This window comes from Rana temporaria, chromosome 3 (assembly GCF_905171775.1).
Source record: "Rana temporaria chromosome 3, aRanTem1.1, whole genome shotgun sequence".
In the NCBI taxonomy this organism is placed as follows: domain Eukaryota; kingdom Metazoa; phylum Chordata; class Amphibia; order Anura; family Ranidae; genus Rana; species Rana temporaria.
Window position 1 is genome coordinate 456498919 of NC_053491.1, and position 144179 is coordinate 456643097.

Here is a 144179-nt window from a genome sequence, read left to right on the forward strand (position 1 = left end):
CAAGTTTCAATATCACCTCAGCTTATAACTTAACGTTACTCCATAAACCGGGAGCCACGTGTTGATCTCTGACTGAATCAGAGAGGCCTAACAAGTTAAGAGTTATACCAGCAGAGTTGGCTGACGCTGACTGGAGATCGGTTCATCAGCATTGGTGTTCATCATACCCTTTTTTACTGTGTTTATTCCCTTCTTTACCTTTTGGATTACAATTTAAAAGTGCACCAACGGTTGCAACATAGACCTCGTCCTTAGGAGACATTCGGGAGCTGTTTGAGTCAGGCTTGGCAAAGGTTTTTTCCTGTATTAGCTGTTCTGCAGAACTGCCCGCTAGGGGGAGCTCGTGAGCATAGACTGCCTATAATAACTTATACTTAACAATATTCCCCTTTTAGTTTGGGGTTTCTTTTCTTTATTTGTTGACTCTTGCAAAGGGCCCTTGCAGAGTAATTTTTATGTTAATACCTGTGTATGTTTAACCTGTTATTGAAACCCCTTTTATCCTCTTTACCATACGCAAAGTAAAGCTACCCTTTTGGTTTGACTATATTAATTGTGTGAGGTGTGTTTACTCTTGGGAGCCGCCAACTGGAGAAGGTAACAGTGTTATTGTTTTACCATTGCATGTTTCATGTATGCTATTGTGGCCCCACCCAAGTAGGGGGTCACAATACTATTGCATTTATCTGGTGTGCCAAGGGAGGGTTCGAGCCAATTAAAGGGGGTAAATTAATTAATGAAAGTAGATCCCAAATCTAACCAGCGGCTCCTGCCGGGGTAGCGCTACATGTACATCTCTTGAGCTCCATCATCACTGTACAGACAGTTAAAAGGGTTGTAAAGGTTTGTTATTTATTTTCTAAATAGGTTCCTTTAAGCTCGTGCATTGTTGGTTCACTTACCTTTTCCTTCGATTTCCCTTCTAAATGTTTTTTTTTTCCTTTGTTTTCTTTGTCTAAATTTCTCACTCCCTGTTCCTCCTCATAAAGGTGTTCAGACAGCTGTTCTAAATGACTTTCCACCGCTCGGATGATGGTGGAAAGCTTACTGGGGAGAAACAGGAAGTGAGAAATTGAAACAAATAAAAAAAAAACATTTAGAAGGGAAATCGAAGGAAAGGGTAAATGAACCAACAATGCACTAGCTTAAAGGAACCTATTTAGAAAATAAAAGATGAACCTTTACAACCCCTTTAATAGTTACTCATGAAACAGTTTAAATCTAACTCAATATTTAACCCATTAGGGCTAAGTGTATTAGTCAAAAATATCCATTTGGTTTCATTCTTGGAGATTTCTCACACCATATTGGCCCCCCTCCATCTAGGATGCACCTTATCTATTCCCCAGAATTTCAAACCAATAGGATTCCGGTTGTGTTTTTCTCAGAAGTGTAATGAGACACTATGCTCCCTATATCCTATGGTGATATTATAGATGTGCTCAGACACTCTCTTGCCTAAAGTTCTCTTTGTACGACCAATATACATCAGCCCACATGGGCATTCTAAAGCGTAAATTACATGTGTGGATGCACACATGATGCACTCTTTAATCTGAAACTGTTAACCATTTGCAGTTGATACAAAGCCGGTAAGACCACGTAAATGTGTGGACACCTGCTGACATGCCTTGCATCACCCGCAGGCATGAAAGCCTGTCTGTTCCCAGAACATTTGTAGTTTCTTAGGTTGGTCCAAAACCTTTCTGACAACCTGATCTCCAAATGATGAAGTTTTTCTGTATATAAATGGTGGAGTTATAGGTAGGACTGGCTTGAGTGTTTTATCCATTGTAAGAATACTCCAATGTTTTTTAAAGATTTCCTCAATCTCTCGAAATTGTTCATATCTGGATATGAATCCCCATTCTTATTTCTGGTCGTGTGTCTTCACTTTTGGTGTTAGAATTGATTCTTGTGAGTTCAAACCCACTTCTTCTAAAACTTCATCAAGCCGTGGCTCACTATATCCCTTTTCCACAAAACATTGTTTGATCAGAAGTGCTTGGGTTTCATAATCCGAGGCTTGGGTACAGTTGCGCCGTATGCGCATGAACTGTCCCTTGAGGGTGTTCCGGAGACACTGTGAATGATGACCACTTTGTATGGGGATATAGCTGTTCCTATCTGTGGCCTTAAAGTAGGCCTTAGTATACAGCCGATCTTCTTACTTTATAACCAGCACATCTAAATAGTGTATTTGTTGTCTATCCCAGTTAAACTCTAACCTAATGTTATTGGTATTCAACCACTTATGCCCTGTACACACGATCGGTTTGACCGATGAAAACGGTCCGATGGACCGTTTTCATCGGACGAACCGATCATGTGTGGGCCCCATCATTTTTTTTCCCATCGGTGAAATAAAATAGAACCTGTTTTAAAATTATCTGATGGTTAAAAAAACGATCGTCTGTGGGCAAGTCCATCGGTTAAAAATCCACGCATGCTCAGACTGAATTAGGAGACAGGAATGCTCGTTCTGGTAAAACTAGCGTTCGTTATGGAGATGGCACATTCTACATTTTGCAAATTATTACATCGTTTAATGCAGCACATTGTTTTCTTTGTTCTAATGCTAGAATAAAGAAGTTGTTTTGCTCATGGTATTTATACAGAGTTCTCACATACTGACTTCTTTTAATTTTTGCTTGTGATCTCATGAATAATGTTTTTATTTTTTAAAAGCCAGATCTCCATAATATTTTTTTTTACTCCACATCTCCTTTTTTTTGGTTTTGCCTTTTTTCATATTTTCAGGTGATATTAATTTATTTTTATCAAGTTATCACAACATTCTCTTTTTTTTCCCTCAAGGAGGTTGGTGTCCTTTGTTAATTACACATTGTATTTCTGAAATGTTTTATGGCTATTCACCAGAAAAACACATAGGCCCGGATTCACAAAGCACTTACGCCGGCGTATCTCGAGATACGCCGCGTAAGTGTGACTATGCGCCATTGTATCTGTGCGCAGTGCCCACAATCTGAGATACGCCTGAAAATAGGCTTCCTACGACCGACGTAACTTGCCTACGCTGTCGTATTGTAGGCGCATATTTATGCCGGGCGCATTTGCCGCTCCCATAGATTTTCTATGCACATATGCAAATGAGGGAGATACTCAGATTCACAAACGTAGTTGCGCCCAGCGCATCATATACGCGGTTTGTGTAAGTCATATGTCCGGCGTAAAGTTATTCCCCATATAGGTGGCGCAACTCATGCAAAGGTATGGACCAGGGAACACAAGCTGTTGTATCTTTTGTCATTTACGTTGTACGTGAATATGACTAGGCATAGGTTATGTTCACGTCGTAGGCAGTGATTCGACGTATCTTAGGCAGTTGTTTTGACGTGATTCTGAGCATGCGTACTGGGATGCAGCCACGGGACATGCGCCGTTCATTTTAAGTACTTATATGGCGCTTGGCTCATTATTTGCATGGGGTCACGCCTCATTAGCATGGCTCACGCCCACTTCCACCTACGCCGGCTTACACCAAGGAAACCCAGCATATCTTTAACAGCGAGTGGGAGCAAGTGCTTTGTGAATCCTGTGCGCTGCGCCGGCGTAGCGTAAAAGAGATATGCTACGGTGGCATAACTATGCACCAATGTCTGTGAATCCAGGCCATAGACAAGTATTTAACTTAAATAAAATCTCCATTTATTCTGGCAAAAAAAATTAAAGAGGAAGGGCATCAATTGAACAATCTGCCAAATATATGCAGACTTTGGACCCCAAAGGCAGACAACATGAATTGGATAAACAGCAAAATAAATAATCTGAGGAGTCCCTCTAATTGGGATCACAATCTGGTCCCCAAATCACAGAAATCAGGAGCAGCAGCAGATGTCATACATGTCCCCAAGCTGTGGTACTTCAACAACAACCTGCGTTTTCTGGCAGATCAGCTTGAAGCCAGGGAATCACTTTCTGGTCTTCCTTGAAGCCTTCCTTCCATGGCTTCCTGCAGCGTTCCTTCCATGGCTCCCTCCATGCCCCCTTGCAGGCTGTGGCGCTGGTGGTGAGAATGTGGCAGGAGGAGGAGAAGGATGGGCCAGGTCACAGAGGTGTGTGGCCTCAGTCAGCTGGCCCCTTCATCCCCTGTGAATCACACTTGCGAACAGATCTTCAGACAGGGCACATTGACCCTCCTCCATTCTCTGAAGTTGATCTGCCAGGTAACAGCTGTAGCCCTCTACAGGGTTAAGGGGGGCCTTCATGATGGGAGCTGCATCCCTGATAACTTGCAGAGACTCCTCCTCCAACTGGGTCATCCGCTTGGGTCTCTTGGCTCTCATGTGGAGGGGAGGCACCTGGGACTGTGTGCTCCCACTTGGCGTGGGCACCTGCTGACTGCCACTTGGCCCAGCCTCCTCCTGTCTGCCACTCACCCCTTCCTCCTCCTGGCTTCCACATTCTGGAGCCTCCTCCTAATGGCTGAGCTCTTCCTGTGTATAAAAAAGGGACATGGTTTTAGTTTTTGCTTCATCATTCACACACATTTTTAAGCTCATGACTGTTGCAATTAGAATGTTTTTAATGAAATAGAACAGACTCTCATTCTGACCCCACGACTGTTTTTTTTTTTTTTCATTTTGGTTAAAAAAACATCTCGTTCCCAACAACAATTCGAGGCCAAGAAATATGTTGTAAACTACTATACCTGGCTGAAGATGTTGAGATCTGGCTCTTCGAGTTCAGCTTGCTCCTTGTCACCCTCTGCATGGGTGGGGGGTACGGTGGAAGGAACGGTGGAGGGAAGGGTGGAGGGAAGCTTGAAAAATGATTCCCTGGCTTCAATTTAATCATTCAGAAAATGGAGGTGTTTGAAGTACCACAGCTTGAGCACATGAACTTTGTCTGCTGCTGCTCCTGATCTCAGCGAAGCGCGGACCTCTTTATACTGCTTCTTATAAGCATTCCTCAGATTATTTATTTTGCTGTTTATCATGTTGTAATCAGCCTCTGGGATCCAGGTCTTCATATAATTGGCAAATTGTTCAATTGTTGCCCTTCTTGCAACACTGTTGTGGTAGAGGTTGTTCTTGATCTCCCAAAGGTTGTGTAATTCCCTATATTTATCCATGAACTTCATCAATATCTCCCACTGTCTCAGTTTATCCATATTTTCTACAAGGTCAAACAAAAGACATATAAACACTAGGTCAGCTTAAATTGTCCTAATCTTATCACAATCTAGGCCTTTAAACACAGTGGCCCAGATTCAGAAAGAAGATACGACGGCGTATCTCCTGATACACCGTCGTATCTCTGAGTCCGGCCGTCGTATCTATGCGCCTGATTCATAGAATCAGGTTACGCATAGATCTCCCTAAGATCCGACAGGTGCAAGTGACTTACACCGTCAGATCTTAGGCTGCAATCTCACGCTGGCCGCTAGGTGGCGCTTCCGTTTGTATACGCCTCCTAGCCGTGGAATTTGAATTCCGCCGGGGGATTTACGATATGCCGCCGCAAGTTTACAGGCAAGTGCTTTCTGAATAAAGCACTTGCCTCAAAAACTTGCGGCGGCGTAACGTAAATCAGATCTAAAGATCCGCTCACCTATCTGAATCTAGCCCAGTGTGTACTGCTGCCACTAATGCTGCCCAGCTCTGCACCATTGTTGTGTAATGATGATTTACCTGCAGACCCTGTGTTTACATCTAATAAATAAGCGGCATTCATATGCAAAAGTAATGAGAGCATTCATAAAGGCACCATTCATATGTCTATCATGCCCCTCTGCAGTGATGAGATGATACACGGTTTAATAACCTCTGTTCAACAATCACAATCATTGCCTGATCTGATACACAGTAAAATAATCAGTTTTTGAGTCTCGCAGATATATATTATATATGTCTCAGTGCAGATGGAGAGCAAAATTGCATGGGGGGGCCCCAATATTTATTTGGTCAAAGGTCCAATCAACATAAAACCAACAGCCCTGCCTTGATATCATGACTCAAGTATATATAGGCCACTTATGGCCCCAGTTTCATTTTTACCTTTGTTTCAGTCATTCGGCACTTCCGTTCGTCCTTACTCCGCGCATCCAACGTAGTCACGTCGTTCTCATTATATATCCAGCGCATGCGTGAAACGCCACCCTCTTCGCCCACCCATTACAGACTTTTTCCTCTATTCCACGCCCCTTCTCAGTGGGAAACGACAATATGGCGGTGTCACATGTGCGTGGTATACCCCGTACCGACGAGGAAAGCCCGGAGGCGGGAAAGTCCCGATCCAGGCCCAGACGATACAAGGCCACGAATATGTCACTTGATGAGATGGTGGAGATGGTGGACATACTGCGGAGGAAAGATTACGATGGCGATCCTAGGCCATACCACACCCTAATCTGAGGAAGGCCCAAATAATGGACAAAGTGGCAAAGAGTCTTTACTACAAATTTCGGGTCAGGAGATCCAAGGATCAGCTCCGTAAAAGGTGGTCTGACCTTAAATTGCGGGAGCCAGAGCAGTATAGGAAGATCAAGAAAATTATTGACAAAAGTACGTATTTTTCATGTGTTTATTGCAAATTTGTTTATTAGATTCTTGCATGTTTTCCCCCATGTGCTTGGTTGGCCTGGTTGTACTTTTGAACATGGCAAATTTCAGGTTAGTGGCCAAAGTTTAGTATTTTTACATTCGTAGTAAACATCGTTCCTCAAAAATCCGATGTTTTCCACAAGCCAGGTAAACCACACGTGATCATGCCTATTTGGCGTAAAACAACGTTTATAAACATTGTTGTCAAGATGATGTGTATGTTTGAACTCACTAGAATGTGAAATGCAAACCTGATTCATTCAGTGTAAAGGAGAGGATACTAAGCAGCTGGTTACACATCTGTACTCAGGAGCACCTGTGTGGCCCAACAAAAAAACCTTTTTAGGGTCTCACACAAAGGATATCTTGGGGTGCCTCCATGTGTGTCACTTTGACAAAAAGTGTCAGTATTCCAGCTTTGGGAAAATCCAAAAAAAAAATGTGATTTTTTTTTTAGGGGATGAACATGGTGGTGTCACAGCAACTACTACTACTCCTTTCTCAAGTGCTAGTGCACAAATCGTGATACAAGAAATAATGGAATGTAGTAGTGAAATGGACATTATGAGGAATAGGATGAATATCATTGAACAAAAATATAAAAACATCATTGACATGTTGGAGCAAATAGTAGACTGAACCCCCCCCCCCCCCCGCCACCACCCCACCCCACCGCACCGTTTTTAAATCTTTTGTTATGCGCCCACATTTGCATTGGATAATCCACAAGCCAAAATTTGAAGATGCAAATTGAAGATTGCACAGTGTGTCAACATGTGCTATCTGCCATCACAGGATAACTATGTCTGTGCTTTGTGGGTGCAACCCCTTCCTCGCTACTCAAGTAAGTGAGAGGAAGGGTTTGCACCCCCAAAACACATCCATTGATCCCCCATAATAGCAGATAGCACATGTTGACATTTGGCAAGGGATCAGGATCGAAATCCCAATTTTGCCACACAAACTGTGTGCATCTTCAAATGTTGGCTTGTTCAGGGGTGACATCACCCCATCTCATGTGTTTCTAAGGTTGAACTTTGTAAGTTCCACTGTTTGTAGATATCTGCTCGTTTAAACCATGCCTGGTTAGGCAAACAAAATAAAAAACAAAAATAAGGTTTTATTTTTCTACCTCAAAATTTTAAAAATGCACAAGTTGTGCACAGAATAAAAACAAAAAATATAAACAACAATGTGTGGCTTCTTCTTTCGATGCTCAATACCAGTTTTCACATTTAAAAGTGAGTGATTACTGTGACAATTGTGGTTATTTACTAAAACAGAGAAATTCATTTGGCACTACAAGTGCACTAGGAGAACAAGGGAGACAGATAAAAGGAACACAAGCAATAATGACAAAACAGGTTTTTAGTTTATTTTTTTGTGGTAAAAAATTAAAGATGGTCTGGCATAGCGATGGCCCCCCCTACCCGTGAAGTACTCCATGTATTTCCCACATACATCACAGGCACTTTGGGGGGCCAAGCCAGTATGGCCAGTGTCCAGGCCAGTCAAGGTTTCTGATAGTCCGGCCTCAGGCCCAAGTTTGGTTAGATAAGAAACAGAATGTCTGCGCCGAAAATTGTGCAGTATGGCAGCAGCAAAAAACAATGTTGTTAAGTTTATATTCCGCCATGTGGATGGCTGTCAGGAACAGGCGGAACCGGCTGGCCATTATTCCGAAGGCATTCTCTACAACCCTCTAGGCTCTGGCCAGCCCTCCTCTCTGGGGTGAGGGTCCTCTGGGGGAACGGCCGCATCAGGTGTGGTCCCAGCCCGAAAGCTTCATCCGCAACAAAGACAAACGGAAGTTCCTCTATGTTTTCTTCATCCGGTGGCAGTGCCAGGCCACCAGTCTGGAGACGTTGGGCAAACTCTGTTTGTGCGAAAACTCCGCCATCGGACATCCGGCCATTATTCCCCACGTCCAAATACATGAACTCGTACTCTGCCGACACCACCGTCATCAACACAATACTATTAAAACCTTTATAATTATAATAGTATGACCCCGAACGGGGTGGCGGCACTATGCGGACGTGTTTCCCATCAATTGCCCCTCCGCAGTTAGGAAAGTCCCACCGCTGGGAAACATGGCATTCCTGTGGCGTTGAAGGAAACTGTGGAGTCAAACAAAAAATTGTACTTTTGCACAGAAACATGGCAATCAGATAGAAGACATCCTTCTCCAACATCAGTATAACTTTTTTTGTAATGAGTATTTAAAGCCAAAACTAAAAAAGGCCCACTTATCAGATTCCTCACCCCTCTGATGGCCCATTAAACAATTTAAAGGGGGGGGGGGACTCTAGCACTCTGCCTAAATTGAATCAGAATCAATACATTGGGACACATTTTAGGGGGGGGGGGGCAGAACTACAATGGAGCAGACAAAATACATTTTTCAAACAGACTAGGCTAGGTGTGTTTAGGCCAAGGATAGCATGCTGGAGAGGTTAGTGAAGGGAAATATGCATGTAGGCCAAAAAAGGAGCATTAAAAGCTTACAGCATGCATGGGGACAATGGGGACATTCACAGCATATTACAATCATGGTAATTAGGGAAGGATGAAAGAAATACAATACATTAGCATACATTAAAGACATAGAATGTGATGTTAAAGGAGAAAACTTACCTTAATATAGTCCTTCTGCATTACTTGGATGATGGCAGAACACGTCACGGGGGTGATGATCCCAAGCGCCTGGGGGGAGATGCCTGTCGAGAACTTGAGGTCCTGCAAGCTTCTCCCAGTCACCAGGTACCTCAACATGGCAATGAGCCTCTGCTCGGCAAAGATGGCTTGGCGCATCACAGTGTCCTGCCTCGTGATATAGGGGGACAACAAATCCAACAGACGGTGAAAAATGGGGTCCGTCATACGGAGAAAATTCCTGAAGTCATCAGAGTTATTCTCCTGGATTTCCCACAGCAGAGGCATATGAGAGAATTGGTCACGCCGGAGCAACCAATTCTTGGCCCATGAACTCCTCCTCGCCCTGTTCATGGCCTCAGATCGGGTAACAGTACGCAGCACGAACTTTAGAATGAGAACGTACTTCCAACATGGCTTCAAACCGGTCGGCTGGTCAGAACGAACTTTAAACACAATGCACCGAGGAACAGCAAGGCCTATAAAGAACGACCTGAAAAACAGAAAACAAGCGGACAGGAATGCACGGAAACTCTGTGACGCGCCTACGCAATACAGGGGGGTGGGGCCTTATCCGCTGGGGGGAACATTTTCTGATAGACATCAATCATCTGGGCGAACGCCAAGATTACATTGCGGCTCAGCTTGGAAACGCCTACTCCCGCGGGAGAAGTACCCGGAAGCCGGATTGCAAATATAGATTATGAGGTATGTACAGCCTAAAAAAAAAAAGTGTCGACTGTACATGCTGGTAGTATAAAAAAGTTGGTCTTTTATAAATGTTATTTGGGTGAACCTCCGCTTTAAGTCGTGCAGGGAGGCCCGAATGGAAAAGACAGAAAGAAAGAGTAATGTAGGGCCGGGCATGACAAGGTGGAGAGTAAAGGCAACAGAGGGTTAAAAAAGCCGGGAAGATTAGAGGGGGAGGAGACAGGAGTAATAGGTGCTGGAGGGGAGGAGTGCTTTAAATAGGAAGGGGCGGGAACGCCTGGGAACATTTTGTGAGGGAACAGTTAGGAAGAGGAAGTTTTTCCCACCCACCCTCCCTATTGTTTGGTGTTTGTCTGTTTTCTTGTGTTTCAGGTGGATGGATTCGGGTCGTCGTAACAGCTGTGTACTGGCGGTGTCTTTGGTCTTGATGGTGGCATAAAACAGATGTGATGGAAATGGTGGGGGGCTCATCGGTGGTATGTGCCCCTCTGGTGTATTCCAGTGGAACGGTGTCTGCTGGAATACGGGTATGGTTGCACTGCGGGAAGGGGTTGTCTCCGAGCTGGGATATGGCTGGAGGCCTGGTATGGTAAAATGTGGTCCCGCAGTGTATTGGTGGAAAAAGTGTTAAAAGTTTGGGGTGCCATCAGAGACCAACAGACTGGGAGTTAAACTGTTATTTGGTAGATGTGTTAATAAAGTTATTGAAGTGAAAGTATTATTTTATATTGGAGTTTTATCTAATTATGTTTTAATAAAAAAGGCTGTTATGGCCAGTTATACTCCAACTCTGGTGTGGTCTAATTATTATAAGATTGGTAGGATAAGGGGTATGTAATATAAGGGGGGTAGAAGGGTATGGGTAAAGTGTTGGGAATATCTCGACTACACTGGTCATGACTTCAAAGTAGTCCCTGCACTACTTTGGTCCAACTTCCATGCGAGTTGATGATGTCCATAGACCTCAATGTTAACCACTTCCCGCCCGGCCTATAGCCGATTTACGTCCGGGAAGTGGTTCTGAAATCCTGACAGGACGTTCCAGAACGTCCTGCAGGATTTCATGCCGCATGCGCCCAGTCTGACACCCTGCATCTCCGATCTCGGTAAAGAGCCTCCGGCGGAGACTCTTTACCACGTGATCAGCCGTGTCCAATGACGGCTGATCACGATGTAAACAGGAAGAGCCGTTGATGGCTCTTCCTCACTCGCGTCTGACAGACGCGAGTAGAGGAGAGCCGATCGGCGGCTCTCCTGACAGGGGGGGGTTTGCGCTGATTGTTTACCAGCGCAGCCCCCCCTCGGATCGCCACACTGGACCACCAGGGATGCCCACCCTGGACCACCAGGGTGGGCAAAAAAAAAGCATGCAAAAAAAAAAAAGTCTGAAAAAAATAAATAAAAAAAAGCATTCAAAAAAAATAAAAAAGATGCCAATCAGTGCCCACAAATGGGCACTGACTGGCAACCTGGGAAAATCAGTGCTGCCCCCCAGTGTCCATCAGTGCCACCCCAGTGTCCATCAGTGCTTCCCCACAGTGTCCATCAGTGCCACCCCACAGTGCCCATCCATGCCCAGTGCCCACCTATCAGTGCCCATCTGTGCCACCCATAAGTATCCATCAGTGCCACCCATAAGTGCCGCCCATGAGTGCCCATCTGTGCCACCTATGAGTGCCCAGTGCCGCCCATGAGTGCCCATCAGTGCCACCTATGTGTGCCCATCAGTGCTGCCTATGTGTGCCCATCAGTGCCGCCTATGTGTGCCCATCAGTGCCGCATACCAGCGCCGCCAATCAGTGCCACCTCATCTGTGCCCGTTAGTACTACCTCATCGATGTCCATCAGTGCCATCACATCGGTGCCCATCAGTGCCGCCATATCAGTGCCCGTAATTGAAAGAAAAAAAATTATTTACAAAAAATTAACAGAAAAAAACAAAAACGTAATTTTTTTTTCAAAATTTTCAGTATTTTTTTAGTTGTTGCGCAAAAAAAAAAAATCGCAGAGGTGATCAAATACCACCAAAAGAAAGCTCTATTTGTGGGGAAAAAAGGACGCCAATTTTGTTTGGGTACAGTGTAGCACGACCGCGCAATTGCCATTCAAAGTGCGACAGTGCTGAAAGCTGAAAATTGGCTTGGGCGGGAAGGGGCGTAAGGGCCTGGTATGGACGTGGTTAAACCCTCAAGTAGCATGCAAATCGTACCTGAATAATATAGACACGATTTCAGTACGACTTTGTAAGTACAAGCTTTAAGCACAAGCAGCTTTTTGACCCTTGTGCCACCCAATCCTTTCAACATAGTAGCCCCTCCCAAGCACATTTTTCTAGCACACATTCACTTCCTGGTTATTCCCTCAGGAACAATGTGCTCCAAACAGCCCAAAAAAGAGATGTCCTTGTCCTTGTCCTCCTCTTCTGCCTCATGCACTGCTACTGCTGCAGTAGCAATGACAACTGCTGTGGCAATATATTGAGTAGCAAACATTTTCTGTCACAACACACCACACCACAACAACCAGGAAGCAAACAGGAACTGAAAACAACTATGGCAGGAAAAGGAATTACCTCACACCATGTATGTTTTCATTGGTTAACGCCAAAGTTGTGGCAAAGTAGTACTGATCCAAAATCGCTCGAAATCACGGCAAAATCGTGGCCGCAAAATCCCGGCAGAATCGCACGACTTTGAAGTCGTACAAGTGTGAAAGGGGCCTAAGTGATTGGCGCTAACATCTGTCTGACATTTTCCTAACATAGACTCCTAGTGCTGGGACGGTGAAAGGTGGGGTAACGGCAGGACCCGAAAATGTATTCAGCGCCTCAAGGGGGTAACACTATATATATATATATATATATATATATATATATATATATATATATATTAGGGCTGTGCAAATTAACTTTTAATTAACCGATTAATCTTTAATTTTTTTGATCGATCAAAATCTTTTTGATCGATTAATTTTTTTTTGATTGGTACTCACCTCTCCGCCGGCTTCTGGGCCTTCAGGGAGTTCCGTCGGAGATCCAGTAACGTCACGGACACCAGCAGGGCTTGCCGTGTCCATCAGAAGGGCTCCTTTGCTGTGCCTTCATATCTGCATGCCGGCGGGACCTTACTATCTGCCACACGCAAGGGCTCTTACACTTCCCTCTATCACTACCCTCTATCAACCTGGGATTCTACAACCATCCACTGGGAGTTGTGATAGTTCCCTTCACGGGACATCTACATGCCGACGGACTGATGTTAACCCCTCCTCATCTGGATTCAGCAGTGGTATCGATGTACACATTTTCATACCAGTATCATACTTAGCTAAATGTTTTTTATGACTGCTTTTGGTACCGTTTGGTATTACTCGCACCATTTTTACAGTTTATGTAGCTACATCGATTTTATCTCCAGTGCAATATTTATTTGGTTACCTACTTGAAGACTATAAAAGTTTTAATGCTATTCCCATCAAGCGCTGCCTTTGTGTGTTTTTTGTATCCTGCTATCCATTTTTCCAGTGGTTGGTAGCTGCACTGGGAATCGGCCTGCAAGCAGATCAGCTAAAAGTAGTTGGATCTGTATGTGCGTTATAATTAATCGAAATTAGTCGACTAATCGATTAAAAAACAAAACGATTAATCGAACAGAAAAATTTTGATCAGTAACAGCCCTAATATATATGTAATTTTCTTTCTTTTTCTTCAATCTGTAGTTTGCATTAAAATAATACATGCTGATTGTACCATGGAGGTGCTTTCTGTTGAGGGGTGACAATGTTCTGTTCCTTGCTTTAACCACTTTCCCACCGGAACATTTGTCAGCCTTAAGACCAGAGGTGTTTTTACAATTTTCCACTGCGCTGCTTTAACTGGTAATTGCGCGGCCATACAATGTTGTACCCAAACAAAATTTGCGTCCTTTTTTTCCCACAAATAGAGCTTTCTTTTGATGGTATTTGATTGCCTCTGCGATTTTTAATGTTTGCGATATAAACGGAAAAAGAGCGAAAATTTTGAGAAAAAATGATATTTTCTACTTTTTGTTATAAGAAAAATCGAACAAACTCAATTTTAGTCATACATTTTGGCCAAAATGTATTCAGCCACATGTCTTTAGTAAAAAAAATGCCAATAAGCGTATATTTATTGGTTTGCGCAAAAGTTATAGCATCTACAAACTAGGGTACATTTTCTGGAATTTACACAGCTTTTATTTTATGACTGCCTATCTCAATTCTTGAGGTGCTAAAATAGCAGGGAAGTACAAAACCCCCCCAAATGACCCCATTTTGGAAAGTAGACACCCGAAGGAACCTGCTGAAAGGCATGTTGAGTCCATTGAATATTTTTTTTTTTTGTAACAAGTGATTGAATAATGACAAAAAAAAAAAAAAAAAAAAGAAATTACAAAAAGTTGTCACTAAATGATATATTGCTCACACATGCCATAGTTATATGTGGAATTGCACCCCAAAATACATTCTCCTGCTTCTCCTGAGTACGGGGATACCACATGTGTGAGACTTTTTGGGAGCCCAACCACGTACGGGGCCCCGAAAATCAAGCACCGCCTTCAGGATTTCTAAGGGCGCAAATTTTTGATTTCACTTCTCACTACCTAAGACAGTTTTGAAGGCCATAAAATGCCCAAATAGCACAAAATCCCCCCAAATGACCCCATTTTGGAAAGTAGACACCCCAAGGAATCTGCTGAGGGGCATATTGAGCCCACTGAATATTTTTTTTTTTTGTACCAAGTGATTGAATAATGACAAAAAAAAAAAAAGAAAAAAGAAATTACAAAAAGTTGTAACTAAATGATATATTGCTCATACATGCCATGGTTATATGTGGAATTGCACCCCAAAATACATTCTGCTGCTTCTCCTGAGTACGGGGATACCACATGTGTGGGACTTTTTGCGAGTCTAGCCGCGTACGGGACCCCGAAAACCAAGCATCGCCTTCAGGATTTCTAATGGCGCAATTTTTTTATTTCACTCCTCACTACCTATCACAGTTTTGAAGGCCATAAAATGCCCAAATAGCACAAACCCCCCCCCAAATGACCCCATTTTGGAAAGTAGACACCCCAGGCTATTTGCTGAGAGGCATGTTGAGTCCATGGAATATTTAATATTTTGCCACAAGTTGCGGGAATATGACAATTTTTTTTTTTTTTTGCACAAAGTTGTCACTAAATGATATATTGCTCACACATGCCATGGGCATATGTGGAATTACACCCCAAAATACATTCTGCAGCTTCTCCTGAGTACGGGGATACCACATGTGTGGGACTTTTTGGGAGCCTAGCCGCGTACGGGACCCCGAAAACCAAGCACGGCCTTCAGGATTTCTAAGGGCATACATTTTTGATTTCACTCCTCACTACCGATCACTACCTATCACAGTATTGAAGGCCATAAAATGCCATGATGGCACACAACTCCCCCAAATGACCCCATTTTGGAAAGTAGACACCCCAAGCTATTTTCTGAGAGGCATTTTGAGTTCATGGAATATTTTATATCTTGCCACCAGTTGCTGGAATATGACAAACTTTTTTTTTTTTTTTTTTTTTTTTGCACAAAGTTGTCACTAAATGATATATTGCTCACACATTCCATGGTTATATGTGGAATTGCACCCCAAAATACATTCTGCTGCTTCTCCTGAGTACGGGGATACCACATGTGTGGGACTTTTCGGGAGCCTAGCCGCGTACGGGGCCCCGAAAACCAAGCACCGCCTTCAGGATTTCTAAGGGCGCAAATTTTTGATTTCACTCCTCGCTGCCTATCACAGTTTCGGAGGCCATGGAATTCCCAGATGGCACACAACCCCCCCAAATGACCCCATTTTGGAAAGTAGACACCCCAAGCTATTTGCTGAGAGGCATGGTGAGTATTTTACAGCGCTCATTTATTTTTGAAAATGAAGAAAGATATATATATATTTTTTTTTTTTCTTTTTTCAATTTTCAAATCTTTGTGACAAAAAGCAAGATCTGCAAAATACTCAACATACCTCTCAGCAAATAGCTTGGGGTGTCTACTTTCCAAAATGGGGTCATTTGGGGGGGTTTTGTGCCATCTGGGCATTCCATGGCCTCCGAAACTGTGATAGGTAGTGAGGAGTGAAATCAAAAATTTACACCCTTAGAAAGCCTGAAGGTGGTGATTGGTTTTTGGGGTCCCGTACGCGGCTAGGCTCCCAAAAAGTCTCACACATGTGGTATCCCCGTACTCAGGAGAAGCAGCAGAATGTATTTTGGCGTGTAATTCCACATATGCCCATGGCATGTTTGAGCAATATATCATTTAGTGACAACTTTGTGCAAAAAAAATAAAATAAAATAATAATAATTCTCTTTCCTACAACTTGTGTCAAAATATAAAATATTCCATGGACTCGAGATGCCTCTCAGCAAATAGCTTGGGGTGTCTACTTTCCAAAATGGGGTCATTTGGGGGGGTTTTGAACTGTCCTGGCATTTTATGAACAACATTTAGAAGCTTATGTCACACATTACCCACTCTTCTAACCACTTGAAGAAAAAGCCCTTTCTGACACTGTTTGTTTACATAAAAACATATTATTTTTTTGCAAGAAAGTTAAGTTGAACCCCCAAACATTATATATTATTTTAAAGCAAAGGCCCTACAGATTAAAATGGTGGGTGTTGCATTTTTTTTTACCACGCAGTATTTGCGCAGCGATTTTTCAAATGCATTTTTTTGGGCAAAAATACATATTTTTTTATTTTAATGCACTAAAACACACTATATTGCCCAAATGTTTGATGAAATAAAAAAGATGATCTTAGGCCGAGTACATAGATACCAAACACGACATGCTTTAAAATTGCGCACAAATGCGCAGTGGCGACAGACTACATACATTTTTAAAAGCCTTTAAAAGCCTCTACGGGTTACCACATTAGATTTACAGAGGAGGTCTACTGCTAAAATTACTGCCCTCGATCTGACCTTCGCGGTGATACCTCACATGCATGGTACAATTGCTGTTTACATATGACGCCAAACCGACGCTTGCGTTCGCCTTTGCGCAAGAGCAGGGGGGGACAGGGGTGCTTTTTTTTTATTTTTATTTTTTTTATTATTATTTAATTTGCTTTTTTAATTTTATTTTAAACTGTTCCTTACTTTTTTTTATTATTTTTATAATTTTTATTGCCATCTTAGGGCATGTAAATATCCCCTATGATAGCAATAGTTAGTGACAGGTACTCTTTTTTGAAAAAATTGGGGTCTATTAGACCCTAGATCTCTCCTCTGCCCTTAAAGCATCTGACCACACCAAGATCGGTGTGATAAAATGTTTTCCCACTTTCCCAATGGCGCAGTTTATATCCGGGGAGGGGACATACCCTCCCACTGCTTGTAAAAGCAGTTTAGAGGCTAATTAGCCGCTAGGACTGCTTTTACATGAAAGCCGACCGCTGGCTGAAAAGAATGATACCAAGATGATGCCTAAACCCGCAGGCATCATTCTGGTATAACCATTCAAAGTCCAGCAACATACCAGTACGTTGATGGTTCTTGTTGGACATGTATTGTAATCTTTTTTTTTTTTCATGCAGCCTGTTGGCTGAACGAAAAAAAGATTAATCGGTGGGTATGCCCACCATTAGAATACCTCCCTTCATCCACCCACTTCTAATGATGGGCATACATGCACCATTTATATATGCCAAAGCATGGGGGCATCCTCCCGCAAAAAAGTTATGCCGCTCACACACGTATGTACGCCGCATAAAAAGTTATGGCGCATACACACGGTCGGACTTTTCCACGGGCAAGCTTCCGACGGAATTTCGACCGTATGTACGCGGCATTAGGAGCAAAATCGCTCCTCCGCCCCTAATGCCCCCATGCTTTGGCATATATGCTCTTTTTTTAACTGTGGTGGTGAAATCACCTCCCACAGTGTTGGAGTCGCGGCTTTATGTATCGTGGGAGCAAACGCTGTTGCTGTCACGCTAAATAAATCCGCGCTGCAACTGAATGGCGTACCTGCTAAGCAAATGATGGTTAACATTATAACAAAGTAACATTACATTTTAACAGTAAGATCTTACCATACCATACCTGCAAAGCAAATATCAAAAACAAAACAAAACATTTTTTAACGCAACCTGTGCCTAAAAAATATATATGCCGAAGCATGGGGGCATCCTCCCGCAAAAAAGTTATGCCGCGTACACACGGTCGAACTTTTCCACGGGCAAGCCTCCGTCGGAATTTCGACCGTATGTACGCGGCATTAGGAGCAAAATCGCTCCTCCGCCCCTAATGCCCCCATGCTTCGGCATATATGCTCTTTTTTTAACTGTGGTGGTGAAATCACCTCCTACAGCGTTGGAGTCGCGGCTTTATATATCGTGGGAGCAAACGCTGTTGCTGTCACGCTAAATAAATCCGCGATGCAACTGAATAGCGTACCTGCTAAGCAAATGATGGTTAACAATAAAACAAACATTACAGTATAACATACCATACCTGCAAAGCAAATACAATAAAACATTGTAAAAATAGAGAGAATTGATATAGAACAATAGTGAGTGGACAGTAGAGAGTGAACATAAGAGAACAATAAAGAGAGGAGAAAAATACAACCATAACTATTTTTGGATTTTTTATTTTATATTTTTTTTGTGTTTTTGTGTGTTTTTTTATTTTTTTTCTACTTTTTTTCACTTTTATGAAAACTATAAACTGAACGTTGCAGATTATGGTCTCTCAAAATGTGATGGCCATCACATATTCCGAGACCCTGTGTTGGTGTGCCTAGGACTGTGTGGTGCTGTACCCTACGCTAAAACTGAACTAGTGTGTGGTAGCATTTGAAACATACACCAATGCAGAGACCAGGTTGGTCAGGACAGTCGGGACAATAAAAGCGGGTGTCACGCCTAAATCCGAGTTTGCTGCAGACACGACATCTTTTTTGGCGGGTTCTTTGGGTAGGGGTACCAGCGAGGACAAAAGGAAAATGCCTCTCATACAGCCGGCTCACTGCATTTGCGTTGGGAAGGTGGGGCACAGCACCATCTGGAAACAGAAGGGCTTCGACGATCTCTTCCTGGAATTTTAGGAAGGATCCAGTCCGTCCTGAAGCTCTGTATAGCACATGAGCGTTCAGCAAAGCCAATTGAAACAAATACACTGATACTTTTTTGTACCAGCGTTTGGACCTCCGGGCAATTAGGTACGGCGCCAACAACTGGTCATTGAGGTCCACCCCTCCCATGTTAAGGTTGTACTCGTGGATACAGAGGGGTTTCTCCACAACACCAGTCGCCGTAGGAATTTGGACTGCCGTGTCTGCGTGAAGCGAGGACAGAACAAAAACATTCCGTGAATCCCTCCACTTCACTGCTAACAAATTATTACACCGTAAGCAGGCTCTCTCCCCCCGACTAAGACGGGATTCTACAAGCCGTTGGGGGATGCCCCGGCGATTAGGTCGCACGGTGCCACATGCGCCAATTCCATAATCAAAAAGGTGACTAAAAAGTGGCACGCTTGTGTAATAATTGTCCACGTACAAGTGGTACCCCTTTCCGAATAAGGGTGACACCAATTCCCACACTATCCTACCAGCGCTCCCTACGTAATCAGGGCAATTCTCCGGCTCTACGTGACTGTCTTTTCCCTCGTAAACCATAAAGCTAGATGTATAGCCTGTTGCCCTGTCACAGAGCTTATACAACTTGACCCCGTATCTGGCACGCTTGCTGGGAAGGTATTGTTTGAATGACAAGCGGCCAGAAAACTTAATCAGGGACTCATCAACGCAGACAACTTGTTGGGGATTATACAAGGCTGCAAACCGTTCGTTGAAGTGGTTTACGAGGGGCCGAATTTTGTAGAGCCGATCGAATTCAGGGTCTCCCCGAGGACGACAGAGTTCATTGTCACTAAAATGCATGAACCGCAAGATCTGCTCGTATCGTGTCCTGGCCATGGAGGCAGAGAAAATGGGCATATGGTGAACTGGGTGCGTGGACCAATATAACCGCAGCTCACTCTTTTTAGTAATGCCCATATTGAGGGAAAGGCCCAGAAAGATCTTAAATTCGGAAACCGTAATTGGCTTCCAATCTCTGGCAAGGGACAGCTGGGGATTAGCGGCGAAGAATTGACCAGCGTACAAATTGCTTTGGTCCACAATAGATCTATAGAGATCTTCGGTGAAATACAGCGAATAAAAATCCAGTGACGTAAAATCAACTGTATTCACCTGAATTCCGGGTTGGCCAGTGAATGGGGGAAGTACGGGTGCTGCAGAAGTGGTGGGTACCCAATCAGGATTGGCGAATGCAGCAGGAAGGACACTATGGGGACGGGCCTGTCTTTGTCGTCTTCTTCTTCTTGGTGGCAGCGGGACACTACTAGTGCTTGCCACCTCTCCAGCTTGAACTGCACTTATGGGACTCGCCACGTCACCAAGTGTTACTGCAGTGCTGGATATATGACCAGGATGTACTAGGCCGCTGGTGCTTGCCAGTTCACCAGAAGGAATAGCGGCGCTAGTACTTCTCTCCTCCATACGAGAGCCCTGCGGTTCTTGCACCTCAGCGACAGCAGAAGATCGGGGTCTGGTACGCCTGACCCTAGCAGGGACCACTCCGTCGTCAGAGCTATCTGTCAGGGAGCCACTGTCGTCTACAGGATCGTATTCTGAGCAAGAATTTGACAGATGCGTGACCTCCTCATCACTATCTGACAGGCTCATAAACAAGTAGGCCTCTTCATCACTGTACCATCGATTTGCCATTTTGGGCTCTAAATTTAGGGGTACAGTGGTGAGATTCACAGGCAAAAAAGCACCTGACCTGTTAGCGACTGAGTCAAGCGCTACCAAAAAAACTGTTAGCGATCGCAGAGATCAGGCCTGACTCTGCGAACGCTGCAGTTATGTGTTTTTGTGTTTTGTGTCAGTGATCGATCGATCGATACTGCACTTCGGTGGGTTGGGCTGGGCGAAGGGGCTAAACGCAGGTGCTAGCAGGTATCTGGGCTGATCCCGCTAACAATGCGTTTTTGGGAACCCTAAACTGCAGGGGACGCTAGTATAGATCTGATCAGATCAGGTATCGATCCGATCAGATACTATACCACTAAAGGGAGGCGTATGGTGCGTGCGTGGGTGTTAGCGCTACTGGCACTAATCTGACGCTGCCTGGGGCGACGCAGACCCTATCTGGCGCTAAAACCAAACTTTTATCACACGCCGGGCGATCAGGGGGTTAAAACTTTATTTCAAAAAATATGGCGGGTGCCCTGATGCTATAGAAAATAAACAAACTAAACTGCGTCACCTGTGACACTTATACTGTGATCACTGGTGACAGGGGGTAATGAAGGGGTTAAACCTTTATTGGGGGGGGTTAGGGGGGTCCCTAGACTTTTTATGGCCTAAGACTGATTACCTAAACACTTATTTTTGTCACTAATGACACTAGTACAGCGATCAAAAAAAAATCTGATTGCTGTACTGGGTGACGCAGTGACAGGCAGTGAATGGGTTAATTTGGGGGGTGATCAGGGGGTGATCGGGGGGTTAAATGTGTGCCTATGTGACCTGGTGTTAGAGTAGTGTTGTGCAACTCACGTTTCAGATGCTCTCTCCCTCTCGGTCTGGAACGGAAAGACCGACACGAGGGAGAGAGCAGTACTTCCCCTGCCAATGTTTACAAAACATTGCCAGGGGAAGACAACCATTGGTTAGTGTGATCACCAGGTCCAGGCCAGATTTTATTGGCCTGGACCTGGTGATTGATCAGTTCTGAAACAAATCTGATCATCGGGAACGGCGGGGGGGCGCGCGCGCGCGCCCCATCGCCGTTCACGCGCAGGACGTATAGCTACGGGCTCTCGCCTGGGAGAGCCGACCTGCCGCCGTATTATGACGGTGCGCGGTCGGCAAGTAGTTAACATTGTCACCTTATTACACGTCCTTCAAGGGATCATGCCGTTGCTCCTTGTGCAAGCAAGTTCTAAAGGAAAGCCTCTTTCCAAGTGATGATGTGTAGCTGACACTGGAGAAAGTGCATATAGCAAGGAAGTGTCTGAAAAGTGGCTGCAGGAGATTCACAGCTCTGATACGTAAAAAAAAAAAGATGAAAAGATGAAAGTTGTGAAAAAATGCATAGCATATTTTATAATACACAGTGCTTTAACAAACTAAATGTCCTCCCGTTAGGGGTTGTGTTTTTAATGTTTTGTCATTTTGCCCCTTTTATGTCTATGAAGCACATGACAGGGACTTTTCATTCTTCTGAACACCTTTGTACCTTTAGGTTTAATGTACCAACCTTTCCTTTATTGCCCCCAATCAGGAAGTTATTTTCTCTGCCTTATCATAGAATATATTTTTTTTTGCTATTATCTTATATTCCTTTGCAGATCATACAATAACCATATGTGTCTATGCAAAGTATGCAATGGTGACGTACGAGAAAGGTATATAAGGAGAGATCTATAGCCTCAGTCTCCTTATTTCTGTTAATGAAGAACCTTCTACAATCTCATTTCCAAGACGTAAACTTATCATTGGATTTTTGATTATTGAGCGGACACAACCATGAAGCTTTCAGTGATGACTGTGATGATACTTGTTGAATTGATAGGTAAGTAAAGCTCTTCTAATTACTGTAAAGCATTTTACACTCCTTTGTAGCTGGGGGTATGTACTGACTTCCTGTTTGATGACAACTTATTTTTTTTCTTCTTAATTCAAGAAAGATACAGAATGGCATGACAGTGTATAATATATACACTATATTGTCAAAAGTATTGGGACGCCTGCCTTTACATGCACATGAACTTTAATGGCATCCCAGTCTTAGTCTGTAGAACCCAACACAACCAATGGCCAGGGTTGTCAGGAAGAGGCTCTTGTCCCCATCAACATGGGGACAAGGTGCTTTGGGGGGGGGACCCCAAAGCACCCTCCCTATGTTGAGGGCATGTGGCCTGGTATGGTTCAGGATGGGGGGGGGGGGGTGTGATCACAGACACTCTCCATCCAATCTGACAGAGCTTTAGCTATTTTGCAAAAAAGAATGGGCAACAATGTCCCTCTCTAGATGTGCAAAGCTGGTAGAGACATCCCCAAAAAGACGTGCAGCTGTAATTGCAGTGAAAGGAGGTTCTACAAAGTATTGACTCAGGGGGGCTGAATACAAATGTACCCCCCACACATTTCACATATTTAGTTGTAAAAAATTGAAAACCATTTATAATTCGAGATTTTCCTAGCTTGTGACGGAAAATATTGATTATATGAAGACAGGAGGCGAGTATCTTATGCATTAATCCTGTGTAAAAACATCTAACGTATGTAATAAAAGAAAAAACTGGTAGAACCACACCTCCCAGCAGTCCCATGGCCTAAACCACTCCCATACTAGTCTCTATAAATGGACTGCTCTCATCTAGGATCTTCCTCTTTCTTGTGTGAATGCGAGGTGTCGTTTCTAGCTTCTGATTATCGGCTCTTCGACCAGTCGGCCCCTTATCCGTAACCGAAGACTTCCAAAGAAGAGTAGGCTGTAAGGCCCGACTGCGTTGGGCCATGGTGTCGCGTAGACTTGCTGATTAAACCGAACAGGGGAACATCACCCTAACCATAGTTTTAAACGAAAATTCCAGGTAATAGATATGTCAATAACCTGAAACAAAACACAAAACGTGAAAGGGTTGGGAAGGGAGGGAAGATACTCGCCTCCTGTCTTCATATAATCAATATTTTCCGTCACAAGCTAGGAAAATCTCGAATTATACATCAGACAGGAGGCTCATATCTTATGCAAGTTCAAAGCTAACACAGCATAAATATATGTATGTTCCAAAATAAAAAACAAAACAGTACATAACAATCAGCATCATAAAACAGACATGGCAACATGATCTTCTGGTCTGAAATAAAAAAGGCGGAAGACTGATTCAGAGGACCAATCGGCCGCCATTAGCAGATCAGAGAGAGAGCCTCCGGTCGCCATCACCTTGGTAGCCATGGCACCTCTGGAGGAGTGTGCTCCAAACAGGGTGATGTCTATACCAGCCAGAGCCATGGTGGATCTAACCCAACGTGCCAAGGTGGCAGTTGTGACTGGATGATGGGGTCTGACGTAAGAAACTAATAATTGAGAGGAGTTTGGACTACGGAGGTCCGCAGTGTGCGCTTCGTATGCCTGTAGACATTTGACCACACAGAGTCGTGGGTGTGAAGGGAAGAAGGGATAGAAGACCGAGTGTAGACCGGTCTTTGTCCTGCGGACTATCGTGAACTTGACACCCTGGGGTGAAAATTGGCGTCTTGAAATGTCCAAGGCTCTAACGTCGGAAACGCGTTTTATAGAAACTAGGCAAAGCAGGATAGTGAGCTTGAAGGACAGCATTTTGAGAGACAGCGAATCGTTGTCTCCCCAGCCCGAGAGCATGGTAAGGACCCTAGAAACGTCCCAGGTGGACTGATACCTAGGTCGCGGGGGGCGTTTGAACCTAATACCCCGCAGAAGTTTGCAAATCAGGGGGTGTTTGCCTACAGGCATGGAATCCACTGGGTAGTGGTAGGCCGATATGGCTGACCTGTAGACATTGATGGAACTATAAGCCTTGCCAGAGGAGAAAGAGTCTGCCAAGTAGTTTGCAATGACGTTTACAGGGGCACGCAAGGGATCAACTTGCCGTTGGTCGCACCAACGTACCCAGAATTGCCAGGCTGATCGGTATGCCGACCGAGTCCCGGGGGCCCAGGCCATGGTGAGGAGGTCCCTAACTGAGCTTGAAAGGTCGTCACCCGGGTCCGGCACCCGGATACCAGCCACGCCAGGAGCGTCAGAGTGCCTTCCTCCACCAGGGGATGAATGCCCTTGGTTGGGTGAGACAGGATACGAGGGAATCGGGGAAGGAGTCTGGGATGGTCGATGATCGAGTCCAATAGCAGGGGAAACCAAGGTTGAGCTGGCCACCACGGTGTGATCAGAACCACCGTAGCTCCCTGATTGGTAATTTGTAGAAGGACCCTGGGGATCATGGAGAATGGGGGAAACGCATAGTGCGTACCTCCTGTCCAAGAGTGGCGGAAAGCGTCCACAGCTGAGGACCCTGGGTCCGGTCTCCAGCTGAAGAAGTGGGGCAGTTGGTGGTTGAGGCGAGAGGCGAAGAGGTCTATGCCCAAGGGGCCCCAGAGCAATTCTATTTGGGTGAAAACCGAACGGTCTAAACCCCAGTCGCTGGAATCTACCAGATATCGAGAGTTCCAGTCTGCTACTGTATTGGAGACCCCCGGGATGTACTCCGCTACAAGAGAGATGTCTCGAGACAGACAGAAGTGCCAAATCTCTGCAGAGATGTCCGCTAGAATCTTGGATCTGGTACCTCCCAGGCGGTTGATGTATTGAACCGCCGCGATATTGTCCATGCGCAATAATACGCAACAATTGGTCCGTGTTGCTAAGAAACTCTGAATGGCGAAGAGAGCCGCTGAGAGTTCCAAAGCGTTGATATGCAGCAGGGATTCCTCCCTGGACCAGATCCCCCCCGTGGACCTCATCCCCAAGCGGGCGCCCCAGCCCCGTCGGCTCGCGTCCGATTCTATGACTACGTCTGGTCGTGCGTTGAAAATCGTCCGGCCGTTCCAGTCGGTGGCGTGACGGAGCCACCAGCGCAGTTCGGCCCGAGCTTCTGGGGATAGGGACACTTCGTCTGCGTAGCGAAGGCCCTGGCGCAGGTGTAGGATTTTTAACCTCTGAAGGGCTCGGTAATGTAAGGGAGCCGGAAAGATGGCTTGAATGGACGCAGCCAATAGGCCCACTATGCGTGCCAGGATGCGTAGGGATAGGAAGCCTTTGCGTAAAACCGCCCTGATCTCTTTTCGGATTAGGGCCAGCTTTGCGCTGGGCAGTCGAAGGATAGCGAGGTGGGTGTCTATCGAGAAACCCAGAAATTCCATCTCCTGAGCCGGGACGAGAACCGATTTCTCTCGGTTGATAATAAAGCCCAGGGTTTGTAACAGGTCGATGGTCCAATTCATATGGCGATAGGCCATATTCTTGGAGTGAGTTAGTATGAGGAGGTCGTCTAGATAAATGATCAGACGCACTCCCCTGCTCCTCAACGCTGCCACGACCGGTTTCATCAGCTTGGTGAAACACCATGGGGCTGAGGACAGGCCGAACGGTAGGCACGTAAATTGCCAGATGCGACCCCACCATCTGAAACGGAGGAGATGTTGGGAGTCCGGGTGCATGGGGACTGTGAGGTAGGCGTCCTTTAGGTCCACCTTCACTAACCAGTCTCCGGGGGTGAGTAGGTCTCGGAGGCAGTGAATGCCTTCCATTTTGAAATGTCGATAGGCGACATGTTGGTTCAAGTCCCGGAGGTTTATGACCGGGCGGTAACCCCCCCCCTTCTTCTTGACTAGGAAGAGGTTGCTGAAGAAACCCGGAGATGGGGTGGTGACTTCGGTGATCGCATGTTTGGCTATCAATTCCCGAAGTTCGGTGTCTATGAGGGTCACATTTTCTTCTGAAAAATGGATAGGGGGTGGCAATATCCCCAGAGTCGGTGGGGACACAAGGTCTATTTGGAAACCTGTTACTGTATTCAGAACCCAGGAGTCTGCCGTAATCGCAGACCAGGCGAGCGTAAAAAACATTAGGCGACCTCCCACCGGTATGAGGGGAAAGGGAATGGGTGTGGTACTCACCAGAATACGGGCGTGAACGAGGATATCCTCTCTGGCCGCGTCCCCTCCAGGGTCTCCCACGGGGAGGGAAGAATGGTGCCGGTTGCGCGGTGGTGGTATAGTGGGTGGGAGCCTGGGTATAGTGCGGTTGAGCGGAAGACCTCTGGAAGGGTCTGCCCGAATTGTATCGGCCGGCAGAGCGGCCCCTGTATCTGCCGGCCCGAGGAAAAACTCTGGCATTGTTGGGTTTTTTCAGGGATGTTTGTGCCTTATCCAGGCTGTTGAACATACCGACAAATTTATTAATGTCCTTTATTCAGGACTCGCCAAAAAGCATGCCCCCTGCTGAGGGGCCTGGCTCGGACTCCGCTAGATGGGCTAGCTGTGGGTCGAGGCGCATGAGTATAGAGCGCCTGCGTTCAACTGAACAGGCGGTGTTGGCATTGCCCGTAAGGCAAATGGCTCTTTGGGCCCAACCGCGCAGTTGTGTTAGGTCAACCCCTTGGCCTGTTGTCGCGGATTGTTCCGCTAAGTTCAGGATTTTGGTCAAAGGCCCGAACAGGTCCAGGATGCGGTCTTGGATACTTGTAAAGGACCGGTCTATCCCTTTCTTAGGCATTTTACCTGTTTTCAGCAGGTATTTCATTAAAATGGGGTCCACTGTAGGTGTGACAACCGCCTTCATGGGGATATGCGGGCGGGGGCACTCCGCTCTAAGCTTATTGCGATTAGATTTATCTAAAGTTTTGCGTGCCCAGAGTTCTACATATTGGGACACGTGGGGCAGTGGGGACCAGTCCCCAGAGCGAGGATGGGAAATAGTGTCCGGGTTAAATAGGGGTTCCCCCATGGCGTCTAGTACGTCTTTGCCCTGTTCGTCAGGGTTGGCCTTCGGGAGGATTGCCGAAGCCCCCGCATCCTCTTCCTCATAGTAATCAGATCCTGAGACATCTGATTTATCCGACTCGGCGGATGAATCATCGTCCGACTCTAAAACGTATGAGTCTGGTTTGGCTCTTTTAGCTAAACCGTGCCTTTTTGTTGACTCTCTGAGGCTCAGAGGTTGAAAGGGATCTGTAGGATGCGTGGGGTGGCAGTCCGTGGAAGGATCTGCTCGCCGCATATTATTAGCTTCCCCTGCCGGGGAGTCATAAACCGTCACCACATTCTTCCTTTTGTAGGAAGATTTTCCTTTCTTTGTGGTCGGTTCTGTGCCGAGGGGTACGGGCACAGGGGGATGGGTGGATTGGGATGGTCCGGAAGCGGCAGCTATTGTCAGTGCTGCTTGGACAGATTGGTTAATGATGTCCTGTAATTGGGTTGTACTGAGGAGATGAGTTGGTTCTAGAACCAAGTCCTGCTCTAATGGGGAGGGGGAACCTTCCTCAGTCATGTTATAGGGAGACAGCGGCGGTTGTGGAAAAACTATATATGTAAATAGAGAGCGATGGCTCTGTAAGGGATTCTAATAGGAAGTTAGAGGACTGTGGCACAGGGATGGGAATAAAATTCCCAGGACAAAATAGTGGCAGAAAATTTGCGGCCGAGAACTATACCAGGCTCTCCCTCCGGTCACCAGCGCTGACTGGCATGCGACGGGAGGAGAGCCTGGGATCGATTGCGCTCTGGGGGCGAAGTCTCGCGAGACTACGGCTCCCAGGCGCCCATTGGTTGAAAAGAACGAGGGGATCCGCCTCCCGAGTCCAGCACGTGGAGTGATAGGACGGCGGGGGCGGCTCTGTGGGGATAGAGCGAGGCGGTGGATCCGCCTCCTTCGCGACGCGCGCTCGTTCTATAGGGAGGAGAGAAGAGGGAAATTGCCCAAGATGGCGCGCCGCATGGGAGAAAGAAAAAACAGGTAAAGAGAGAGGGTGCGTAAGACCGCTGGTGACCGTTGGCGATCGCGGTCCCAGCGGAACAGGGGTAATATAGTACAGCACAGAAGGAGTTAGACAAGTGGGAGGAAAATGGTAAAAGAGGATGCAAAGGAAGTTATTTGGTGAATGAAGCCTTGTGTGGCGAGACAAGGTTATCTGTAAACCGTACTATGAAAGATATATATCTAATGACAAAATATATATTATCAATATCAAAATCAATATCAATATATATCCAAACATTTGATGATACTTAACTTGCTCCGCCGTGAGCAGAAAGAAAGAGGAAGATCCTAGATGAGAGCAGTCCATTTATAGAGACTAGTATGGGAGTGGTTTAGGCCATGGGACTGCTGGGAGGTGTGGTTCTACCAGTTTTTTCTTTTATTACATACGTTAGATGTTTTTACACTTCTGCTGTGAGCATTAATAAAGAAGGATTAATGCATAAGATATGAGCCTCCTGTCTGATGTATAATTTTCTTTCCACTTCACAAATATGAGCCACCTTGTGTTGGTCTATCACATAAAATCCATAAAATACATTTACATTTTTGGTTGTAACATGACAATATGTGGAAAATGTCAAGGGATATGAATACTTTTTCAAGGCACTATATACTCTGAACTGCCTTATATATACTATACAAACTGCACTATATACTCTGAACTGCAGTATATATATTATACGAACTGCACTATATACTCTGAACTGCATTATTTATATTATACAGACTGCACTATATACTCTGATCTGCCTTATATATACTATACGGACTGCACTATATACTCTGAACTGCAGTATATATACTATACGAACTGCACTATATAATCTGAACTGCAGTATATATACTATATGAACTGCACTATATACTCTAAACTGCATTATATATATTATACAGACTGCACTATATACTCTGATCTGCAGTATATATATACTATATGAACTGCACTGAACTGTATCATATATACCCTGTGTTATATACTCTGTACTACAGTATATACTCCGCAGTGCACTGTTATATACTCTACACTACACTGTCAAATATACTCTGCCTTGTACTGCTATATACACTTAGGCCGGGTACACACGAACAAACATGTACGGTGAAACCGGTCCGTCGGACCGTTTTCACCGTACATGCCTGCCAGAGGGCTTCTGTACGATGGTTGTACACACCATCGTACAGAAGTCCGCGCGTAAACAATACGCAGGGCGTGTCCGCGTCGTCGCCGCGAGATGACGCGGAGACGTGGGCGGGCCTGCCATTTAAAGGCTTCCACGCATGCGTCGAAGTCATTCGACGCATGCGAGGGACGGCGGGCGCCTGGACATGTACGGTAGGTCTGTACTGACGACCGTACATGTCCGAGCGGGCAGGATTCCAGCGGACGGTTTTAAAACACGTCCACGAATATTTGCCCGCTGGGAAAAGGCCCGGCGGGCAAATGTTTGCTGGAATTCGGCCCGCTCGCGCCTACACACGACCGAACATGTATGCTGAAACTGGCCCGCGGACCAGTTTCAGCATACATGTTTGATCGTGTGTACGGGGCCTCAGGCCTCGTACACACGATAGGATAGCCAGAGGACAACGGTCTGAAGGACCGTTTTCATCAGTCCAAACCGATCGTGTGTAGGCCCCATAGGTTATTTAACCTTTGGTTAAAAAAATGAGTACTTGCTTTAAAATTTAACCTATGGACTGGTAACCGATAGGTCAAAACCGATCGTTAGTATGCAAAAGCATCGGTTAAAAACCTGCGCATGCTCAGAATCAAGTCGACGCATGCTTGGAAGCATTGAACTTTTTTTTGCAGCAGCACGTCGTTGTGTTTTACGTCACCGCGTTCTGACATGATCGTTTTTTTAACCGATGGTGTGTACGCACGACGGACCATCAGTCAGCCTCATAGGTTAACCTAAGACAACGGTCCTTCAGACCGTTGTCCTCTGGCTATCCTATCGTGTGTACGAGGCTTAAGCTGACTGACCGCACACTACACTGAGTGAAATACCCTGCCTAACCTCCATTCATAAATACTATACACTTTTAGCCAGATTCACGTAGACTTATGACGGCGTATCAGTAGATACGCCGTCGTAAGTCCGAATGTGTGCCGTCGTATCTTTGCGCGCATTCTTAAACAGAGATACGCCTCTCTGTTGCCAAGATACGACCGACGTAAGTCTCCTACGCCGTCGTATCTTGGCTGCATATTTACGCTGGCCACTAGGGGCGGGTACGTGGATTAACGCGTCAAATATTTAAATGAGCAAGATACGCCGATTCATGAACGTACGTACGCCCGTCGCAGTAAGCTACGCCGTTTACGTAAGACATACGCCGGCGTAAAGATAAAACACCTCTCTAGGTGGCGCAGCCCTTGCAAAGTATGTTGTTTGCATAAGCGTACGTGAATGGGGTTGGGCATAGGTTACGTTCACGTCGAAAGCATTGAGTATTTGCGACGTGATTCTGAGCATGCGCTCGCATGCGCCGTACGAACGGCCTTCATTTACATGGGGTCACGGTTAATTTAAATGTAGCCCGCCCACTACATGCCTACTTTGAATTAGGTGGGGTTACGCCGACCCATTTGCGCTACGCCGACATAACTTTGGGAGCAAGTGCTTTGTAAATACAGCTCTTCCTCTCAGAGTTACGTCGGCGTAGCGCAAATGAGCTGCGCTACGCCGGAAACAAAGAAGCGCCGCTCTACCTGAATCCGGCTATTTAAGTTTAGGGGTTAAAGCAAACAGGGCTGGTGCAAGGATTTTTGACACCCTAGGCGAAACCTCATTGTGCCGCCCCCCTTGGCTCCACCCTGTTTGCCCTCCCCATGTATAACCTAGATTTTTAATGAAACGCACATCAATTGCAGAATTACCAGCACTTATCAATGCAGCCTCACCAGCGCCCATCAATGAATGTTTGCTTCCATCCATTTGGGAGTCGGGACACAGACACAGTCCTCCACTGCCGCTGCGCCTCTGACACTATGAGCGAACAGAGTGGCGGCTGCCTGCTGATGCTGAGGCTTAGGACGGGTACACACAAGAGGATTTATCCGCGGAAACGGTCCGGGGGACCGTTTCCGCGGATAAATCCTCTGGCGGATTTTGATCTCATGGTTGTACTAATGTACTAATTCCGTCCGCGGTGACGTGTCGCGCCGTCGCCGCGATGATGACGCGGCGACGTGCGCGACGCTGTCATATAAGGAATTCCACGCATGCGTCGAATCATTACGACGCATGCGGGGGATGGATTCGGACGGATTGATCCGGTGAGTCTGTACAGACCAGCGGATCAATCCGTTGGAATGGGGACAAAAATCCGCGGAAACAGATCCGCTGGATTGTACACACCAGGGGATCTATCCGCTGGAGCCGGTTCGCGGATCAATTCCAGCGGATCGATCCTCTCGTGTGTATGGGGCCTTAGTTGCTTGCTGCAGAGAGAAGAGAGTAGGAACACCAGTGGCTGGGCACCTCTAGGCAGCATGGCGCCCTAGGCGGCTTCCTAGTTTGCCTAGTGGTAGCACCGGCCCTGATAGCAAAATTAAACTGCACACAAAGTTTTGGGCCTACAGAAGCTCTTTCCATAATGTGAAAGCAACAACTGCAAACTCTCTTTGTTTACCTTTATGCCCCGTACACACCATCACTTTATGTGATGAAAAAAAATGAAGTTTTTAAAAACGTCACTTTAATTGACCGTGTGTGGGGGAAAACGTCGTTTTATGTCTTCTAAAAAACTACCAAAAAAAAATTGAAGCATGCTTCAATTTTATGTGTCGTTTTTCAAAACGTCAACTTTTACTTCACAGAAATTGACCGTGTGTAGCAAAAACGTCGTTTAAAACGACGTTTTTTCACCCGCGCATGCCCAGAAGCTACTTATGAAGCAAGCTTTAATGGAAAAACGTGGTGAACGTAACCTCGCTTTGCTAGAAGCTAGATCATTGTGAGAAAACAATGGTGTGGAGGCAACTTCGTCTTTGAAAATTGAAGTTTCAAAAACGTCATTTTTTACTTCACAGAAAATGTCATTTTTTTTCATCACATAAAGTGATGGTGTGTACGCGGCATTAGAATCTTCAGAAATCTTTATTGGCTGAGCAAGAAAGTACTTTGTCTTTGTCCCTGAACACATCAAGATAAACAAACATGCACAGCTCATTGTACAATCTGACAGGCAAGAAGAAACATTTATGGCAGAAGAGACATACAGAGTCTGCTCAGTCATAAAAAAAGATAACTCTCAGAATTGTTCTTCTTAGGCCTTGTACAGATGACCGAACATGTCCGATCAAAACGGTCAGCGGACCGTTTTCATCGGACATGTCTGCTGGGAGGTTTTGGTCTGATGTGTGCACACACCATCAGACCAAAATCCCCGCGGACAGAGAACGCGGTGACGTAGAAGACACCAACGTTCTCTGACACGGAAGTGCAATGCTTCCACGCATGCGTCGAATCAATTCAACGCATGCGCGGGATTTCGGGCCGCTGGTTATACTGGTCGTACTAACCATCGGACATGTCCGACGGACATGTTTCCAGCGGACAAGTTTCTTAGCATGCTAAGAAACTTTTGTCCGCTAGAAACCTGTCCGCTTGGCCGGAAAACTGTCCGCTAGGCCCTACACACGGTCGGACATGTCCGCGGACCAGTTTCAGCGGACATGTTCGGTCGTGTGTACAAGGCCTTAGGATAAGGTGACCAGATTTTTAAAATTAAATTTGGGGACATATTTTTTCTTTACTAGTAATGGCAACAATCAGCGACTCTCTGCCCGTCGCCGCCCGCCTCACAGCCTCTCAAGTCTTACTCTTCGGGCCCTGGCTACTACTGTATAGGGAGCAGAGGAAGATCACTCCGCCAGGGAAGGCAAGGAGATCGGAGGGTGGCTGGTCAGGATTTGAGCCAAGGCAGAAGAACATGCGAGCGAAGCTGAATGGGCATGCGCCCGAAACTGAAGAAATATTCCCTCCGCTCCGACCAGCACATGATCATCAGAAAGGGGCACAGATAATGGTAAAAATACAACCCCCCTATGCTAGTAGGCACGGCGGAGCGGGGGTGTGTCATTTTTTTTTTTTTTTAATTCTGCACTGATTGTCTTTGAAATTGCCCCTGCCCCCCATTAAATCCAATCTGGGGACAAAATCAGGGACAGACTTGGTCCGGGGACAGTGTCCTCAATCAGGGGACTGTCCCCTGAAACGGGGGATGTCTGGTCACCCTATCTTAGGCCTGGTATTAAAGCGGAGCTCCACCCTAAAGTGGAACTCCCGCTGATCGGATCCCTCCCCCCCCTCTGGTGTCACATTTGACACCTTTCAGGGGGGAGGGGGGTGCAGATACCTTTCTAAAGACATAGACAAAGGTATTTGCACCCACTTCCGGTCACAGTCTGCGGGCAGACTGTGGGCAGGACGTCACCTCCCGTCCCCCCTGTTGTGTTCTGGGAACACTCCGTGTGTCCGTAAAAGCTCAGCGGGGATCCTCCGTAAAATCCCAGCTGAGCTGTCAGCTGACAGGGCGGTCCCCGCACACTGTGCAACGGATGGATGAAAATGCGGACATACGGTCCGTACGTGTGAAAGGGCCCTAAGGGTGCCGATAATAAAAGTCAGCAGCTGCAGTATTTGTAGCTGCTGACTTTTAATATTTTTTTTTCAGCAGACATCCGCTTTAAGTGAAGATTTATAGGCTGAGGTTAAAGAGGAACTGCAGTCCGCTCACATAATTTTTAATAAAAACATCTTTGCCATTCTGATAGCTCCCAACTGTCCCTGATTTGGAGCAATGTCCCTCTGTCCCTCTTTCCCCCTTATCTGTCCCTCATTTTGGTCTTATCTATAAAGTTGTATATAAAATGCACTTTTTATCTTTCAAAAAGTTTTTCCCAGTGCTAAACCTTTCATCCAAAATCTAAATTGCTGCGTTTGTACATTTTAAAAGCCAATATAAAGGAAAAATAGTGGTAAAAAAAAGCACTTGTGGATTTAATTAACCTTTTATTTTGGTTAATTCTCCTTTAAGGGGGTGTGGCAGGGGGCGTGTCCTATGTATATATATGTTTGCCAGTAGGTGTCCCTCATTCCCATCTCAAAATGTTAGGAGGTATGCTCTCCAACCACTTTGTATATTATTTTATATATACTGTGATTCTGTACTGTGATACTGTAATATGCTGCAGAAATCTCCCTCCACTGAGTCTGTCTGCATCCATTTTAACTGTTGAGCTGCCGCCTGTTCACTTCCTGGTTTTACATAGAGTCACAGAGGCACACCTCCAGCTCTCCAGCCCTCATTGGCCCTCTTATGACTCAACCCCCCCCTCCCTTCCTGGAAAACGTATTGCATTTTTTTTTACCAAAAATATGCAGAAGAATACGTACCAGCCAGAACTGAGGATTTTTTTGTATTTTTTTATATATTTTTGGGGATATTTATTATAGCAAAAAGTACAAAATATTGCTTTTTTTTTTCAAAATGTATGCTCTTTTTTTGTTTATAGAGAATACAAATAAAAATCGCAAAGGTGATCAAATACCACCAAAAGAAAGCTCTATTTGTGGGGAAAAAATTATTACAATTTCATTTGGGTAAAGTGTTGCATGACCGCGCAATTGTCATTCAAAGTGTGACAGTGCTGAAAGCTGAATAATGGCTTGGGCAGGAAGGGGGTGAAAGTGCCCTGTATAGAGGTGGTTAAATTAGCTGCCTGATCATAATAATTAGCAAGACAATTACAACTTTTTCTTAAGACCCCTTTCACACTGAAGCATTTTTACAATGTTTTAGCGTTAAAAATAGCGCTATTAAAACGCTCATAAAACGCTCTCCATGCATTTCAATGGACCCGTTCACACTGAGTCCTACAAGCAGCATATTTGGAGCAGCTTTTGGGCACTAAAAAAAACGCTCCAAAAACGCCCCTCTCCATTGAAATTAATTGAAAGCGCTGTAAAAACGCCTTACCCTTTCACACTGAGGCCCTGCAAAAACTCCCTAAAATGTTAGGGCCTTAGCGGTGCTTTACCAGCACATTGGGATTGTAGAGGCTTTACGCGAATAACGCTTGAAAAACACCCCAGTGTAAAAGGAGCCTTATGCCGCATACACACGACCGTTTTTCAGCATGAAAAAAAACGACGTTTTTAAAAACGTCATTTAAAATGATCCTGTGTGGGCTTCACATCGTTTTCCATGTTCTGAAAAACGACAAAAAAAAAAAGTTCGAACATGCTGCATTTTTTAACGTCGTTTTAAAACATTTTGTTTTTCGGGTTGTAAAAAATGATCGGGTGTGGGCTAAAACGACGTTTTAAACCCGCGCATGCTCAGAAGCAAGTTATGAGACTGGAGCGCTCGTTCTGGTAAAACTACCGTTCATAATGGAGTAAGCACATTCATCACGCTGTAACAGACAAAAAAGCGCGAATCGTCTTTTACTAACAAGGAATCAGCTAAAAGCAGCCCAAAGGCGAATAGAACTTCCCCTTTAGAGTGCCGTTGTACGTGTTGTGTGTCACCGCGCTTTGTTCATTATTTTCAAAAACGATGGTGTGTGGGCAACGTAGTTTTTAATGATGAAGTTGGAAAAACTTAGGGCCAGATTCAGAGAGAACTTACGCTGACGTATCTGTTGATACGCCGCGTAAGTTCTAGGATGCACCGTCGTATCTATGCGCCGTATTCTTGAAACCAGATATGCCAGAAATCTGGCTCCATCCGACCGACGTAAATCTCCTACGCCGTCGTATCTTGGGTGCATATTTACGCTGGCCGCTGGGGGCGCTTCCGTTGATCTACGCGTTGAATATGTAAATGACCTAGATACGCCGATTCACGAACGTGCTTGCGCCCGTCGCAGTAAGCTACGTCGTTTACGTAAGGCGTACGTCCGGCGTAAGTTTACCCCTCATAAAGCAGGGGTAAGTCATGTTATGGTATGGACGTCGGAACAGCCGTCGGATTTTACGTCGTTTACGTAAGTCGTACGTGAATGGGGCTGGGCGTAAGTTACGTTCACGTCGTACGCATTGAGCCGTCGTATCTTAGGGAGTATATGCAACGTGATTCTGAGCATGCGCGCGCATGCGCCGTTCGATCGGCCATTCATTTACATGGGGTCACGGTTAATTTCACTACATCACGCCCACTACCTGCCTACTTTGAATTAGGCGGGCTTACGCCGGCCCATTTACGTTACGCGGGCGTAAAAATGGGAGCAAGTGCTTTGTGAATACTCAGCTTGCCTCTCAATGTTACGTCGGCGTAGCGCATATGAGATGCGCTACGCCGGCACAAAAATACGCCGCTGTCTCTGAATCCGGGCCTTAGTTTTTTTTGGACATGCTGAAAAACAAAGTTATCGGCATTCCCTCCTCTTCAGTGAAGTCAGCCATTGGAGAGATCATGTAACTGGCCTGGAGTGCCCTCAGTATAGGTAAGTATATCTTTCCTTTACAGTATAGTTAAAATAGGTATGTCTCGTCTGCAATAATATACACTTAGGTAACTGCTTCTGGTCTTCTACTGAATGAATGCTGAGCTGCTCATGCACAGCTCACCATACTTTCATGGCACACTACAGCTGTTCACAAGAGGCATGAAGGAGAACTCTATTTAAAAGAGAAGTATGACCAAAGCTTTTTTGGCCATAATTCTGTGGATCACAGGAGTACAGTTAGTTCTGTGACCCATTTTCAGCCGATCCAGGCTCGGAAAAGGTCCGGACCATATGGTCGGGATTCACCCAGATGCCTGGACCAGCACCTGCCTCAGCCTCTTAGCGATCCACTGAGAGGCTGAGCCATCCTCTCCCGCCATTCCTGCCACTCCTTATCTGCCTAAAAGTTTTATGTATTCCTTTCCTTTCTTAGCCATGTTCATCCCCTTTATTAATTGTGCTTTTATTTCTCCAGGAAACAACACAGCTATCCTAGCCACTACTGCTGAATCCTCACTTTTAACTACAGAAGCAACAATTATAGCTCAAACTACAACAGAAGCAATCCATACAACAACTACCTCTTATACAGCATCTACAATTACAACCAAGACAACACCTCTTCCGGCAACCACCATAAGTAACATTGGACCAACACCATGTGAGTTATGCCTAAGTATTGATGTATTCATTAAAAATAATCTAAGTGAGGCCCAATGTGTTATCAGTAAGACTATCTTCATTTACAGTATGTAGTATAGAGTTAATAGACTGCTGGCTGTACTACAGAAGCTTTATGTATTTCTGTAGCCAACATTTTTCGTTTTTAGTTTTGGAAAAAGTAAAGGGACTGTATGCAGAATGTTTTACCTGAAATAACGACTTCAGAGGCAGGAGGTGGAGTAAACTTGGCCGCAGGCCTTTATTACTGGTATTATTTGTTTAAATTGACCATATTTATTGAGCAATTAACCAACTCAATATATACACCATATAACACATCACTTATTTACTTAACCACCACCATTCATCAACCCAGTCACTACGACTCAGGTTGGATCCACTTTATTATTAACTAACCCCTCTTGTTCATTACAAACCAAAAGAGAAAACCAGTAATAATTAGGCCGCGACAAGGGAGGGGGGAGGGAGTTCACAGGTAGGGATTACCTTGCGTTCTGGCTGCTGCAGCCTGTTGCCCTGGCTTAAAAAACCTTCTACCCTTCCAGAAGGTTCCCCTGGGACATGTGACCCGCTCCTAACTATCCATTGGGCCCTGGCTAATCCACCTGGGATTTTACCTTTCAGGTGTGCAGGGGAGGGGCCACCCTCCCCGCCCACCAAGGCCAAATTACCTATTAACCCCAGGTGTGGGGGAAGAGGGAGACATAATCTTTCCCTCTGCAACATCCCCATGTGCTCAGGGAGCTTAAAGCAGCTCCCTTCACATTCAGGAAGGGCTTACATTATTACAAAGTTGGTAAGGTTGATAGAAGACATCTTTCCATCCAGTTCAAAGTGTGTGTCTACCTATTTCCATATCTTATATTATATACTGTACACTGTAAATATACAAGTTTGAATTTATCTACATTTCCTGCTGACAGCACTAAATCTGGAAGTGAGTTCCACATCTTTACCACCCTATCAGTAAAAAACCTTTTATGCAGTTTAAGATTGAACCACTTCTTATCTAAGTTCATTGTGTGGCTACGGGTCTGCTTTAGAGACCTTGGATTAAATGATACAGCTAAGTCACTGATACAGTCACTATATAAATATTTGTATAGTGCGATCATATTTACTTTTAAGTGTCTTTTCTCCAGGAAGAATAAGTTCAATGTTTGTAGTCATTCGTTATAACTGTGGTCTTCCAGTCCCCTTATTATTCTTGTTGCCCTCCTCTGGAATCTAGTTCAAGGACATCCTAAGTTCCGGAAGATTGGTGACCAAAACTGGACTGCTTAAGGCTAGGTTCACACCACGATTTTACCATCCGATAAACGGACCGTTAAATCGGATGGAATCGTATGTGACAAAATCGTGTGTCAAAATTTTCACTAAAAAATCGGATCCTGATTTTAAATAATGTCTGGGAAAAAGAAGATTTTTGAAGTTATGGATATTCAGGGGAACCCCGCCGTCAATTTAAAAAAAAATGACGTGCGGTTCCCCCTAAATATCCATAACCAGACCTGTTGTCCGGGCACGTTGACCTGTCCGGCTGCAGAAAAGAGGGGGGGACAGAGTGCGGCCCCCCCTCTCTCCTGAACCGCACCAGGCCACATGCCCTCAACATGGGGAGGATGTCCCCATGTTGATGGGGACAAGGGTCTCATCCCCACAACCCTTGCCCGGTGGTTGTGGGGGTTATGCAGGCGGGAGGTTTATCAGAATCTGGAAGACCCCTTTAACAAAGGGGACCCCCAGATCCTGACCCCCCCCCTGTGTGAAATGGTAATGGGGTACACTGTACCTCTACCATTTCACGAAGGAAGTGTAAAGTATTGTAAAAAAACACACTGACACCAAAGAATAAAGTCCTTTATTAAAAAAAAAAAAAAATCCAGCGGTGACAAATCCACTCGTTCCCGGCTTCCTGCGTTGTCCTGATCCTGCGACGGCTGCGGGTGATCTCCAAGAAGAGGAAAGACCTTTCCTCTTCTCGGGCTTCCCCAGTGACGTAGCAGAGGGTACGTCAGAGGGGGCGGGGTCACGTGACGGGTGGCTCTGCCTCCTCTATATAAGAAATGTCACAGCTTCAGCCGCTCATTCGCTGGGCTGTGCCCAGCGGTGAGAGGAGGTCCGGGATGCTGCTGCGCCGGATGGATGGATCTTCACATCGCCGGAGCGGAGATCACCCGATGCTGGATCTTCTCATCGCGGGAGATCACCCGCAGCCGTCGCAGGATCAGGACAACGCAGGAAGCCGGGAACGAGTGGATTTGTCACCGCTGGATGTTTTTTTTTTTTAATAAAGGACTTTATTCTTTGGTGTCAGTGTGTTTTTTTACAAGACTTTACACTTCCTTCGTGAAATGGTAGAGGTACAGTGTACCCCATTACCATTTCACACAGGGGGGGGGCCGGATCTGGGGGTCCCCTTTGTTAAAGGGGTCTTCCAGATTCTGATAAACCTCCCTCCCGCATACCCCCACAACCACCGGGCAAGGGTTGTGGGGATGAGACCCTTGTCCCCATCAACATGGGGACATCCTCCCCATGTTGAGGGCATGTGGCCTGGTGCGGTTCAGGAGAGAGGGGGGGCCGCACTCTGCCCCCCCCCTTTTCTGCGGCCGGCCAGGTCAACGTGCTCGGATAACGGGTCTGGTTATGGATATTTAGGGGGAACCGCACGTCATTTTTGTTTTAAATTGACGGCGGGGTTCCCCTGAATATCCATACCAGACCTAAAGGGTCTGGTTATTGAATTTGCGGGGACCTCCGTTCGGGTTCGCTCAACCCTAGTAATAAAAAAATCGGGTACGATTTATCGCACAGTCATCCGATTTAGTACGATTTACATTGACCACAATTTTAAATCGTATCAAATCGTATGCGGATCAAATCGGATGCACTTGGGGACCTAAATTAATGAATGGCAGTGAATGGATCCGTTTTGCCATACAGATTTGTACGATTTTAAAACTAAAATCGTGAGTAAAAAAAGGATGACAAAATCGTGGTGTGAATGCACCCTTACTCTTATCAGGTTATTTTTTGCTGTCTGTATCCATTGGGAAGATTTCTCTCGACTTTTTTTTTTTTTTACAGAATGGGGGGAAATTTTTTACTTAGACATTAGCTGCCACGGGAGCTGGTTTCCCAATTGAAAGATAAGATTTCTCTTTACCTCTGGTGGCATCTGTAAAATTTTAGATTTCCCATCACTTTCTGTCTTAGTGACAATGTCTACAAGAAACAGATAGGTCTAAACCTGGGACACCGACAGCACTACAAACTTGACAAAGGATCTAATTCTTCAACACCAAAACTATTAATTTCAAAATGAAAAATACGCATACCCTTTAACCTGTTGCTCTTCATATACCGTATTTATCGGCGTATACCGCGCACTTTTTTCCCCTGAAAATCAGGGCAAAATCGTACAGGACGTGAGCGCGAGAGTAGCCGAGCCTGCCCGACTATACACGAGTGTACTGCGCCGGCATATACCGAGCGCAGTACACTCGTGTATAGTCGGGCAGGCTTGGCTCCTCTCGCGCTCACTTCCTGGACGTACAGGATGTCAGCGCGAGAGTAGCCGAGCCTGCCCGAATATACACGAGTGTACTGCGCTCGGTATGTGCCGGTGCGGTATTCAAACTCGGCACGGGAAAGCGGGGATTGAGCGGGGAGGACGCCGCAGAAGGACGCCGGACCCGACGAAGAGGACACCCGAAGCCGCAGACAGATGCCGGACCCAAAGAGGCCGCCGATGGACGCCGCGCAAGACACCAAAACTGTAAGTACAAAAATCTTTTTTCCACAGGAATGCGGGTCCACTTTAGGGGTGCGCGCTATACGCCGGAGCGCGCAATACCCCGATAAATACGGTAATTATTATGTTTGGCATAGGGATGTTGGGCCTTAACACCCAAATGTCCCACAATTGGGTTCATGGTGGTTGGGGTTTCTGTGATAAGCGCATGCTCACAGAGCACTTCAGCACAATGAGCCAAGCTCCCTCTTGATTGAGAGCCAGCGAGTCTAATTCCAATTCATGTAACCAAAGTGACAGCCAATTTCAATGTTTAGGAAAATTTCCCCCGTCTGCTGGGATTTAATACCCAGTTAAAGGTCTACAAGGAGCAGAAAGGGATAAAAAATGTATATGCTGCTGTTAGTGAGTCAAGACATGTATATCTGGTAGATATATGGGAACAAATTCAAAGCAATGTATTTATTTAGTATATTTAATAGATCTTTAGAGTGGAAAGTCACTTAAAATTGAACGTTCCACTTGTCTTCCTCTTCCCCTACTGTAATTATATTGTTTTTATTTTCTTTTTCTGGGAGCAGGTACCTTTTTCTGATACGGACAATTTTTAGGTGAGAAATATGGAAGCTTCAACCACCCCTTGCTCACCCTAAACATTGGGGGCATGTCGCATGTCCCAGAAGGCTGTGTGATCAATATGAACACACATCATGATCTTGCACATGCACAGTGGGGAGCCAGCTGTGAAACAGCAGGAAGTCCCAGCTGGCTGCCACAACCAAGATGGTGGGCCTGATCAGTGGCGTCACTAGGGTTGGTGTCACCCGGTGCAAAAAAGAAAATGGTGTCACCCCCCTCCACTAACTACAGACCCTCTCCCGCAGTATAGATCCCCCTCCCTCAGTACAGACCCCCCACTAAGTACAGACTCCCCCCTCCAGCAATATAGACTCCCCTCCCTCAGTATAAACCTCCCCCCTCAGTACAGACACCCCCTCAGTGCAGACCCCTCCATTAGTAGACATTCCCCTCAGTGAAAATCCCCCCAGCAGTACAGACACCCCCATTCCAGCGCAGCCCCCCCCCCTCAGTACAGACACCCTCCTCAGTGCAGAACACCCCAGCAGTGATTTCTGGGTTTTAGTTTTGGAAAGAGTGGTGAGGGTTTAGGGCCTCTGTTGGGTTTTTACTGCTGTCTGTTTCACACCGAGGACATTCACACTCTCTATTTATCCTGGTGACCACTGTCACTGGTACAGAAAGTTGTGGGAAATCCAAAATGACATACTGTACTTGACCCTAAAACAGAAGAGGAGTGTATAGTGCACCCCCTAGGGAGCAGCTGGTAAAATGGGATCCCCCAACCTGCACAGCCAGGCACACCACATCTTCACAGGCACTCAGATCAAAAACAGTGTTTTATTGAGGGATAGAACTTGGATAGGTATTGGGAATATTATGGGATGCCCACTTGACCGTAACATACTTCTTCAGGCACACTTTAACTATATACAATCTCTATATACACTCCTTTTCTTCCTCCTGTACAAAACTTGCTTGCAGAAAACAGCACAGACCCAGCTGGAACACTTTTTGGTGAATCTGGCAAGGCAATTAGTCAGATTAAGCAAAAAGCCCTTTGCAGGCAGGGACCGCAGGCCCTTTTGGTCGTGTAGATAAAAGTCCAGTATCCAGCTACATTCCAGTGGCTACTGATCCCAGCACCACCTCTTCAGGCACTGCCAGCCCACCTGGCTGCAGCTGCCCCTCTTACTACCCCTCCTGGCTGCTTCCCACAATCCTCCCAGACTGACAAATTTACCAGCCACCTGGCTGTCTTCTCCCTGGAGATCTCCTGGATGTGCTAGCTGGCTCCTGTTGTCCTCACACTTCCGTGCCTCTGGACAGGACTCCCCCACCTGTTATAAGAGGATTCCTCCAGCACCTTAGCCCCAAGTTTGAGGTCACCCCCCCAGACTAGGGGGCTACCCTCCATTGCCACTGACAGCCTCCTCAGCACTTTATCTACAGCTCTCACCTGAACTGCCCTTTGCTGGCATGACCCTGAGTATTTTAGAGGTAACCCTGCCCCAGCCAGCCCACTTGCTAGAGATTGGCTGGGGCCCTCATCAATACTCCAGGCATATCATCCTTACCTCCTTCCCATTCTTCTGGAAGTTTCTCCAAAGTTCCAGCAAGTAGGAGGAGGTACCAGAGGTGCTGCTTGATGAGTCACCCAGCCTCTCTGAGTCACTCCCCCCTGACCCAGATTCAACACAGGCTTGGCTGCCAGCCAAGCCTAACAATTTACCTACACTACAAACTATATGCAACCTAGCACTCTACACTAAAGAGCACTACAAGTGGAAATCTGATTCAATGACAATTCTCCCCAAAGCGGGTTTTCCTAAATTCAGAAAGACTTACATTTACATTGTTATATTTTCCCAGGGTCACAGACAGCAAAAAAATACTGGACAGTGTTCCCTAGTACTGTTTATTCCAAACTTAATATAGTTCGTTTTTTTTTGAGGCACTGACCTGGAAAAAGTATGAACATAGGTCACTTTGCCTTTTTTTATCTGAAAATCTATATAAGATCAGAGGCAACCCATGGACGTGCTTCTTTTTGGAGGTGAACAAATCTGGTTGAATATTTTTTTTCCTTTATAACTAAAAATGGCCAACTGCCTTAGAGAACATAAAAGAGTGAACTATGTTAACCAATGGTAATAGCCAGTTTAAGGCCTGCAGTGTTCAAACAGCACTCTCCATATCTGACACTTTTTTCTGCTGCATTAAAAAGAATAAAGCTTGGTCAAAGACCACCCCAGCCAGTGATTGGATAGAGAGCTTTCCTCTCCTATCAGGAAGAACCATGTGTACTGTGCAATGTAAGAAGGCCTGATTGGCTTACAGTGCTGCTTTTTCTCATGATAGGCAACATGTATACCCCAATAAAGGCAAATACATCTGTTTGCTTAGTATAAGGGTCAATAAAATAAAATAAAAAACCTGGGTGTGAGCAAGCCAGGGTACAGTAGCGGATAAGCAGATAAGGGGTAAACAGCAGCGTGGTCAGTAAGCAAGCCAAAAGGTCGGTAACGAGTAGTTGCAAAAAAACAGGCATTAATCTGCCCTATCTGAGTGAAAAGCTGCCACAAACAATCTAGTGAAACAAGAAAGTGCTAAAACATACAAAAACAATTTAGTGGCGCTAGAAAATGATGATGTTGGAAATGTTATAACAAAGTGAATCGTATAACAATGTGAACAAAATAAAAAGTCCATGTATAATTTATCAAAAAAAGCAGTGAGTCGCTGAAAAGATACACCGCCAGTGAATGATCTCCTATGATGGACGATTAGGAACACCACGGTGAAAATAAATGCATAAATATGTGAGGAAGTAACCACCACCGGGAGGAGAGGCTTACCGGAAATATTGAACCCTAATAAGCATACGCCTAGAGTTGGTGGAACCACATCAATCGGATCTGGATACACAGAGGAAACGATGGCTTGAAAGCATCACTTTAAACCAGAGCAGGGGGAGTGACAACGTCTTGATGGTAACTCCCAAGAAATCAGACCGTATCCAAGGCACATAAAAGAAAACGAGGTTGCATAGTGTAATACCGTAATATGAATGAAATTTATTAACGGTTAAAAACACTTACAGTTCTGATGAATTACACATGGACTTTTTATTTTGTTCACATTGTTATATGATTCACTTTGTTATAACATTTCCAACATCATCATTTTCTAGCGCCACTTAATTATTTTTGAACGAGTAGTTGCAGATTGGAATCAGGCAGTAGAGTAGTCAAGGAACAAGCCAAGGGTCAATCACGAGTGGTAGTAAATACAGATGGCAGCAGGGAAGACACATAGCAAGGCACTGGCTGAGAAGGCACAATAACCTGGCAAAGGGGAAGTGCTGAGACAAGGCTTTTATTGGAAGTTCATGGGAGGAGCAAGGGGTTCAAGGTTCAACAACAATCAAGACACAAGGAAGAGTATTCCAATGGATCAGGTAGGTTTGTCCAGCAGATTAGACAGGGAGCTGTCCAGCATCCCACATATCTCAGTGGGAAGAGTCAATGCCAGACACAGAAGAGGTCCCAGGTTCAAGCCCAGGTCCTGACACCACATTTGCCTCACCCTTGGTTTGGTCCCTCAATAGGGGCCAGCTCTCATTGCAATACTCATCCTATCTCCAGTGCTGTCCTTATAGAAAGCACTCTCCACCACTATATGATGCTGTCTTCTGCAGATTTCTCCTGTTAGCCCAGGGTGTCAAAGGCCCTCCCCTGGAAGGTCATCATTAGGTTGACCTGAACCGCAGGAGAGTACTGCCTCTGTCCCTCCTCCTTTGCCTTACCATTAGCCTTTTAGTGTGATGAGCAGATTCACTGGCCAATGCAGAGGCACAGGGGCCAGCTTTCACTGCAATGTTCATCCTATTTGCAATGCTGTGCCCTGCAGAAAGTTCTCTTGGCCACTAGATGGTGCTGATGTCTTCAGCTTTCTCCTGTTAGCCCAGGGTGTTAAAGACCCTCCCCCTGGGGGCTCATTCTCAGGCCACTGTGGACATACAGGAGAGTGCTGCAAAGATTAGCAGGCAATTACATGGCACTACTCCTTGCAGAATTCAGGACCTGCCCACTGCCTGCTGTCCTGCCTGCTAAGGACATAGGGACATAGGAGGTGGACCCATGACCTTGTGAAACCAAAAAGAATGCCCCTGGAGGGAGCAGGAAAGTATCAAATTAAAGTAAAAAAAAAGTTGCAGTGGTCCTCCAAGAAAGCTGAAACACACTGATGATGTGGGGACGTGCCTGGAGGGTTCCCTATCTGACACTCCAGAAAATTTAAATTTTGTATCAGGGCTGCTTCTCTAAACATCTAGCTGACTGTATACCTATTTCTGTGACTTCAGCTGAGCTTTTAAAAAATTGAAGACTCTTCAATTAGGATCAGTTTATTGGTGGGCATATACATAATGATCTGATTAAACAATTCTTCACGTAATCAGACACAAATATGAATCATGGAAACGATACTTAGGGGGCTATTTATTTTAATATATATATATATATATATATATATATATATATATATATATATATATATATATATTATATATATATATATATATAAATCTTTACATTTTATTTAAATTCAATAATAAAAGAATATTATACAAATTGCGTAAGAATTTTTCACATAACACATTTGAAAAAAAATCTATATTTTTTACTTTTTGCTATAATAAATATCCCCCAAAAAAATATATATATATAAAAAAAAATTTTTTCCTCAGTTTAGGCCGATACGTATTCTTCTACCTATTTTTGGTAAAAAAAAAATCACAATAAGCGTTTATCGGTTGGTTTGCGCAAGATTTATAGCGTTTACAAAATAGGAGATAGTTTTATTGCATTTTTATTCATTTTTTTCTTTTTATTACTAATGGCGGCGATCAGCGTTTTTTTTTTAGTGACTGCGACATTATGGCAGACACATCGGACAATTTTGACATTGTTTACTGTGAAAATGACAATTGCAGTTTGGGAGTTAACCATAAGGGGGCGCTGAAGGGGTTAAGCGTGACCTCATCTCTGTTTCTAACTGTAGGGGGGTGTGGCTGTAGGTGTGACGTCATTGATTGTGGTTCCCTATATTATGGAACACACGATCAATGACACACAGTAAAGAACGGGGAAGCTGTGTTTACGCACAGCTCTCCCCGTTCTTCAGCTCCGGGGACCGATCGCGGGACTCCAGCGGCGATCGGGTCCGCGGATCCCGCGGCCGCGGTCACGGAGCTTCGGACCCATGGCTGGGCACTTAAAGAGGACATACCTGTACGTGCTTGTGCCCAGCCATGCCATTCTGCCGACGTATATGTGCAGGAGGCGGTCCTTAAGTGGTTAAATTGTAATGCATTATTTTTTAAGCATTTCTCTAGAATTTCCAAACGTATTATATACTTCTGGAGTAAAAAATTCTAATATGTTATTATTTAATGTATTAAGGTTTGAACAAACTCACAGATACAGATTTATGGGTGGTCTGAGGATAGGGTGACCACATTTCTAAACTGCCATTCAGGAACAACCCCCCCTTCCCAAAAATCAGCTTGTGCTGTAACGAATCACAGCACAACCGGCGGGAGCTTGCTCTACCCAGAAGCACTGATCACGCCCCTCAAAAAAGGCAGACACATCGGCACTTTACTCACTGACGGTACTTGTCTTGGCCAGCCGAGACCCGTTTTACCTTGTTCCAACGCTGGCTCTACACTGCCCTGCAGTGATTAGACACGAGGGGGTAGATCCACAGAGCAAGTACGCCGGCGTATCTACTGATACGCCGGCGTACTTTCAAATTTCACGCGTTGTATCTTTAGTTTGAATCCTCAAACCAAGATACGACGGCATCTGGGTTCGATCCGACAGGCGTACGCTGGGTGGCGTTCTCGTCGTTTTCCGCGTTGGGTATGCAAATTAGCTATTTCCGACGATCCACGAACGTACGCGCGGCCGACGCATTCTCTTACGTCGTCTCTAGTCGGCTTTTTCCGGCGTATAGTTAAAGCTGGTATTTTGCGGCGTATAGATAGACTTGCCATGTTAAGTATGGCCGTCGTTCCTGCGTCAAAATTTTTGGCGTAAGTCGTCCGTGAATCAGGATGGATGTAACTCACGTCTAAGTAAAAAAAATGACGTCCTAGCGACGTCGTTTAGCGCAATGCACAGCGGCAAATTTCTGGATGACGCATGTGCAGTTCATTCGGCACGGGGACGCATTTCATTTATATGAAACCTGCCCCCTGATCGCCGATTTGAATTCCGCCGCCAGAAATACACTACGCCGCCGTAACTTATGGCGCGAAATCGTTGAGGATTCGAAATTCCGCCAGGTAAGGTACGGCGGCGTAGCTTATCTCTGATATGCTGCGCAGATCCTATTCTCTGTGGATCTACCCCAAGGGATTTATTATTTATTTCAATCAAAAGCAGGGGGTGGGGATTGTGAATCTCAAGACATTCCCAGCCAGGGCAAGTACTGTGTATTGTACTGTAAGTACTGTAAAGCGGCAATGGAGCGGCCTTTTTTGGGGGCATCAGATCGGCCGGGGGGAGGTGGCTGTGTCAGTTTCATTCCAGGACACTGTATTGTCCTGGAATGGAGGTGCCCGGGACCAGGGACAGACCTGCAAAATGCGAGACTGTCCCGGGCAATTCAGAACATGTGGTCACCCTAGCTTCAACACCCTAATGTCACACAATTGTGTTCATGGTGGTTCAGGTTTCTGTGATAAAAGCATGCTCACTGCGAGCTCCAGCACAATGAGCCAAACTGTCAGTGGCAGTTCCTAGTCTCTCTTTTGATTGAAAGACAGCAGGACTGATTCCAAATCATGTGATCAATCGGGAAAATGAGCCCAACCTCCTGAGATTTAATAACCAGTTCAAGGGTAGAGGGGGATGAAAGGGATAAATGTGTGTGTGTATATATATAATATTTAGCCCCTTTCCTGGAGTTCAATAATGGTATAATTGTTCATTTATTTACCTTTTCTGACTTTTAAATTCTCTTCCACAGACTGCAAAAATGGAGGTATCTATGATGGAATTAAGTGTATTTGTCCAGACATGTTCTACGGGACTTACTGTGAGAACAATAGATTTCCGCCTGGTGAGTGTCTGAATGTTACTTATCTCTGGACAAAATTTAAAATCATTTATTTATTTCTACATTAAATCCCAATTATGTCCAGCCTACTCTTAATAATCTGAATGGTCTTGAAGCTTTTAAACATACTTTATAAAGATCCCCATGCATTTCCTTCCTTGAATTCTGTAAAAAGTAGTTGCTAGAGTTGGGGCGAACGGTTCAGGCTGAGCAAAAGTTCGGCCCGAACATCACCTATTTCATGCCTCCCAACTTTTTAAGATAGGAAAGGAGGACACCTATCAGAAAAAGTATGCAGGCATAGGACACACCCCCTTACCACGCCCCCTTAACCACTTCCCGACCGCCGCATGTACATATACATCGGCAGAATGGCACGTACAGGCACATTGGCGTACCTGTACGTCCCTGCCTAGACGTGGGTCGGGGGTCGGGTTCCCTCGGGGAGCGATCCGGGACGACGGAGCTGAAGAACGGGGAGAGCCGTATGTAAACACGGCTTCCCCGTGCTTCACTATGGCGCTGCATCGATCGAGTGATCCCCTTTATAGGGGAGACTCGATCGATGACGTCATTCCTACAGCCACACCCCCCACAAGTTGTAAACACACACTAAGTGTACACTAAATCCTACAGCGCCACCTGTGGTTAACTCTCAAACTGCAACTGTCATTTTCACAATAAAGAATGCAATTTAAATGCATTTTTTGCTGTGAAAATGACAATGGTCCCAAAAATGTGTAAAAATTGTCCGAAGTGTCCGCCATAATGTCGCAGTCATGAAAAAAATCCTGATCGCCGCCATTAGTAGTAAAAAAAAAAAAATTAATAAAAATGCAATAAAACTATCCCCTATTTTGTAAACGCTATAAATTTTGCGCAAACCAATCGATAAACGCTTATTGCGATTTTTTTTACCAAAAATAGGTACAATACGTATCGGCCTAAACTGAGGAAAAAAAAAATGTTTATATATGTTTTTGGGGGATATTTATTATAGCAAAAAGTAAAAAATATTGCATTTTTTTCAAAATTGTCGCTCTATTTTTGTTTATAGCTCAAAAAATAAAAACCGCCGAGGTGATCAAATACCACCAAAAGAAAGCTATATTTGTGGGGAAAAAAGGACGCCAATTTTGTTTGGGAGCCACGTCGCACGACCGCGCAATTGTCAGTTAAAGCGACGCAGTCCCGAACTGTAAAAACACCTTGGGTCTTTAGGCAGCATATTGGTCCGGTCCTTAAGTGGTTAAAGGAGAATTGTACAAAAAAAACAAGATTGGTTAAACCCACAAGTGCTTTTTTTTTACCACTACTATTCCTTTATATTGGCTTTTGGAATTTACAAATGCACCAATTTAGAAATCAGATGAAAGATTTAGCACTTTGAAAGACTTTTTGACAGATAAAAAGTGCATTTTATATACAACTATATAGATCAGACCAAAATGAGGGACAAATGAGGAGGAATGAGGGACAGAGGGACATTGCTTCAAATCAGGGACAGTCCCTCGAAATCAGGGACAGTTGGGAGGTATGCTATTTGCTCATTCGGCCAACACCCAAATTTGCAGGGCATTCGGCGGGTGTTTGCCCTGCATGCCCAAAGGGTCTGATATTGACCGGGGGAGGGGGGCCCATGTTGTTTTTTTCTTAATTCTGTCATAGGATTCAACTTAACCACTTCAATACACTATATTATATATTGTACACTGCACTATATATCCTGCACTGTATTATATATACTACACTAACTGCACTATACACTTTTTCTCATGATAGGCAACATTTAAAAATAAAGGCAAATACATCTGTTTGGTTGCTCCTTAATAAGCCTGTATTGTTTCTCCTATTCCTCTAGCATGCCAGAATGGAGGTATCTATGAAAATGGCATCTGTAAATGTTCAAGCAATTTTGAAGGAAAACTGTGTGAAGCTATAAAAGAAATTATAACTGTTGGTAAGTGTGGAAATAAATATTTTATTATTTAACATACAGTATACCTAAATTTTAAGGGCCCTTTCACACTAGCGGACCGTATGTCCATTTTTTCATCCATCCGTTTACGGATAAAATACGGACATATTCCTATGGGATAGCGGTTGTCAGCGGATAAACGTCCTCTGACACCCGATCTCATCCGGGTCCGCTATGCTCCGATTCTGCAGACGGAGGAAAATACTATTTTTCCATCCGTCTGCGGATCGGATCAGATGAACACGGACAGACGGTCCGTGTTCATCTGATCCCCCCATAGGGGAGAGCGGAGGAACTGACAGGGCGGTCCCTGCACAGTGTGTCTTTGCTGTCTCGCTGTCTCTTGCAGAAAGTTCTCTTAACCACTAGATGGAGCTGCTCTCTTCAGCTGACTCTTGTGAGCCCAGGATATCAAAGACTAGACACGTGCACACTGAAATATTTTGTTTTGGAATTTCGTTTTCGTCCGAAAAATACATTTATTTAGTTACTCCAGAAATTAGTTTTTACTTACCGTATTAATCGGGGTATTGCACACTCCGGCGTATAGCGCGCACCCCTAAAGTGGACCCGCATTCCTGTAAAAAAAAACATTTTAGTACTTACAGTTTTGGTGTCTTGCGCGGCGTCCATCGGCGGCCTCGTCGGGTCCGGCGTCCGTCTGCGGTTTTGGGTGTCCTCTTCGTCAGGGCCGGCGTCCTTCTGCGGTGTCCTCCCCGCTCGATCCCCGCGCCGAGTTTGAACACTGCACCGGCATATACAGAGCGCAGTACACTCATGTATAGTCGGGCAGGCTCTGCTCCTCTCGCGCTCACGTCCTGGACGTCCAGGACGTGAGCGCGAGAGGAGCCGAGCCTGCCCGACTATACACGAGTGTACTGCGCTCGGTATATGCCGGCGCAGTGTTCAAACTCGGCGCGGGAAAGCGGGTATCGGCGTATAACGCGCACCCACGATTTTGCCCTGATTTCCAGGGCAAAAATGTGTGCGGTATACGCCGATAAATACGGTATTTTGTTTTTTGTTAGAAATTGCATTCGTCTGAAAATCCGGTTGAATCTGTCATTGAAGGCTTATGATGTCTGTCAATTGTTCAATGAAGATTCGATGGAGCAGGGAAACTGTACGACGCCGCAATCGTACATTTCCCATTGAATGTTCTGCCTACAAGCTAGCTATAGTAGAATTTTAATGTTGTATGACTAGTAATAATTATATTTATTAATTATTATTACTAGTCAACCAACATTAGAATTTTTCTATAGCCTATGGGCCGAGCATTTGACCATAAATGTATGATTGCGGCGTTGTACAGTTTAGCTGCTCTGTCGAATCTTCTTTGAACATTCAACAGACACCATAAGCCTTCAATGACAGATTCAACGTTTGTATGTTTTTCGATGCTTTGTCGAATCTTCGTCGTTCATGTTGAATTGTCAAGTTAGTTCTAGCTATTTTACTGCTCCTCCTCTTTGGTTACAATCAACCAATAACATCATCATCATTATTTTTATTTGACTTCCCCCACCCAATTCCAGCAGCGATCTTTTCTCTCTATAATTTTGAATCTTTCCGCTCTATAATGTCGAATATTTCCTCTCTATAATGTTGAATCTTTTCTCTCTATAATGTTGAATCTTTTCTCTCTATAATGTCGAATCTTTCCTCTCTATAATGTTGAATCTTTTCTCTCTATGTCGAATATTTCCTCTCTATGTAGAATAATCTCAGACTAATAGAGTTAAGGTTAGGCACAGTCAACCGCAGGTTCTATAGATACAGATTGTTATTGTCAGCGTCATGTCGAATCTCCTGTTGTTGCAACGAAAACGGAAATAAAGCATTTGTTTATGTCGGATCTTTCGTTTTTCATATTCTGTGCTTTCGTTTTCGTTTGTTAAAATAATAACGAAAAAAACTAAAAAATTCGGATGAAAATGCATTCGGACGAAAATGAATGCACATGTTTATCCCTCTGGTGGCTCATTATCAGGGCACCCTGGAGCCTGCTGCCTCATTCCACCCAATCTTTGCCCCACCCTTGGCTCCTTTATTTAATGAGTGGCTTTACTGCCAATAGTGAGACAAAGGGGCCAGCTCTTACTGCAATACTTATACTATGCCCAGCGCTGTCCCTTACAGAAATCTCCCTCTGCCACTAGATGGTACTGCTGTCTGCAGCTTTCTCCTGTTAGTCCAGGATGTCAAAGGTCCTCCACCTAGGATAAGGTGACCAGATTTTTAAAATGAAATCCGGGGACATATTTTTTCTTTACTAGTAATGGCAACAATCAGCGACTCTCTGCCCGTCGCCGCCCGCCTCACAGCCTCACAAGTCTTACTCTTTGGGCCCCCGCCTACTACTGGATGGGGAGCGGAGGAAGATCACTCCGCCAGGGAAGGCAAGGAGATAGGCAGGTGAATAACCAGGATTTGAGCCAAGGCAGAAGAACATGCGAGCGAAGCTGAATGGGCATGCTCCCGAAACTGAAGAAATATTCCCTCGGCTCCGACCAGCACATGATCATCAGAAGAGGGGGCACAGATAATGGGAAAAATACAATAATTCTAATTTTTTTTATTTTAATTCTGCACTGATTTTCTTTGAAATTGCCCCTGCCCCCTATTAAATCCAATCTGGGGACAAAACTAGGGACAGACTTGGTCCGTGGACCATGTCCTCAATCAGGGGACTGTCCCCCGAAACTGGGGATGTCTGGTCACCCTATCTGAGGAGGCCTGTAATGCACAGTGCTTGGACGGTGGTCTGAGGAGGCCTGTAATGATGCATAATGCTCTGGACAGTGGTCTGTAGAGGCCTGTAATACTGCAGAATGCTCTGGACGGTGGTGTGAGGAGGAGGCCTGTAATGCTGTACAGAGCTCTGAACGGTGGTCAGAGGAGGCCTGTAATGCTGCACAGAGCTGGATGGTGGTCTCAAATCTGAGGGATGCCCTGTAATGCACAGTGCTTTGAATGCCGCAATGCTGGTGGTCACTGGTCAGAAGAGGCCGTAATGTAAGGTGACCAGATTTGTTAAATGAAATCCGGGGACATGTTTTTTCTTTACTAGTAATGGCAGCAATCAGCGACTCTCTGCCTGTCGCCGCCCGCCTCACAGCCTATCAAGTCTTACTCTTCGAAACCCCGGCTACTACTAGATGGGGAGCGGAGGAAGATCACTCCGCCAGGGAAGGCAAGGAGATAGGCAGGTGGCTGGCCAGGATTTGAGCCAAGGATATGATCATCAAAAAGGGGCACAGATAATGATAAAAATACAACCCCCCTATGCTAGTAGGCACGGCCGAGCGGGGGGGGGGGGGGTAATTCAATTTTTTTAATTTTAATTCTGCACGGACTGTCTTTAAAATTGCCCCTGCCCCCTATTAAATCCAATCTGGGGACAAAACCAGGGACAGACTTGGTCCGGGGACAGTGTCCTCCATCAGGGGACTGTCCCCTGAAACTGGGGATGTCTGGTCACCCTACCGTAATGCTGTACCCCATACCCATACACATAGGGGGGGCTGGGATCTGGGGGCTTCCAGATTCTGATAAGCCCCCCGCCCGCAGAACCCCCCAACCAAGGGTTGTGAGGATGAGGACCTTGTCCCCATAAACATGGGGACAAGGTGCTTTGATGTTGAGGGAAAGTGGACTGGTATGGTTCAGGAGGGGGGCGCTCGCATGCCCCCCCTTTCCTGGCCTGCCATGGCTGCTTGCTCAGGTAAGGGTCTGATATGGCTTTTGGGGGAGGGGACACCATTCTTTTTTTTTTTTACATTTTTGCATGTTCCCCTTAAAATCCATACAAGACCTGAAGGGCCTAGTATGAATTTTGGGGGGACCCTTAACCACTACAATAAACTGTGTTTTATATATATATATACTACACTGCCTGCACTGACTAAATTTATAGTCTATAAGGAATATCTAGTCTACACTAAATATAGAGTATATATATATTAAATAGAATGCCACTAACTAACCTGCCTGCCTAATCCAATCTATCTCCGTCCACAGTCACACACTGCCTTGGCCAATTATGGCTCTCGCAGCAGAGTGTGCTGTGATTGGCCAAAGCATGCAAGTCAGGCGCATGTTTTGGCCAATCATCAGACATCAATGCACTGCGATCTCGCAGTGCATTATGGGGCGTTCCACGGTGCTCAAATTTGCCACAAACGCCCCATAATATTCGCTGTTTGGCGAACAGGCAAACACTCAATGTTCGAGTCGAACATCAAGCTCATCCCTAATATGCTGCAAAATATGCTCCATCTTACAAAATTTGCTGCATATGTGATTTTTTAGCAATTATCTCAATTTCAGCATACTGCCCATATGTTTATTATTTTTTACCATAGATACTTTTTCGCCTATCAAAAAATGTTGGTGGTCTCAGTGTGTTACCTGGCCAGCCCTGCTAGGCAAAGAGTCCCCACCCACCCCACCTGTGTCCAACTTGAGTTGGGGGGGTATCAGTTCTCTCATGGGAATGATGGCAACTAATTGCTTTTTTTTTTTTTTTGCTTTCCTAATGTGTGGCACCATTTTGAATGTCCTAATATGTTGTGATTTTTAAAATAGATCACATCATACTGCTTACAGAGTTATCTTTGAGAAACAAGCTAATTGACCCCAAAACACATTGAATATGTATATTTTATCTGCATGTATAATTTGCAAACAATATATACATTGTATTTTGTGATTTGGTATCTTGTTATATGAAAATTTCTTACGCGATTTGTATACTATTCTTTTGTGGAATAAAAAAAATGTAAGATTTTTAAATATTATTATTATTTGAGCCTTAAAAAAGTGGATGTAAACCTAAAAAATTGATTTATTTATTTTGCTGTCATAATGTACAGTATAAGATTTCCTATCATCTGTGCCCAGTCTTGCAACACAGAGTTAATCCAGATCTGAGCAATCCTCTTATTGTTCAGTGAAATAAAACGGACTTGAGCAGGAGTGGGGGGGAGTGGCTCTGCTCTGGTATGGTGGAGTGAGGAGTAACACACTTGCATCCCTCTGACCCGCCGCCGCCTGATTATCCAGCTAGAGATGCAGTCCGCATAGCTCCCTGAGTGTAGCCCTGTGGGAGCTGCCTACCTGGGATGAAGAAACAGGAGAGGGCGCTGAAAAAATCAGGAGCGCAGCCGGAGATTGATGTATTTTTTCCCCGTACACGAGCCCGCGCTATCCAGGCTGCAAACAGAGGAGTCACATGATCAAGCAGCTGATGGGGAGGAACAGCAGAGACACCCAGTGGCTCAGCACGGAGAGGAAGCCCGTAGACCCTGTGTAGTGGAGGAGACTGTACCGTTATCATCACCGTTTCACTCATGGTTTGGCCGCTGCTATGCTATTAAAATTAATATATTGACAACATTTCTGTATTTGTTTCAAGCCATACCAATAAGAATCCTGGGGGCCTACTTCAGGCAAGTAAATACGCTTTTCACTAAATTTATTTGGGCCAATAAATGACTCTACCCAAGTGTTATGGGGGCTTAGCAGACCCAGATGTGGCTAAATACCATCAAGCGGTCCACTTGGGAAGAGTCATAGATTGGCATAGACATAAAGGGCCAGATCCTCAAAAGGGATAAGCCGGCGTATCTACTGATACGCCGTTGTATCCCTGTTTCTATCTTTGGAACTGATCCACAGAATCAGTTTCCAAGAGATAGACAGAAGATCCGACATGTGTAAGGGACTTACACTGCCGGATCTTAGGATGCAGTACCGCATCCGCCGCTGGGGGCATTTCGCGTCGAAATGCCGCCTCGGGTATGCAAATTAGCACTTAAGGAGATCCACAAAGCTTTTCAGCTTCGTTTTTTTTCCGTAAGTTTTAGTTTGCAATCGTAAAATTAGGGCTGCTTTTAGAAAGTGTAAACTGTTTACACCTTGTAAAAGCAGACCCTTCTGTCCAGCGACGCGTTTTTTTTTTTTTTGTTTTAAATTTTTTTTTTTTCACCGTATCTTTTTTTTTTCCCGACGCAACTTTATTGACCCGGCGCGATCCACAAAGCTCGGCGTAACGTAATTTCGGGCTATGCACGTCGGGAAAATGACGTCACGAGCATGCGCAGTACGGCCGGCGCGGGAGCGCGCCTAATTTAAATGGGAATCGCCCCCATTTGAAGAGGAACGCCTTGCGCCGGCGGAATTTAAGTTACACAGCCGAAAATTTCTAGGTAAGTGCTTTGTGGATCGGGCACTTAGGTAGAAATTTTAAGGCAGTGTAACTTAAATGGGAATTTTTAGGTTACGCCGGCTCTTTGTGGATCTGGCCCAAAGATCTCAAACTATGGATAGAACTGGAGCAGGGGATGAGCCAGGTACCTCTGAGTGGGGCACCTTGGTGCTACGCAAATCTACCGGAACATCTTAAAAAACATCCCTTTATAGGACCAACATTGTCAATAAGTGCAAAGCTCTGCCAAAACCCTAAAATCTCGTCAAATTACTCCCCACTATACCCAGTACTGGGAAATCCAAGTTTTGGACCGGGGGTGGAAGTAGGAGCATTCCGGAAACTCCGAGAGAGGGTATATAGTCAGGTATCACATTTTCTGATATCAGAAACATGGCCCACAATATCGGCCTTGATGCAACCAGGGGGCCCATTTGAAACAAAATATTGGCAGGCAGTTCAATTGCGACACTTCCTGGAGTCACTGGGACCAATAAATAGGTTTAAACGGGAACTGACTAAATTTGAAACTTACTGTAACGAGAAGGAACCCCTCGATCGAATAATATCAAAGATATGTATGCTGCTGATAGCTCCAATAGAGAATTATGAGATGCGAGCAATTATTAAGTGGGGGAGGGACCTTAATAAGATCTTCACACCAGCCCAGTCTCAAAAGATGATATATTTAGCCTTAAACACATCAATATGCACCAAAGCGCAGGATTCAAACTATAAACTACTGACTAGGTGGTACTATATGCCAGTAAAAATATGAAGGTTTTTTCCTGAAGCTTCGGACCGGTGCTGGAGATGCAACAATGATCGAGGAACTTTATTTCATATATATTGGACATGCCCTAAAATTAGGCAATATTGGCAAGAGGTACAAAAAATAACTCAAAAAATGGTGGCATGGCTGGTACCGGATGATCCAGAGTTTTTTTTTTTTTTTTGCATCTCTCGCAACTACCTATACAGGCATATAAAAACTCGATAATATGCCATATGGTTAACGAGGCTAAAGCGTGTATAGCGAAAATATGGAAAAGCTCTTGCCCTCCAACAATCGCTGAATGGCTCAACAGGGTGAGAAACATGGGGATCTTAGAGGACCTGGTACTAACGGCACAAAACAGAAAAGAGCAATATAATAAAACTTGGGCAATAGGGAACATATTTGTTCAATCAGAAGAAGGGAAGAGATTATTGGGAAACACAGTTGGGGAATAGGTCCCCCTGAGAAATGAGAAAAATAGAGGAGAGCAACAATCATGGACCCCTATGGGGGCAGGGGAATGGGAGGGAGGAGAGTATGAGGTAGGGTGGAGACTATAACGTAGTGTTTTTTTTTTTTGTTTTGTTTTTTGCTGGGAGGGGATAAGGGTGGGATTATAAAAATGTTAAAAGAGGTAGATAGAAATAAAAGACAATGATAACTAGAAGAAAGAGAGGTATAATATGATGTTCTCTTTTCTGTAGTAGGATATATAGAAGAATATATGGACAGTTAAAAATAGATTTAAAGAATGCAATGGGATGAGAAATGTACCATGTTTTGAAATACAATGGAACCTATAATTGTATTGATAGATGTACTTTTTCCTTGAAATATACATAAATAAAGAATATTTAAAAAAATAAAATAAAACGGACTTGCAGAGAAAAAACGGAAAATTGTATACTCACCTTTCCGTAATTTTCCTTTCCTGACGCATCTTCATGGCAGCACACACTGGGTTGTGACTCCGCCCCCACAACCTGACAGGATTGGTTAGCTATAAATTTGAAGGGGAGACGCCCTGCACCATTCTCTGTATATATCATCATAAAACAATAGGGCGGGCATCTGTGTGCTGCCATGAAGATGCGTCAGGAAAGGAAAATTACGGAAAGGTGAGTATACAATTTTCCGTTTTCCTGACGCATTCATGGCAGCACACACTGGGAAATAACTCGCCAGTCGGGAGGGTGCAAGAAAACAGTAATATTTATTCTTATAGCGCTGAGGAATTGGCTCTAAGAACAGATCTGCCAAAGTCGACGGTAGCCAGGAGAGCAGAATCCACTCTAGTGAGAAATGAAGATGTGTTGGGAAGACCAAGTTGCTGCTCTGCCTATGGTTTCCGGTGAAATCCTGCAATATGCTGCCCAAGAAGTGGCCACTGCCCCTGTCGAATGAGCCCTAATGCTCTTTAGGAGTCGTAAGTTGCTGGATGGAATAGGTCTCCACGATAGCACTAACAACCAAGAGGTAATGGTACGGGAGGTAGCTGGCTGACCTCGTCTGCTCCCGTGTGGGATAATTAAGACAGAATCCGTCTTCCTGAGATGTAGCTGTGAAGTAACTGGAGATGGTAGGTTTGACATCCTAGGCATGGGACTCGCCCCTCTCATTAGTAAAAGATGGAAGGACGATGTCCTGGTTATAATGAAAGGAGGAAGTTACCCTTGGATAAAAATGGTCTGAGGGCTTCAGAACCACTCTGTCAGGGGAGAACACTAAATAGGGGTTCCGTAGCCATAAGTGCTTGTATCTCCGACATCCTCTTAGCTGAGGTGATCGCAATACGGGAAGCCATCTTCAGAGCTAGGTTCCACGGTGAGACTAAGTTGAATGGAGAAAAGGGTGGATTGGACAGGGCCTAGAGTACTACACAGAGATCCCCTGTTAGAAAGGCTGGCCTCCTAGGTGGTCTGATCTTACGCAGGCCCTGAGGAACAGAGTGACCGGATGATGAAGAGCCCATCTAGTACCCGTCATGGCTGAAAGGGCGGATACTTGCACCTTCAGGGTACCCGGGCCCGGGCCCTTGTTAAGCCCTGACTGAAGAAATTCAAGAATTTGAGATGGGATTCCAATCTCTTTGCTGCGACGACACGAACCTCTCCCAGATCCTAGTATAGGTGACATCAGTGGAGCTCCTTAGAGCTTGTAATAAGGTTGATGTTACCTCCTGAGAGTATCCTAGTTCCCTTAACCTAGCCCTCTCAACTTCCAAGCTGGCAAATGCAGCTTCTCTGGGCTGGATGGAAGAATTGCCTCTGATGTATGAGATCCCAGGTTACTGGAAGATGTATTGGAGGCCGCGTACCTAGTTGTAGCAGGGTCGTAAACCATGGCCTCCTCGGTCGGAACGGTATTAACCGTGGCTGAGGACCTCCGAAGTCGGGACAGGAATCTTGTAATCCGAGAAGTTGGAAGAAAAATGTACCCCAGCTCGAAGCTCCATGGAAGAGCTAGGCAGTTTGTCCCTGCGGCTGATGGAAAGTGGGCTCTGGACAGGAACCTCTGACACTTGGAGTTCTTTGGCGTGGCCGCTAGGTCGACTTCTGGTATTCCACAAGTTTTCGTAAGAATGGAGAATACCTGTTGGTTCAGGGACCATTCGTTGTTTGAAAGTGTCTCTCGGCTTAGGTAGTTGGCCAACGAATTCTGTGTTGCCGGGACGTACACTGCCCATAGATCTAACAGGTGCACTTGTGCCCTTTCCAATATGGGCAAACTTCCTCTTGAAGCGTGCGACTCCTGATGCCCCCCTGTATCTGGATACATGACACCGCTACTTGTTGTCCATCCTGATCAGGACACTCTTCCCCTCTAGAAGAGGCGCAACGGCCAGGAGAGCCTGAAAGGCTGCTTTGAGCTCTAAAATATTTGACACTATGCCCTGAGCCCGAAAGTGCCACTGTCCTTGGGCTACTTGGTCTAGATAGTGTGGACCCCATCCCCCCTGGCTGGCGTCCGATGTTACTACTTCTGGACTTGGGGGAACTATTGGAATGGACTCCCTGAGGTTGGACGGGTGTGTCCACCACCATACTAATTGCTTTACCCAGTTCGGGATGTGAATGGTTTGGAGTATTGACGTTCCATTCTACTGCCTGAGAAAGGAGTTCTGTAAGACTTGCATGTGTCACAGGGGCCACTGTATCAAAGGTATGGATGCTGACATGGACCCCCGGGTACTGAGGCAGGCTCTGACAGTAGACGTCTGGATGATAGCAGATTCTGTACCTTCTGGAGTAAGGGCTTCAGCCTCTCTTGAGGGAGTTGCACCCGGTACAACCTGGTATATTATTCTGCCCCTAGGAACACCCTGACTTGCTGAATGCTCTGGGTGCTGAGGCGATGCCGAATGGGGGGCACCAAAATTGGAAATGAGATTGATAGATTGAGAACCGAAGGGACCTCTGGAAGGCGGGATGATCGGGACGTGAAGGTAAACGTCCGAAAAATCTAGGAGATAGCATCCAGTCTCCCACGTCCACTGTCAACAAAATGGACTGAAGGCTTTTCCAATCTGAGGGCCTCTATTTTGATCGTCTGTTGAACCTCTTTAGGTCCAGGACTGGACGTAGATCCCCTGTTTTTTTTTGTACCAGAAATAAAGGGGAATAAAACCTCCTCCCTTTCTGGTGCGGAGGTACTTGGTAGGTTGGAATGTGTTCCCTGGCAATGTGCCCATGAATTTCCAATTGTGACCGGTCTTGATAGAGGATAGTGTCCATGAATCTGTTATACGAGTTGCCCATATCCGAGCGAATCTCTTGAGTCTGGTGCCCACCTGAGCTGGGTGGGCAGACGGACCCTCAAAAAGGACTTCTGCTGTTCCCCGGCTGTGATAGCCTTGGCTTACTGTAAATACATGAAGGAGGGTCGAGTCTTCCAGTCCCTCCTAAATTTCTTGCCGGGACGGTAGGATCTAGCATCCCTGTACTTGACAGGAAGATCGCGTCTGTAAGCGGGGCCCTTCTGGGGCTCTGGTCTCCTATCGGAGGGAATCAGCCCGGATTTTCCCCCGGTAACCTTGGAGATGGCCAAGTCCATCTTTGTGCCAAATACACTTGAGCCGCCATATGGGGTTTTGCACCAGTAGATTTTGATGCTGTCTCCGCTATCCAGGGTCTCAGCCATAAGGCTCTTCCCAGTCATGAAGTCGCCCCCTCAGGAGCCGTAAGCCAACTTAATTTCCCTGCAGGGAGGAGAATATCTTCCCCTGGTCGGCTCCTTCTAGAATGGAATTCTCAACGTTAGCCGCCCATGCAGCGATAGTTTTAGCTACTGCCGCCGTGGTGATAGCCGGCCTACTAGCGTCTCCTGTCGTGGAGCAGGCTTCCTTCAGGTCTATATTGATTTCACGATCAAGAACGTCCCGGATGGTAACTGCATCTTCAATCGGTAGAGAAACGTCTCTAGCGAGTCGCATTAAAGATGAATCGACCGTAGTTGCATTGATCAAAGAATTGATCCTAAACTCCCACAAGGGGTACAATCTGCAAACTTGTTGCTCATACTGGGCCGCTTATGCGATCTCCCCCACTCATCCTTTATGAGGTTTTCCAGCTCTTTGATGAAGGGAAATGATTCAGGACCCCCTTTTCAGCACCAGGAAATATTTCTGAACCTTCAGAGGTTCTGCCATAACCCCTTCCCAGCCGATCGCTTCCTCGACTGAATGGGCAAATGGTTCAACTAAAGAAGAGACAGTCCGACGCCTGCTCACACTCCTCATTCTTAGAGAGGGTTTTTGCAGCCTGGCGTAACGGCCGGGTGCTGGGCGATGTGCTTGGGGAAGGATCGCCCACAATTGATCCCTGTGCGATTCTCCTAGGAGCTCAGTATATACTCTGGCCTCCGAATCCTTGGTTACTTCAATGAAGCATGAGCGGCAGGCCAATTCCCCTGGCAAGGCTGGCGCCCCGCATATTTGGCAAACATTTGCTGTGGTGCGGGTAAGATAGCTCCATCTGGGATGAAGGTAATCGTCTGCGGTGGAACCGACTATGACGGGAGTGGCTGTGACGCGAGCGGCTATGCCTTGATTGAAGAAAGCAAGAGGGTAACCTTGAGTGACTTCTTGCGCCTTCTGCCGGAAGCATGGCTAGAATCTCCCTCTGTGCCGTAAACTTGCGTCTTTTGACCAGATAGGGCTACCAAAACTGTAGCGTCAGTGGCCAAGCTCTCTTTTTTGTCTCTTCTCTACTTACCACCTTCTGGACGGCCTCTATACCTGGTCAGCTGATGGTGGTCTGCGAGGGCAGTGGCCCCCATGAGGATAGCAGGGAGACAGCCCGGAAAGGTGGGAAAAAAGAGAGAAGGGAAAACATTACAATATGTCCCCCCCCCCCAACATTTCTATTTATTAAATATAATGATTTATATACATATATCTATCCTTATTTTATTTTTTGGATTATATTAATTGTTTAATTATGGATATACTTTCTCCTATAATATGTTATAAATTAATATATAAATGTATTATATCTTCTATCCTATTTGTTCCTATTTTTTTTTATTTTTTTTGTGTAATCAATTGGCCCAGGCTGAACTGGGACGAGCCTGCACACACCTGGTGCAATCTTCACTCTGAGTAGAGCAGAGCAGCAGGACTGCAGCAAGAACTACAGAGCGATAGGACTGTTTCCTTTTTTTTTTTTTTTTAAACGGCGCCGCCATTTGGAAGAGGGCAGAGGAGACCGGCGGCATCATCACTGAGCTGCATGCATGCGCAGAGCGCTGAGGGGTACGCGGCGGTGACCCCGAGAGTATGGGGTGTCAGAGGAACCACAGGGCTCAGCAGAGCTGAGAAAAAAACAACAGGCAGGCAAAGGTACAAAACGGACTAACCTTAGGTGGCAAATGTAATGATACAAATACCTTTGTGGAAGCACACACTGCACTGGAAGGAAAGACAGAGCGAAAGTGGGGACCACTGCGAGATTTGAAGCTTCTTTAAAGCTTGCTACAGATACCAGTATAATTCCAGAGCCCATGAGACCACCAGAACGGGGGTTCCCACCATAAAGCTCATTTATAGACTGTACAGGAGGGACTTCCAAACAGGAGAGGCTGAACCTGCTGGGGCGATCTGCGGTAGGAGGCATGCTTCTTGCTTGTTCGTCCAATCTGTCAGGTGAGGATAAAAAAAGAGAATGGTGCAGGGCGTCTCCCCTTCAAATTTATAGCTAACCAATCCTGTCAGGTTGTGGGGGCGGAGTCACAACCCAGTGTGTGCTGCCATGAATGCGTCAGGAAAACTTAGTCCTGTGAGTGACAGGTTATTTACATATCTCATGCACTAGACTGGAGACAGGCATTATTTTTTTAATTACCACCCCCCACTCCTTTTCTGAAGTTATGTGGTTACTTTTCTGGATTTGGACTGGTTGTTAGTGATCATAGCAGAATTTAGTGTAAGGAATACATAGGAAAAAATGCATGTTGACAAGGGGAGTGTAGAGGAGGGCGGGGAGTCTACTGACATCACGACTCCACCCACCTAGCTCCAGACAACAGATCCACCCACAGAATCTGCAGTTTTTCAGTTCTTATACCAGACAGAGGGGAGACATTTGACAGGTAAGGATACATGCAGGAGGCATTTATATCCTTATAGATCAGCACTATGGCAGTAGTTTAGAACGAATGAGAGGGGGTTAACATCCAAAAGTCCCACCCAAATTCCACCCAAAAAACACCCATTATATCCTGGATATAGAAGCATTGTAAATATGTTTATTACCTATTACCTATGATCATCAGCTCTAACAAGTGCCCATAAAATGGTATTTTTCTGAAGTTCCTCAGTCAGGAAAATACCACATTATTGCCACTAGATGGAGCTGATGATCATAGGAAATAAACCTACTCGGCAAAATATAAGGATTAATTGGGATGGCTGTGTGAATGCTTGAGACATTTTTTCTAAATAGAGTTTGTACTTTGCCATCGATTAATTTTGAGCAAAATCAATTGATTTCAGGGAAATTATTCTGCTTGGTCTTGGCGGGAAACTCTGATCATTGGAAAGTAGCCAGATTATTATGATCATTAAAGGGGTTGTAAAGACAAAAATATTTTCCTCTTAAATTAAAGTCTGACAGTAGCTGATAAAGTAAAAAGTAATGTTTTGCATTATAACTAGTTTGATACCTGTTGAAATGGAGCTGTTTTATTCCCCTCCAGCACTCCTGAATCATTATTCTCACTGACTTCCTGGTTTGCGGTGCGCATTCATTCTTGCTACATCACGGTCTAATAGGAACTACAGTTCCCATTAGGCTTAGCCTCCATGCCTGTGAGGGATACGAGAGCATCTTCACGCAGGGCTGTAGTCATAGGGAGGGGGTGAGCACATTCTGCTTTTCACCATGCAAAACAGCTCAGATGCTGGTGGAAAGCAAGAAGAGGAGAGACAGGAAATGGCATTTTCAAACCTGGATTACTGTATTTTGGAGGTCAAAAGGAAAAACAAGGTAAGTGATATTTAAGTGCTCTAGCTTACAGCAATCAATTGATCTAATAAAAAACGAACCTTTAGTGTTCCTTTAAGTGTGTGGCCCCTTGAACAATCTTTTTTGATTTTCTGATCATATTTTTCTCCTGGACAGTAAATTGATCAGCAGTTCAATTGGTTATTAAATTGTTCCACGTATGGCCCCTATAAGACAGCTGTATAGCCTAAAGATTAACTCCACTTTTGTTGAGGAAAAAAAAAACATTCAATGTACATTGCAAGGATTTTTACAAACTTTGGCCCAGATTCAGGTAGCAATTGCGTCTGCGTAACCATAGTTACGCAGTGCAATTGCTTACTTGCGCCGGCGTTACGAATGCTCCTGATTCAGGAACCTCATTACGCCGACTGCAGCCTAATGCCCCGTACACACCATCACTTTATGTGATGAAAAAAAATGAAGTTTTTAAAAACGTCACTTTAATTGACCGTGTTTGGGGGAAAACTTCGTTTTATGTCTTCTAAAAAACGACCAAAAAAAATTGAAGCATGCTTCAATTTTATGTGTCGTTTTTCAAAACGTCAACTTTTACTTCACAGAAATTGACCGTGTGTAGCAAAAAACGTTGTTTAAAACGACGTTTTTTCACCCGCGCATGCCCAGAAGCTAGTTATGAAGCGAGCGTCAATGGAAAAAGTGGTGAGAACGTAACCTCGCTTTGCTAGAACATTGTGAGAAAAACGATGGTGTGTAGGCAACTTCGTCTTTGAAAATTGAAGTTTCAAAAACTTCATTTTTTACTTCACAGAAAATGTCGTTTTTTTTTCATCACATAAAGTGATGGTGTGTATGCGGCATAAGAAATGACTGGCATAAGGCTCCTTATGCCGTCTTATCTTAGGCTGCATTCTTACGCAGGCCGCTAGGTGGCGTTCCCGTTCTGGTCAGCGTATAGTATGCAAATTGCATACTAACGCCGATTCACAACCCTACGCGAGCCCTGCGTGCGCAGTTTACGTTGTTTGCGTACGTCGGTTTTTGCGTAAGGCTGCCCCTGCTATTAGCAGGGGCAGCCAATACTACGTATACCCGTCGTTCCCGCGTCGCGAATTTGAAATTTAACGTCGTTTGCGTTAAGCTCATTCGACGTGCAGCGCCATTCACGTTCACTTTGAAGCAAATGACGTCCTTGCGACGTCATTTGCCGCAATGCACGTCGGGAAAGTTTCCCAACGGAGCATGCGCACTACGTTCGGCGCGGGAACGCGCCTAATTTAAATGATCCACGCCCCCTACGGGATCATTTAAATTACGCGCCCTTACGCCGGGCATTTTTGAGGAGCGCCCACGCAATTTACGTGGCTACTGCTTCGTGAATAAAGCGTAGCGCAAATAATTTGCGGGGGCGCAGGGCAAAAACGGGACGCTGCGCCTCCGTAAGAAGTGCGCAGCGGTACCTGAATCTGCCCCTTTGTTGCAGATTCCTACCTTTAGTTATGTAGAAGAAATAGTTGTTTGTCTGTGTCCATGTGCAAAGCAATGTGAATGGGATTGACTTTTTAGGGAATGCCCAAAATGTGACTTGTATCTTTGTGCAGACTTCTTGGAAAATAAGTGAGCCAATCACACAAGCAGCAAAAAAGCATTTCTGGGGGCGCTCTATACACCATGTGTCAATTATGTCACAATTGTATATGTACTTTCAATTTTTTTTTCATCCAATATTTATTCCCCATGAAAATATAATTACTCTTTAACCAATTAAGCCCCGGACCATTTGGCTGGCCAAAGACCAGAGGACTTTTTTTGCGATTCGGCACTGCGTCGCTTTAACTGGCAATTGTTCGGTTGTGTGACGTTGTACCCAAACAAAATTGATGTCCTTTTTTCCCCACAAATAGAGCTTTATTTTGGTGGTATTTGATCCCCTCTGCGGTTTTTAGTTTTTGCACTGTAAACAAAAATAGAGCGACAATTGTTAAAATAATTTAATTTTGTTTACTTTTTGCTATAATAAATATCCCCAAAAATATCTATAAAAAAACAAAATTTTTCCTCAGTTTAGGCCGATACGTATTCTTCTACATATTGTTGGTAAAAAATCAAAATAAGTGTATATTGATTGGTTTGCGCAAAAGTTATAGGGCCAGATTCAGGTACCTGCGCCGCGGCGTAACGTATCCCGTTTACGTTACACCGCCGCAAGTTTTCAGCGTAAGTGCTTGATTCACAAAGCACTTGCCTGTAAACTTACGGCGGTGTAACGTAAAGGCGTCCGGCGCAAGCCCGCCTAATTCAAATGGGGCGTGTACCATTTAAATTAGGCACGCTCCCGCGCCGGACGTACTGCGCATGCTCCGTTTTGAAATTCCCGCAGTGCTTTGCGCGAAGTGACATCATTTTTTTGAACGGCGAGGTGTGTAACGTACTTTCGTATTCCCGGACGTCTTACGCAAGAAAAAAAAATTTGAAATTCGACGCGGGAACGACGGCCATACTTTAACATGGCTCGTCTAAAGTTAAAGCGGAGTTCCGGCCACAATTTCACTTTTTAAATATAAATACCCCTGTAATACACAAGCTTAATGTATTCTAGTAAAGTTAGTCTGTAAACTAAGGTCCGTTTTGTTAGGTTGTTACAGCATTTAGACACTTTATAAAATAGAAATTGACTGGGGCCATCTTAAGTGTGGGCATCATGAAGCCAGACTGTATGACTTCCTGGATTTCAGCCTTGCAGACCTCACACATGCTCAGTGCTGCACAAGCAGTGTCAGATCAGGTTTCAGCACCTGTGCTGTCCAAGTCACATGATTCTTTGAGACTGGGGAGTGCACAGACTCCTGGAAAGTTACACCCACTACATTCCCAGGAGTCTGTGCGGTGTAGGTTAGAAAGCATTAAGCACCTAGGTGCAGGAAGTGGGAAGATTAACTATTCTGCCTAGCAACAACACTTTGAAGGCATCTAAAAAAAAAAAAAAAAATTCGTAAAGGACTAATGACATTTTTTTAAAACTACTGATGCAATGTTATATTTATGGGTGGAACTCCACTTTAAGCCATGTAAAAGCATGCTTAACTTTGCGACGGGAAAAAATTAATAGCGACGACGTAACGAACGGCAAAACCTTCATGGATCGCCGTAAAAGCTCATTTGCATACCCGACGCTGGAAAACGACGCGAACTCCACCCAGCGGCGGCCGAAGTATTGCAGCCTAAGATCCGAAGGCGTACGAAGCCGTAAGCCTGTCGGATCTTAGCCAAAAGCCGTCGTATCTTGTTTGTGAATCACAAATTAAGATACGACGCAGCAAATTTGAAAATACGCCGGAGTATCGGCAGATACTCCGGCGTATCTCTTCTGTGAATCTGGCCCATAGCGTCTACAAAATAGGGGATAGTTTTATGGCATTTTTATTATTATTATTTTTTTTTTTACTAGTAATGGCAGCAATCTGCTATTTTTATCGTGACTGCTACTTTATGGAGGACACATCGGACACTTTTGACACATTTTTGGGACCATTGTCATTTTTACAGCTATAAAAATGCACTGATTATTGTGAAAATTACACTGGCAGTGAAGGGTTAAGCGTGTCCTAGAGAGTGATTCTAACTATTAGGGGGCGTGGCTGCGAGTGACACATCACTGATCGCTGCTCCCGATGATAGGGAACAGACGATCAGTGACAGTGGGCCATATTCTGAGAGAAGTTACGATGGAGTATCTCAGGATACTCCATCGTATCTCTCTTTTTTGGCCCGTGTATCTATGCGACTGATTCTTACAACCATTTTCGCATAGATACACTTAAGATCCGCCATCTGTAAGTCACTTACACTGTCGGATCTTAAATGTAATTACGCCGCCCGCCGCTAGATGGCGTTTACGTGAAGGTCTCATTTGTTTATGCAAATGAGCCTGCTACGCCGATTCCCGAATGATTTCGCGTCGCGTACCCGTCGCTAACGTCGTTTGCGTAAGCGGAAACTTACTCCTGCTATATGAGGAGTAAGTTTCCGCATGTCCCACGTAGGCCATGTTACGGATAGCGTCGGGTCCGCGTCGTGTTTTTCCGTCGGCTACGTCGTTTCCCTAAGTCGTTCTTGAATACGACTTTACGTCAATGACGCACACGTCGGCGTCATTGACGTTTTCCGCCGAGAACTGGAGCATGCGCACTGGGCTTTTTTAAGCCCGGCGCATGTGCAGTTACTTAGAATCGGGGGCGCGCTTAATTTGAATAGAAGCCGCCCCCTTGAAGATACGCGTGGCTACGCCGGGCCATTTACACTCCGCCGCCCCAAACTACGGAGCAAGTGTTTGGGGAATACAGCACTTGCTCCTGTAGTTTGGGGCGGCGGAGTGTAAATGCCTTACGCGCCGCCTGCGGACATTTACAGAGAATATGGGCCAGTGTCATTAGGCAGAACGTGGAGATGCTTGTTTACACTTGCCTCTCCCCGTTCTGCAGCTCTGTGAGCCGATCGTGGGACACCAGTGAACATCCTGCGGGCACAGTCATGGAGCTCACCGCCGGCGGCACGCGCTCGCATGGCGGGAATTTTAAAGCAACGGAAATATATGTTACTCTGCCCAGCCATGCCATTCTGCTGAAGTATATGTGCAGGAGCCGGCCGTTAACCGGTTTAGGAAGACTGACAGAAACAAGAGCTAGGAAAGACGCTTATTGCTGATTGATAAAAGTCATTGTATTTGTGCTTGAAAAGTGGTTGTTCTTTTTGGCCTGGAGTTCTTCTTTAACAAAACCAACATTTATATCATTGTAGATAATGGCACCACTGCGTCTTTAAATGTAGACCTGAGATTCACCAACATGGAATTTGATGAAAATCTGAAAGATTACACATCTGAGGAATATAAGGAGTTTGAAAAGGACTTCAAGCGTAATGTAAGTGGATTACAGCCTGCACTTAAAGAGAACTTATCTTTAGAAACCACATTGAATAGATAGTGAGCACATAAGCATGACCAAATATAATTGGATTTTTAAAGTGTATCTAAGCCAAAAAGAAAAAAAAATATTATACATTACTTGTCAAAAGTATTGGGGAGCCTGCCTTTGCACGCACATGAATTTTAATGTTAGCTCAATCTTAGTCCGTAGGGTTCAATATTGAGTTGTCCCACCCTTTGCAGCTATAACAGCTTCAACCATTCTGGGAAGGATGTCCACAAGGTTTAGGAGTGTGTCTATGGGAATGTTGGATCATTCTTCCAGAAGTGCATTTGTGAGGTCAGCCACAGATGTTGGACGAGAAGGTTTGCTTGCATTCTCTGCTCTATTCTATCCGGTTGAGGTCAGGACTTTGTGCAGGCCAGTCAAGTTCCTTCACCCCAAACTCGCTCATCCATCTCTTTATGGACCTTGCTTTGTACACTGGTGTGCAGTCATGTTGAAACAGGAAGGGGCCATCCCCAAACTGTTCCCACAAAGTTGGGAGCATGAAATTGTCCAAAATGTCTTGGTATTCTGAGGTCTTAAGAGTTCCCTTCACTGGAACTAATGGACCAAACCAAACCCCTGAAAAACAACCCTACACCATAATCCCCCCTCCAACAAATGATTTGGACCAGTGCACAAAGCAAGGTCCATAAAGACATGGATGAGCGAGTGGGGTGGAGGAACTTGACTGGACTGCACAGTCCTAATCTCAACCCATTAGAACACCTTTGGGATAAATTAGAGCAGAGACTGCAAGCCAGGCCTTCTCGTCCAACATCAGTGCCTGACCTCACAAATGCTCTTTTGGAAGAATGGTCAAACATTCCCATAGACACTCCTAACCCTTGTGGACATCCTTCCCTGAAGATTTGAAGCGGTTATAGCTACAAAGGGAGGGCCAACTCAATATTGAACGCTACAGACTAAGACTGGGATGTCATTAAAGTTCATATGCAGGTAAAGGCAGGCGTCCCAAGTTCATATGCAGGTAAAGGCGCACGTCGACGATGATGACGCGGCGACGTGCGCGACGCTGTAATATAAGGACTTCTACGCATGCGTCGAATCATTACGACGCATGCGAGGGATGGAATCGGACGGATTGATCCGGTGAGTCTGTACAGACCATCGGATCAATCCGCTGGACTGGATTCCAGCGGATAGATTTCTTAGCATGCTAAGAAATTTTGATCCGCTGGAAATCCATCGGCCCGAAGAAAATCCGTGGATAAATATCCGCTGGGTTGTACACACCAGGGGATCTATCCGCTGAAACCGGTATATAGTATTCAGTACGGGCACTACACTAAAGTTAGTGGGGAATGGGAGAGTTAATTTTTGCTCCCATTCACGATTTGTTAAATTTGGGCTGCTGTCATTCCAGAACTGTCCTATGGGTCAGTCTGCGTTCCAGGGGTGCGATCCCACCCCTGGGCGACAGTTGGCGCTAAAGAGGTTCTGGCAGAGCCACTTTTCCCCAGCAGCCAATTAGAGGAGTTCTTCCCTCGCTGGGCATGCTGGGGAGGGGTATATCTGTGGCAGACGCCGTTGATTTTCTCGCGGGGTTTGAGTTCCAGGTGCAGCATCCACCTTTAGGGTGTGCGCATCCATGGACCCCGCCACCATGGCCTACCTGGCCGGAGTTGCGCACCATGCGGAGCTCCATCCTCATGTTGAAAGGGGCCCCAGCGGCTTGCTGGGTTCTGAACTTTACTAGGAAACTCCTAGGCTGAAGGCTGCACGGTGGGGGATCGGCTCAGGGGGAACCCAGAGAGAGGTTATCCAGGAGTTCTGAACAAACCACCGGGAGTCTGGTTACCGTGATACTGACAGGTACAGTGCAGCTGTCTACCGGTGACTCTTAGGCCTCGTACAGACGAGCGGATATCCGATGAAAACGGTCCGCCGGACCGTTTCCATCGGATATGTCCGCTGGCGGATTTTGATCTGATGGCTGTACACACCATCAGATCAAAATCCCCACGGAAAACATCCGCGGTGACATGGCCGCGCCATCGCCGCGACGATGACGCGGCGACGTGCGTGACCCTGGAAGGTAAATACTTCCACACATGCGTCGAATCATTACGACGCATGCGAGGGATGGGGATCGGGCGGACTTATCCGGTGAGTCTGTACAGACGACCGGATAAGTCCGAGGGACAGGATTCCAGCGGATAGATTTCTTAGCATGCAAAGAAATTTTTATCCGCTGGAAATCCGTCGGCTGGATTTTTATCCGCTGGGAAATGTCCGCTCGGGCCTACACGCGACCGGATCTGTCCGCTGGAACTGATCCGCGGATAAATCCCAGCAGATAGATCCGGTCGTGTTTACGGGGCCTAACTGAATTTACTGGGAGGATTCGCTCAATCCAACCATCGCTCATTAAGTTTCTAAGCCTGTGGCAGAGGCCTGTTTCCTCCCAGCGATCTACAAGTGACACCTCGGCTGCCAGGCTTGTGGCGGAGGTCTGTCCGGGGGCACTTTTACCACTCTGGCTGGAGTGGCGACGAACTGATTTCACTGTTACTGACAGCAGGATTGCTCTCTTCATATCTAAGGCCTGATACTTCCGTTCTTCTTATGCTTCATCAACCTTTCCTATCCTGCCTCATGTTGATGTTGGCCGTGTTGGGCCTTGGAATAAAGCATTCAAGAAAATCCATTTGATGACTGGACATTCGCTCACAGTTTTGGCTCACTACTATCACCCCTAGACACACTGCAGGGTAACTTAATACACCAATCCCAAAACAATCAGCGGCTCCTTCGGGGGTAGCGCTACAAGTATATTATGGCTTGCCAGTCCTTAGATGTGGAGGCCACATTACTTTTCTTTTTTGAGCTATTTCCCTTTGTTTTACCTGATTCTGCCAGTAACAGACTTCCTTTGCTAGAGTAACAATGCTCACTCACATTACTGTATCAGGACAACAGAAACAAGACAACAGACACCACCCCTTTATGTTCCATAACATAGAAAGGTGGGGTTCTGGGGTTCTCAAGTCCTAAAATAGAGCTGGGAACAATAGTAATTCAGCACAGACAAGGAGCACATGAAGTTATCAGCTCACTAAATTACTGGAAGGATCAACAGGTATTTTAAAGTTATCAAGCAGATGTAACAAAACACTTTAAATGTTATATTTAACAGGCCAAAAGAAAGCAAATAATAGAAGTTCAATGTTGGGGTTTACAATACATACCCTTTAACCACTTGCTTACTGGGCTCTTATTCCCCCCTTCCTGCCCAGGCCAATTTTCAGCTTTCAGACTTTGACTGACAAGTACTTTAATTTCTGCATTGCTTTGATAAAAATAACCCATATCAATGTATATTATTTGGTCTGTGTGAAAATTATAGAACCCTTTCACACGGGCTGTCTGATCAGGTCCACCTGTCAGTTTTTCAAGTGGACCTGAGCGGACCCTCCGGTCTGTTCTATGCAACGGCACTGCTGACTCCCACCGCCATCCGTTTCGACCCTATTCACCAAAAACAGACTTATGGTGGCCCTATTCCTCATTCATCTGGTGGCTCAGGTTGGATGGCATTGACTGGAAACAAACAGGCGGTCCGTTTCCATCTGATTGCCCCATAGAGTAGAGTGGGCTGTGTCCGTGTCCACTCTGCATAGCAATTATTGAAAATTGATCACACCTGATGTACTCATGGCCCTAACATGTCAGAACAGTACAAATACCCCCCCCCCCCCAAGTTACCCCTTTTGGAAAGTAGACATTCCAAAGTATTTAGTAAGAGGCATGAGTTTTTGAAGTTTTACTTTTTTTGACTACCAATGTGGCCAAACATTTCAACAGGTGTCACAATGGGGACAAAACAGCTATGTGGGTCCAAGTTATTAAAAAAGTCAGGGTGTCCAGACTGGGGGGGATGCGTTCCAGTCCCTGTGTCGGAGGGAGGTATTCTGGATTTTTCAATTCCAGACTTGCATTCCGCTCGGGTTCAATTTCGAGTGGGATGTCCTGACAATGTTGTTATGAATGTTTTTTAATATGGTGTGGTGAAGGTTTGAATTCTCCTTTTTGATAAATTAAAATTTTTGTATCAATACATTTTGATTTGTGCACATGCTGCGTTGTGTTTTCCATTCGGAGCCCCTCCAGCTTGACTCTTTGTACCTGGGTCACCACCCTTTTAGCATTTAGAGGAAAAAGAAGCCTCAGATGCACTTCTCATTGGTCAGCACGACCACGTGGATATGCTGACCAATTAACACTTGATATTGAAAGCGTTACAATGGCTACTCACTCCGAGGCTGTGTATTGTGGTGTACATTGGCAGCACCGGGCATCACAGCCACTATGTGCCGCAGGGTCCAGAGAGGTATAAAAGCAAAAAATACAAGTGTGCTACTATCATAGCATCAAAGCCATAGTTGACCAATGTGCATAGTGAATGGAATGCATCAAAAAAGGATTGGTGGAAATAAATAAAAATATGAATACAAATAAAAAAAGTCTCTGTGTGACAGATAACCACAAGTGTTGTAAAAACAGTAGGTGCAACAAGTCCTATCGCAAAGCAGCTGATTTTCAAAAATCTTATACTCTTGAGCGTAGTGACGTCAAATGCTAGGCTCCGCCCGACGCGGCCTTTCGTCCAAACGGGCTTCAGCGGGGAAAGGAGGCGTTTGGACGAAACACCGCGTCGGGCGGAGCCTAGCATTTGACGTCACTACGCTCATCAGCTGTTCGGATTGCATCGCAGCCATCAGCTGTTACACACGCTGACATCCTATCTTTTGATTCATGAGGATCCGTGTGTGCAGGGTGAATATGTTTTACCATCTGTCAGTGTCATACTGAAGAAAATAAAATCCTTTATTAAACCTACTGCACCATGAAGTCCTTTATCCTCTCTTTCTAATCCCACTCATTGTTTGAGCACAAAGAATTTGTTTGAGCACACGGAACGGCATATCTTCCAATCCTGAAGGTCCAAGAAGGGAGCTGACACACAGCATTGGAGTACTTCCTGGGATCCACGGAATTACAGCCCTCTGAGTGCCCAATAACCCCTTGAGGGTACAAAGTTCTGGTAAGCGGCCATCCTATATCTTTTTGGATTTAAATTACCTGCCTGCTGATATCGCCATAGGAACAAGTGTTTATGAAGAGTATAAGATTTTTGAAAATCAGCTGCTTTGCGATAGGACTTATTGCACCTACTGTTTTTACAACACTTGTGGTTATTTGTCACACAGAGACTTTTTTATTTGTATTCATATTTTTATTTATTTCCACCAATCCTTTTTTGATGCATTCCATTCACTATGCACATTGGTCAACTATGGCTTTGATGCTATGATAGTAGCGCACTTGTATTTTTTGCTTTTATATGTCTTCTGGAGCCCAATATTAGGTTCCTATATTTTTGAGTGCAGCACTTCACTTTTTATTTTTTATCACCATTTATATTCAACACTATTCAATTGTACTTTTTGGGAGTAGCGCGGATTGATCTGTGCCTTTATTATTCGGGTCCAGAGAGGTAAGCAGGTTTTTTGGATTTAGTCCACCTTTGCATTTTTCGTGAACTTACCCTTTAAAGGTCCCATTTAGGCTCATTATTTTGTAAGTATTAAAACTTGCAAGGGATGTTGGTACCTCCCAATGGGGCATATTCCCCTCCCAAATGCCAAACTTTGTTGCCTATATTGCAGATTGTTTTCTTATGTTTGCTTTTATTTATCTATTTATTTTATTCATTTTTTTGACAGATGAACATCGTCTATGCGACCGTTGCTGGGTTTGAAGATGTAAAAATACTGTCTATAAGGTATGAAGAAAATTGTAAGCCTTTTTCTGATGAATGGAGATTTATGTCATTTTTAAACAATGATTTCACCAATATATACGGTATGTTTAAAAAAAAAAAATATGAAAAAATTGTGAATAATAATATGTTTGTGTCGTCCCTGGCAGCAACGGAAGCATTATTGTGCTTCATGAGGTCATTGTGAGATTCCAATATATGCCCGGTGAGAATATAGCTTACCAGTTCAACGAAGCACATCAAGATGTAGCAAAAAACCTGGTTGAACTGAGAAAAAATTGCAGCGCAAACCGTAAGTAATATAACTGCTAGTGCTGGTCCAAGACTAGTTTGGCTTTTTTGGGTTTCATGCACATGGGCCCATTTGCCCAGGCAACTTAATAACACGGCATATTTCTGTTTACCGGGATGTCCTGTAGCCAAGGGCCAGGCTGGGCATAAAAACCAGCCCTGGAATAAATTACATAAGCCCCAGTGGCGTAGCGTGGGTTGTCAGTGCCCAAGGCAAGTAATTTGCACCCCTAACCCGCGGACATTTAGCACTCCGAGTCCCTTACACTTGTACAGTATTAAACCCCTTATGGTACCTCTAAGGCCCCTTTCACACTGAGGCGGGTGGTGCAGTGGAGGTAAAGCGCCACTATTTTTAGCGGCGCTATACCGTCGGAATTGCGGCGGTATTCGGCCGCTAGCGTTGTGGTTTTAACCCCGGCTAGCGGACAAAAAAGGGTTAATATCGCCCGAAATGTGCCTCTGCAGAGGCGCATTGCCGGTGGTATAGCCGCGGTTTCCCATTGCTTTCAATGGAAAGGAGCGGTGGAGGAGCAGTAAACACACCGCTCCTCTCACCGATCCAAAGATGCTGCTAGCAGGACTTTTGGAGCGGTCCTGCTAGCGCACCGCTCCAGTGTGAAAGCCCTCTGTGCTTTTACACTGGAGAGACAGCAGCCGCTGTTTAGGGTCGGTTTGCAGGCGCAATAGCGCCTGCAAACATCCCCAGTGTGAAAGGGGTCTTAGGATGTACCATTCTTTCTCTATGTTCTCCTCTTTCCCTTTTATCTCTATCTAAAGGGGGCTGAATACAAATGCACACCACACTTATCAGATATTTATTTGTAAGAAAAATTGAAAAACATTTATCATTTTCCTTCCACTTCACAATTATGTGCCACGTTGTGTTGGTCACCTTTAGAAATAAATAAATAAAATAAATTTACGCTTTTGGTTGTAACATGACAAATGTGGAAAATGTAAAGGGTTATGAATACTTTTTAAAGGGCACTGTAGCTGGGTATAGCAGCCTTCACCCATTCATGTTTATGCATGGCTATACGCAACACTAGGACATCCTAAACACCAAAAATAATGCATTGAATGGGAAAATGCTCCTTAGTGTTAAGTCCAGGTTCACACTGAGCTGCGGGAATGAAGCTGTGCTTCAGCTGAACTTGTATGATTTCACTCCCGCATGTCAGTCCCGATTTCGGCAGAATTTTCATAGACATCTGTGCAGGTTTCTGCACAGCTGCCAATGTAAATGGCAGCCTGAAATTGCAAAAAGTAGTACAGAAACGACTTTTTGAAATCGGTGCAGCGGCGCAGATGCGGCATTGTACCGATTTGACATGCGTTTTGACATGCCAAATCGCAAGTCAAAACGCTCCAGTGTGAAACGGGGCTAAAGCTGAATTACAATCACAGCTAAATTACATACAGCTGCATCCAATAAAATTAGAATAGAATCATAAAGTTAATTTATTTCAGTAATTCAATTCAAAAAGAGAAACTCATATATTTTCTATAGAGTTATATATTTCAAGCATTTATTTCCTTTCATTTTAATGATTATGGCTTACAGCTAGTGAAAACCCCAAATTCAGTATCTCCTAAAATCTGAATATTGCATAAGACCAGTTAAAAAAAAAAAGGATTTTTAATACAGAAGTGTTGGCTTACTGAAAAGTATGTCCATGTACAGTATAGTATGCACTCAATACTTAGAGGGGGTGACTTTTGCATGAATTACTGCATCAATGTGGCGTGGCATGGAGGCGATCAGCCTATGGCACTGCTGAGGTGTTATGGAAGCCCAGTTTGCTTTGATAGCAGCCTTTAGCTTGTCTGTATTGTTTGGTCTGATGTCTCATCTTCCTCTTGACAAAACCCCACAGATTCTCTATGGGGTTTAGGTCAGGTGAGTTTGCTGACCAATCAAGAACAGTGATACCATGATCATTAAACCAGGTATTGGTACTTTTGGCAGTGTGGGCAGGTGCCAAGTCTTGCTGGAAAGTGAAATCAGCATCTCCATAAAGCTTGTCAGCAGAAGGAAGCATGAAGCGCTCTAGAATTTCCTGTTAGAGGACTGCGCTGAATTTGGACTAAAACACAGTGGACCAACACCAGATGACATGGCTCCCTCATCATGGACTGGACCTACCGTGTAGGTTTAGGAGATATTTGTTGCACCTACAGGTAAGCCTTAAGCCTCGTACACACGGTCGGACTTCAAACAAACTTTTCCTTGGATTTTTGTCCGAAGGGAGTTGGCCGGACTTTTTCAGCAACAAACAAGAACGTAGTGATGTTTCAACGTACTGACAAGAGTTCAAAAGAGGAAGTTCAATTCTCCGGCGTCACCCTTTGGGCTCCTTCTGCTAATCAAGAGTTAGTAGAGGTTTCGTCTGGGTGGATTCGCGATTTTCTATTTTGTGCAATTTTGTTCGTTTCTGAACGGCCATTCGTCAAGCAGACATGTTGTGCAATCCAACATTCTGTTTAGAATAACAACAACAAAAAATTCCAGAAAAACGCATTTCAAAAAAGTTATACATTGATTTACATTGTAACCACTTCAGCCCCGGAAGGATTTGCCCCCTTCCTGACCAGGCCATTTTTTTGCGATACAGCACTGCCTCACTTTAACTGACAATTGAGCAGCCGTGCGAAACTGTACCCAAACAACATTGACATGGTTTTTAAAATGTAAATGTCACTGAAGAGCGATCAGGGGGTTAAATGTGTTCCCGAGATGTGTTTCTTACTGTGGGGGGATGGTAGTGACTAGAGGAGGAGACATATCACTGCTCTTACTTAAAAGGAGCAGATGATCTGTCTCTCCTCTCCTGACAGAATAGGGATTTGTGTGTTTACACACAAAAATCCCCATTCTGGATTTTGTGCCCATGACCGCTGGCCACACGCATGGGGTCCCCCGCCGTGCAGCAGGTCACGCGCGCGCCTGTTATAGCTGTTTAAAGGGCCGACGTACAGCTACGGTGATTTACGGGAGAGAGACGACCTGCTACAGTATAACGGCAGCGGCTAGTGGTTAATGAGTGAACTAAGTATTTGATCCCTTCGCAAAACATGACTTGGTACTTGGTGGCAAAACCCTTGTTGGCAATCAGAGGTCAGACGTTTCTTGTAGTTGGCTACCAGGTTTGCAAACATCTCAGGAGGGATTTTGTCCCACTTCTCTTTGCAGATCCTCTCCAAGTCATTAAGGTTTCAAGGGTGACTCAAACCTTTAGCTCCCTCTGCAGCTGCTGTAACAGTTGGAGGTGTAAGGCCTCTTTCACACGAAGGGTCCGATCAGGTACACCAGTTTTTCCGGTTGACCTGATGGTCCATTCACCCCTATGTACCTGCGGGTGTAAATGAACTTGCGTCTGTTTATAACCGCCTACCTCTAATCCGATTCCGTCAACTCAAAAAAAAGGGAAGGGGATCTATCCTTCTCCGTCTAGGCTGACTCGGTTGGAGGTAGTCGGGTGTAAATGGACAGCAGAGTCTGTTTACTCCCGGACACCCATAAAGCAGAGAGGCTGTGTCCATGTCCGCTGTGCATAAACTAAGGGGACACAAACCTGTCATCCACCCGTTCTGCTCTGATCAGTAAGGGATCATCGGAGGGATCTCCTACTGATCAAAACGGAGCCCACCCCATGTGAAAGTAGCCTATGAGCCGACACTGTTGCCGTCATCTAACATATGTCAGAGGCAGCAAAGGGGTTAAACCTCATTTGTCACATAGTTGCCCAATCAGACAGTGCATCCAGGCCAGCTTGCAAATCAAAGACCACTTGTAGGAAATGTACTCCATTACATAGCTTTGTGTCTTCTGCCAACACAGAAATGGCGTTTAATACCAAAGTTTATGTCATGATCTTATGTTTTCCTGTCTTATAGCTGGGATGTGTATTGCCGACGACTTCAGTGTGATGGTTACAAAGCAACCGATATCTGCTGAAGGTAGGTGAAATGTGTATGTGATTTTTCATTGACTTGTCTTTGGACATTCCAAATACGACGACACGTTCTATCTCTTGTCTCATCAGAGCAATGCAGGCAAAAGGTTGCCGACGAGTTTAAAGATTTTTTCAGTCTAGAATTTGTAAATGGGAACCTTATCTGTGTGTCTCACTGTGGTAAACAATCTCCTCGCTTTAAGGACTGTCATAAAGGATTCTGTCAGATCGAGAAATGGACGGGGCCCCGCTGCTTGTGAGTATTCTTTGATCTAATTCACTTTAATATCCATTTATAGGTACACTTAGACCAAATACCATATTTGCCAGTGTATAAGGCAACTGGGCGTATAAAACGACCCATTTATTTCCCAGCTAAAAGGTTGGTTTTGGGATATACTCACTTTATAAGACAACCCCCTTCCGACTAGTCTGCCTAGATCAAATCATTCCACCCGGCCCCCCTGCTGCTGAGTGTGTGTCCGCGGAGCTGTGAGAAAGAGCCGCCATAGTGTTCTGTCCGCACCACTCACTGAGCAGACAGATGCATCGCTGGAGGCTGAAGTGACTGAGTGAGAAGTACAGCGTGTGTCACTTGTGCCCAGGGGTGGACTTACAATTCCTGTCTCCAATTCGGTTGCTCTGCCTTTCCATTGCCTTCTCAGCCAATGAGAGTGGCACTGTAACCCGCCCCCTTCTTCAGCCCGGCACATTTGACTGTTATGCCGCGTACACACCATCACTTTATGTGATGAAAAAAAACGACACTTTCTGTGAAGTAAAAAACGACGTTTTTGAAACTTCAATTTTCAAAGACGAAGTTGCCTACACACCATCGTTTTCTCACAATGATCTTGCAAAGTGAGGTTACGTTCCACCACGTTTTACCATTGAAGCTTGCTTCATAAGTAGCTTCTGGGCATGCGTGGATGAAAAAACGTCTTAGAAAACTACGTTTTTTGCTACACACGGTCAATTTCTGTGAAGTAAAAAGTGCACTTTTGAAAAACGACACATAAAATTGAAGCATGCTTCAATTTTTTTTGGTCGTTTTTTACAAGACATAAAACGACGTTTTCCCCCACACACAGTCAATTAAAGTGACGTATTTAAAAACGTCATTTTTTTTCATCACATAAAGTGATGGTGTGTACGCGGCATTAGAGAAGGAGGTGCTGGAAATGGAGGGCGGCAGGAATAGGACACTGCTGGGACGGACCTAATGCAGAATAAAAGTTATCTGGATGCATGTAATCAGTAGCAGGGCTTGTTAGGAATGTGTGACATTTCTCTGTTGTCTCCCAAGTCCCTCATTCTGCACGAATGCTCAGAGCAGATCTTATGCCTGACTCCTGTCGATGCTCAGGTCACTGGTCAGGAAGGGAGAGAGGCTGCAGACAGAGACAGCAGTGTCCCGTGAGGGGGGAGAGAAATAAGAGATGTGTCTAATGCTCTGAGTGTGAGGGAGATGTTATCCACTGACACAGGAACATCATGCCTACCCTCCAATGCTTGTCATTTTGTGCTGTCCTGACTGTATTCTCTTGGCTGTGCCTGCCAATAGACATTGCATTTCTTTGACTGTGTGCTGTGAGGAATGCAAAGTGGGGAGAAATATGATGAGCCTCTAAATTCCCTGCAACAGCATGTCTTCTGGGTGATAGGTCTGTGTAGGGCTCTGGAAGAAAGACCATCAGTGAACCTTGCAGAGTTATGGTTGTCAGTGTTGGTATGTGGATTACAGTGGCTACTAACACTACCTGGGCTGAGTGCAGGGGGGAGGGGGGCTCTGCTTGTAGGGTCCATGAGCAAAGCACAGCATTTAACTGACCATAGACCAGCAAAGGAAAAGTCTATCTGATCACTAAACTGTGATTTGTGGATGTGTAGAAATGTATCATTCACCTCTGCTGTGTTCAGTGCTAGCAGGGATATACTGTTGGGGGTCACTAGTGCACCCTATTCTGTGTGATTATTTATGGTTTATTGCAATGCATCACCATAAAAAGTGGCTTATTGTTATCCAGACAGATAGCAGCAATATTGTGCAATTATTTTTCCTGCAAGAACCGTTGTTACCCCTTTCCTTCAGTGTCTGCTATTGTACATCTGCCATTCAACACAACAGGACAGACACATCTTATTCATGTACTATACACATATGATCAATTGCTGTGCCAATAACTCCTAGCACAGAACAATATATATATATATATATATATATATATATATATATATATATATATATATATATATATAAATATATATATCATATATTCATCCAAGTAGGTTTACAGGTGGCCGGATGTAAACAGGCTAGTGTCTCTTATACCCGCCTACCTTCAAGTTTGTTTGAATCTAGAAAGAACATTTTGTATGGCCCCCGAATGATGTTACAAAAATCCGAATGGCCCTTGGCAGAAAAAAGGTTCCCCACCCCTGGTCTAGATCTAGAAGCTGACAGGAACAGGCTTTATTTAGCTTTTTTCAAATCTCACTGTGCCCATTGAATGCCTCACCTCACTGTGCCATTGCATGCCTCACATCACTGTGCCATTGCATGCCTCACCTCACTGTGCCATTGCATGCCTCACCTCACTGTGCCATTGCATGCCTCACCTCACTGTGCCCATTGCATGCCTCACCTCACTGTGCCATTGCATGCCTCACCTCACTGTACCATTGCATGCCTCACCTCACTGTGCCATTGCATGCCTCACCTCACTGTGCTCATTGCATGCCTCACCTCACTGTGCCCATTGCATGCCTCACCTCACTGTGCCCATTGCATGCCTCACCTCACTGTGCCCATTGCATGCCTCACCTCACTGTGCCCATTGCATGCCTCACCTCACTGTGCCCATTGCATGCCTCACCTCACTGTGCCCATTTTCATACCTTTTCCCTGACATGCAGAGGCCGAGGACGAGAGGAGGTCTGTGATAGGCAGAACACTGAACACAGGCTCTGCTGGGAAACTGAGTGTTCCACCTATCACGGAACAGGATGAGGAGGAGGCGCGGCTTTTGAACAATGGATGCCCGCAGTCTGACTCCGCATATAATTCTGGCGTATAAGACAACCCCCAATTTTTGGGGGATATTTTTAAGTATAAAGGTTGTTTTAAACGCCGGAAAATACGGTAATGGATTTCTTTGTTTATGTGTCATGTAAGACAATGCATACTGTTCTGCTTCAAATTCTGCTTTATGCATTGAAATGCCTCCTTAGACCCAGCCTGTCCAGACAATATGGTCACCTACTGACTTGGCGCCATCCATGGGAAGCTTAATGGGTAACTCCACTTTTGTGGAAAAAATAGCAAATAAAGAAAAAAAATTATAGCGTATATAATTGCGACACAAAAGTTATATTGTAATTGAATGTTATTAAAAATGACCTTTCCTTTTCAATCTGTAGCTCTGTAATTTTCTGTGAAATGCAGTATGGCCACCTGGAGAAGTTCTGTACACAAAATGTGTACAGAACGCCCCCCAGATATGTAATTCTCTGTTTGTGTGATTGACTTACTGATTTTCCCAGAACTCTGCACTAAGATACAAGTCAGATTTCCGGCATCCCCTGCAACAAGAATGTAATTTTTGGTAAGATACTCCCAATAGGAAATCACATCTAAAGAGATACAGACCCTGCAATTTTCCTCATTAGTGCCTTGCAAGTGGAGCAGCTGGTTGATAATTATGAAACCTCTCCCATTAGACCCACTTATGCGCATGGACACAGACAAACACAAAGCGATTTTTCCAGAATAACAAAAGGTAGGAATCTGGAACAACGTTTGTCAAAACCCTTGCAATGTACATAGATTGTGGGTAATTAGTGCAGCGCTAATGATCAGCAATATGTAAAACACACACTGACAATGACACACTGTGAATGGTGAAAAATAAAACCAAAATGTGAGTATGTAAACTAATAATAAAGTTCACAGAAGCGGGTAGGCTTCAAAAAGTAATGTGAAACAAAGTCTATATAAGAAAAACACAGTGAAGAAGATTTCTTCCCATTAAGTTGCTCAGAGTAGAGAGGGAAACAAGTTGTCTACAGTCACTCTCAAAATCTTCAAAGCATAGATAGGTTAGATACTCTTACCGAATGGGGTCATACAGCATTGGGTCATACAGGCTTGAGATCCCAGATGGTCTGGATCAATGTTAAATGGGTCCTTGTGGTCCCCAGAGGCTTGGATCAATCCTGGATGGAAGCGGTGGTCCAGCAGGGTGAAATAAGGGGTTTGCGCTTTTCCACCAACAAATGAATGGCAGGGTGGTTCCAAACGAACGCCAACAAATGAAAGGAACAAGATAGAATTGCTCCCAATGGTGCAGATCAAACCAGGTTTGGTTTATTTATAAAAAATGTCATACATGAATGATGGGTAAAATAGTGATCACAATAAACGTAAGTTAAAAGCAATGTGGGGTGCAATAATGCTCTCCCTACGTGTTTCGACTTGAATGGTCTTCAACTGGGGCATATTACATAGATCACCCAGAGGGGAATGTTTTTTTCTCAACAAAAGTGGAGTTACACTTTAACCACTTCCCGACCGCCGCATGTAAATGTACGTCCACAGAATGGCACGTACAGGCAAATGGGCGTACATGTACGTCCTTGCCTTCTAGCGGGTGGGGGGTCCGATCGGGACCGCCCCCCCCCCCCCGCTACATGTGGCGGTCGGATTCCCGCGGGGAGCGATCCGGGACGACGGCGCGGTTATTCGTTTATAGCCGCTCCGTCACGATCGCTCCCCGGAGCTGAAGAACGGGGAGAGCCGTATGTAAACACGGCTTCCCCGTGCTTCACTATGGCGGCGCATCGATCGAGTGATCCCATATATAGGGAGACTCGATCGATGATGTCAGTCCTACATCCACACCCCCGACAGTTGTGAACACTAACTCCTACAGCGCCCCCTGTGGTTAACTCCCAAACTGCAACTGTCATTTTCACAATAAACAATGCAATTTAAATGCATTTTTTGCTGTGAAAATGACAATGGTCCCAAAAATGTGTCAAAATTGTCTGAAGTGTCCGCCATAATGTCGCAGTCACGAAAAAAATCGCTGATCGCCGCCATTAGTAGTAAAAAAATATTTTTTTATAAAAATGCAATAAAACTATCCCCTATTTTGTAAACGCTATAAATGTTGCGCAAACCAATCGATAAACGCCTATTACGATTTTTTTTACCAAAAATAGGTAGAAGAATACGTATCGGCCTAAACTGAGGAAAAAAAACATTTTTATATATGTTTTTGGGGGATATTTATTATAGCAAAAGGTTAAAAATATTGTTTTTTTTTTCAAAATTGACGCTCTATTTTTGTTTATAGCGCAAAAAATAAAAACCGCAGAGGTGATCAAATACCACCAAAAGAAAGCTCTATTTGTGGGGAAAAAAGGACGCCAATTTTGTTTGGGAGCCACGTCGCACGACCGCGGAATTGTCTGTTAAAGCAACGCAGTGCCGAATCGCAAAACCTGGCCTGGGCATTTAGCTGCCTAAAGGTCCGGGGCTTAAGTGGTTAACCAGTTGCCGCCCGCCCCCTGTAGCAGTCTTACTGCTACAGGGCGGCAGCTGTGCGCCAGATCACGTATATTTCAGTAATCCGATGCTTCCGGGTAGGGGGCGCAAATGCGCACTGCCGTTGACTCGCTTTTACTGTGATTACACACATCAGAAGCCAATCGGGGGATGCTGGGTACTCAATGTCTTCCAACACCATCCAATTGTTGGACAGAGAGACAGAATTGAGCATCGCATAGTTAGCTCGCAGGCGTTGTAACCATCTCTTTACCTCCCCAAATTTGGCCCTGCGCCTCTGCACTTCTGTCGAAAAATCAGGGTAGAAGGACACCCTTGCGCCATTGAACTGTATGTTGCGCCGCTCTCTGGCCAGTCTCAGGATGATTTCCCTATCTTTAAAGTTAAGGAGTTTAGCAAGCATGGTGCGTGGTGGTTTACCCGGGGGGAGAGGTCAAGGTGGTACTCTATGCGCACTCTCAACTGAGTAAAAGGGTGTAAAAGCATCTTTGCCAAAAACCTCCTGCAGCCAATTTTCCACAAACGCAGTGGGATCTCTGCCTTCCGTTTTTTCTGGGAGACCTACTATACGGACATTGATCCTCCTCAAACGGTTCTCAATGTCTTCATTCCGGAGCTCATTGGCCGTTTGATAGCCGGAGCTGTTCTGGCTGTGACTTGTAGTTCCCTAATAAGGGGGGCCATTCTATCTTCCACATCACTAACACGGCTCTCCACTGCTGTGGTACGCTCCCTAATCTTTTGGAAGTCATGGCGGATCAATCCCACCTCCTCTTTCAATCCCCCAAAATGTTCCTGTAAAGTTTGCTCAGTAGCTGTACATGTATTAACTGCCCTGAGAATCTGTGCCAGCATGGGTTGCTCATCGCCATCCTCCTCCTCTCCTGCAGGCAGTTCTGGTGTAATCTGGGCTGAGGCCTGCTGTGAGGCCTGTGCAGAGGAAGACCCAGGCTGTAGTGTGTTAAAAATGTCCGGCGTAGCATCCAACTCCTCGTCCGAGGGTCGATCCGCCACATTATTCATCTTTTGTGCATAATACACCATATCTTTAGGGACCTCCTTCCCCTGGGCTTTAGGTGTCTTAGGTGGGTTCTTACCCGCATCCTTCTTATCTCCTCGTGCTCGCCAGGCTGCCGCGGCGCCATTTTGCAAGTCCTGCAGCTCGTCTCCTTTGAGCTGTTTTCGGGTCATCAGGCCGGTAATCGAGCAGGCGGAGGGATCGTAACGTGCCCTGGATGATTCTGTACCCAAAGGTGGTGTCTGGTGCCGAATTCAGGCAGTGTATCGGCCGGGAGAAGGATCGCTGCAGTATACTATCAGGGAGCTCTGTGAGACACGTCCGCTCACATGCCGCTCTCGGCCACGCCCCCACCTTAATAGCTACCTTAAATCACATTGCTATTTGCCTAGCATACTTGTTTGTAGCCTAAATACTAAAATTTGCACCTAAACAATTAATTTAGTAACTTTTGTGAAATGCCAGTAAAAACATGGCTGCGCCAGTAAATTTCGGGTGTCGTGCCAGTAAACTTCAATCTGGTAGGTTGGCAACACTGCTACCAGGTGACACCCAGAGGTAGTAAAATTACAAAAGCCAATATGTGTTCTCTTATCCAGCTAGCCAGCTACATGATTGTTAGTTTATTATGCAAAAAAAAAAAAAAATCCAGCACTTAATTCAGCTAGTCAACACAGACAACTTAAAACGGTAGTAAACTTCTGTAATAAAAAAAAAAGAATTTCCACTGTAAAATATTGGCATAATGCGTTAGTATAGTGAGTGAGAAACTTGTATAGCGCAACAATGCGAACTTAATCGCCTCAAGGCGCTTTGCATCCAGTGTTGTCCTGATCCATTAGAAGAGGTGGGTCTTTAGTTTTTTCCTAAAAGCCCGATGGTTTTCTTCCAAGCGGATGGTCGTGGGTAGAGCATTCCAAAGCCGGGGTCCTTGAACTGCAAATCTACGTTCTCCCTTACATTTGTAGCATGATTTCGAGATTTGGAGAAAGTTTTGGTTGGTTGACCAGAGCACGTGCTTGGTGACGTAGGGTTTTATTTTCTCGCTTAAGTATTGGGGAGCGTTCCCCTGTATACATTTGTGGGTGAGGCAGAGCGTCTTAAAAGTCACCCGGTCCTGTACGGGCAGCCAGTGGAGGGACCTCAAGACTGGAGAGATAGATTCCCATGTTTTTTTACCTGTTACCAGTCTGGCTGCCGTGTTCTGGACGACTTGTAGACGTGAAATCTGGTATTTCGATAGTCCTAAGTAGAGGGAGTTTGCGTAGTCGAGTCGTGAGTTGATGATGGTTCCAATCATTACTGCTGTGTCCTCTTCCGGGATGAACGGGATGAGCATGCGGAGAAGATGATGAGAACCGCTGACGACTGATCCTATTTGTGCATTCATATACATTGCATAGTAGCACATTGTGAAATGCTTACCTTAGAACGAAGCTCTACAGTGGTGCGCTGTCACTGCTGAGAGGGCTTGCATCTTCCCCTGGTCTTCGTTCTGGGTTCGTGGACTGTATGAGTGGCTGCAGCCGCAATTATGTCACTCCTGTGCATGTGCGCAGGAGCCCTCAGTTACAGCACAAGGTATACCGTGTCTTTAGAGCACATGCATCAGTGATGTCACCAGCTGCATCTAGTGTGAATATCTCCTAACCGGTACACGTTTAGGAGATATTCATTTACCTACAGGTAAGCTTTATTATAGGCTTACCTGTAGGTAAGAAACATAAAGCGGACTTTACTACTGCTTTAATTGTAAACTGTTTCCATCAATTAGAAAAAAAAACGAAGGATTTGGTTGTATACATCTAATGCCTATACAGGTTTCTTACAGCCTTCCACACTTGGAATGTGATAAGGATCTTAATCTTTTGAAACCTTTTGGGTATTTTCACACAACCAAGTGCATTTGTTTTATTATTATTTATTGGTAGAACATTTGATAGGAGACTTTAACTATGCACAGACGAGGGCAACTCTCACTTTGCCTCACTTGATTGAATTGAATAGCAGATCCTCTGACAAACCATACAGCATTGGTATGGGAGAATAAGTGATTTGCTTGCTCAGGCAGCAATGAACTGTAATTCTTCAGGACACTCACCAATATCCCCTTTAGCGGCCACCTGTCCACTAAATTTACTAGCTTGCAGGGATGGCCCTCACAGAACAGGCCCCTACATTTAGGTCTGTAATCAGAACAGGACAGGAACATGCCCTTCTAGGTATGTCTCCTTCCCAGTTTGGGTTGCATCTTCTGTGGGCCTGGCCCTCAGGTTGACCACCTGAGGCCGCATGGCAGCCTATACAGAGGAGGGCAGCAGCCCCCTTCCTCCATATCCCCGCTTTCCAGCCAAAGACTTTCGTGCACATGTGCTCTTGATATAAATACAGTCACCCAGCATGCCTTGAGGCACCTTCCTCTGCCAATGGCAAGGGCTGTATCTACACTCATGCTCCCATTTGTCAGGTTTCATCCCACTATCCAATATGCCACTTCCTATTGGACCAGTGTGAAACAAGCAGACAACATGAGCAGCATCTGATCCCACTGAGCAGACCCCATCAATGGATCACTGCTCCCTGTTAGGCAGTCAGCACCTAAATGTACCTGACAGTCCCCAGATAGGCAGAGAAACCCAAAAATAATGCACTCTCTAGCATCTACCTAGGAGGGTGCTAAAACAGTAATCCCCTAAAGGGTCATTTTATTCTTTGAACAATACAGCTCTTTCTTTGCTACATGTTTCCTGTGTGTAACTCAACATGCAGCTAAACGCTCCTATTCTGCAATAAGTCAGACTCAATGTAATCTTGAAAGTGGTTGTAAAGGAAATTTCATTTATTTTTTTATAAAAAACATGTCTATACTTACCTGCTCTGTGCAATAGATCCTCCTCTTCTCGAGTCCCCCTCCGGCACTCCTGGCTCCACCCCTTGCTGGTGCCCCCAATAGGAAACTATTTGCCATTGGAGCACTCGTGTGGGATACCTCCTGAGCCTCGCTGCCGCATTCATTGACATGGACAGCGGGACTCAGCCCTGTCCCCTGCTCCCTCATCACTGGGGTTGATTGACTGTAGGCAATGCCAATCATACCTACCTAGGTAAATGCAGCATCAGTCCAAAAGCTGCATCTGTCCCCCACCAGCTCTAAGACTGAGAACCGAGCATTCAAACACCACCGATCACTCGGTTCTCCAAACTCTGTGAGCAGAGACCCGATGACTGTCAATCACCGGCTCTCTGCTTTGCCCCCACTCAGTAAGGGCTGAGCTGTGGAGGGGGCGGGAGCGGCCGGCTCAGGCTCTGTGACTTGCTGAGAGACTGAGCTGGGTTGCGGTTCAGACCTGTGGACGGATCCCGACCATATGATCGTGATCTTTCCTGAGCCTGGACTAGCTCTGTGACTTCAGCCGACAGCGAGCTTCAGTCCGATGTCTGCTGAAAATGGGTCACAAGAGTGGAAAATGAACTGCACTTCTGTGATCCATAGGAGTACGGCCAAAATGAGCTTGAGAATAGACATGTGCATTTGTTGTTGTCCGAATGCATTTTCGTCCGAATTTCTGAGATTTTCGTGTTCGTTTTAACAAAACAATAACGAATGCATAGAATTCGAAATACTAAATGCTTTATTTTCGTATTCATTATATTTTTGGATCGTTACAACAACAGTTTGGTGTAGATAGATAGAAGATTCGACTTTACGGTGACAATAGCAATCTGTGTCTATCAAACCTGCGGTTGAATGTGCCTAACCTAACTCTATTAGTCCGAGATTATTCAACATAGAGAGAAAAGATTTGACATTATAGAGACATGAATATTCGACGAAGCAGCTAAAAACATACGATCGCCACGAGCGGATATTTATGGTCAAATGCTCCGCCCATAGGCTATAGAAGAATTATTACTAGTCATACAACATTAGAATTCTAATATAGCTTGTGGGCTGAGCATTGTAACGTAAATGTACAATTGCGGCGTCGTAAAGTCTAGCTGCTTCGTCAAATCTTCTTAGAACATCCGACGGACACCATAATTTGAAATTCTGAAAATTTTGAAATTCAGGAATTCAAATATTTGAACATCTGAAAATTTGGAAATGCGAACATCTGAAAATTTGGAAATTCAAACATCTGAAAGTTTGGAAATTCAAACATCTGAAAATGCGAAAATTCATGAATTTACGAATATTGAAATTTCCGAAAAAAAACGAATGAAACGAAAATTAACACATTTTTCAACAGTACACATGTCTAAAGGAGAACACACAATGCATTTCCTTTTAGAGGCAGAACAAAAACCATTTGGTGTACTGGCACCCATAGCAACCCGGTCGGTCGGTCACCAGCCCTGCACTTACCTCGTCTATCGCATCATCGCTTCCTCCGGGCGGCGGCTTCGCCTGCATCTCCTTCTCCTCTGCATCATGGCGGGTTCCGCCATGCATCTCCTCCCTCCTCCTCATAGAATATTAATTTGCTATTGTAACACAAGTGGATCTGCTCGGAGCACAGTGCTCTGCATCCCTAGCCCACCCTTTTTTGAAGCCTATTAGAGACTCTGGATCTAATCACGTGCTTAAAAAAAACAAAAAACGCTATTGGAATCCATGCGTCTGGCACCTTGCATATAGATTAGGGTGGCCCTGCGCCCTGCATTACTGGCCGCCACTGGGATGGGGGATTATTTAGCGCCAACATATACGATATCTAAAAAAAAATGACAGTTTTTCTCTCCTACTTTGCAGAATAGGTTTTGCCAAAAGCTCGGGAGCACTTTAAAGATAAGTTATTGATCATGCATAATTCTTTTATAATTGGAAAAGGTTCTTTATATCCCCAGCTGTCCAGTAGGAGATGACTACTTATACACAGACAACCATTGCGATGGGAAGATATTGAAGCTCGGCCTGTATATTGGTGGAGGAGTTGCTCTAGCTGTCCTTGTCATCATCATCATCACTCTGGGAATCTGCCTGTACAGAGTAAAGTCCCAGTCGGCTCCACGTAAAGAATTGTGCTATGAGACTGTTGAGTAGCCACATTTCATGCTAAATTGTCTTATAGTTAAAATGTGGCATTGTATTGTTTTTTTTGTTTTTTTTTTAGAAACACGTGTAAAAGATATTGACTTGATGAAAATAATGTTTTCAATATGTATTAATACTTTAAACAACTTGTATCTATCTATAATTTGTAATATATTTATTAGATGTACTATGAACACGTTTTTGATATCCACTAGGAATTTTATAGAATAAAGTTTTCATCTCTTGCAAATCTGTGTGGTCATCTTCCCTTGCATCCACTATAGCCTGTGTCCTCATGCTTTTATGGGAGGCGGATCATCCATCAATCTAGAAGTGACATCCCACCCACTGTGTTTTTTTTTTTAGTTACGGGGCATGGAGGAGGAGGGAGGGACTCGGCTGTCATTTAGGATCTGATACACTGCCAAATGTGTGATGTCAATACCATGTGACCTGACTATGTAATTATGTGTCAAAACCTACAGAGCAGCTATGCAGACTTACCAATAAACAAAGAGCTGCCAGCACTCCCCACACTTCCTAAATATGTGTGTAGCACTACCCCCCGAAGGAGCTGCTGGTTTGTTTTGGGTGGCATGTTACCTCTTGGCTCCTCCGCCATCTAGGGGTATATAGTGAAAGCAGCAGTAATGGAATGTCCATGACAGGTGTCTTTTTCTGTGCTCTTTATTACCCAGCCGAGTAGGGATGAGCCGAACACCCCCCTGTTCGGTTCGCACCAGAACCTGCGAACACACCAAACGTTCGTGTGAACTTTTGGACCCCGTTAAAGTCTATGGGAATCGAACATTTGAAATCTAAAGTGCTAATTTTAAAGGCTAATACTGTATGCAAGTTATTGTCCTAAAAAGTATTTGGGGACCTGGGTCCTGTCCCAGGAAACATGTATCAATGCAAAAAAAAGTTTTAAAAACTGACATTTTTTCGGGAGCAGTGAATTTAATAATGCTTAGAGTGAAACAATAAAAGTGAAATATTCCTTTAAATTTCGTACCTGGGGGGGGGTGTAAAGTAAGCATGTGAAATAGCGCATGTTTCCCGTACTTAGAACTGTCTCTGCACAAAGTGTCATTTCTGAAAGAAAACAAGTCATTTAAAACCGGACTTGCGGCTATAATGAATTGTCGGCTCCCGGCAATTCAGAGAGAATTCATTCATAAAAAAAAAAGCGTGGGGGTCCCCCCAAATTCAATTATCAGGCCCTTCAGGTCTGGTATGGATATTAAGGGGAACCCCGCCATCAATTTAAAAAAAAATGACATGGGGTTCCCCCCAAATATCCATTCCAGACCCTTCAGGTCTGGTGTGGATTTTAAGGGGAACTCCACCTCAATTTGTTTTTTAAAAATGGCGTTGAGTTCCCCCAAAAATCCACCCCCTATGTAAATTGGTAATGGGGTACCCCTACCATTTCACGAAGGAAGTGTAAATAGTTGTAAAAAACACACCTGCCACCTGTCGTCCTGGGGTGGGATCAGAACCCCAGAAGCGACAGAATGAGCCCACGGCACAGCCAAGCTGAGACAGAGACAGAAATTCAAACAAATCAGCCTGGTCAGAGCTAACTAACTCTCTGACCCCCTCTAAATTTAAATTAGCGCCGGTTCTTAGAAGTAACCAGGCGCTACATGTGATACTACAGAAAATGAATGGCAAATGAGTGCAGCGCTAAGTGAACATGAAGTGTTAAAGCGGTTGTAAACCCGCATATAATTTTTTTTTTTTTTTTACACCTGCACCGCTTATTAGCTAATTATGAAATACTTACCTTGGAACGAGGTAGGTAATTCACCTGGTCCACGCCGAGCCGAGCGTGTCTTCCGGGTATCGCCGCTCCAGCGCTGTGATTGGCTGGAGCGGCGATGACATCACTCCCGCGCATGCGTGCGGGAGATTTCCTTTGCGGCATGGGTCGGCGGGGCCGGCCCTTCAGCCGAGGATCCCCCCTGCGCATATCGTACAGGTTTAGGAGATATTCTTTATACCTACAGGTAAGCCTTATTATAGGCTTACCTGTAGGCAAAAGTGAAAAAAGTGGGTTTACAACCACTTTAATAATATAATAAAGTGTGTGTGACCCCCCCCCTAAATATGTAAAGTGCTCAAAACAACCTCCCACTCCTCAGTAAAGTGCAAGTGCTCTCACCTTCACATAAACTCCCAATCATATGATATAGTAATCGAAATAAATTGATGAAAATTAAATAATATATAAATAATATACAATACAATTAATGAAAACAATGTGATTGTGAATCAATCAATTAATAGTGAAAAGTCCAATCTTTGGTGATGATAAACAATATTATAGTCCAATATGTGATAGAGAAAAAAAAACACAGATGCTGTGAAAACACCAATCTTCACTCTGATCCACCTCTGTGCATATGACAAATGGATCCCTGTGCACCCTCCATCAGATGTACAGTACCCTCACCCCAGAGCTTAAAAAAAAACATTTGTTATAATGGCCAATCTTCTAGGGTACTCCTCTTATCTTTCCTCCTTCCTTCGGCAGTTGTTTTCCCTCAGAACATTCCTTCCTAATGGTTACCAGATCCCTCCTCTCATATCACCCACAAGAAAGGTAAAAACTGAACATGCCACAAAGTTTAGACCGGTCGCATACTATTTTCTTATTGGGTGTTCCGAAATTGCAACTAGGACTTGTTACTATACTTACCTTGGGTTTATGCGTTTTAGTCAACCTACCACTAATTCCCCCAATACTACCCTCTGGAATATGTTCCATCCTGACTATCTCTGGACCCCCCCCCCCTCCCCATCACCTAGTTTAAAAACTCCTCTAACTTTTTGGCCATCTTTACTTTCAGCAGATCTGCATCCTCCTCGTTTAGGTGCAGTCTGTCCCTTCTATAGTACTGGTGACCGACTGAGAAGTCGGTCCAGTCCACCTGGAACCCAAACCCCTCCTTACTACACCAGCTCCTCAGGCACTTGTTTACTTCCCTAACATAGGTGTGCGCAGCCTATCGCATTATGGTGTGCACCCCAAAGTTCAAACACATTAATGCTACCTGCTGTCACAGGAAGGGGGCTCTGGGGGTGGGAGACAGCTGATTGGAAGCATATTTCAGTAAACCAAAAGGAGCTGCTGGTTTGATTTGGGTGGCACGTTACCTCTGTTTCTCCGCCGTCTAGGGTACTGGATGAGAGCTGTAATAATGTCCACACTGTAAGTATCTTTTCTTGTGCTTTATTACCCAACGGGGTAAAAATGGTAAAAGGTAGTAGTAGGTAAGATGATAGAAGAAATGGTAAGTAATGGATTTAGGCCATAACAAGGTTTCAGAAGCAGTCCTGCTTCCAACGACAACTTACGTCGCCACTCTAGCCAGAGTGGGTATACTGCATCTGGATAGTCCGCTCTCACTGGTCTAGCAGCCACAATGTCACTTGGAACTTTAGCAAAGTCTCTGCCACAGACCTTCCCAAAGAGCGGAGATGTTCTCGGTCCAAAATCCTTCTTAACACTGGATTAAGCACTCCTTTGCACAGCTTGTTTAATTTCAGATACTGATAGGCGACCTTCATCGTTCGGCTTCTTCCATCAGGACGTACAGCACGGGACAATTCTACAGCTGCAGACCCAGTCTACACACTGAGGCCGCAAAGCAGATCATTTGCTCCGAACCAACGTGGTCCCGGAGCTAGGAACGCTGCAACACACACACCCTGGCCAGGAGGGCCACACACGGGGGGTGGTGGGATGACTGCCCAGGCGGAATGCCTGCCAAGACGACCCCCAACCAATAGCGTGCGCCCCCTAAATACCCCTCCCAGCATGCACAGTGAGGCGATCAACCCTCCTGATTGGCTGCCGAGGAGAAATATCCACACTACCTTGACTCTACTGCTGCCACCTGCCCTAAAATTTAGTCAAACAAACACAGTCAGAGGCAACTAACTCTCTGGCCACCCTTTAAATTGACAGCAGCACCTGCTATGAAAGTAGCCAGGCGCTACACGGGTGTAAGTTGAACCTAGACTTTATTATAATGAGGGCCTTTACTCTGGCCACTGGCACCCCCAACCACCCACCTGGTGCTGCTCCTGGATAATGCTAATGCACATGGGGTGATTAGGGTGTGCCCAGGTACACCCGGCACACCCCGTGCGCACTTTTCCCTAATCTCCCTCTGCCTTTCTGGTGTGACTCGAGGTATCGGTAGTATTCCTGGAGGATATCATAGCGCATACTAATACTCAGTAAACTGTTCTTTTTTCAAAGATCGGTCTTTCCTCCTCTTAGACATGCTCCCTGATGTCTCAGGGTGTTGGCGTTGGGAGTCGCTGCTGTGGAAATTTGATCATCTGGCTGTGTGTGCCATGGAAAGCTGCCATGGATCAGAGCGGTGTTAGTGTGCAGTCATCTCACTCAGGATCCGGCCACGCCCCCCGCACTGGCATTTTAACCTCTTGCCGATCGTGCCATAGCCGATATACGGCTACAGCGCGGTCGAGTTATTCTGGGAGGACATCTATGGACGTCCTCCCGTTATCGCGTTTCTTGTGCGTCCCCTGTCCATGCTCGCCGGGTTCACGGAACCCTGCACAACACGGTTAAGGGTAAAGGACCAATGAAAACGGTCTTTTACCATGTGATCGCTCCCTCCAATGAGGGAGTGATCACAATTTAAACAAACAGGGGTCACAGTGAGGTCCATCTCTCTTCTCTCCTCACACCGATACAGTGTGTGAGGAGAGAAGAGATTACAGTGAAAAACAGTGAGTTTATTTCCTTTTTTTTGGACCACTACAGTGCCCAGAAGTGCCCTACAGTGCCACACAGTGCCAATCTGTGCCATAAACTACCCATCAGTGCCCCTAATGTACCCAGCAGTATCACTACAGTACCCAGCAGTGCCATCAGTGCCACTACAGTACCCATCAGTGCCATCAGTGCCACTACAGTACCCAGAAGTGCCACTAGTGTCCATCAGTGCCACTACAAGGCTCATCAGTGCCACTACAAGTCTCATCAGTGCCACTACAAGTTTATTCAGTGCCACATCAGTGCCACCAGTGCCCATCAGTGCCACCTCTGTCACTTCAGTACCCATCGGTGCCACCAGTGTCCATCAGTGCCACCAGTGCCCATAGGTGCCATTAGTACCACCTCTGCCGAATGAAACGAAATATTTTTTTTTTCAATTTTCGAAATTTCGAATTTCGCATTTTTCGAAATTTAGAATGTCGATGTTTTCGAAATTTCGAATTTTTGAATTTTCGAATTTTTGAATTTTCCAATTTTTCAATTTTCCAATTTTTCCGTTTTCGAATTTTTGAATTTTCGAATTTTCGAAATTTCGGATTTTCGAAGTTTTGTATTTCGAATTTTGGAATTTTTCAATTCGAAATTTTGAGTTTTTTATTTTTCAATTTTCGAAATTTCGAAATTCGGAAATACGAAAATATTCGGAAATACATTTTTTTCAATTTTCGATTTTTTCAATTTTCGAATTTCGAATTTTTACAATTTTCGAAATTCGAAAAATTGAAAAATTCGAAAATTGAAAAATGCCAAATTTGAAAAATTCCAAATTTGATAAAATTTTCGAAATTTCGATTTTCGAATTTTTCAATTTTCGAAATTTCGATTTTCGAATTTTTCAATTTTCAAAATTTCGAATTTCGAACTTCGAACTTCGTTTTTTTCAATTTTCAAATTTCGTATTTTTCAAATTTCGAATTTTCGTATTTCCGAAGTTTCGTATTTCGAATTTTGAAATTTTTCAATTTTCGAAATTTCAAGTTTTTTATTTTTCAATTTACGAAAATATTCTAAAATACGAAAATTTGGGAATACCAAATTTCCAAATTTCGAAAATTGAAAAATTTGAAATTCGAATTGAAAAATGTTTCAAATTTTGAATTTTTCAATTTTCGAATTTCGAATTTTTCAATTTTCGAATTTCGAATTTTTCAATTTTCGAATTTTTGCCTCTTACTAACTACCTTGGAATGTCTACTTTCCAAAAAGGGGTCATTTGGGGGGTATTTGTACTTTACTGGCTTGTTAGGGTCTCAAGAAATGAGATAGGCCGTCAGTACTTCAGGTGTGATCAAATTGATCAATTTTCAGTAATTGGCACCATAGTTTGTAGACCCTATAACTTTCACCCGACTAAATAATATCCACAAATGTTGGTTATTTTTACCAAAGATATGTAGCAGTATACATTTTTGCCCAAATTTATGAAAAAAAATTACTTATTTGCAAAATTTTCAGTCTTTTTTCATTTATAGCACAAAAAATAAAAAAACCCAGAGGTGATTAAATACCACCAAAAGAAAGCTCTATTTGTGGGGAAAAAAGGACGAAAATTTCATATGGGTACAATGTTGCATGACCGAGTAATTTTTCAATTTTCGAAATTTCGATTTTCGAATTTTTCAATTTTCAAAATTTCGAATTTCGAACTTCGAACTTCGTTTTTTTCAATTTTCAAATTTCGTATTTTTCAAATTTCGAATTTTCGTATTTCCGAAGTTTCGTATTTCGTATTTTTCAAATTTCGAATTTTCGTATTTCCGAAGTTTCGTATTTCGAATTTTGGAATTTTTCAATTTTCGAAATTTCAAGTTTTTTATTTTTCAATTTACGAAAATATTCTAAAATACGAAAATTTGGAAATACCAAATTTCCAAATTTCGAAAATTGAAAAATTTGAAATTCGAATTGAAAAATGTTTCAAATTTTGAATTTTTCAATTTTCGAATTTCGAATTTTTCAATTTTCGAATTTCGAATTTTTCAATTTTTGAATTTTTGCCTCTTACTAACCACCTTGGAATGTCTACTTTCCAAAAAGGGGTCATTTGGGAGGTATTTGTACTTTACTGGCTTGTTAGGGTCTCAAGAAATGAGATAGGCCGTCAGTACTTCAGGTGTGATCAAATTGATACATTTTCAGTAATTGGCACCATAGTTTGTAGACCCTATAACTTTCACCCGACTAAATAATATCCACAAATGTTGGTTATTTTTACCAAAGATATGTAGCAGTATAAATTTTTGCCCAAATTTATGAAAAAAAAATTACTTATTTGCAAAATTTTCAGTCTTTTTTCATTTATAGCACAAAAAATAAAAAAACACAGAGGTGATTAAATACCACCAAAAGAAAGCTCTATTTGTGGGGAAAAAAGGACGAAAATTTCATATGGGTACAATGTTGCATGACCGAGTAATTGTCATTCAAAATGTGAGAACACCGAAAGCTGAAAATTGGTCTGTTTAGGAAGGTGGTTTAGGTGCCCAGTTGTCAAGTGGTTAATATATATACCGTGTTTCCCCGAAAATAAGCCCGGGTCTTATATTAATTATGCCAACAAAAGACACAGTAGGGCTTATTTTCGGGGTAGGTCTTACCATGTAATGTGCTGTCTTCTCTCCCCCTCTCCCTCCCTGCCTATCAGGAATCCCCAGTGTAAACTGAGTTAAAATGCTTGTACAATCCTATAATCCACTCTATTACAGGAGTATATAATGTACAATGTGTGCGTTTCTGTAATATAATTGTGCCAAATACATTTGTTATAGCGCCGCTCTGCATTTTTGTTACCCGCCGGAGCTCTCTTCCCCGCAATTATATTACAGAAACACACACATTGTACATTATAAACTACTGTAATATAGTGGATTATTGGATTTTACAAGCATTTTTAACTAGGCTTATTTTCGGGGTAGGGCTTATATTGCAGCCCTCTTGGAAAATAACGCTAGGTCTTATTTTCAGGGTAGGTCTTATTTTTGGGGAAACAGGGTATATAAAAAAAGGTTTTCTGAGTTCATGCACATAGATGAAGATTAGAGGTTGCGTTTTAAACCACATAAAAATCACTGATCAATGTGGATACATTGAGAAGGCGCAGCTACTCACTAGTGTATTTTTCAGTCTGTTACCCAGGTAACATGTTACTAAAATCTGATTGGCTACCATGCATAGCTGCACCAGATTGCACCCTCCAGTTTTAGTAAATCAGTAACATTATCAATTAGGTAATAATAAAAATAATTGTGACTTTTTTCTACAACTCGTGTGGGTTTTTTGTTGTTTTTCCATTATTTTTTTTTTTACTGATCACTACACCAAATCTCATTTCACTTGTTTGATGTGGCAGTGCATGGAGTGGTATAGTTCTAGAAAGTACACTAAAGCCTCATATACACGATCCAAAAAAAAAAACGGATGATTATGTGTCCGATAACCGGATCGTGTGTATTGGGGTTCTAAGATCTGAGATTCTGAAAATGACTGCTGAGCTGCTGAGGACAAAGTAGTTAGCTTTCTGATAATACTTTGCACTGTTTGCCCCTCATTGCTGGCAATTTCCATCCATGGCATTGCTATTTAGAAGTGTGATGACCATGTTGACAGCTCTACTGCTACATGTCCTTAATTTAGGCATCTATGTTAAAACGGAGGTCCACAAAAAAATGGAACCTCCACTTTTCGGAACAACCCCCCACCCCCCTCCGGTGTCACATTTTCCACCTTTCAGGGGGAGTGGGGTGCAGATACCTGTATATACAGGTATTTGCACCCACTTCCGGACAAAGACTCCTGCGGGGGTCACGCCCCATCCCCTCCCCCCGCTGTCTTCTTGGAAACACACAGGTCCCAGAAGACAGTGGGGACCAGTTAGGATGCGCCGCACGAGTTGTGCATTCGCAGTAGGAAACCGGGAAGTGAAGCCGCAACGCTTCAGTTCCTGATTCGGCTACGGCTGCCGACATCACAGGCACCCTGGACAGGTAAGTGTCCATTTTTTTTAAGTCAGCAGCTGCAGTATTTGTAGCTGCTGGCTTTAATATTTTTCTTTTAAGTGGACCTCCTTTTTAACCACTTAAGCCCCGGACCAATATGCAGCTAAAGGACCAAAGGTGTTTTTACAATTTGGCACTGCGCTGTTTTAACTGGTAATTGCGAGGTCATGCAATGTTGTACCGAAACTAAATTTGCATCCTTTTCTTCCCACAAATAGAGCTTTCTTTTGATGGTATTTGATTGCCTCTGCGATTTTTATTTTTTGCGATATAAACGGAAAAAGACAGATTTTTTTTTAAAAAAATGAAATTTTCAAATTTTTGTTATAAGAAAAAATCAAATAAACTAAATTTTAGTCAAACATTTAGGCCAAAATGTATTCAGCCACATGTCTTCAGTAAAAAAAATTGCAATAAGCGTATATTTATTGGTTTTCGCAAAAGTTATAGCGTCTACAAACTAGGGTAAATTTTCTGGAATTTACACAGCTTTTAATTTATGACTGCCTATTTCAATTCTTGAGGTGCTAAAATGGCAGGGCAGTACAAACCCCCCCCCCCCCCCCAAATTTTGGAAAGTAGACACCCCAAGGAAACTGCTGAGAGGCATGTTGAGTCCATTGAATATTTGTTTTTTTTAGTCCCAAGTGATTGAATAATGACAAAAAAAAATAAAAAATTTACAAAACATTGTCACTAAATGATATATTGCTCACACATGTCATGGGCATATGTGGAATTGCACCCCAAAATACATTCTGCTGCTTCTCCTGAGTACGGGGATACCACATGTGTGGGACTTTTTGGGAGCCTAGCCGTGTATGGGGCTCCAAAAACCAAGCACCGCCTTTAGCATTTCTAAGGGCGCAAATTTTTGATTTCACTCCTCAATTACCTATCACAGTTTCGAAGGCCATAAAATGCCAAAATAGCACAAACCCCCCCCCCAAATGACCCCATTTTGGAAAGTAGACACCCCAAGCTATATTCTGAGAGGCATAGTGAGTATTTTACAGCTCTCATTTGTGTTTAAAAATGAAGAAAGAAAATAAAAATGTATTTTTGTTTTTCTTTTTTACATTTTCAAAACTTTGTGACAAAAAGCGAGATCTGCGAAATACTCACCATACCTCTCAGCAAATAGCTTGTGGTGTCTACTTTCCAAAATGGGGTCATTTGGGGGGGGGGGGGGGGTTTGTGCCATCTGGGCATTCCATGGCCTCCGAAACTGTGATAGGTAGAGAGGAGTGAAATCAAAAATGTACACCCTTAGAAAGCCTGAAGGCGGTGATTGGTTTTTGGGGTCCCGTACGCGGCTAGGCTCCCAAAAAGTCTCACACATGTGGTATCCCCATACTCAGGAGAAGCAGCAGAATGTATTTTGGGGTGTAATTCCAAATATGCCCATGGCATGTTTGAGAAATATATAATTTAGTGACAACTTTGCGCCAAAAAAATAAAAAATATTTATTTTTGCCGCAACTTGTGTCAAAATATAAAATATTCGGATGTCCTGAAGATGCCGATGAAGGGGAGATTTTCGATCAGCCGGAACCCTCCAATATCTCCCTGGGGGAGCCCGGCCTGGGGGCCAGAAATGTTGTGTTCTTTAATATTCCTCAAATCCAGTATAAGAATCCTTGGGTTCAGATCGTGACCTTCAAGAACATGACCCTGTCTCCATTCCTGCGGTTTTATTTAGACAACGGCGAGCAGGTTCTCGTTGACATGAAGGAAAAGAGCCACACGGAAATTGTGCAGCATGTGAAGAAGATTCTGGGGAAGAGCGAGGAAGTGCTTAAAGCCGAAGAGAAAGCCAAGATGGTGCTGTCCCACCCGGCCAACTTTGGCCCGAAGAAGTACTACTTGAGGGAATGCATGTGCGAGGTGGAGGGTCAGGTGACCTGCCCAGGGCTGGTGCCGCTGCCGAAGGAAATGACGGGAAAATATAAAAGTAAAAAGAAAGCGGAGAGCGCGGTGTGAGCCCCACCCCTCCCCCAAGCTGCTATGGATGAGTATGTCGAAGCCGGACTATTATTTAATGATCACCCAGCTCCAGAGTGCTCCTTACTCACCAGGACACATTCTTGTATAGTTACATTTGTATTGTCTGCCTGGATTGGTTGAATATTTTTCTATACTCCTGTTAAATTAAAAGTCATCAGTTCTAAAAAAAATATATATAAAATATTCCATGGACTCGACATGCCTCTCAGCAAATAGCTTGGGGTGTCTGCTTTCCAAAATGGGGTCATTTGGGGGGATTTTGAACTGTCTTGGCATTATATGCACAACATTTAGAAGCTTATGTCACACATCACCCACTCTTCTAACCACTTCTAAAGACAAAGCCCTTTCTGACACTGTTTGTTTACATACAAATTTTTATTTTTTTGCAAGAAAGTTAAGTTGAACCCCCAAACATTATATATTTTTTTAAAGCAAAGGCCCTACAGAATAAAATGGCGGGTGTTGCATTTTTTTTTCCACACACTATTTGCGCAGCGATTTTTCAAACGCATTTTTTTGGGAAAAAATACACGTTTTTTTTTTATTTTAAAGCACTGTATTGCCCAAATTATTGATAAAATAAAAAAGATGATCTTAGGCCGAGTACATAGATATCAAACACGACATACTTTAAAATTGCGCACAAACGCGCAGTGGCGACAAACTACATACATTTTTAAAAGCCTTTAAAAGCCTTTACAGGTTACCACATTAGATTTACAGAGGAGGTCTACTGCTAAAATTACTGCCCTCGATCTGCCCTTTGCGGTGATACCTCACATGCATGGTACAATTGCTGTTTACATATGACTCCAGACCGACGATTGCGTTCGCCTTTGCGCAAGAGCAGGGGGGGGACAGGGGTGCTTTTTTTATTTTATTTGTAAACTGTTCTTTCCATTTTATTTATTTTTTACCATTTTTATTGTTATCTCAGGGAATGTAAATATCCCTTATGATAGCAATAGTTAGTGACAGGTACTGTCTATTAGACCCTAGATCTATCATCTGCCCTCAAAGCATCTGACCACACCAGGATCGGTATGATAAAATGCTTTCCCAATTTCCCAATGGTGCTGTTTATATTCGGTGGGGGGACATTCCCTCCCACTGAATGTAAAAGCAGTCTAGAGGCTAATATGGCGGTAGGACTGCTTTTACATGAAAGCCGACCGCTGGCTGAAAAGAATGATACCAAGATGATACTTAAACCCGCAGGCATCATTCTGGTATAACCATTCAAAGTCCAGCAACATACCAGTACGTTGATGGTTCTTGTTGGACATGTATTGTAATCTTTTTTTTCATGCAGCCTGTTGGCTGAACGAAAAAAAGATTGATCGGTGGGTATGCCCACCATTAGAATACCTCCCTTCATCCACCCATTTCTAATGATGGGCATACATGCATCATTTATATATGCCGAAGCATGGGGGCATCCTCCTGCAAAAAAGTTATGCCGCGTACACACGGTCGGACTTTTCCACGGGCAAGCCTCCGTTGGAATTTCGACCGTATGTACGCGGCATTTGGAGCAAAATCGCTCCTCCGCCCATAATGCCACCATGCTCCTACAGCACTGGAGTCACGGCTTTATATATCGTGGGAGCAAACGCTGTTGCTGTCAAGATAAATAAGTCCGCGCAACAGCTGAATGGCGTACCTGAAAACAGTAAAGTAAATTACATACCTGAAAAGAAAGCATGAAAAAACATAATAACAATAAAACTTTGCAGAATAGAATACAGTAAAAAAGAGCAGAACAATAGAGAGAGAATAGAGAGGGAGAGAACAATAAAACGACAACTATTTTTGTTTTTTTTATTTTATATATTTTTTGTGTTTTTATTTTTTACTTAGAAAACGCTTCCAAAAAAAACTGTTAGCGATCTCAGGGATCAGGCATGTCTCTGCGAACGCTGCAGTTATGTGTGTTGTGTTTTGTAAGTGACAGTGATCGATCGATACTGCACTTGGGTGGGTTGGGCTGGGCGGAGGGGCAAAACTCAGGTGCTAGCGGGTATCTGGGCTGATTCCGCTAACAATGCATTTTTGGGAACCCTAAACTGCTGGGTACGCTAGTATAGATCTGATCAGATCAGGTATTGATCCGTTCAGATACTATACCACTAAGGGGGGTGTATGCTTTGCGCGTGGGTGTAACCTTGGGCGACGCAGACCGTAACTGACGCAAAAATGTAATTGATATCACCCGCCGGGCGATCAGGGGGTTAAACTTTTATTGGGTTATATACGGCGGGTGCCCTGATGCTATAAACAGCAAACTAACTACCGTAACCAGCATCAACCGTAACACTTATACGGTGATCACTGGTGAAATCAGGGGCAATCAGGGGGTTAAAACCTTTATTAGGTACGCTTTATACGCTTTATGACGCTTTATGACGCTTTATAAAAACCTGGCGGCGAACCTAAATAACTAAATAACTAACTGGCTAACCAGCGTCACCAGTAACACTTATACGGTGATCACTGGTGAAAGGGTTAACTCTAGGGGCAATCAGGGGTTAAAACCTTTATTTAGAAAATGTATGGGGGTACCTAATGCTATAAAAACCTGGCAGCGAACCTCAAAAAATAACTAGCTACCAGGCGGCACCAGCGACACTAATACAGCGAACAGAAAAACGATCGCTTAGTGATGCTGGCAATAGGGGGTGAAAGGGTTAACTCTAGGGGCAATCAGGGGTTAAAAACCTTTATTACCCTATTTATTAACCTTTAAACCCTCTGACGCACCCTCATACGTCACTGGGAAAGACCGGGAAAGACCGGGCTTTCCCAGTGACGTACGAGGGTGCGTCAGAGGGGGCGGGGTCACGTGACGGGTGGCCGCTTCCCCTATATAAGAAATGTCACAGCTCCAGCGCGTCATTGGACACAGCCCAGCGGAGAGAGGAGCTCGCCTGCTGCGCTCTGGACGAATGGATCTTCTCATCGCTGGACCGGACCGCTGATCACCCGTTGCTGGAGAGATCATCTGTCGCTGGATAGAAGACAACGTTGGAGCGGGGGGCCGGGCCGAGAGTGGATTTTTTTTTTTATTAATAAAGGATTTTTTTCTACGGTGTCTGTGTGTTTTTTTTAACTATTTACACTTCCTTCGTGAAATGGTAGAGGTACAGTGTACCCCATTACCAATTCACATAGGGGGGGCAGGATTTGGGGGTTCCCTTTGTTAAAGGGGTCTTCCAGATTCTGATAAGCCCCCCGCCCGCAGACCCCCACAACCACTGGGCAAGGGTTGTGGGGATGAGGCCCTTGTCCCCATCAACATGGGGACATCCTCCCCATGTTGAGGGCATGTGGCCTGGTGCGGTTCAGGAGAGGGGGGGGGCCGCACTCTGTCCCCCCTCTTTTCTGCGGCCGGCCAGGTTAACGTGCTCGGATAAGGGTCTGGTGTGGATTTTTGGGGGAACTCCACGCCATTTTTTTTTTAAATTTGGGGTGGTGTTCCCCTTAAAATCCACACCAGACCTGAAGGGTCTGGTATGGATATTTGGGGGGAACCCCACGTAATTTTTTTTTAAATTGACGGCGGGGTTCCCCTTAATATCCATATCAGACCTAAAGGGCCTGTTAATAGAATTTGGGGGGACCACCAGCTTTTATATTTTTATTTTTTATGAATGAATCATCTCTGTAATTGCCAGAGCCGACAATTCATTAGAGCCGCAAAGCCGGTTTTAAATGCCTTTTTTTCTTTCAGGAATGACACTTTGTGCAGGGACAGTTCTATGTATGGGAAACATGCGCTTTTTCACATGCTGACTTTACACCCCCCTAGGTACGAAATTTAAAGTAATATTACACTTTTATTGTTTCACTTTTAGCATTATTAAATTCAATGCTCCTGAAAAAACGGCCGTTTTTAAAACTTTTTTTGCATTGATACGTTTCCTGGGACAGGACCCAGGTCCCCAAACACGTTTTAGGACAATAAATTGCATATTAGCCTTTAAAATGAACACTTTAGATTTCTCCCATAGACTTTAACAGGGAGTTCCGCGGCTTTTAGAATTTGACGCGAACACCCCTAATTGTTCGTTGTTCGCCGCACAGGCGAACAGGCAATGTTCGAGTCGAACATGATTTCGACTCGAACTCGAAGCTCATCCCTATTGTTAAAAATGTGAAAAATATAAACATATGCGCTAAAAACAACTAATTTATGTGATACCTTACTAAGATCAATCCAATTGTGATAATAATTCAAAACCCTGAATAGGGGATTAGTCGTGTTGCCACAGTGGGGTGAAGCACACAAAATATATATAGATGAGGAAAAAAATTAGTGTATAAAAATTAGGGCTGTGCAAATTAACTTTTAATTAATCAATTAATCTTAAATTTTTTTGATCGATCAAAATTTTTTTGATCGATTAAAATTCTTTTGATTGGTACTCACCTCTCCGCCGGCTTCTGGGTCTTCAGGGAGTTCCGTTGGAGATCCAGTAACATTACGGACACCGGCGGGGCTTGCCGTGTCCACCTGAAGGGCTCCTTTGCTGTGCCTTCATATCTGCATGCCGGCGGGACCTTACTATCTGCCACATGCAAGGGCTGTTACACTTCCCTCTATGACTTCCCTCTATTAACCTGGGATTCTACAGCCATCCACTGGGAGTTGTGATCGTTCCCTTCATGGGACATCTACATGCTGAAGGACTGATGTTAACTTCTCCACATCTGAATTCAGCAGTGGTATCGTTGTACACATTTTTATACCAGTATCATACTTAGCTACATGTTTTTATGACTGCTTTTGGTACCGTTTGGTATTACTCACACCATTTTTACAGTTTATGTAGCTACATTGATTTTATCTCCAGTGCAATATTTATTTGGTTACCTACTTGAAGACTATAAAAGTTTTAATGCTATTCCTATCAAGCGCTGCCTTTGTGTGTTTTGTGTATCCTGCTAGCCATTTTTCCAGTGGTTGGAAGCTGCACTGGGAATCAGCCTGCAAGGAGATCAGCTAAAAGTAGTTGGATCTGTATGTGCGTTATAATTAATTGAAATTAGTCGATTAATCGATTAAAACAAACAAACGATTAATCTAACAGAAACATTGTGATCAGTAACAGCCCTAATAAAAATTAATAAATTAATACAAAGCTAATTAATTTAGAGCATCAAATAGTACTCAATCTCAGAATACCGTCCCTATAGAGTAGATGGTAAAATATAGGGTTAAACAATGTTGATTAGCAGCAGCGTGAGAGTGTCACTGGATACAACAGCTCTGTGAAACAGGTGCCTTATACTCAGCTTCAAATCACTTCAGTACCTCCAACGACACAGCCTTGGTCATTAGTGATGGTGCAAAAAACAGGCTTCAGCCCCCCTCCTCAATACACCACAGCAGGTGTGGGACATGTAAGAAAAGGGGAAACACAATAGTGTAATACAGCCAGACACGACAATACCGCTGCCAATACTATGCGCCGATCCACTCACGCTCTCCCTGTCTTTGAAACAAGCCACTCAGTAACAAAAAGTGTAGAGGTCCTCACTCGGGAACTTCCGACAGATCTCGTACAGCAGACTCCTCCCCCACGCGTTGCGTCACTTGCCACATGACTTACTCATGGGTAATGTGCATAGAGCATGAGTAAGTCATGTGGCAAGTGACGCAACACGTGGGGGAGGAGTCTGCTGTACGAGATCTGTCGGAAGTTCCCGTGTGAGGACCTCTACACTTTTCTATATATATTTTGTGTGCTTCACCCCACTGTGGCAACACGACTAATCCCCTATTCAGGGTTTTGAATTATTATCACAATTGGATTGATCTTAGTAAGGTATCACATAAATTAGTTGTTTTTAGCGCATATGTTTATATTTTTCACATTTTGTTGTTTGGTTGGTAACCCTTTTCACATACTGCAGCTTTTTACATTTATTTATTAATTGTGTGGTGTATTTTGGTTTTAGTAGCGCTGTAGTTTATCAGTTATAATCATCCCTATTGTTGAGTATCCAAAAATATTTATTGTATCACACTTAAAATGTGTCATTTTTATTTTTTTAAAAAATATCTTAATATAAATTCTTAAATTTTTTTTTTTTTGGTCAAGAAATATTTTTTTGATTTGAAATATTTGTCTACATCTATATTTTTTTTTTTAAATCCCTCCCCAGCACATCAATAAGATTCTTCATTTTTTGTTCCAATAGAGGTTTGTTTCCTCTATTTCTGCCATGCAGAAATTGATCTCCCCAATTAGGACATGGGCACTGTAGGTGTCCAATCCGCCCCCAACAGCTCCGACACCTCCTGAAATTTGTAAAAAAAACATGTATTACAATTATGCAGGCCTACATGTATTACCTGAAGCTGTGCTGTATGATACTGACCTGATGTGGTGACATTTTGCAATTCCTGCACATTCGTCAAGGGTGGGGCTTGGCTCTGTGTGGGGTTGGTCGGCTCCACTGATGCAGCTTCATTGCGCTCTATGAGATTGTAAAAAAGGGGATACATAAATCAAAAAGATTAGAGGCCTGAAAGAGGAATATCAATCATTCTTTTTAAAAAGTGTGGTACAATTGTCTGTTTTTACAATCCTTCTAAGCTTAACACAGGATTTTATCCATTACCAAAGCTGCTGCATTTCTCTATATTTGGCCAAGTTCCTACATGGAAAAACAACAAGTATACACTGGATTACCTCTGTGTGACACCCTAACTAGGTTGCTCTTGTGACCAACACTCAGTGCCGATCCTGACCTCCCTGGGGCCCGAAGCAAAATGACATAGCACATTAAAAATGAGAAGCGGAAGGCGCTGACGACAGTGACATGTCACATTAATGGAAGTTGAGACGTGGGGGGAGAGGGTGTTCTGCTGTCGGAAATTACATCTTACATTAAATTGAGAAGTAAGGGGTGCTGACTTCTTGCCTATTCTCCCATGCAGCCAGCGAGTTGAGAAGCGGGGTGAGGGGGCAAAAATGACTTCTTACCAGGTGGGGCCTCTAGTTATTTGGCAGCTTTGCGGGGCCCTAAGCGGCTTGCATAGTGAGCCTATAGGGCGGATCGGCCATGCCAACCATTGTGCTACTGAGTCCATATGTGTAACCAACTGCTGTGCTGAGCATACTCTCCTTTTACTGTATATTGACTTAAGTTGGATTATTTAAATCTAGTTAATAACACATCTACATTAAATAAAAAATTGGTGTCACATAAAAAGTTCTTAAATAGAATGACCAACCAATTATTATGCCCACAAACATGAACCTTGAAACATCTATTCTTGAACTGTATATATACACAAACTGAAATAAAAAGCACATGCCGCAAAATAATAAAAACAAATATTCAGAGTACACATGAAAATTACTTACGTCTTATGAGGACTCTTCGAATTCTCTCCAGCTGCTCCGGGTCTCTTCTTTTCAAGTCTGACCACCTCTTCCTCAACTGATCCCTTGACCTCTGCACCCCGAATTTCTCATGGAGAGTCCTCCGTACCTTCTCCATGATCTGGCCCTTTAGCTTCTTGGGTTTCTTGTAAGGCCCTATTAGACAATCATAGTCCTCCTCTTCAACAATGGCAACCATCTCCACCATCTCATAAAAGGTCATTCTGGTGGCTTGTTTCATGCTCCTGCTCCTGGTGTGTGCCTGGCCTCTCTCCTTACTTGTGGTTGCAGCTTCCTGTCTCTCCTGAGTCTCATCCATCATGTCTTCTTCAGTGAAGTGCATTGACCGACCGAAAAGGGCCGTGCCAATTACTAAAACGATCGTCATAGGCGGGGATACGTGCAGAGCTTCCCGCATGCGCAGTGTATAAAGGGTTATTGCGTGAGTTAGAACATCGTTCGCAGTCAGTAGAAAACGCTGGGAAAACGGTTGTGCAGTACGACGATACAAAACTTGATTTTTGGACTTTATGATCAGTGGATGAGTTTGTGGATTAGATATGGGGAGAAAGCTAAGGCTTGACTGACATTAGTTTTTTTTTTGCTAAATTGTGACTTGCAGAAATAATGGAGGCCTTCAGAGAACAGGAGTTCTTCACAGAATTTGTTCAAAGGGGGCCCCGGATGGCAACCCCCCTTTTTTCTAGAATTTTTATTTCCCAAAAGAATAATTTATTGAGCCAAGATCTGGCATTGTAATGCCCCCCCCCACCCCTAAAATAATCGACATATTGTTGCCACACAGCACGTGCACTTTGGGGGGCCAATCGTGTATGGACAGTCTCACGGGCCACCACCACTGGAACATCAGTGGCCTCATCAGGCACAAGTGTCATATAGTTTGTTGAGGGTCTCTTTAGGAAATTTTGCAATATGCAGGAGCAAAGTATGACATGGTTCTGATTCTACTTAAGAAACCTACAGTCCTTATCTTGTTTGCAACGCCTGTATACTGCTGTTCAAAGTATATAGGGCCAAACGGTCTTGTCAGGGCCGATCCTCGCTATAGGCTCACTATGCAAGCCGCTTAGGGCCCCGCAAAGCTGCAAAGGGCCCCCCAAATTACTAGAGGCCCCGCCTGGTGAGAAGTAATTTTCGCCCCCTCACCCCACTTCTAAACTCGCTGGCTGAGTCATTTCAGACAGCAGAACACCCCCTCCCCCCGCTTCTCAACTTTTAACTTTGTGACTTGTCACTGTCGTCAGTGCCCTCCCCCCCGATTCTCATTTTTAATGTGCCATGTCATTTTGCTTAGGGCCCCAGGGAGGTCAGGATCAGCATTGGGTCTTGTAATGACCTGGGGGGAGTGGTGGCGGGGAAACTCATGCTATTTTTTTCAATGATTTTTATCCATATTGCAGGGACCAAACATTACATTAAAGCCGCAAGCAGTATTAAATTACTTTTTTCTGAGAGTATTCTCATGTTGTGGAGGGACATTTCTAAACACGTGACACTACTATAGACACCCAGCAGGTACCATATTTAAAGGAATTTTTTTTTCACTTTAAGCATCATTAAAATCGCTGCTCAAGAAAAAAATACAGTTTTTAAATCTTTTTTTTCCATTGATACATGTTCCCTGGGGCAAGACCCGGGTTCTCAAAGACGTTTTCCAACAATAACTTGCATATTGGGCTTTAAAATTAGCACTTTTGAATTTGAACGTTCGAGTCCCATAGACTTCAATGGGGTTCTAAATGTTCGCGCGAACGGTCAGTCTGTTCGAATGTTCTGGTGCGAACGCGGGTATGTTCAGCTCATCCCTAGTCTAGACCATCTGAAGAGCGGGAGGGAAATGGGGAGGATCGGGGGGAGGGAGGATAGGGGGGAAAGCGGGGGGGGGAGATAAAAATGGTTTGTCAAAAGAAGAAAGGAAGGAAAAAAGAGAAGAAAAGAAAAAAAGGACCCCCAGCCGATCTGCTGTCTCCAGAGTTGTGGGGCGGAAGAGACCCCCGGTGCATAACGGGGCCTGGGGTCTCTTCATCCCTGTACAAATGGAAGATGGGAAGAAAGACAGAAAGCAAAAAAGAAGAATGGATTTGATAACATTTATAACATACAATGTTAGAGGGCTAAACTCTCCACAGAAGCGACATATGGTGCTACGGAATTAGAAAGAAAGGGCGCAGAAATAATATTTTTACAAGAAACCCATCTGGCATTGGATGGCAATATCAAATTATATTCTAAGAAGATCCCTATATGGTATTATGGAGATTCACCCACAAAAAGGGCAAAAGGGGTGGCAATTGGCTTTGAAAACAACGTTGACTTCAAGATTGAGGATAGGAAGGTCGATCCTGAAGGCAGATTCCTGTTCCTGAGAGGAACTATATCAGGCATAAAATACACCTTGGCAAATGTATACTGCCCCAATAAGCACCCTAAAAAATATTTGCTAGAGATCTTGAAGGAACTAGGTGAATTTAAAAAAGGTTACTTAATAATGACTGGAGATTTAAACTTTACTATGGACAGCAAACTAGATTCCACTTCCGGGGCTGTAGATATAGAAAAAAAAGTATTAAGAAGAGTAAAAGGAAAACTATTTGAACATCAATTAGTAGACGTTTGGAGGATCCAACATCCTAATGTAAAAGATTTTACATACCATTCAACAATACATGGAACGTACTCCAGACTGGACTACATACTGATTGAACATAGAGCATTGGAGGTAGTAATGGAAACATTAATAGACATAGCCACAATATCAGATCACGCCCCAGTGACAATGAAGCTAAAATTAAAAAGGGAAGTGATGGGGAGAGGAGCCTGGAGAATAAATGAAGATATAATTGAAGACCAAGAAGTAGAGAAGATAATAGAAACAGAAATGAACCAGTATTTCCTGACCAATGACACACCAGAATTGAGCAAAGCAACAATCTGAGAAGCACACAAGGCCGTTATAAGGGGCCAATTGATAGCTATTGGGGCGAGAAAAAAGAAAGAAAGAGAAATTAATATGAAAAAAATCTTAAAAGAAATATATGACTTGGAACAAAGACATAAGAGAAATGCCGAAAAGGAGATCCAAAGTGCCTTAATACTAAAAAAGGAATCATTGAAAGACCTAATGGAGCAGGAAACAAGAAAGGAGTTCAACAGAATCAGAAAGGACAGATACAAAGGAGGAAACAAGCCTGGAAAATACCTTGCAAAAATGTTAAGGCGCAATAAGTCACTACATTTTATAGAGAAGATAAAGAATGGAAGAGGAGAAATGGTGAATAAAACAGTTGATATTGCAACAGCATTCCAAACATATTATAGTGCATTATACGCAATTAGAAAGGAAGATACACATAAGGAGAAGGAGAAGAGGAAAGAAAAGACACAAGAATATTTAAAGAATACAAAATTGCCAAAAATACATGAAGAACGCCTGACAGCTTTGGAAGCAGGGATTACACAGGAAGAAATTATAAGAGCATTAAAAGAAACACTCATTGGGGAAAAGTCCTGTACCAGATGGGTTCACCATCAAATATTATAAAAAATTTCAGAGCCAATTGATCCCGAGACTATGTGATTACTTTAACCAAATAGGGGAAGAAGAAGAAATGCGACATGAATCGTTAATGGCCCACATCACTATAATACCACAATCTGGGAAAGATAAGACATTATGTTCTAGTTATAGGCCTATAGCATTACAAAATGTCGACACAAAACTATACGCAAAAATCCTAGCCACTCGATTAAAGGACCTAATGCCAGATTGGGTTGACCCAGACCAGACCGGGTTTATACCCGGAAGAGAAGGTAGAGATAATAGTCTAAAAACTATATTACTACTGCAGGAAAACAAGAGCGTAAAATCCCCAGTTCTACTCCTGTCAATAGATGCCGAGAAAGCATTTGACAGGGTAGACTGGGGATTTATGATGGACACGCTCCAATATCTGGGAATGGGACCTAAAATTAGACACTGGATACAAAATTTGTACAGTAGACCAACGGCAATGCTCACGGTTAATGGTAAAATGTCATTGCCCTTTGAAATGCATAATGGGACTAGACAAGGGTGCCCGCTCTCGCAACTTCTATATGTACTAACGCTGGAACCTTTTTTGTTAACCCTGCGAAATAACCCCAAGGGGGCGAGAATAGGCGAAGAAGAATAGGCGAAGAAGAACACAAGATAGCGGCGTATGCCGACAATATCTTAATGTACATAACTAACCCAAAGGTGACCCTGCCAAACATAGCTAAGGAAATAAAAAAGTACGGAGAACTTTCAAACTTCAAAATAAATCCCATAAAAACAGAAATTCAAAATATAGGACTGGAGAAAAAAGAAGAACTTGCGTTGCAAAAACAATATTCATACATGTGGGTGAGAGAAGAGCTAACGTATCTGTGGGTTAAATTGACATCTACAGTAGATGGTCTGTATCTTGCTAACTTCATCCCTCTGCTAAATGAAATAAAAACAGATCTAAAAAAGAATATAACAAGATCACTTTCATGGTTAGGAAGGATAAACGCTTTTAAGATGCCTACCCTCCCAAAAATAACATAAATTCCAGATGTTACCCATAGATATCCCACAGAGTTTCTTCAAGACCATTAAAACAATGCTGATAAAATATATATGGAAAAACAAAAAAGCAAGAGTAAACTTTGCAACATTAACAAGAGGAAAAAAACACGGAGGATTAGCAGCACCAGATATAAAGAGATATTATAAGGCCACGATCATTGCACGAATGGTAGAATGGGGAAACAAACACAAAGAGAATAAAAAAATGGATTTGAATGGAAAATAGTATAAGTAAAACAGCACTTCACAAAAACGTATGGATACCACAAAAGTACAGAGTGTTGGATGTAGACACGCACAAACTAACAAAGAATGTTTTCAACGTTTGGGATTTAATACACAAACAGAATAAATGGATTTACAATTCACCTTTAATTTCACTTACGGAAACAAATTTTTTTATACCGGGTAAAGGGACACGGTTTGGAAATAAGATGGGGGCTGCACAAATAAAGGACATTATAGAACAGGGAAAGATAAAAAACATTCCTGGAGATAAAAAAAAAAAAAACAGGTGGGATATCAACTACTGGGAATATATACAACTAAAACATCTGATAAATTCAATACCTACTGTAACGGAACCCCAAATGGGACAGGGGTTAAATCCGAACACGGCCCATAAGAATTCCCCCCAGACACGAGACACACAGCTCTGTGTTCTGGTTTCAAATGTAAGAATGCTTTAATGGTTTCTTCTCAGCTTTATATGCAGTTACAAGCAGGTGACCGTAATCAAAGGGACACTGGAATCTCCACCCCCCTTCACACCATGGGGCTTCAATCACGTACTTTTATCAATAGAATTCACACAAAATATCATCACACAATGAGTTCCCTTCAATCCACATCGTTAGACAGACGTTCTGTCTCCGACAGACAGGTAGTCACACCTTTACATAATGGACAATGAAATGTCTAGGAGTAGATGCAATTAACACCTTTCAAAAGAATGTGTCCCCACATTGAATAAGCCAACAACTTGTGATATCTCAAGACATCCTGCAACCATGAAATATTATTAATGTCCCCTGTCCTGTAATTTAGGATATAATTTCTCAGTCACCCTATGGCCCTATCAGACATAAGGTGACCCTAGACATAAGACTCCTTGGTGACGCCGGTACAGGAGTACCCCTCATCCTTACAAAGTCTCTGTTTGTCCCGGGTCATTTTGTTACACCTACACCTTTAAGAGATGAAAAGAAATTAACCCCCTTAGAGAAGTTGTGCTCTACGCAAACCCCAGTAAAACATGTGATATCAAGAGTTTATGAAATCCTGACAGAATCAGAGCTACAAGGAAAACCTTATTTTATGGAGAAATGGGAAAAAGAAATAAGCAAGAAATTTGAGGATCAACAAGTTAAAAGAATAATAGCATCTGTACATAACACCACAACCGACATGAATACAATTGAAATGAACTATAAGGGGTAGATTCAGGTAGGACTTACGCCGGCGTATCTCGAGATACGTAAGTGTAAATGTGCGCCGTACCCACAGAACTAGATACGCCCGAAAATAGGCTTCTCCCGACCGACGTAACTTTTATCCGCCGGCGTAGCGCGGGCGCATATTTACGCCGAACGTATCTGGCGCACCCATTGATTTTGTATGCAAATATGCAAATGAGGGAGATCCGCCGATTCATGAACATACGCGCGTCCGGCGCAGGCTACGCGCGGTGCGCGTAAGTTGTACGCCTGGCCTAAATGGACCCCTCATAAAGCAGGGGTAACTTTCCACCAGACTTGCACAAGTCAGCTGGAGAGCAGCTTCAGCAGCACCATTACGGACAAGCTGAGCAACCACACTTGCAGGACAACACATGGCAGCCGTGGTCCTAGCACTAGTAATGGGTCCACTGCCACTTAGGAGGGCACGGAGGAGGGCATGGGAGAGGATATACCGAACACGTATGAACGTCTTTGGCATGGGTGATTTGGAAGTGTATCGCATCTTCAGATTCAGCCCTGAAGACATCCAGGAACTAGCCACAACCCTGCATGATGGCATCACCAGCAAGACAAAACGCTCACATGCAGTGCAGCCACTGGTCAAGGTCCTGGCAACACTCCATTTCCTTGCAAGTGTATCATTTCAGCGTACAAGTGGAGTCGTGGCTGGGATGTCACAATCCACCATTAAAAGATGTGTGCACCAGGTTGTCCCCGCAATCCTCAAACGCATGTCCCACCACATCATCAAACCCACCCAGGAGCATCTGTGGCATAAGGCAATGGCGGATTTCTTCAGAATTGCAGGATTTCCACGCACCGGGGGGGCCATTGATTGTACACATGTGGCACTACGGCCCCCGTGACACAGAGCACATATACCGTAATCGTAAGCATTGGCATTCCATCAACGTACAGGTGATAGCCGATGCCTCATATGGCACGTCCGCGCCAAACACCCAGGGTCCAGCCACGACAGCTACATATACCGTCAAAGCAACATCCCAATGGAATTCGAACAGAACGTGTATAGGAACAGCTGGCTGGTTGGTGAGTGACATGGGAGTCAGGCATGACTGTCCGACCCCATGATGCAGACATCACGAGGGGCACATGCATGACTAACATCCTCCTGTCTTTTCCCTTCCAGGTGACGCGGCATATGCACTTGGGCCCCATCTCATGACTCCATTCCGGGATCCAAAAACCAGAGGAGAGCAAAAATACAATGATGCACACACACATACCCGTGCAGTGGTGGAACGCACATTTGGCCTCCTGAAGTCCCGTTTCCGATGCCTGGATAAGTCCGGGGGGACCCTGTTGTATTCCCCAAACTTTGTGTGCCAGATCATCGGTGCATGTTGCATTATGCACAACTACGCCATGAGAAAAGGCCTGGAGATTGACCTACGTGATGACCTGACCCCCGAACCACACAGTCCCCCCCTAACCGAGGCTACCCCGTCTGCTGAGGGAACAGCAGTCAGGAGATGCCTCGTGATGCATGTTTGCATGTTAAACACACACATTCATCATGGCACAAGGAGAATGCACGCATACACACCACTGTGGTCCCTAGCTCACACATAGCACATCCACTTCACATTGGATTAGCCCAAGACCACCATGCAGGACTTGGGAGCAGCAACGCCACGTCAAGGCTCCAATTATGTTGCTGACCATTCATACCACATTCACACGGTCGTGGGGATCACTTCTCCCCAACGACCGAGGGTGACACCCCTTAGGCCCCATACTCACGACCAAACATGTCTGCTGAAACTGGCCCGCGGACCAGTTTCAGCAGACATGTTTGGTCGTGTGTAGTTACGAGCGTACAGAATTTCACCGTACATTTGCCCGCTGGGCCGTTTTTCAGCAGACATTTATTTGCAAACTTGTTTTAAAACCGTCCGCTCAAATCCTGTCCGAACGGACATGTTTGGTGGTGAGTACAAAAACCAACGTACAAAAACCCCGCGCATGCTCAGACTAAATGAGGCCACGGGAGCGCTCGTTCAGGTAAAACTCACGTTTGTTTGGGATATGGCACATTCGTCACTAGAAAGATTAATTCTAGCAATAGAACACTGAAGCAAACCACACAATAAACAACACTTGATGCCGTCGTTTTATTCATTCTTCTCTTGCTAGAAATAATCATTTATTTAGCTCATGTTATTTCAACTGAGTTGTTCCATACTGAAAAGTGACATTTGTTAGCTGTGATGTAGTAAGATTTTAGCAATCTTTTATTGGCCCGACGTATCATATTTTTAGTGGTCCTCCACATGTATATTTTTTTGCTTTTAATGTTTAATGTTTATCTTTCCCACTTTATTTATGTGTTTATAGTTATGTCACCATTTTGAAATTTTTATTAGCAAATTGTTAGGATTTTGCATTTGTTTGTATATTTCCCTGGATTATTTTGAAGGTTGTTTAAATTGTCTACCATGTTGGCACACCAAATGCCCCCCCCCCCCACATGAGTTAGTGAATATTTTAGATGAAACATTTTATTTGTTTGTAATGTTTTATGCCTAAAATAATACCCACAGTATTCCAAACAATAGGCACGTTTTTAAATTCAAGAAAAAGGCTTTTATTTTAGCAAATGATAAAAAGGAACAAAAACAGAATGGCAGCACTTGAACAGCTAGCAAAATACATGCAAACTTGCATTGTCAAACATGGTGAAGGCTAAACTAGCCAACCTCAGGAGGCACACAAACTAAAATCTGAAGCAGCAGCACATAACCAAAGGAACCCAAGCTGTGGTAGTCCAAACAAGATGCCATTTGTGGGGGATCAAATGGAAGGCAGGGCATCAACGTCTCCTCTTCCTTGCAACCTTCCTTCCAGGCTGCCTTCCAGCGGGTCTTCCCTGGGCCCTTGCAGGTGGGGATGATGTGGCAGCAGGAGTATGATGTTCAGCAAGCCGGGCCGGGTCACATAGCCCAGTGTCTGGGGTCAGCAGCTCCCTCTCCATCCACCAAAGGGCCTGGTTGATGATGCCCTTGGCCAATTGCCTCTGCTCCTCCGTGCCTTTATTCAGATCATGTGCCACGGAGGCACTGTAGGCCTCAGTGGGGTTGAGGGGGGCCCTCATGATGGCACTCGCCTCCCTAATCATTTGGAGGCTGGCTTCCTCCACTGCCCCCAATTTCTTCTTACGGCCTGGTGGCCTAATATAAAGGGGAGGAGCCTGGCTGGTGGTGGTTGTCCTGGGGAGCTGCTGAACGCCACTGGTCCCGGCCTCCTCCTGGCTGCCACTGACCCCTTCGGCCTGGCTGTCAGTGAGGAGAGGATCTGCCACCTCCTGGCTGGTCTCTTCTTCCTGTGTAAAAAAAAGGGACATGTTGTAATATATTTCTAAATATAATCACTCACATTTTCATGCTTGAATCTTCTTTTTTGCATTGAATTTAAACTTGAAAACAGACTTACCCTCTGACCCCTGCAGTTGTCATCCCTGACACCTATTTGTTTGCCCACCACTTTTCATTTTTGCTTCCCAGCTTGTATTTTATTAACCAATATCAAGTCAAGAATCAAACAATAATTAATATTAGTCCATAACTAGTTATGAAACTACTATACCTCATCATCGTAGAGGCGCAGATCTGCCTCTCTGTCAGCCAGGCCCTCTTCATCCGACTCTGCAGGGCTGTGGTGATCTGGGGAAGTCCCGCTGGAAGGTAGCGTGGAGGGAAGGTTGGGATTCAGACTTGACATAGATGGCCTGCCTTCCAGTTGATCCCGCAAAAATGACATCTGGCTGTAATACCACAGCTTGGGTTCCTTTGGTGGTCTTGCTGCTGCTCCAGATCTTAGCTGCTTTTGGTGAGCTTTGTACGCTCTCCTATATGTGCCCCTGAGGTTGGCAAGTTTATCCTTCACCATGTTGGCACTGCATTCTGGCACCCATGTTCTCATGTATGCTGCTAGCTGTTCAAGTGCTGCCGCTCGTACGTCCTTGTTGTGGTAGGTGGGCTGCTTTGAATCCCACAGGATGGGCATTTCCCTAAATTTATCCAGCAAGTGCTGGATAATCTCTTGGGTCTGCAGGAGATCCATTGGTAAATCTTGATTGTTTTGATTTTATTCTAGATTACAAAAATAACAAGAAACCAAAAACATGATTTAAAAAATGCTCAGCATTTACATTGATAGAATCTGTTGTTAAAAAATTAGGACCTATATAGAAATACAAACACAGTGTCTCTTGTTTCCAAAATGCTGGCCAGCTCGGCCCCATTGGTTGGTTGTAGCTAACATTTTTTAAAAACATGCCTCCCCTTTGGTTACATTGCAGGAAATAATAGAAATGTACAACCATACACAATTATTACAAATGACAGCATTCATCAAGGCACTATTGCATGTGTAGATATCCTGCCCCTCAGCATTGATTACCTGAAAGAAACTTCCTAATGACCTCTGTCCAACCAACACAGAACAATACTTGGCCTGATCTGAAAACACCCTACATAATTACTAATGAGTCACAGCATTTTGGCCATCTCTATTTTGTGATGTCTCCAAAAGCATTTGGGTACGAAAATCACATTCTGGTATCCAAGAGACATAATAGCTTAATCAAACTGTGCAACCAACAGACCAAACCCCCATCCCATGGCTCTACATGTTATAGCCCGCTGCTGATCCCATGTTTAAATTTCTTACCTGCCTCTCTCCAAATCCTCGTTTGTTACGCTCGATGAATGAACACGTAACCTACGTAATCACGTCAAGCGCCTTTTATCCACTCCGCGTATGTATGAAACGCTGCCCTCGTCACCTTTGCCATGCCCCTAATCAATTGAAAAAGTAAATATGGCGTTAACTGTGTAGGTTCTGGAATCGCGCGAATATTCTCCGTGTAACCTACGTCAATACGTTGTTGGCATTCGCGACACTCCGCATATGCAAGAATCCCCGCCCTCATCTCCGCCCCTGACGGGACATTTCCTCGTTTCCAGGCCCCTAATCTCTGTGGGAAGGAAAGATGGTGATGTCACACGAGCGGGCACGGAGCTCTCATGGCGCAAGTGAAGGGACAGAGGCAGGACCGTCCCGATCCAGGCCTAAAAGATATAAAGCCACTAATATGGCGTTTGAAGAAATGGTGGAGATGGTTTACATCATGAGGAGGAAGGATTATGATGGTGAATGTGGGCCCTACAAAACACCGAACCGTAGAAAGTCACACATAATGGACAAGGTGGCAAGGAGAATGAGGAGAATGTTTGGTGTCACCAGGTCCAAGGAGCAACTCCGGAAGCGTTGGTCCGATTTAAAATTGAGGGAGCCACATCACATGAAGAAGATCCTCAAAATTCTGCGTAAAAGTAAGTCCATATTATTTAAGGGGGGGGGGGGAATGTCTGCAATAATGTGTTGACATGGAGTTTTTTACATCTGCCTCCTTGGCCTGCTTGTACTTTTGAACCTGTGTAGATACTGTATTGTGTTTATGTCAAATAACAACCTTAAACAAATTTTGTGAAATAGTAAACACGCGTAATATGACATTGTTTTGCAAAAAAGCGAGGTGAGTCCAGGAACAACACACCTGGACATGGCTGACTGGCCACAAACTTTGTTTTCAAACATTGTTGAATAGCAAAATCACATAAATTAAATTGAGTGAATGTGACAGGCAAACAAGATTCATTCTCCAAAATGCAAATAAAGCTGATGTTTTAACATCTGGAAATGCAAAGCACCTGTGTCTCAACAATCAAAGGATATTTATTTGGAGGGTCGACGAGAATTAATGTTTTGGGGGGACATCCATTTGTGTCACTTCTTTGCAAAAAAGGGGCAGGATCAGAGCTTGGCCTAGAACTACGCCAAAAATGGAGGATTGCTGAAAGACTAAACAAACAAAAATCATCATAAATGTATCGTCTATGCAATGTGTGCGATTTATGATATCCAATATCAGTGTGCTGATGAGTATACCTTTTGTTTTTTCTTATTTCTTATAGGGGAAAGAAGACGCCAGCAATTGGAGGAGGCAGAGAGGGCCAGACACCCCCAAAATCAAACACCTCCACATGTTGAGGAGGAGGAGGCTGTGGAAGGAAGAGAGGAGGATGTGGAAGGAAGAGAGGAGGATGTGGAAGGAAGAGAGGAGGATGTGGAAGGAAGAGAGGAGGATGTGGAAGGAAGAGAGGAGGAAGACTTAACTCTGGATTTAGAATTCGGTGAAGATGAGGCGGAACTTGACGAAGCAGAATTGCGTGATTTTGAAGGGGTAGTGATGGATAAAGAAGGAGTTATGGAAGAAGATGGAGGAGTCGTGGATGATGAGGGGGAGGTGGTGGAAGAAGGAGGAGTCGTGGAGGATGAGGCTGAGGTGGTGGAAGAAGGAGGAGTGATAGAAGATGAAGAAATTGGGGATGTGGAAATTATCAGGCCATCAGGTCAGTGTCACCCCAACATTAATAGGGCCAAACATATGCAGATAGGCCGGAAACTCTTTACATATTTTGAATGCCAATTTGTTTGTTTTTAGGGGATGAAGATGGTGTAGCACATTTTTCACGTGCAAGTGCTTCAATAATTGTACAGCAAGTAATGGAGTGCAGCACGGAAATGGACAATATGCGGGAAAGGATGGTCGTCATGGAGCAGAATGTGCGAAATGTCATCTCAGAGTGCAGCACGGAAATGGACAACATGCGCCAAAGGATGCTAGTCATCGAACAGAATTACAAAAATATCATTGACATGATGGGCCGTGTCAAAGACTGAAACACAAAAGCCCATCCCCCGCCCATCCCCCGCCCACAAAACAATTTTTAATTTTTGTACTTTATAATACGCCAAAATTTCTAAATGCATGCACAGTGTGCCAATATGTGCTATCTGCCATCACAGACTATCTATTGTCTGTGCTTTGTGGGTACAAACCCCTCCTCGATCCTCAAGTAGTTGAGAGGAAGAAGGGTTTGCTCCCACAAAACACAGACATTGATCACCCATGATGTCAGATAGCACATGTGGCCATTTGTCTGTTTAACCAATGACATTTGGCGATTTTTCACTGAATGTGTGCATTTTGAAATTTTGGCGTGTTCCAGTGTGAAAGCACACCATCCATGACTGACTGCTGTTCTTTTTTTATATTTTGGTTTGGTGTTGATCTTTTTTTGTTTGTAAATGTTTACAGTTTCAGATCACAGAACGAACAAGAAATCTCACCTAAAGATATAAGTTAACTAATTATCTTTAAAAAAGATAATATTTTTTGGTTGTGTTAAAATTCTTTTAAAAAATATATACACAAACAAATACAAAGCAAAAAATATTTTAGTAGAAAAACAATACCCAAACATTTCTAAATGTAAATAAATGTCTTCTTTAAAAAAAATAAAAAATAGAAAAATCAAAAAAAAAAATTATTTAAAAATATACCCAAAAATAAAAAACATAGACATTATTCTGGGTTATTGAAAAACAAAATAAATAAAACCTTGAATTTTGAACAAAAGTATAAAAAATATATGTTTAGAAATGTATATATATATATATATATATATATATATATATATCTCTAGAGATAGATATATAGGAGACAAGCCAAACAATTATGGCGTATAGTTTCAGTGAAATTATTATTACATTGTGTTTAGATCTGTATTATTGCTAATCACTGTCAATAAAGAAAAAAAATAAAAAAATTCTAAGCCAATATTTTCTCAAAAAAATAAACATTTCTTGTAGAAAAATGACTAAAATAAAAAAAAATAGTTGTGACATCAAAAGCAGAAAAATGAGTGGCTTCTTATTTCTAGACTCAATACCCAGTTTGTAGATGAGTGAATAATGTGCAAATGTGGTTAGTTAATACATCTGAATAAGTAAATTTGGCACTAGAAGTGCACTATTTTTGGAGAGAACCTGGAAGACAGAAAAATAGAGAAAAAGCAGTAATGACAAACAACTGTATAAAGTCCAATGGTCTAATTATTTATTAGTTCTGAGAATATTCCTTTCTTTTGGGGGCCGAATTAGAAAGAAATATGATCTGGCATAGCAATGGCCCCCCGACCCATGAAGTACTCAACATATTTGTCGCGTACCTCACAAGCAGATTGGGGGGCCAAGCCAGCGCGACCAGTGTCCAGGCCAGGAATGTTCTCTGAGGGTAGTCCTGCCTCAGAGCCCATGGAGGCAAGGTACGTCTGGGAATGCCTGCGTAGAAAATTGTGCAAAATGCAGCAGGCAAATATAATGGTGTTCAATTTATATTCCGCCAAATGTATCGATGTCAGGAACAGGCGGAACCGGTTGGAGAGGATCCCAAAGGCATTCTCGACTACCCTCCGAGCCCTGGACAACCGAAAATTGAACACCTTCCTCTCTAAGGTGAGGGTCCTCTGGGGAAAAGGCCGCATTAGGTGAGGTCCAAGCCCGAAAGCCTCGTCCGCTAGGAACACAAACGGAAGTCCTTCCACATTATCTTCATCTGGTGGCAATGCCAGACCACCAGTTTGGAGACGATCATAGAAATCAGTCCGTGAGAACACTCCCCCATCTGACATCCGGCCGTTCTTCCCCACGTCCACATATAGAAACTCATACTGTGCCGACACCACAGCCATCAACACAATACTATGATAACCCTTGTAGTTATAATAGAAGGACCCCGAGTGGGGTGGGGGCACAATGCGGACGTGTTTCCCATCTATTGCTCCACCGCAGTTAGGAAAATCCCACCGCTCGGCAAATTGGGAAGCCACAGACTGCCATTCCTGTGGTGTGGAGGGTAGCTGTGGGGACAAACAAAAAAATAGATTTAGTACTTTGGCACATAAACATTGCAAACATAATCCTACAAGCATCCTTGTGCAGCTTTACATTTTTAAAATAGCATTTGCAAATTATGAAGGGAGAATTTCGGGGCACAAATAGATAGGCCCACTTAATTAATAAGAGACTCCACAGCCCTCTGATGGGGACAAAAACACTTTTAAGGGGGGGTGGGGGTTGTTTAAACTGTTTTTAGAAAACAAAACCCAAAAAATATAAAGTGGCAAGGTGGGGGTTGGCCAGAAGATAGCATGCTGGACAGGTTAATATTGGGTAAGATCCAAATATGCAGGTAGGCCAAAATAAAAAGAACATGTAAAAGCTGATATCAACATGCATAGGGAGAAAATGGAACGTTAGTTAAACACAAAGCATATCTGGGACTAAAAAAAAAATGTTAGTTGACAACATTATTAAAGACACATTGTGAGGTTCAAATGAGGGAACTTACCTTAATATACTCCTCGTGCAGAACTTTGATGATGGCAGCACACGTGTCCGGTATGATGACCCCAAGCGCCTGCGGAGAGATGCCTGTCGAGAACTTGAGGTCCTGCAGGCTCCTCCCAGTCGCCAGGTACCGCAACGTGGCAATAAGCCTCTGCTCGGCCGTGATGGCTTGGCGCATCACAGTGTCCTGCCTCATGATATAGGGGGACAGAAGATCCAGCAGACTGTTGAATACGGGGTCCGTCATGCGGAGAAAATTCCTATAGTCATTAGGATTATTCTCCTGGATTTCCCTAAGCAGAGGCATATGTGAGAACTGGTCACGCTGGCGCAACCAATTCTTGGTCCAGAAACGCCTCCGCCCCCTGTTTCTGGCCAAAGTACTGGAATAATGAACATATCCAGCAGCCATCCCATAAACAGCACCAACTCGCGAAAATTGACGCTGCTGCTCCATCATGGCTTCAAACCGGCCGGCTGGTCAGTCAAGAACACACTCCAACAGAAAGCACAATCAAATCCAGCGGTACCTGCAAAGAACGCACGACACACAGATACGAACGCACAGTACGAATCTGCAAAGCAGAACGAACTGCACGCCTGTACCCGAATGCCAACTACGTACCCACAAGCACACGCACTGAACGAGAAAATACTACCTGCTAAAGCCTGGAGACCGAGAAGCGCGAATCAGCTCTAACCAAACCTTCACTAACACGAGCAAAGCCGTAACTAGCAAAAGCGGAACAGAGGGCGTCGCCATTGACTTTGGCCTTTCCCTTTATAGTGATGTCAAACGTGGATTACGTGCACGCGTTCAGGTCCGCAGGGAAATATGGTCCGCTGGTGTGTACAAGCCAGCGGGCCAAATGAAAAAACAGCCTTGTACGCCGGAAACAGCCCGTCGGACATTTCGAGCGAACATGTTTGGTCGTGAGTACTCGGCCTTACTGTCAGGAGTGTCACCCCCCACATTCACACACCAGTCACACTGTAGCCTGCACTAATGGTCTTGTGCAGTATTAAAATAAAACAAAACGCTCCTCACCGGAGATAAAATAAAAATAAATCTCCTCACCGGAGATAAAATAAAAATAAATCTCCTCACCGGAGATGAACAAAAAAAAATAAAAGAATCAATTGCCCCGTCGTGGGCTCTGCCTGGTGCCCCGTCTTTGGCTCCTCACTTGCCTGGGGGCAACTTCAGGTGGGGCATCATCTGCAGACTCCTTCTCAAGTCTCCCACTCCTGGCAGGTTCTGGCTGCCTGCCCTCCAACGCCAACGCTATGCGGGTGAGCACCGCGGTGGTCTCAGCGTGCACCTGCAGCTGGTGGGTGGTGTTGAGATTTTGTTGCTGCCTCAGGTGCCTCACCTCTGCCGTATTGGCCTTTACAGCCACTGTGAGGCTCTTGACTTTAGACACCAGGCGGGAGGTCGTGGCCTGCAGCTCCCCAACACATGTTGCAACGGCTGCAGAATTGGCACTGATATCCCCCAAACACTCTGTTATCTGGGCCGAGGAGGCCAGGCTGTCTGCGAGCCACTTTATGTTCCGTGCAACAGCACCCACATGCTGGGTCTGGCGGGCCTGATCCCTCGCAAGGGTTTCCAGGATGACCTCTGGAACCCCTCTCGTTTTTTTGGTGGCCTTCCTGGGGCAGGAGAGGCTTGGGGCCGTGCATATGGGGAGGCCCATGTGGAGCTTCCCCTGATGGAGGAGGAGGGTTGGGATGGTTCACTGATGGGGGAGGAGGCTTGTGAGGGTCTCATGATGGGGGAGGAGGGTTGTGAGGGTCCCATGATGGGGGAGGAGGGTTGAGAGGGTTCAGGGATGGGGGAGGAGGGTTGAGAGGGTTCAGGGATGCTGGGATTTTCTTCAAGGATAAAAATGGCATCCTCCAGGTCCCTGTGCTCCTCCTCTACTTCCTCCAGGGGAGAGGTATGGGCACTATCAACCCTGGATGGCGTGGGTCGCCCTGCAGCCGACAACGGCCCAGCTCCCTCCTGCACATCTGTGGATGACACAAACCATTCACTTGTTGGTGGACCCACACACTTGTCACATGTTCCCTTCCACCCCCTCACATGCTACACACCGTATAGGAGATAAAACACACTTACCTGTCCTCAAGGCCTGGTGTCCGGATTCGTACCCCTCCATGCCCTCCACCTGCTCACACTACAGGCATTGGGCGATCATCTCGTCCTCCGGGGGTCAACCGCACAGTACAGGGTGGTCCTCCTCCCGTGCCCCTGGCATGACTTGATATTGCACCCAACTTCTCACAGACCTTCCTTTTAAGATCATTGATCTTATTCTGGATATCTTGTGTGGTCCTGGTGGCATTGCCCACAGCACTGACCTGCAGACTGAGCTCCGTCAGGATCTCCTTTTTGCGGGCCTGGCTTGTCTGGTTACTGAGGGCATCATGGAGATACTTATGTGCCACTATGCCCGCAACAATAATTGCCCTCTCCTCCGGGCAATAGTTTCCCTTCTTCTCGGTATTTGCACCAGCTGCCATTGCTTAGCAAAAGTACTTTCCCTATAGGGGGGGGGGGGGGGATCAGGATGTACTTTTGCCCCGGACGGGCGCATGTCTGGGCGTATTTATAGGCTCGGCGTAGCCCAGGAAGTTGGGCCGGCATAGTTGTGAGCATGCGCACAGGGGAGCGATCATACGTCCACTTCACTGCGCATGCTCCGTTCAGTATACGCCGGGCGTATATCACTACTCCACGTTCCGACCATCATTTGGATAAGGTCACACCCACTTACACTTACAAGGGTGAAAAAACATGGGAAATAAAATGAAGTAAAAAGATAAATACAAAAAACAGTATAGATAACCACAAATGATGCGAAACTGAAGTAGAGACATATTTATGAATAAATGAAATCATGAGCAAGTCTCTTGCTGTGGTTGAGTCTGACGTGGTTTAAAAAAAAAAAAAAAGAAAGAAGAAAACAATGCGCTGCATTAAACGATGCAATAATTTGCAGAATTACGAATGTGCTATCTCCATTATGAACGCTAGTTTTACCAGAATGAGCGCTCCTGTCATCTAATTCAGTCAGAGCATGCATGGATTTTTGTCCGATGGACTTCCAAAAAGAAGATTGGATTTTTCTATCGTTTTTTTATCCATAGGAAAATTTTAAAACATGTTCTATTTTTTACACCGATGGAAAAAAGACTGATGTGGCCCACACACGATCGGTTTGTCCGATGAAAACAGTCCATCAGTCTGTTTTCAATGAACAAATCGATCGTGTGTACGCGGCTTTAATCTAGGTCTTTGTGCTAAGTAGGGCTATAAAACTTCTTGCTAAACAGTCCTATAAAGTATTAGATGGTATAAAGAATATAGATCTATTACGCAATAGTCATATGCAAATTCTTACGACTACGGGAAATTATCAAGATACCACAAAAAAAAAATCCAAGTAGATGTAAAGATAAACTACAATAACATGCAAATGAAATGCAAACTTTAACTGAGGCTTCATTGTGGAAATGCAAGAACCATTTCTTAATGGTTTGAATTTATTTAAAGCGGTTGTATAGTCAAATAAAACATTTTTGTTTTTGTTCCACCTGTAAAGGAAAAAGCATAATGAGCTAGTATGCATCGCATACTAGCTCATTATTAAATACTTACCTAAGAACAAGGCGTCGGTACCTCTACCGGTCCACACCGAGGGAGATGACATTTCCGTTCGGCGTGTCTTCCAGGTATCGCGGCTCCAGCGCTGTGAGTGGCTGGAGCCACGATGTTGTCACTCCCGCGCATGCATGCGGGAGACTTCTTTCTGGCAAGGTCCGGCATCTGCCGGGCCTTAAGCCGAGAATCCCCTGTGTGCATGCGCTGCTGCATTAAGGGGCTCATTGCAAGGGGAATATCTCCTAAACCGTAAAGGTTTAAGACAGGGGTCTCCAAACTGCGGCCCGAGGGCCAGATGTGGCCCTTTGCTAGATTTTATCCGGCCCTTGGGGCACAATTCCTCCCACTGACACTAACAAGGGAGCACTATTTCTTCCACTGATGCCAATGATGGGATGCTATTCCTCCTACTGATGGGGGCACTACCCCTCCTCTTATGGACCACCAACCCTGAGGCCAAATTTATTATCACTGATGCTCTGCCCAGGACATTTTCTGCCCCCGCTGGACACAATATGGCCCTCCTAAAGTCTGAAGGACAATAAATTGGTCCTTTGTTTGAAAAGTTTGGAGACCCCTGGTTTAGGAGATATATTTTTTTTACCTACAGGTAAGCCTTATTAGCGATTCAGAAGCGATTCAGTTTGCATGTGCCGCGCTTTATACGTTTTTCATTCATTCATTCATTCATAGGCTTATCTGTAGGTAAAAGTAAAAAAAAAAGACTATACAACCGCTTTAAAAACATAATGGTCTTAAAGAGAGCCAGTTAAGAATGGGCATTTGTATTTGTAAGAATTGGCATCTCAGCTCCTAAGTTGTTCCAGGTTTCCAGTCTTTATATAAATGTAAATCCAATCATTAAAATCTCATACAAGCTTTAATGTATTTTCAGAAGTAATTTTTAATCTTTATAAATCAACTTTCATTAAAATTATCCTTATGATCCTACCATGAAGGTCCTGGTGATCCCATCATAAATGTTCCTTTTTGGGTGCTTCCTGTTGTGGGGGGACAGCTGTTTCCCAGTGGTACTCCTATGTTGTCATCTTGCCACATATGTCCCAGATAAGGTCTATGAGCAGACTTACCGTAAACATGCTCAGGCACAGTTTACTGTTGGCACTATTAGAGTTTTTATAAATAAATTAGGCTTTACTATTATCATAGATGTCTGACCTGCTTTGACCAAAGTATTGAAGCTAGTGTGTCATAACATTTGAGTAACTGTTCACCATTTTTAGAAGCGAGTCAATACGGGCAACCACCTTTCTCAGTCAGTTTACTGTAAATGCAACTCATAAAATTCACATCTTCCCTCTCTCCAGGCCTTCCGATTGTGTCAAGTTCGGGATCCATCATTGTAAAAAGTATGGCCCGGATTCATAAAGGAGTTACGTCGGCGTATCTCCAGATACGCCATCGTAACTCCGAATGCAGGCCGTCGCATCTCGGCGCCTGATTCATAGAATCAGATACGCCTCAATGTTGCCTAGATATAAGTCTCCTACGCCGTCGTATCTTAGGGTGCAATATTTACGCTGACCGCTAGGGGCGCTTCCCTAGACTTCCGCGTAGAATATGCAAATAAGATAGATATGCCGATTCAGAAACGTACGTCCGCCCGGCGCATTTTTTTAACGTTGTTTACGTAAGGCTTTTTCCGGCGTAAAGTTACCCCTGCTCTATGAGGCGTAGCCAATGTTAAGTATGGACGTCGGGACAGCGTCAAATTTTTCGTTGTTTGCATAAGTCGTACGTGAATAGGGATGTGCGTAAGTTACATTTACGTTGAAAGCATTGACTATTTGCGACGTGATTTCGAGCATGCACACTGGCATACGTTCACGGACGGCGCATGCGCCGTTCGTTAGGAACGTCAATTACGTGGGGTCAAGGCTCTGCCTGGACAATTTGAATTAGGCGGGCTTACGCCGCCCCATTTACACTACGCCGCCGTAACTTAGAGCGCAAGTTCTTTCTGAATACAGGACCTGCCGCTCTAAGTTACGGCGGTGTAGTATATCTGAGATACGCTACGCCCGCCTAAAGATAGGCAGATCTTTGTGAATCTAGCCCAATGTTTCTACAATGACTAATGCTTGCAGTCACATAATTCTTCTCTAAAAAATATTTTGAATTTTTTCACTTTTCTGGATAGTCAGTCGAAAAAAAACACAACCATTTTAGAACACGGGTCAACAAACTTTGCAGTACATGAGCCACATCATATGCTTTACAAATATTCGACTTGGATCCTTTTTGTAATCGTGTAACATATGATTCAGAACAAAAAGCACTTTAGTAAAACAAAGCAAAGAAATTTAAAATATCGCATTTATCGGCGTATAACACGCGCCGGCGTATAACACGCACGCTAATTTTAAGAGGGAAGTTTAAGGAAAAAAAACTTTTAGAGGGACGTTTGAAGAAAAAAACTTACATTTTTAATATCCATCAATGCAGCCTTATCAATGTCCATCTGAAGCCTTGCCCATCATTGCAAAATAATCAGTGTCCATCTGCATCCTTGCCAAACCTACATCAATCTGCAGCATTGCCCCCATCCATCTGCAGCCTTGACGCCTTGCCATCCATCTGCCGCCTTGCCATTCATCTGCAGCCTTGCCCCCATCCAGTGTTAATCTGCAGACTTGAGGGAACAAGCGCCACTGAGATGCAGAAAGCTGGATGTCCTGTGTACTCGGCTCCTCTCGCCCGTCTCGTAGTCTCGCCCCTTGGTCCGGCTCCTATGATGGACATAACACCGGTGCCCAAAGGCGGGAGGCGTGACTGCGAGCGGAGCCAAGTACACAGTACACTCGGCTCTGTCTATTTCAGTGGCACTCGTTCCCTCCGAGGAAGCCGTTTGACGTATAACATGCACAAACGATTTTAAGGGTAAAAAAGTGCGTGTTATACGCAGATAAATACGGTAGTCCCAAATTTACATCAGTGCCCCCATTAGTTTCCCTTACATCAGAATCACCATCACAGTCCCCCCTTACAACATTGCCGTCAGCAGACTCCCGTTTTACATCAATGTCACCGTCAGAAATCTATCTATATCAGTGTCCCCCTAAATCAGTGTCCCTGTCAAAGCCCCCTACTTACATCAGTGTCCTCTTCTACATCACTGTCCCCATCAGTACCCCATCAGGGTCCCCATTTTACATAAGTTTCCTCATCAGAATCCCCATTAACATCAATGTCCCAAGCAGAGTTCTGCTTTACATAAGTGTCTCCATCAGAGTCCTTTCTTACATCAATGTCTCCTTTACCACTGTGGCTTACAGTGTGGCTGTAGCTGTATATCAGTAGGGCTGAAGCAGGAAGGCAGATCAAGTCTGAACAGAAGAGGTTCTGTCCTCTTATTAATGGTCAGGGCAAGGTCATCATTGGCTGCTAGGAGCCTGGTGGTCCTAGCAATCAACTACACAGTGCAACGGGCGAAAGGGGTGGGGAGGATGTGGGACTACCTGCACGGAAGACTGCATGTGGGAAGAGGATGAAGACTAACCTATCGGAATCCTAAAGCCTCGTACACACGATCATATTTTCTGATGGGAATTGTGTGATGACAGACTGTGAGCCTAAAATCCAACCGTTTGTAAGCTCCATCAGACAATTGTTATCAGACTTTCCGCTGACAAATGTTGGATACCAGGATTATAAATTTTTCGTGGACAGCGGTCTGTTGTCCGATTTTCCGATCTTGTGTACACAAGTCCGTCAGACGCGGCATTAGCAGAAGGTGCCCAAAGGGTTGTGCTCAAGAGCTGAAATTTCACATAGTACATCACTACGTTCATGTTTGTTGGCCGACAATTGTGTATCATTTTTGCTGCTTGTGTGACAAGTTCATAGCCACCGCCTTTCGGACAAAAGTCTGACGATTTGTCTGCAGAAAATCCGATCGTGTGTACAAGGCTTTAGTCTGAAGATCCGCCACTGACCCTTGCTGTGGATAAAAATCTCCTAGTGGGCCGGCTGTGGCCCATGGGCTGTAGTTTGGAGACCCCTGATCCTGAAGGAAATTATAGATAAGTTCTTTAGAATATACGTGTAGCACTACCCCCGTAGGAGCTGCTAGTTTAGAGTTGGGCCTTGCACGTTACCTCAACATTCATTGTCTAGGGGAAGAAAGTCTGTAAAGAACTCCAATGTCCACACAAGTTGAAAAACCTTTAGCTGTTAGGTTTTATTTTTCTTATAACTTGCAAGAAAGTAGAAGGATGGAGGAGCAGGGGAAGGTTCAGACGCACAGTACAGATCACTGGGAAAGTCACTCACTACTTCCTCTCGAGTGGGTATTGCTCACCCGGATAGTCCCCTCTCACCTGGCCTAGCAGCCGGAATGATGCACGAAGAATGATCAGTAACAGTCTCTGCCACAGACTGGTTGCAAGCAAAAGTGAACAGTCTGGAATCCTCTGCCACAGGATTTGGTACCCGGATATCCAGCCTTACAGTCTTCTTATGCCGAGTACACACGACCGTTTTTCATGACGTGTGTGGGCTCCAGAGCATTTTTCTCGAAGTGAAAAATAACCATTACAAATTTAGAACATGCTCTAAATTTTCACTTTGTTTTTCACGTTGTTGTTTTTCATGCCGTGAAAAACGGTCGTGTGTAGGCTTTAACAATGTGAAAAAAACGTGCATGCTCAGAAGCAAGTTATGAAACGGGAGCGCTCGTTCTGGTAAAACTAGCGTTTGTAATGGAGATAACACATTTGTCACGCTGTAACAGACTGAAAAGCACGAAGTCTGAAAAGCGCGAATCGTCTCTCACCAAACTTTTACTAACATGAAATCAGCAAAAGCAGCCCAAAGGGTGGCGCCATCTGAATGAAACTTCCCCTTTATAGTGCCGTCGTACGTGTTGTACGTCACCGCGCGTTTTGCTCAAGCATTTTTTTTTTCACGATCGTGTGTATGCAAGGCAAGTTTCACAAGAATCACGTCGAAAATGTTTTTGTTTTTTCTAGGACATTAAAAATGGTCGTGTGTACGTGGCTTTAGAGCCTTTAAGCCAACCTGACACACTGTAAGGTTTCGTAGAATACAGTGCATCCTCCAATAAGGTTACCGGGCCTCTCCCAAAGTACCAGCCTTCCGCTCGGTCCTTTCCGGGACAGGTCCTCCCCTGGTTTCCTCCATTGAGCGGCTTCCTTCTGCAGGATAGACAGCACAGGATCACCTTCAAAGCGTAGGCCCTAGTCAGGACAACTAGCAGGCAGGAACGCAACCTCGGGCCAACATAACCCGAGACCAAAAATCATGCAGCACATGCCCCGTGCCAAGAGTGCCACGAGGTGGAAAAGGGACCCCAAAAAATAGCGTCTGCTCCTTAAATATCCTTCCCCAGCATGCCCAGCGGGGAGACCACTCCCACTGGGCTGTTCCCAGAGAAATACACCCAATACACCCAGACCTGCTTGAGTTGCAACATTGGCCTGTGGTGGTAACGCCACCTATAGGCAAACAAAGGGAAATACCTGCAAGCACAGCCAGAGCCAGAACAGAGGCTGATTTTGGCTTAATTAACAAAGTAGGAAAGTAGGATGTTGAAGGAATAGAATCCCGGTCAGATTTTGAATTGCTGTCTGTGCAACATCTGGTAAGATTTACACTGAAAGTGATGGGAAATTCAACTGTTGTCAGTGGAACAAGAATAGTGGAGAAAATTGTCTTTCCTGAGAGAGTAGGTCTTTCAACTGGGACACTTGTTCTGGTAAAAACTATCTAGGAAGATATTTTTTTTTGTTTCTTTCCTTTCAATAAATTTTTATTGAGTATTTCACATAAGGAAACAGAAAATATTGTGCAAACAGTAATACATGGTAACATATAATCTGAAACTAAGGGTTGTATATTGGTACATTGATGTAAGATGGAATACATCTACCATAGGTCAGTGATTATTTAATATCAATGGGTAAAGAGGTAGGTGAACCACACTCCCCTTTAAGATACCCCTCCTGGGATCAAACTTTGTTGTGCGGTGAAGGGTTGTTTGGGCTACTGTCTATGGACTCCCAAAGCTAAACGCATGTGTTCATAGCCATGGATCATGAACAAAAAAAAACTAGTACACACGATCAGACTTCCATCGGACAAATCCGTAGATTTTTGTCCAAAGGGCGTTGTCCGTGAACTTGGTATGCATACACACGGCAGAACATTTTCAGCCAACAAACACAAACGTAGTGATGTAATAGACGTACTGCATGGATTTTCTGCTCTTTAGCGCCACCCTTTGGGCAACTTCTGCTAATGTTGTCTTATGGTTAGCATTGCTTCCAAACATGCACATTTGTACTTTGGATTTTAGTCCCACAGACTTGTGTACACGTGATAGGATAATCCAACAGAACACATTTGTTTTCGGACAATTTGAGAGAATGACCATCCAACATTTGTTGTCGGAAATTCAGACAACAATTGTCCGATGGAGTGTACATTATCTGACAAAACACGTCCATCGGACAATTGTTGTCAGAATATCCAATCGTGTGTATGGGCCTTTTGAGTGATCCTATGTTGTGGTAGAAGCATATCGAAAGTTAATACTAACATACATTTGGTCAAGAACTCAATGTAGCTATGAACTATAAACATAGAAGAATCCTGAAGTCAGGGATGGAGCAACACAAGATCAAGAGTCAGGTATAAAAGCAAGAATAGAAAAGATAGAAGGAGAGAGAAGACAGAGAAGAAGAAGTAGTGACCCAAATAGCCTCGCATCATCCCGAGTATAATGTACCAGATTAAGGTGTGAGCTTTATCTGCATATATTGGGCCCAGGGTTCCCAGATGGCCTCATATTTCTCCGTAGTATCTAACAGAGTGCTATCTTCTCCTGGGCCATAATCCAGGAGATTTTGCTTTTTACTAAGGTGAAGGAAAGTTTTTTTTCCAAGCTTGAGCAATGGTTACCGGTAATTTAGTCCCAATGAGAATGAACATAATGAGGCAACTTACCAATTTGGGTGCGTCTGGGACAGGGAAATTGAGTAGCGATGTGTGGGGCGATTTCTGTATGGGAAGACCTGAAACTTTACGGTAGGAAGAGAATTTATTACTCTTTTGACATTTATTTTTACTTCCTGTGGTTTCCTAGGCACATGCAATTTCCCCAACAAAATAAATTCCAGAAAAACTATACTCAAAGAGCCACTGGGATTTTGCATGTGTAGCACTACCCCTGAAGGAGCTGCTGGTTTGTTTTGGGTGGCATGTTACCTCTGTTTCTCCGCCGTCTAGGGTACTTGATGAGAGTTGTAGTAAATGGAATGTCCATGCTTTTATTACCCAGCCGGGTAAAAACTGTAGAACTTGGTGAAGAATAAATAGATAGCAGAAATGGAGAATAACAGATTCAGGTGTATGTAGATGGGAAACAAACCTGCTTCCAACGACAACTTCTGTTTCACCACTCTAGCTGGAGTGGGTATAGCGCATCCGGACAGGACTCTTTCACCAGCCTGGCAACCAGAATGTCACTCGGAACTTGGGTTTAAGTCTCTGCCACAGACCCTCCCAATGGTTGAAAATAATGGAGATAATAATGGTCCGGAATCCTCCCTAACAGATTCAGCACCCGGATCTCCTTCAGGTAGTTTTGATTAGGTTACCGACTGATAGGCGACCATGTCCAGCATCTCAGTACCCGGTTTCCCTGGTCCCCGATGGATGGTCAAACCCCTCTTGGAACACCAGCCTCTCTTGGCACTCCTCAGGCAGACTCTCCACTGGACAGCTTCCTCCAACAGGACGGACAGCTCAGGACCTCATCAGATTGGGTACCCAGTCGATCACTGGGCCCCAGCCGCAGGTCAAATGCTCCGGGCCAACATGGTCCCGGAACCAGGAACACTGCGTAGCACACACACCCCGGCCCAGAAGGCCATTTGCTGGGGTGCCGTGGTATGGCTACTCTGAAGGTGGGCGCCACACGGGAAGAAGACCCAAGAAAATGGCATCTGCCCCATAAATACCCCTCCCCAGCATGCACAGCGAGAAACACTCCTCCTGATAGGCTGCCGGGGAAAAGCATCCAAACCCCTGACTCTGCTGCTGCCACCTGTCAGCCTGGGGTGGGACCAGCACCATTTTTTACATTAAAAAGTACAATAGTAAGTACATTTTATTTCGGCAGTTTTTTTTTTTTTTTTTGCTCTGTACTTACCTTTATATCCGGATTTTGTCCAGGGCTTCCGCGTTCTGACGACTCCGGGACTGGGCGTTCCTATCCCAGCCTCAGGGTTCTGATGACTGTGGGACTGGGCGTTCCTATCCTTCCGTTCGATGATTGACGGCTTGTGAAACAGGTGACCTGTCGCACAACGCGCGTCACCAGATTTCCGGATATACCCGAGCTAAGAGTCGGCACTATACGGCGCCTGCGCCCGCCTGTAGAGCTGACTGCGCAGGCGCCGTAAAGTGCCGACTCGCAGCTCGGCTCTTTCCCGACGTCTGGTGACGCGTGTTGTGCAACAGGTCACCTGTTTCACAAGACGTCAATCATCGTACGGAAGGATAGGAACGCCCAGTCAAGCAGTCATCGGAACCCGGAAGCCCTGGACAACATCAGGATATAAAGGTATGTACCACGAAAAAAAAAACTGCTGAAATCTATTGTCCTCAATATGCTGTATTTGCTAGATGCAATTTTAATTTATTTTTTTTGGGTGAACCCCCGCTTTAACCTGGTCAGAGTCACTTAACTCTCTGACCCCTCTAAATTTACACTAGCACCGGTACTGAAAAGTAACCAGGCGCTACAGATGTGTAGATAGATGATGGAAAACTTCAAATGAGCTTAACTGTTATGGGGATAAGGCTGTGGGGGGCTTACCTTGATAGACACCCAACAGTAGTTCAAACCATAGAAACATAGAAAGGAGCACCAGACCAAAACCTGGATGAAAGAGTCCAAGATTATTATTGTTTTGTAAAAAAGCCATACAAAAACATCTAACATGTTTCAGGGTAACACCACTCCTCTTTCATTATGGCTTAAAACAGGATAACACTTGGATGGACTCCACCGCACATTAGCGCACATCTACCCTTCTATCTCCCCTACTTGTTGGAGAAACTGGGGACAAATTGGCACCCTCTTTCAAATATGATAGGACTGCCCAAATCTTTAGGATTGAAGGTTTCTGCTCTGGTCTCCTCCGTAACACATATTCCATTCAACCTAAAGCTTCATACACACGAGGGGCAGTGGACTTTTCTGTGGATTTTGATCCGAAGGGCGTTGGCCATGAACTTTTTCTGCATACACTTTAACTGACAATGGCGCGGTCGTGCGACGTGGCTCCAAAACAAAATTAGCGTCCTTTTTTCCCCACAAATAGAGCTTTGGTATTTGATCACCTCTGCGGTTTTTAGTTTTTGCGCTATAAACAAAAATAATAAGCGTTTATTAATTGGTTTGCGCAAAAGTTATAGCGTTTACAAAATAGGGGGTATTTTTATGGCATTTTTATTAATATTTTTTTTTTACTAGTAATGGCGGCGATCAGCGATTTTTTTTCGGTACTGCGACATTATGGCGGACACTTCGGACACGTTTGACACATTTTTGGGACCATTGGCATTTTTATAGCGATCAGTGCTATAAAAATGCATTGGATTACTATAAAAATGCCACTGGCAGTGACGGGGGTTAACACTAGGGGACGGGGAAGGGGTTAAGTATGTTCCCTGGGTGTGTTCTAACTGTTGGGGGGGTGGCCTCACTAGGGGAAATGACTGATCTTCTGTTCATACATTGTATGAACATAAGATCAGCATTTCCCTCCCTGACAGGACTGGGAGCTGCGTGTTTACACACACAGCTCCCCCTCTCCGCTCTGTAACGAGCAATCGCGCGTGCCCGGCGGCAATCGCGCCCGCCGGGCACGCGCATGGGACTTGGGGGCGAGCGGGGGGCCTGCGCGAGAGCCGACGTTATATTACGTGCTCTCGCACAGGGGAGCCGACCTGCAGCCGTAAAACGACGGCGGCTGGTCGGGAAGTGGTTAAAGCATTGTAATATAACGTCGGCGAGCCGGGGCCTGCGCGAGAGCCGACGTTATATTACGTGCTCTCGCACAGGGGAGCCGACCTGCAGCCGTAAAACGACGGCGGCTGGTCGGGAAGTGGTTAAAGCATTGTTCATACTCACTGTGAAATTCTATGCTATGTTACTTTTTGCTCATAATGTTATTGTACTGCCTTGAAAAGGCAAATAAACCCTTATGTTAAAAAACAAACAAAAAAACTTGTGACTTCACATATCTATTTTAGATTATATATTGCTCCAGTTGGACTTTAAATCTGAGAATTTATGTGACTGTAGGCAAAGGTTTCCCACAAGAGCTTATAACAATTCTAAAAATGGCTCCATAATCAGAATGATTTACAATAATCATACATCATATTCAGTAGTATAAAAATATATTCTGCTTTTGTTTAACAGAGCTTCCTGAATAGATGGATTTATTTATATTTAAAATGATCTTATTATCAGATGAACCAAGATTAAGTCCATTTGTTTCCTTGTCTTCTAGATAAAGGTGTTGTAAAGGTAACATTTTTTTCCCCTAACTAGCTTCCTTTACCTTAGTGCAGTCCTCCTTCACTTACCTCATCCTTCCATTTTGCTTTTAAATGTCCTTATTTCTTCTGAGAAATCCTCACTTCCTGTTCTTCTGTCTGTAACTCCACACAGTAATGTGAGGCTTTCTCCCTGGTGTGGAGAAAGCCTCTTGAGGGGGAAGGGTGTGAGCAGGAGGGTCAGGACACTCTCTACTTTGCAGATATAGAAAGGAGCTGTGTGTTAGTGGGTGTCCTGACACTCCTGCTCGCCCCCTCCCACTTCAAGAGGCTTTCTCCACACCAGGGAGAAAGCCTCGCATTACTGTGATTAGTGAGGATTTCTCAGAAGAAATAAGGACATTTAAAAGCAAAATGGAAGGATGAGGTAAGTGAAGGAGGACTGCACTAAGGTAAAGGAAGATATTTAGGGAAAACATGTTTTTCCTTTACAACCCCTTTAAGAGCTTTGTCTATTAACCACTTCCATACCGGGCCTATTTTGGCACTTCTCTCCTACATGCATAAATCATAATTTTTTTGTTAGAAAATTACTCAGAACCCCCAAACACTATATATGTTTTTTTAGCAGACACCCTAGGGAATAAAATGCCGGCCATTGCAACTTTTTATCTCACACAGTATTTGCGTAATAATTTTTCAAACGCCTTTTTTTGGGAAAAAAACGGTTTTGTGAATTAAAAAATAACAAAACAGTAAAGGTAGCCCAATTTTTTTGTATAATGTGAAGGATTAAGTTATGCCGAGTAAATAGATACCTAACATGTCACGCTTTAAAATTGCGCACACTCATGGAATGGCGCCAAACGTCAGTACTTAAAAATCTCCATAGGTGTCGTTTATTTTTTTTTTACAAGTTACAAATTTAGAGTTACAGAGGAGGTCTAGAGTGCTAGAATTGTTGCTGGCGCTCTAACGCACGCGGCGCTACCTCACATGTGTGGTTTGAACGGCGTTTACATATGTGGGCGGGACTTATGTGTGTGTTCGCTTCTAAACGCGAGCTACCGGGGATAGGGGCGTTTACATTTTTTTTTTTATTATTATTATTTTTTTTTTACTCAATTTCTTTTATTTTTACACTTTTTTTGACATTTTTTTTTTTTATCACTTTTATTCCTATTACAAGGAATGTAAACATCCCTTGTAATAGAAATAGTGTGTGACAGGTACTCTTTATGGAGAGATGCAGGGTCAATAAGACCCCACATCTCTCCTCCAGGCTGGAAAGCATTAGATCGTGAAAAAAAATTCACCGATCTAATGCTTTCAGCCGCGATTGCGGCTGTGTTTACATTCCAGGACCCGGGCGTGATGTCATAACATCGCGCCCGGGCCTCCGACGATCATAGAGATGGTTTCCATCGGACGCCGGCGGATCCTTTCTCCGGGTCTCCGATGGCAAAGGAGAGCCCGGAGAAGCACCGGATGGCGGCGGGAGGGGGGGGGCGTCTCCTCCTGCCGCCTATAAGAACGATCAAGCGGCGGAACTGCCGCTATGATCGTTCTTATGGTGCAGGGATTCGCCGGCTGAAGAGATGGATATCTGAATGATACCTGTGGCTGCAGGCATCTTTTAGATATACCCACTGAAATTCCAGGACGTCATATGACGTCCTTGGGCTGGAAGTGGTTAAAGTGGATCTCCGGCAAAAAAAAAAGAATAAAAGCCAGCAGCTACAAATACTGCAGCTGCTGACTTTTAATATTAGGACACTTACCTGTCCTGGAGTCCAGCGCCGTCGGCAGCAGAGGACGAGCGATCGATCGTCACTCTGCTGCCCCCGCCGCCATCCTCGGTGAGGGAACCAGGAAGTGAAGCATTGCGGCTTCACTGCCCGGTTCGGCGCATGTGGGTAAAGACCGCCTAAGCTTGGCTTGCATACAGACAGTCACACAAAGGTTCTCTGAACTTTTGTCTGTCAAGAACGCGGTGACGTACAACACTACATCGAGCAGAGAAAATTAAGTCCAATGCTTCCGAGCATGCATCGAATTGTTTCCGAGCATGCGTCTTAATTTTGTGCGTCGGAATAAGTACCGATGAACGGATTTTCCGAATTTTTTACATCGGAAAATTTGAGAATCAGCTCTCAATCTTTTGTTGGCAGAAATTCCGACAGCAAAAGTCTGATGGAGCCTAAACACGGTCGTTATTTCTGTTTAAAAGCTCACATCAGACATTTGCTGTCGGAATTTCTGATCCTGTGTACAGGGCATAAGTGCTCAGCATTAAATCCAGAGGTTGTCTTTGGGAAATAGACATATGAGTGCTGCCAGCATTGCTGCAGAGTAGGGATGAGCTCCGCGTTCGATTCGAACGTATGTTCGACTCGAACATCGGTCGTTCGATCGTTCGTCGAAACTCGAACAAAACGGGTCGTTCGCGCCAAATTCGAGTGACGCAAAACGTCCCATAATTCACTGGGGCGTTGAGCGCTGATGATTGGCCAAGCATGCTGTATGTCCCGCATGCTTGGCCAATCAAAGCGCTCAAAAAACGAAGAGCCATAATTGGCCAAAGCCAGGGTGGCTTTGGCCAATTATGGCTCAGGGGGATTAGTACACGCCCCCCACTATAAAAGGCAGCCTGCACGGCTGCCTAGTGTAGTGTGTTGGCGGTTCTAGAGAAGATCAGTCAGTCAGACAGAGAGAGATAGAGAGATAGAGACACAGTGTCTTAACTAGATAGATAGATAGATAGATAGATAGATAGAAAGATAGATAGAGTAGGAAGTGTAGTCAGTATAGTTAAAAGTACAGTTTGTAGAGAATATATTCACATCCTTAGGCGTTGTCAATATATTTATAAACTGTACAGCTCAGCTAGTTTATCTATTAGTATCTGTCAGGCAGGAGATTGTTCTACATGCAGCGCTCTAACGTGTTGTATTGCCTGCATTAGGGATTTACTTTAAATATAATTATTCTGTGTTATTTAACGTGTGCTAGTTAATTGCACACACAGACGCATTACCTGTTACTGCACGTGTGCAATTTATTTGCACAGAAGCGCAGTCGCTGTTAATGCAACTGGGCTATTGAATTGCACAGAAACGCAGTCGCTATTACTGCGTGTGTGCTGTTTAATAGCAACTAAAGGCAGTTGGTGTCACTGCGTGCGTGCTGTTAAATCGCATTTGACCGCAGTCGCTATTACTGCGTGCGTGCTGTTTAATAGCAACTAAAGGCAGTTGGTGTCACTGCGTGCGTGCTGTTAAATCGCATTTGACCGCAGTCGCTATTACTGCGTGCGTGCTGTTTAATAGCAACTAAAGGCAGTTGGTGTCACTGCGTGCGTGCTGTTAAATCGCATTTGACCGCAGTCGCTATTACTGCGTGCGTGCTGTTTAATAGCAACTAAAGGCAGTTGGTGTCACTGCGTGCGTGCTGTTAAATCGCATTTGACCGCAGTCGCTATTACTGCGTGCGTGCTGTGTAATAGCAACTAAAGGCAGTTGGTGTCACTGCGTGCGTGCTGTTAAATCGCATTTGACCGCAGTCGCTATTACTGCGTGCGTGCTGTTTAATAGCAACTAAAGGCAGTTGGTGTCACTGCGTGCGTGCTGTTAAATCGCATTTAACCGCAGTCGCTATTACTGCGTGCGTGCTGTTTAATAGCAACTAAAGGCAGTTGGTGTCACTGCGTGCGTGCTGTTAAATCGCATTTGACCGCAGTCGCTATTACTGCGTGCGTGCTGTTTAATAGCAACTAAAGGCAGTTGGTGTCACTGCGTGCGTGCTGTTAAATCGCATTTGACCGCAGTCGCTATTACTGCGTGCGTTCTGTTTAATAGCAACTAAAGGCAGTTGGTGTCACTGCGTGCGTGCTGTTAAATCGCATTTGACCGCAGTCGCTATTACTGCGTGCGTGCTGTTTAATAGCAACTAAAGGCAGTTGGTGTCACTGCGTGCGTGCTGTTAAATCGCATTTGACCGCAGTCGCTATTACTGCGTGCGTGCTGTTTAATAGCAACTAAAGGCAGTTGGTGTCACTGCGTGCGTGCTGTTAAATCGCATTTGACCGCAGTCGCTATTACTGCGTGCGTGCTGTTTAATAGCAACTAAAGGCAGTTGGTGTCATTGCGGCTAT

General features: G+C 44.4%; 3 protein-coding genes across 3 annotated transcripts; 2 read left to right on the forward strand and 1 right to left on the reverse strand.

Annotated features, from left to right (window-relative positions):
• The first annotated feature begins 22448 nt into the window (after positions 1-22448).
• Positions 22449-92313, forward strand: LOC120933472 (mucin-3B-like). The gene is made up of 10 exons (XM_040346700.1): positions 22449-22597; positions 37486-37671; positions 49069-49161; positions 51020-51118; positions 70386-70507; positions 76309-76367; positions 76514-76656; positions 80556-80618; positions 80705-80870; positions 92050-92313. Exons 1-10 carry the CDS (start codon positions 22552-22554, stop codon positions 92243-92245), a joined length of 1173 nt encoding a protein of 390 aa, XP_040202634.1. The 5' UTR covers positions 22449-22551; the 3' UTR covers positions 92246-92313.
• LOC120933471 lies at positions 24535-26978 on the reverse strand. The gene has a single exon (XM_040346698.1). The coding sequence runs from the start codon at positions 26899-26901 to the stop codon at positions 24631-24633; it is 2271 nt and encodes a 756-aa protein (XP_040202632.1). The 5' UTR covers positions 26902-26978; the 3' UTR covers positions 24535-24630.
• A 3182-nt stretch (positions 92314-95495) lies between the features above and the next one.
• Positions 95496-103227, forward strand: LOC120930576 (28S ribosomal protein S25, mitochondrial-like). Its single transcript, XM_040341751.1, has 2 exons — positions 95496-95505; positions 102570-103227. The coding sequence occupies exons 1-2, from the start codon at positions 95496-95498 to the stop codon at positions 103031-103033; spliced, it is 474 nt and encodes a 157-aa protein (XP_040197685.1). The 3' UTR covers positions 103034-103227.
• Positions 103228-144179: the final 40952 nt, after the last annotated feature.

Coding starts and splice junctions, on each gene's coding strand:
- LOC120933472 (XM_040346700.1), top strand. CDS start 22,552: ATGAAGCTTTCAGTGATGACTGTGATGATACTTGTTGAATTGATAG. Junction 49,162..51,019: donor GAACAATAGATTTCCGCCTG/GTGAGTGTCTGA, acceptor CTATTCCTCTAG/CATGCCAGAATGGAGGTATC. Junction 51,119..70,385: donor AAAAGAAATTATAACTGTTG/GTAAGTGTGGAA, acceptor ATATCATTGTAG/ATAATGGCACCACTGCGTCT.
- LOC120933471 (XM_040346698.1), bottom strand. CDS start 26,901: ATGCCAGAGTTTTTCCTCGGGCCGGCAGATACAGGGGCCGCTCTGCCG.